The following is a 144179-nucleotide window of genomic DNA, read 5'->3' on the forward strand; positions in this document are numbered from 1 at the left end:
CGCCCGGGGAGCTTTAAATAGAACACGTCACCGCGCTCCCCTACGCACCGACGTCACGCCCCACTCCCGGCGCTGACGTCACCGGGGTGCGGAGGATGATGTCACAGTAGTCCACGCCGCCGGAAGCTCTTCTATAATAGGGAATGGCGGCGGGGGGAGAGCGGAGCGGGGAGGGCTCGGGGTGCTGGCGGCGCCCGGGCCGCCTCCTCCCGCCCCCGGCCCCTGCGGCGCCGTCTCCACGGCAACGCCGCGCCCGGCGGCTCGGCGGGGAGAGCCGGTGTCACGGAGTCACGGGCGAAGGCGGTGCGGAGCCCTCTCCGGAACGTGGCTACTGCAACTTCCCAGCCCTCCGCCTTGCCAAAACACAGGCCCGCGTCCCCATGCTCTGCAGACACTCTGCAGACACTTAACACAGACAGCGTTACCGGAAAAACGCGGAAGAAACACGGCAGCCGTTCTAAAATTGTCCCCCCAAAAACCGACATTCCTGCACATCCACGCTAGTATACTATGGAAAAGAAAGAGCCAGCACTGTAGGCTGGATAGGACCTGCAATATTAGGCTGAGTTCTTCAGTTGTGCCATGCAAACAGCTATCTTCTAATCCATCACAGTTGGCCAAGCTCTAGCATCATGTACTATCTTGCAGGGATATACCTCATCTTAAGTTCTGCAAATACTTCCATTAACTCCCTGAGATTCCCTTAATTTGTAAACATTAGGTTTAACTACTCCAGTACACTGCCAGTGGCATTGGGATGCTCCAGGTGGAACATGCTCCTTGCTAGGGTGTCTTTCAGTATGTTCTTGGTATTTTCTGTGTAAGTAAGTTTGTAGCTACCAGAGGCATATTAACTACAATGAGCATAAAAGGAAGATATTGATACTATACTAGATACCAATCTCCACATAAAAATTGAAGAAGCCCAGAATATTACCAATGTGTGTTACACAATTGTAAAGCATAATAAAACCAACCATGTCAGAACTGTTGCTTTAACAAAGGGTTGCTTCTCCTCTCATAGAACCTCTATTACTTGTGACCAAGTGTATCCCATGAAGAGGCTGGAATAAAAGACAGCTAAAGCATTCACCTAACAATCTCATCTTCCTCAAGTCAGGATGCACATTTCCAAAACTTATTTTAATTTACCGGTGCATGTTTTACAGACTCTTGTTTCAACATTTTGACCTCTAAAAGTAATCAATTATGGGAAAAGCAAGGATGATAAATTAAATATCAAGGCAAACCTCCCCCAATCACAAACAATCATAGGAAACCCAGCATGAATCATTACTATGGGAGTAGCAGCAAGGCATACTGCCTCACGAGGCAGAAAAGAACAGCTTCCTCAGTTGCCCATTTCTTATTTCCCACACACCACCTCATAAGCTATAGTAAAGGCACTGAGCTAAAAAAACTTTAGTCTGAGTGATAACAGTCTAAGGTTTGTTGTGTGCAGTGCTGAGAACCTGCATAGTTATGATGAGGCTGCATTACTTCACAGTACTGCAATTGCTGTGGTTGGGCTTCACCTGCTAGCTCTGAAATAGGAAGTCCTATGTATTTTCCACTAAAAATCAAACTATGTGCACAGGCTTCTATCATAAAATGGAGGTACTCTCTGGTGTTGGGGTGGGGGGGGAAGATGGAGATCCACAACTATTCCTTCTTCTATATGATTAGAGTGAAAAAGATCAGAATTAATGCCAACTAGGCAAGCATAAACAACGAATAGCTTATATGTACGTATTCACTGATGTCAAGTAGCTGGGAGTCTATATCCATTAGCTTCTAAAAGTCTGAAATGATACTCTGCATGACCTGCAGTAATGGCAGGTCAACACCAAGGAAATGAAGGCTTTAGTTTCATATGTGAGTAACTGTTGCATCAGTTTTGTTCTTTCAGCTCAAGCTCACACACTAATGCAAATGCTTCAGTATTTCATTATGTTCACAGTATTTTGTTTAGATATCACAAAGATGATTCCATCTGTCTCTGCCTTTCAACTTGTTCATATATTTGTCTTGCATGAAGTATACTTTTCTACTGGATGAGTACAAACCCAGAAATCCCCAAGAATGAAGATAAAAGAGAAAAATATAAAAATAGACAAATACACACTGAACCCTGGGGTGAAGAATAGTGTGTTCACTTGAGAATCAGAGGTGTGACCAGAATCATGGACAAAGAAACGTGGAATATCAATAATGTCTTTATTGACTTGTGAAATAAATGAGCTGTATATTTTATGCCCTTCTATAAATAACCAAATACGAGTACTGGTATGGATAAGATCCTGGGTAGGGGAACAGAAGTGTAGGGACAAACAAAGCTTTACTTCAAGTAAATCTGATTTATTTTTCGTTCTTAATTCTTCATGTAAACAATTTTTTTAATTATTATATTTAAGTGCAGAAAGTCCACCTAATTGATTACTTCTCTTCCATATTTATTGTTACATTGCCTCCAGTTTTGACAGGTTTCTCTAAGATTTAAGCTTTGTCTCAATTACACCCTTTTACAATCTTGATTAGTTTCCAGGCTGATTTTGTCAAGTTAACATTATTTGTCTTGTGGAAAAAGCCTCTGTTTATACTTGCCAACTTTAGTGAAATCCCTCTTCTGTCTTGCCATTCCCCAAATTAATATATGATACAAAAACATGGTGACCTATGTTTTTGTATCATATATCATATGTTTCAGCTAAGGCAGAACTGTACATACAGATACAAAGTAAGCAAGCCAGGTGATTAATCATAGATATTAACAGGACTGACATACACAGTCACCTCATCTTGAAGACTGAAGTGATACAAAATGGAGAATTTTAACAGTGATGACAAGATTTTTAGCTCTAAGTTAATTGCTTTGGGGTTTTTCCCCTGGTATTTTAGAACACTTCTTTGTCTAAGCACTTTGATGGAGGCAGTCTTGAGCATGCCTGGAAATCATCAGCAGCTTAGTGGCTGTTCCTTCACCAAAATACCAAGTAATGCCACAATCAAGTAAGAGACGGATGGCTCAGGCAAGGCAAAGCACGGGGTGGTGCAGGAGAAAGAGTGTTATTTTGCAGAGTTGGAGTAACATAGTCCTGGTGTGTATATTTGTAGCCAGCTATTGAGCTGCCAAAGCCTGTTCTGACACCCTTGACCAGGATGGCCAACCAGCTGGGGCAACACCTGTAAACTTGGCAGCAGTTACTGGTATCTCTGAAACGAATGCTACTTTGAGTCTCTCAGTGGAATACCTGTAGATGGGAAAAAAACGCAGATGGCTGTGCTGTCTAAATTTCAAGCCTGCTGTGTATCAACATGGCTGCTGCTCCAGGTCCTGGAACAGCAGAAGTACAGAGCTGGAACATCAAGAAGCACTACAAAGGTCTGTATTTTGCCTAACTTTGCATGGTACCTGTTTTTTCTCCATGCAAAACCAGATCTGTACCATTGATTGCACACTGGCTATGAGCTACCATTCCTATGGAAAAGACAGGGGAATCCTATTAAATGATATTACACAGTGAAAATATTTGAACAGCAATTGTTTGTTCAGGTCTAGTTGACGCACTCAAAACAAAAGAATTCTAATTGCAGCAAACCCAGAATCTGTTAAAGGGTTGTTTAGGGAACCTCAGAGCAATTATGTGAGAATAGAAAACTAAAAATTGGCTTGTTTGGTTTATGAAAATAAAATACAATATGACATATTTTTATGTTCTCCAAATATTTTGGGTGAGGTTAATACAAGCAAGGGAGCAAAAAGAGCTGTTAAATGGCAAAAGAATTAACAAGTGTAAGCCTTCCATAAATGTTTTTTTTCTGCTACTCCAAAAGTTCTTGCTCTTCAAGAAGCTCATACATTCAGGAGTAGCCTTCCTAAACAGAGACTGGGTTTCTGGGTTTCTGGGTTTCAAAGAAGCAATGACTGAAAAGTAATCACAGATGGCAGCCATCTCTGACCCCATCTGGGAAAAGATAGAGGTAACTAAGGACACAGACATCTTTGCTACAGCAGCTCACAGCCTGCAGGTATTACTTCCTCCATGGCTCAGGGCTGGGGTACTACCATCCCCTTACATCAGTGATTTTGTTCTGTTTGTTTGTACTGTTTGTTCAATACCAGGTGAGTTTAAATACCGCAATTCCTAAGGAAACCAAGGATGCTTATGCTTGAAGGTGAGGGAGCCAGGACCTCACACTTGCCTGCCTTCTCATGCATTGCTGCTATTCAGTGTCTCCTTCCTTCTCCTACTCCTTTATATCTTCTTCTTACCCTCTTTTCTCTTATCTAATAACAATTTCCCTCCCCACACACATGATTCTTTCAGTGAGTGGGATCACTTCTCCATCATTTTTCCTTGCAGGATCTGCATTTAATATATAAGTGGAGAAAAGAGGGGAGGAGAGTAAATGTCATCCTCTCCCCTGAGCCCAAGGTTTTTGTCTGCATTTTTATCAGTCTAGAATAAACTTCACTGTTACATCAGGTGGGACTGGAGGGATTCTGGACCAATTTCACAGCCACTGTTTTTTCTCCTGGAATAGATGAAGAAACATACGTGTTGCCTTATATTCAAGTAAATGTGGTACTCTCAAACTAAGACTAGATTTGATTTTGAAAGCAACAGTATGACATAATTCCCTGAGATGCCTTATGGTCCAATATTTCTAACTCTGTGCTGTTGCCAGTGAATGCTAATTTTCCAGCACCCACTTCTAACATTTCATTGTCTTGCCACCAGAAATGTATTGCACATCTCCTACACAGCTCTGTGGCAGTACACCCCTACTGGAATTTTTAAAATATATTGATCCCTGACTAATGCTTTTATTTCTTACTTAGGTTTATCAGTGGCTATTATTTCCTCCAGTGCTTTTTCTGACCATACAGAAAGCACAGTTTATGTCACTAGACTGATTAGGTCAACTTGTCATTTGTGTCTTTTTACACCAAGTGTACCTAGAGACATCACTAAGTTTTGTTTTGCAGTTTCAGCTGAAGATTATTAGAATATTGTAAAATAATCACTGTGGTTTTTACATGTGAGTACTGAGAGAGTATGTATGAGAAGGAGGAAGGAGTGGGGGAAAGCATTTTTAAGCCTTGAGGTTCCTAATGTTCAACATCTGTGCATTCCTTGCATATCATTTGAGAATAGCCAATTAAAAGAAGACGCAACTTCACAAATCTGCCCCTTTATCTGGCAGATGCGGGAATTCTGAATTGGGCAAGAGAATATGCAGGCTTGTAGTCAAACTCAAGCTTTGCAGAGGCTTGAAACTGCTCACCAAGTTGCTGGGGAGGAAACTGGAGGAGAAGGAACAAGAGCTCTGTCCTGTGAAGTAGAATGTGACCTGCTGCAGGGAAGAAGACACATTTGCAAATCACAAACTTTTTTCTTTTATTTTCGCACCTTGTTGAAGAAGTATACCATTATACTGGTTAAATTGAACTATACTGAAGTTACTGTTTTCAGGTTACCTCTTGTAGATTACTTGTGTGTTCTAAGATTTTGCTTTTAATGTGATAATATTTTGAAATGTGATGGCCATACTGTGCAATTCTAACTCAGAAGATGTGGATTTTAATTCCTTGGCCAAAAGTTAGCCGTAATATTATTTTCTAGATACACATCATACAGACACTTTAATATGAGAGTGACAGATAGAGTCAGCCACAGTTAACATCTGATTTCTGATGTTTGCTGAGTAGCCAGTACCATTAATATGCATTGGAAGTAGCACTCAATATAATTAGAATTCACATTTTAAAAGCCACTTATATGGAGTTGGATAAAGGGGAAGTAATTAAAACCATAGTACACTACTTACCTAAAGGTGTAGAGTTAAGGCTTCCATGGCAACCTTAACTCTGCATTTCCTGCCTTTAGTGATTTCAAAAGCTCAGCTTCACTCTTCCTTTAATATAATATTTCACGCTGAATATTTCCACTGATAGAAAGGTTATTCTGAAACCTGACATTTCTAGGACTCCTAATACTAACCCAGTTTGCACACAACAACTATAAATTATTCAGAAGAAATTGCACTGATACATAGTGCACAACAAAGACTGAACTTGACTTAAGTTGGTGTAATGTATTAAGGATATATGGTAGCTTCTTCATAAATAAGGTGATGGCAGCCTCCCTTTGGATCTCTGTTTCATTGCCTCTGTGACACTGGCTGAAGAACTATCTGACCTGAAAAACACCATATTAAAACAGAAGATGAGAAGGAATATGCCTGCAAATAAAAAATTAGAAAAATATTTTATTTTAATTATAACTCATGAAAAAACATTATGAAGTACACCTGGAAAATTGGTGGTGGTGATAGTGAATATAAGCAACACTGTGGATTACTGTTTAAAATTGTTCCAATTTTGAACTTTTAACTTTTGCTTAGACTTCTGTAATTTGTTTCAGGAAGTGTGTATGGCACAGATATATGTGTCTGTCTCTTGGCTACCTGCATTTTAACATGATCGTCAACTTTTATGGCTTACTAGTAACACAAATGTTATTGGCTTGAGAGATAGGGACTTCGTTTTCAGAGATAAAGCACATAGGACCAGCTCTTTATAGGATGCTTTACTTATATGGTTATTAAAAACTGTGTCTTCAGTTATTTCTATTATAGGACTTCATAGAAAAGTTTTGAAGGAAACATCTATTTGCATCATATTGCAAAGTTTAAGGCAATCCTTGTTCTTGTTAATAAAAATGTTCTGATTTCTTGAGTAAAACTCCTAAACACTAGTACATTTTATTTCAAAGCTTTTATGGTATAGGAAAATGTTACTCATTCATCTATGTCTATGACTATCTGAAGGATGTCAAGACAATTGATTCAGGCTTTTTTCAGCGGTGCTAAGCAATAAAACAAGAGGCAATAGGCAGACACTGATGCACAGGAAATTCCACCTGGACATGAGGAAGAGCTTCTTAACTGCGCTGGTGACCATGCACTGGAACAGATTGCCCAGAGAGCGTGTGGCATCTGCCTCACTGGAAATATTCAAGAACTGTCTGGATACAATCCTGTGAAATGTGTTCTGGGACAACCCTGCTGGAGCAGGGAGGTTGGTCCACATGACCCACTGTGGTTCCTCCCAACCTGACCCAATCTGTGTTGCTGCCAAATGTATTTGAAATTTGGCAAATTATAGAATAGTTTTTGTGCAAGTAGACATGTAATACTCAGAATATTAATAACATTAACAATCTGCTCCGTGGGGGTAAGATTAAAATTAAGGAATATCTTAGTTGATAGGTACATATCTTTGACAACAAAACAATTATACAAGTAGGTTTTTTTTTTTCTATAAAATGCTGTCATCATTTACAGCCAAATGATGAAATTTAGTTCTTAAACATGAACAAGCTCATGAATCAAATAAAACTGGGCATTCAGGTGCATTTTCCACAAACAAGTAAGCAACCAAAACCAGAGGTAAAAACCTGAAAGACACAGTAAAGAAATATAATACAAGAGAATTTATGTTGGCCACCAACACTTAACTCTTTCACCCTCCTCAGCCTCTGGCATTACATTCAGATGTTAGGAACACAGTACACAGGTAGGAAGTTATATTTTATTTACTAATCCACAGCAGAACCTTTGCAATTTGTTCAAGTCCCAATATGCTAATTGAGAACTCATAAATTCTAAGTGCATGCTTAAATTTATCAATTTTTAAACAAATATAAAATAGAGATAATACTGACTCTATTAAATGTTTAATTCAGTAGAGAAAAAAATTTGTATCTGTCTGTCTGGCAGTTTGGAGATGTTACTATATGCATGAAGATAAGTTTATAGATATTGCCTCCAGATCCATTAACCTTAAATCAATTTCTCTCAACTAGTTATAAAAACTGGGCAACAGCTGATTATCTACTATTTATCTACAATAAAATTCTTATTAAAATCTTAACCCTCAGAAACTGATATATCAGGCATGTCCCTCAAAAACTTAACTGACTAGTTTAGGGCATGAGGAACATGAATATCCTCCTAAGGGTACAATGGGCTAATACAAAACTGGAAAAAAAACCCTGTTTTCTAGAGTTGTGCAGAATAAATTTGCTTTATCCACTGTTTTCAATCGAAATTCATGACCCTGTGTTTTAAGACATGTCTCTCTTCATGAAAGAGAGAAAAGATTAAAATTTAGGAAAACCTAGACCTTCCTTTAAAACACTTGTATTTAAAGGAGTGTAATTACAAAATTTACAGAAACAAAGACTGAAGTAATAAAATTACTAGCAATTACTCATTAATCTAACCAGAGCAGAGAATTAACCACGTATCACAACACCTTAACTCTCATCAAATGCATATCGTACATTTTAAATGGTAATCTAAATGGTGCACTACAAAATACTCATCTGAAGAAGATACAGGGATAATTCATACGTAGACACAGCAAATGAAGATAACTGTAAGTACATATTTTGCTATAAATCATTATTATAAATTTATTAAATCTGTATTTTATCTGGATTTTACAATTCAAAGTTGCAATTCACACATTTAACTGACATGTTTGCAAAGTTACCTCACATTTTCATGTGAGGTATTTCATGTGAGGCCTGTGATATTAACTACATTTAATAAATCTTGTGCTGTATATTATGTGATACCTATATGCATATAAAATTAGCACACTGTATGTAATAAATACTTTAAAAGCACTGAAAAAATCATATAAGGGCATTCATAGCGTCACTGAATCTGGCTGAAGTTTGAACATCAGAACAAGAATGTTGCAGTGGGGAAAATACTGCATTTGTGTAATTATTAATTTTTCATTCAGTATTTACTTGCTAAACTTTTGGATCTTACTTCATATGCCTTTATACCTTTTTAATATTGTTTTCTAATGGACATCTAATTTATGTTCTTTTTATTATTATTAAAATCTTGTATTGTTTTCCTGGGCAAAGCTGCTTTTTCCCTGGTACATAAAATTTGTTTTAAACCTCAGTGTCTGGTTTGGCTTCAATCCCAGAATATCCTGATTTCTAAATGAAATTTAAAGCATTGCATATGGGTATCATGACTGAGAAGCTTCAATCTTCACAATGGATCCTGTACTGTATTAATCCCTGTTATACCATTTATTTCATTGTAGCTACATTTTTTATTTTAATATATGTGCTATGTTTGGTCTCAGTACCAAATATGAAGAAAGGATACTTAGAATGAAGCTTTGTGTTGACACAAGTTTCATTATTTCAGACCTGGTCCCAGACACTAACATCATATATGATCACATACTACAGGTGGTTTTGAAACATAAAAAAGAAAAGTTTCAAGTAAGTTAAATAAGTAAGTAGGGGCAGAGTATACAAATACATGTTTTTCATCACTGTTAATGAGTGCAGTAGTATAGGTGCCCTCTAATGAGGCTGTTTGCTATGGTAAAGCACATTCTAACCGCACACCTGTCCAAACTCCCATAGGCCTTCTGAGGTACCAAGAGGCAAAGAAAAGTCTGTAGACTTTTCAAAGATTAAACAAAGGTTTCCATAGAGGAATTGACTTTTATTCTTCATTTTTTCCCTCTTGAACTACTGACAGTCGAGATGCTTTGATCAAACTTTCCATCACTATTTACCTTCAGAGACTAACTAGCTGGAGCACTTCAGCTCCAAAAGCTTCAGAAAATTGCAAAAAGCACTAAATAAGGATTTGTATGTTGCATAATGGTTTTCATTCCATGACAGAGATTGCAGATGGCTCATCAGAGATCTCTTTGTCAATTACTTCTGCAAACCACTCTCTTTCCTGCATATCAGAACTAAGTATAGTTTGTAGTTTATAGAGGCTGACTTTAGACTCTGCTTCTATTACAGATCACAAATTTCCTTCATTGATCGCTCAGTTTCGTGGCTGTCGTTCAAATAAATTAGTTTTACAAACAGTTCTTTTACAATAAATATACCATTTTTATTCTAATGCAAGCATCTTTTGAGGCAGAAACACAAGACCAGTCCTAACGGCATTCTGTTTGGGGGAATCTGTTGGAATCACTAGTGCAAGTTCCCCGGTTCTTTATTGTATAGTTGTTCAGTTGAGTATCTGTAGACCAGCAGTCCGATTCCTGACTAAAACTAGAAGTAAGGCTTTATATGTCTTTTCTAACAGAAGAATATCTGTAAACTGTCTGAGATCACAGTCAGGGTCAGGAAGAAAGACAGCACACATTGAAAAAATAGAACAGCTCTCAGCACATCAAAGCACAGAGATTTGTCTCAGAAGGCTGTTGGCAATTTGTAAAATGTCAGGTTATTTCAGGTGCCTCACTGAAATGTGCAGCTAGGTTGACAAGTGAATGCAGGCAAGACATGGGGAAAAATCCTTGAGTTAACAGTCTGTGCCAAAAAAAAAAATAGTTATTTAGTATCTCAATTAATGCAAACACAAAATCAGGGTGCCTTATGCCAAGGAGCAGAGGAAAGGCAACCAGGAAAATACATAGCAACACAAGTTACTTCAATCAGTAAAGGCATTCCTAAATGTTTTTTTTTAATTTTCTTTCCTTTCTCTTTTTCATTTTTGCTGTATAAAAATATGTTGATTTTTAATACCCTGCTCTAAACACTGCTGCCGAGTACATTGATTGTGTTAGGTTAGATTTATCATAGACCCCATGGCAAATGTGACAAACCTAGGAGCATGACATGTTTTGGTTAATGGATATATCATTATGAGAAAAGCAGTCAGATGATCTGGAGAACACCGTTTGAATGCGGCAGGTGGGGAACTGCAGCTATAAGGAGTTGTATCTCAGACTTCTAACAGTTAAGACACAATGTTTCTGTCTTGAGCGGGGAAGTAGAAGGTTAAGTCTTGATTCCAAACAAACAGCACAGAAAGATTGTCATTGTTTAATCCTGTCTCACAACCAGCACTACACAGCCACTTCCTCACTTCTCCACTAGCAGGATCTGTGACAGAATCAGAAGGGTGAAAGTTCGAAAACATGGCTTGAGATACAGACAGTTTAATAGAAAAAGCAAAAGCTGTGCATGCAAGCATAGCAAAATAAGGAATTTATTTGCTGCTTCCCATGGACAGGCAGGTGTTCAGGCAGGACAGCTGGACTCCCATCACAAGTCACGGTTACTCAGGAAGACAAATAGTATAATTCCAAATGCCCTCTCTTCCTTGTTTCTCCCAGTTTATATACTGGGCATGATGTCACATGGTCTGGAATATCCCTTTGGTCATTTTGGGTCACTGTCCAGCTGTGTCTCATCCTATCCTCCCAAGCAGCCCTAGTCTGCTCACCAGAATAAAAATTTCTTACAGGAAATTTCTTTGTGGATGAGCTTTGCTTTACATCTTCATTCCAAGTATGCCACTAGATTTGTCTCTCAGAAATGCAATGCTAATCACAAACAGATCCTTATATGAAGATCCCATGTTATAGCCAAGACAATAAAGTCATCTCACAGCCCAAACTTTCCCTTGCCTGTCCATCTGCACTTCACTACGCCCCTGTGTTTTGTCACTTTCTTATCTGTTAAGTCTATCTCTGAGCAGCCAGAACCTTAAACCATAACAACTCCAGCTGTGGCCTGCTCTCATCTGAGCAAGCCCTCAGGTAAGAATTTTGAAGCTGAGCAAGCTTTCAACTTACCCCTTTCCTCTCAAACACGGGAGCTTCAACAGTGTGTCTATGCACGCACAAACTCACTGTTTCAGTACCTGCTCATGCCAAGAGCTCACTTATGGTAAGTGTACTCCTCAAGAAGGAATCACATTTAAAGAGGTCATTGAGGCACTGGAGTGTGTCCGTGAAGGGCAACAAGGCTGATGAAAGGACTAGAAAATGTGTCATATGAGGAACAGCCTAGGGAGCTGGGTTTGTTTAGTCTTAAGAAGAGCAGGCTCAGGGGCCACCTTATTGCTCTTACAGCTCCCTGAAAGGAAGGTGCCAGGTGGGAGCTGGTCTCTCCTATGGCGCCTGCAGGACTACAGGAAATGGCCTTAAATTGAACCAGGGAACATTCTGAGTATGTATTAATTATTTTTTTCTATTATTAGGGTGGTTAAGCATTGGAATAGATTGCCTAAGGATGTAATTTAGTCACCTTGAGATGTGCTTGAGGTGTTTGGATCTGGTACTGGGTGATAGTGTAGTAGTTTAGGGATTAGTTGGTAGTGCTGGATGGACGATTGATGGACTGCATGTATCTTAAGTCTCTTCCAACACTGATGACTCTATGAGTCTATGATTTCGCTTCTGACATTCTTCAGGAAGCAAGCATTTCAATATGTTTGTGACTCCAGATTAATCCTAGCATGCCTATAATCCATGTTGCCCAAATCCTATTATTCAGCCAAATATAATAGTTTGGACAGACTTCTGAACAGTAGCTCAGTAATAGTCCGCCAGTAATTGTAGAAAGCAATCCAGCTGCACCGTGCGGTCTCTCTCGGGCCCGGCCGGACCGGGTCGCGGCTCACCCCTCCAGCTTTCGCCGCCGCGTCCCACCCGTCCCTCACGGAGCCGCCCCGCGCATGCGTCCCGCCGCGCCGCTAGGGGGCGTGCCCGCCGGGAGGAGGCCGCGAAGCGGCGCAGGAACTGACGGACTAGCGCTTCCTGCGGCATCCCGGCCCTTCCTGCCGCATCCCGGCCCTTCCTGCCGCGTGCCGGCCCCTTCCTGCGGTGTCTCTGCATCCGGGGGACGGGACCGTGCTCAGGTGCGGAAACTGCTCTCCGCTGCTCGCCCCGCGCACTGATACCTGCAGGCCCGCCCCGCCTGCCTCCTCTCAGGCCCTACGTGAGTGTCCTGTGGGGGTCCCGCGGGGACGCGGCGGGGAGGGGCGTCGGGGTGCCGGGCTCTGGCCCCAGGGGTGGCGGCGGGCCCGGGCGGCTCTCCCGGCATGGGGGCTGGGGGCTGGCGGGTTTCCGTGCGCACGGACTTACCTGCAGGGTTCACTCATGTGGCTCTGTGGGAAGTACCTACTTGTTTGGAAACACTGCCCAAAGGGACAAAGGTACCTGGACTGTAAATTATGAAGCTTGTTTAGGAGAACCTGGCAATTCCTGGCGAGGTAACCCGTGCTGACGGTCACGGTAAAGGTCGTTGTCGCTGTTGTGACACAGCGGTGTTGCTGCATTGTTTTGGGTTGGGGAAGGTAACTCCTCCTTTGCTTGTTTTCTTGGTGTTTACAGCTTCAAAGGCTAAACTGAACATGTGTTTCTTCTGCGGCTAACTGTTGAATTCTCGTTCATCGTTGTGTTACTAGCTAATTATATCCGTAAACTGCTTATGTCTACAGTGTGCTGTGGAGAGTACCTGGTCTGCTCAGAGGGGAATGGGGCATGTTAACAATTGTTCTGTCTACTAGAAATGGAAAGGTTTGTACAGCACATAGATACTCATCCAGACTAAATGTCAAGTGACTTACTTGTTATGCAACATGGTGTAATTTCTTCGGCAGAACTGAAAGTGAACATCCAAATAGTAACTTCCATAATGCATACTGCTTCCCCTCACCTACCCCATCAAATGGGAAAAAAAAAAGGAAGTCTAATAGCTTTCTCTTAGAGCTAGTGCAGCAAGAGCTAGTGCAGGTTTTTACTATTCGCTAGTGTGGATTGTTATCACAGAAAATAAGGGGCAAAGCCAAACCCAACCATATAAACTCCTCATTATTAATTTTCTTATGCTTTGTCCTAATGCTGTCCACAGTGATGGTCAGAATTATCTGGGTAGTTTTACCAGAATCAATTTTTAGTTGAAAAGATAGTAAATCTATATTTTTCTATGACAGAGTCTGTTCAGTACAATAATGCTATATACGTACAATAAAGCATGATTAGATTAGTTGCAATTGGTGTCATCATTTGTCTGCTTTTTTACATGTCGTGTTGTGAAAAAATACTAAACTTCATGACATAACTTGTAGTTCATGATTAGCTGCATCTTCATGCTCTTCTGATGTACTCAAGGATTTCTTTCCATATGTTGTGAACCTCATTGTGGAATGTTTCAAATATGAAACAAATTCCATGGTTACATGGTACTTTTCCCTGAGATGAAAACTTGTGACATGTAATTTTTTTAAATTAAACTTAAAATTGAGTGGGTCACATAAAAATTCACTTTAAACATAAGTAAAGTAAGCAGTAAGTATGAAACTTCAGTGTAGTATTTTTGTTTAGTGTCTTGTGATGAAAGTAAATCCTGTGATCACCATTCTCTTAAGCAATTCTTGGAAGTATATTCTAGCTTACTTGAATTTTTAAACTAAGAGCTTAAAAGGTAACTGATATTTCTTTTTGCCTGATTCCAATTTATTTTCTTCTTTTTTTTTTATTTAGATAAAAGGATACATGTTCACTTCAAGTAGAAAGGAGCATGTTCCCAAATTCTTCCAACTTGGGTCGTCCACCCTTCCCTCCGAAATATCAACAACAGAGTCCTTTCTTCACTAAACTTCCTCTAAACATGCCTCCTACTCTTCTTTCTCACCAGCAAATTGTCCTTCCTCCGTTTCATCTTTGCAGTCCAGTGTAAGTACAGTAAGGTTTGGTGGCAGGGGTTGGGTCTGAAAGAAATATTTCTCTTTATGGAGGATAGTTTTCACTGTTTATAACATTGAACTGCCCTGAACTTCACAAAACGTGAAGATGTCATGCGTATAAAAAAGAGCTATATAATTCCTCTTATGGACCTGCAAATCTGTATGCTTGCCTGCGATGCATAATGCATGAGATGTAGCGGCACTGATTAGAGTTGTCAATCCACAATTCAGTTTTAAAAGTCTTCAATCGTATTTGTTTATTAAGGAGAACAGGCAGGAGATGAGAAGGGGAGGAAATGTTTATTCTTGGGTTTATATTTGAAGACACTGTAGTGTTGTTTAGGCTTTTGAATTTAAAAGTTCCTTAAGTGAATTTGTTTGCTAACCCCTTCTTACACATATGCTGTCAAGAATGAACATTTTCTGTTTTTAATGAAATACATATTATAAACTGAAATATATCTTCATGTTGAATAGAAAAGAAAGATATATTCCATGTAAAAAATACCCAAGTGACAGGACTTGTAGAATTTAATATTCAGTTAAAAACAACTACCAATCCATAAAAAGTATCTTGGTTATCTTATGAATCATAATTGTTTTGGACTGTAGGCTTTCTAGAGCTCTTTTGAGTGGGAGTGTTGAAACTTCTCCAGCTGTTACTCCAGCTGTTACACTGCAACCAGTGACTTACGGAAGTGTCAGTCCAGTGTCTACGCCAGATGCCCTGATGTCATTTCAAGGAAGAAAGTAAGTTCTTTTATGTATGTGACCAATACTGGTTGTAATGTACCCATTGTGAAGCTCATCTGATATCAATTTCTTAGGCAGTTTGAGTTATGTTAGAAATTGCAATACTGAATACTTTTTTCTTTTTGATGGAAACAGGCCATGTATTGGCTCTTTAAAGCATTGTACCTGTTTGAGAATCTTAGTAGTCAGAAGTGATTTCCTGTACCTAGTTTTCTCTTTCAGCATCTGTAGCCTTGCAGAAGTGATTTATTGTAATACTGCAGTGAATTGTGGTCTGTGTGGGTTTGAATTTAAGCTGGTTTGTGTCGACAAATGTTCTTTTCCTGTTAATTTGTCAAGTTAAAAATAAGAGTGCACCCTCAATGTTTTATGGGAATTGTCGTGTTTTCCTGATAACACATTACGTGTTATTCCTAATTTTCTTAACTATGTGATATATTATTTTTCAAATACAAGGTGTTAAATTCAAGCATGTGTAAGTTTGTTTTTTTTAGAGGATTTTATGGAAAACTAGTTTTTGTAGGTTGTTTTTTTTTAATTAACTTGAATTTACATTACTACCTTTGTTATTTTAGTTACCACAGAAAGGGAAATTTTGCGTAAATGTAGAGTTTAATTATATTTTAATATTTTAGAAAAAATCCAGTTCTCTTTATTAGTTCAGATATACTAGTCGATACATGTTTCTAGTAATTGTGGGAATCAGCTGATTGGAAGGAGGTTCTCGGTAGTGTGTCTTCAGTACTATCTCCTGAATGCTATTTCGCTACCAAATCTAACATGAAGAAATAAGCACAGTCAAATATAAGCTGTTTAGTTATAGCTGAGTGTGTAATTACCCCATGGACTAAGGAAGCTCCTGGTTTTATGCTGCATGCATTTTTTCCTCTTGAGCAGTCTGTTCTATGACAAGCTGTGCTATGTTGGGAGATTTGTAGTCAGCTTAAACAAACTTGTCATTTGGGTTTCAGTTGGTTAAGTGCAGACACTTGCCTTAAAGAATTGCATTGATCCAATTCTCAGGTGGCTTTATTTCTGCAATTTTATGTTCTCTTTGCCCATTCCAAGTTTGTTTCACATAGTACCTAGGATGGGCACACCTGTTCTGTAGTATACTGGGGCTTAGCAAAGTAGTTATGTCATTTAAGTGTTAGTGTTTGAACTTTGTAGAAGCTGTCTTTTAATCATGAGTTGGAGCTTGTGAACTAGAGGAATTACACAGTCTCTCTCTCTAGGAGACAAAGTCAACAGAGTGTTCGAGATGATGCCAAACGGCAGCGGATTCATTCACAGGATTCTGATACAGCTGTAGTTAACCAAGCAGTGCCTTTGCCAAAGGGACATAGACGCTCATTCGCAGCATCGGTTTCAGTTCAGTCTCCAGTGCTGCATGCGAGTGGCTCACCAGCCTTAATTGGATGTGTCCCTCCTTTGCAAGATACTTTGTTTCCAGATCCTACAGAAACCAGGCTCCCTGTTGCCAAGGACGAGGTAATGGCTTTCTGTGCCTGTGCTTTACTTCTGTCTTTTGAGTGTGCAGAATCTAGAGGTACTGTAGGAGACCACAAACGTTTTTGCTAGTGTTTTTGACAGTATCATGGGATATCTATTGGTAAGCTGCCATTAGAAGGAGTATCAATAAGTGTAGCTGCCACTGTTGTTCTGTATCACCTCCTTGTCCGTGCTTGGGTTTGAAGCATTTTTATGGTGGCAGGGGAAGTCAGGGTATTGTTTCCTTGTAAAACCCCACTGTAGTAATATGAGAGAAGCCCATTCTGAATAGATGCAGTATTTGGCCTGTAAAGATGTCCGCTCCCTCTTTTCAAAAAAGCATAAAAGTTACTGTCATAGCTGTTCTGGAATATAGAAGAGAATGGAGTGGAGTTCAGAACTTTTTCTTGTTCTGCATCCACATGACAGAAGGGTTTTGGGTTCTTTAGTGTAAATATGCCTGTTGATTGTAGAATGTAACAGTGTGGGAAAGGAAAACAGTCTACCTCCTTCCAACAAAGATCTGACTTCTTTATTAGCTTATATAGGATAAGAAAGAAAGCTAATTTAAATCAGGTTTTTAAATGATATTTTTCCCCTATTACTAGTAGGCAAATTGTTGACATTAAAGTCAGCAGAAGATGTCTCTGGTCATTCACTACTTATTCCCTGAAATACTGCATATACTGATGATGCAAAAATTATTTTCCCTGGTTTGCCATTTTATAACAAATGGAACAAATTTAAATTTAAAAACTTAGCAGAAATTTTTTTAAGGAACTATTAATTGTGAATTTAAGTGCAGTAAAACTCTAGACAGTGGAGTTGGTCCTGTGAAATGGTGCTGGGTTTTGCATTAAAAAACCCAACCTTCTGTGTTTCATGTAATGAATGACAAGAAAGAATGTTCACTTTGCTGTGTCTTTACTTTTTGTATGTGTGTGTCCAGTTAAGTAAACAGGTTTTGGAGTTGTTTCAAGCATGTCGGCAACAGGCCATTGATTTGGACAGAAAAGAGCTTTGCAGAACAGAACTCCAGAGAGAAATTCAGCTAATTTTTCCACGTATGTTTTGAATCTAATTACTTTATATCAGTTTGCATGTTCTTCAAGTTTGTGATTCTTCCTTCCTCTCAAACTGTAATATGTCACGTCATGTTTATTTTTTGTTACTCTTCTATTACAGAGAGCAGACTTTTTTTGGTTGGGTCCTCACTGAATGGATTTGGCACTCGTACTAGTGATGGTGATTTGTGCCTGGTGATTAAAGAAGAGCCAGTAAGTAATTTAAAACATACATAGTTAAAACAAAGTCTGGTTTTATGTATGTGCTGTTAAAAGGCTGGATCCCGAAGTGATAAAAAAATGGTCAAATCTTTTTGATTGAATAACATAGTTTTGCACTCATAATAGCCACGAACTTTGAGCCCATTAATGTGCAGATAAGAATTAAACCCTATCAACCTAACAAAACTTATTTTTTAAAGCTTTACCTTCAATTCATAAGTGCAAAAATACAGCAAAAGGGAAGCAGATGCCTAGAATGATGAAGAAAACTGTTTAGAGAACTCTTTTAGGTGCAGAAACAACTTTTAATAAGTAAATTTTCTTATTATTTAGATTCATAGCTACCAATTTTAGTGATCAGGCATAAAAATGTATTTAGTATCTTAAACATTTTTAGTGAGAAAAAATGTTTTGAGTAGAAATTAGGTAAACAGAAAGGATATCTGAAAGAAATTTAAATAGACCATAATCTTGAAAGAATTTAAGCATAATTTAAAGGGAAGAAGAGGGCATTTTTGTGTAAATGGGGCTAGGTTTTCATCTAGGTTTGTGATTTTTGAATGTCTGTTAATCACTTTGCATATTGAGTATGAATTGTTCTGTCTGGCATTTACTGTGATAAATGTGTCTGTAGGCTGTAGAATGTGTTGGTGTACTTGTTCATGTATTTTTCTGAGAACTAATTTCATTTTAAAACCAAAGCATGCTTACTTTGAATATTTAAATGAGAGATACCAACATTTTTCATTAATTTTAATACCACATTTCAGGTGAATCAGAAGACTGAAGCAAGATGTATACTCAGCTTAGTCCAAAAACTCTTCAGTACTAAACTTTGTAAGTTACCATCTAAAGTGAGGTGGTAAGATTATTGGCAGTTCTGGAAGAAGTGTTGATGCTCTGTTGTAACTAATGTATGTAATTGCATCTTGTCTAGGTTCTAATATAGATTCTTTTTGGGAAACCTCTGTTAGTGAACTCTTGCTAATATCTTAGATTGCAGTGTCTTCCAGGTAAAAATACTCTTAAGAATTTGTAAAATAAGATGTCACTCACAGTAGACTATGCAGAATTGATTTTTTTCTTTTGAGAAGTAATTAACTTATGTGCCTAATGAAGAAAGTAATAAATGTTGACAATACCAGCACATACAGATAAAAAATATCAATTCATAGTTTCTTTAGCTTATTGTTTAGACTCTCTTCAGATTAAGAATTCACATGGGTAGATCTTGACTTAAATGTGAAAGCTTCTACTTCACATTCTACAAGCCAAAAGAGGCTTTTGTGTCTTCCTTTGAATTATAAAATACTCTAACATTTACTGGTATCAATGACTTTATCACCCTGCTTCCCAGACTTGTGGTATATTCTTTGATGCTAGTCCTTATAGTGATGTTTTGAACAGTCCTGCAGTGCTAAAGGAACAAACCATAAGTTTAAATGCAGACTTCAAAATTTCTTCATAGGCAAGCATGCATGCACAGATTTTAACAGCTCACAGGGAAGAAAGACTTGATACATCTATTGCTGAATCGGCATCTGATATTTAATGCTTATTACTACTGATTATTGACATTTGCATAAGTCTGAAAATTAATCTGGGTTTGTCTGTGGTGCAGCTCTCTCTGTCTGTGATGCAGTGCTTTCAGATAGCGCAGTGATAACGTAGGTGAGTTTTCAGGGTTCAAGAAGCTTCTAAGTGAGCAGTCTTTTTCAAGAGCTCTTGTTCTGTGACAAAGGCTTAGACAAAATCAGGTTTGTTTACCTGTATTTGAAAGGTATGATAGCCATCTGTAAGTGATCCCCAAGTGATTTGTGCCTTTGCCCATTTTTGATTTTGTAATTCTCTGATACCTTGCAAGTGCATTTGGTTGGCTTGATTTAATCAAAATATTCTATGGAAGGTAAGACAGGACAAAGCACTGCTCAGATTACCACTCCTGTCAGGCTCCCTTAGTTGTGATATGTAGTCCTCTTACATCATCCCTTCAGAATCTTAACATCATTGTGGCATTAATTCCTATTTGTAGCAGTCTGTCCTGTGTCTGTGTGTGCATGTTATGTGAATAGAACTAACAGACAAACGTTGGTTAAAAATTTTCAAAACCAAAAGGCTTTGGCACATGGGTCTTTGCGCCTAGATTTAGCTAATTTACAAGCTATAGCTGAGTTATGCCAAGGTTTAGTACTTCTGGAACAGGAGGTGTCCTGGTTTCAGGTGAGATAGTTAATTTCTTAGTATCTGATGCAGTGCTGTGGTTTGGATTTAATACGAGAATAGTGTTGGTAACACACTGAAGTTTCAGTTGTTCACAGTAATGCTTACTATAAATCAGGGAGAGCCTGTCTAACTAAAATATATGAAGCTGCTTCTGGTAATTATTTTCAAATTTTTGCTGCCCTGCTAGCATGTATGATACTATCCTATAATTTTAAGTTAATACCTCTCTGACAGTATTAGTTATTTCTTTCTTCTGTAGAAGAGAGACTGCAGCATGTTCTTAAACAGCTGTGTGTGAGCACTCATAAAACTTACTGTTGCTTCACAGTAGAGAACAGAAATAAACATAGTGTGGGCCAAGAGGTAAGAGAAACAACAACAGCGAGAAAATAAAAGATGCTATTTAGCTATTTAGAATAAGTTCTTGGTCTGGTTTTTTGGAAGAGTTAAAGGACAAAAAGAAATAAGGAGGATGGCATCGGTAAAGTTTTAGATCTTTTTTAACCTTTTTTCAGATCTTTGGTTCAGAAACTTGGGAGAAGTTTTATCTGTGCCTCTTACAACATCTCCTTCTTTGTTCTTGCTGTCTGCAGTGTTCCTGTGCGTTCCAATATAAGGACAGTAAAAGTGTGATTCTGTGCTTATTTCACCTTAATTCTATGATGGATAAATGAAGAAGCATTGCAAGTGCAAATTAGATCAGTCCCTTTCACAATTTGTTTTGTTTTTGGAACTTTAAGTACCATGTCTTTTATCCTTCATATGGAGTTGAATGTGATTATTAGATTAGGAGGTTTGGGAAGTGGATTCAAAATTTGTATAAACTCTAGCTTTTTTCAGGTTTGTAAAAGGTAACAAGTCTGAGCAAGGAGTTTTAGACCATCAGATTCTAAGTCTTATAGCAGAGGCTTTTCTGCGTTGTCATTCTGCATCTAGAATACCAACTGAAATAAAATGTCTTCTGTTTTTGAATAGTCAATAACAGAGAAAAGTGGGAAAAAGCTTCTGATATTTTATTCATTGTTTTTGTGTATATCTAATCCTCTGAGAGTTAATGTCAGACTGATTCCCCATTTCAGATTCATCTATGTGGGATTCATTTGAAGAACACCATAATAGTATTAGGTTGGCAAGTATTTACTGTCTGCATAAATAGCCAAGAGCTTATTTTCCCTTAGATTTACAAAGAGGTACAGTAGCATTGAGACTAGGGCATCAGAGTGGAATCTGCCTAATGGCGGTCTAGTGGGAAATGTGTAACAGCTGGGGCAAGCAAAGGAGTTTGAACTCAGTTGAATGACTTTGAAGGACTGTGCAGATCATTGAGTCAATTCCAAAAAATCAGTAGTTACTTCATCCTGTGGTGGGTTGCACCTTCCTAGATTCTTCATGAATGTGGATTCAGACTTCTGTGTTTCTCCTTCTGTAGTATAACCAAATCAATAAGAGCAGGCTTTGTGCCCAGGATGTCAAAGATCTTTTTGGCATATGCCATGTTTGGGATTAATATTCTGTACAATTGCTTAATCTTTCATTATGTAAAAGAAGAGAGGGAATTAAGCTCTTCAGTCTGAAATTCTGCATGAATAAGTTATATATAAAGCAATGCTTAGTTTTCTTTGAAGCCACTTAGATTTGTTTTTGCTAAGCTGAAGTGGTGTTCATGACCTTTCCATAGACATGCCTAAAACTGTGGAGCAGCTGTACAGACTTCATGTATTTTAGTGTAGCATCTCTGGTTACAGCTTTCGTGATCACATACTCAGTTTACTAAGGCTCTTACTCCACCCTCAAGAATTCCACACCCTCTATTTGTGACTGTTTCTTCCCCTGTATGTATATGTAAGGTACAGTATAGATTCTGCTAACAACATCATTGGTCTGAGCCAAGAAAGAGGATACCAGCAGGAGTTACTGCTTCTAACTTCCTCTTACCTCTTTTGTCTTCTTCCTTGCTTTCTACCACCCTGTGAAACAGATTGGGATTATGTTTTGGGCTGTATCTTTTTTTCTTAACCAGCTAATTTGACACATCCATCAAGTGTAGGGAGGCATTTGCAGACAAGGATGTGTTTGGAAGTGGATTGTCCCTCGAATGAGTTCAGTTAACCTCTGAAGAGCATTAGGAAGGATCATAGTGAGGAAAGTTGAATTGCTGTGGCATACAGTTAGACGTCTACCATTGCCTACCATGTGTTAGTGCGTTGGGAATCTTTGTCATAAATTTGTTAGTGAATAGAGAGGAGGCAGAGAGCTCTGCACGCTTTAGACTCACTTTAGAAATATTCTGCAATGGTGGAGGACAGATGCCTGGATGTGTTGGAAGGTGCAGCTAGAAAGAGGGGATGCTTGTGTTAATTTAGCAGACAGTGAGCATGAATTGATTTTGTTCATTTAAGATTCTCTCTTTAACATCAGTAAATTAGTAAGATTGTCTTTTATTCTGAGTGCCAGTCTGTGTGTTGCTTAGGCTTGTGTGATGCATTAAAATCCAGATAAAAGATTGCCTCAGGTCAAATCTGTCTGAACATGCATATCCACCAAACAGTTTCAGAAAGTCTCAAAAAAAGGTTTGTTTTAATTGAGTATTGCACAGATTTTGTTCCACCAAATCTGAATTTATCATCCAAAAGCAATGGAGATTATGCTGTTTAATCAAGCTGGCTGTTCAGCTGATAGAAGTACCTTGTTGCTTTTTCTGGAGGGAAGGAAAAATCATTTTATTCAAGCTTATTTTTAGTCTGTATTACTTGTACTGTGCATGCTTATTTATGCTAATCTGAGGTTAATTTATAAAAACAGTGGGAAATATATGATGTTGGATATGGACAAATTCAAGTAGTCCTAGATTTGGCAACAGAAGTGATTACTAAAATCACACCTTTTGACCAAATTCATACCATACAACCTACAGGCTCTACCTTTCTTTCTTCTTTGTTGCTTTCTTGGGCACAATATTCATTCAGGATTATGGGAAACTACTGAATATAGGCTGAGTTATCATGAAATCTAGGGAATTCACAACAGTATGGCTGATGCAACAGCTTTGGGGAGCTACGTGTGGAGGGTGCATTTGGTAGTATACTGTGTAGGTGATCATCTGATCATCATCAGTGTGGATTTATTGCATGTCCTATCACAATTAAAACATAAGGCAGATAAAGCTTACCCCATCTTTGATAGAAAGCATTATCATGTTTTCAGTAGCATTTCCTGGTATGTAGTTTATAATTCAAATGAACAGTTTTCAAAACAAGTTTTGAGCCTATCATTAGCCCATCCTGGTTGGATATGTTCCTCCTCCTTTATTTTTGTACCTTAATTATAACAATTCAGGATTTGTATTACAAGCACTGTTCCATGAAAGCATTGTAGTACTGCATTCCTTATGCTAAAATTTCTGGAATGTATTTCCCCTCAGAAAAGTCTTTATGTTCTACTTACTTCTTCTCTAATGTTTAGTGTGGGGGATGTTCCACCTGCTTTCATAGGTTGTTTTTTTGCTGTAGTTAGTTTAGCACAACCCTGCTAAATTTAATAAGCTGCTATTTGCTATAAATCGATTAGATTCTATTACAGGATCTTTTATTATATTTTTATGCATCTTGCATGAAACTTAATTGCATATTTTCCTCCCTTTCAGCAAGCTACATTGAGCGACCTCAGCTGATCAGAGCAAAAGTGCCAATAGTGAAATTCAGGGATAAAGTCAGGCAAGTATTCTGTTCAGCCTAATCTTTTAGACTTTGACATGGGAAAGCGTTCTATATGTGTACTGCCCTTACAAGGAATCCTACCATTTTATGTGTCTATTTGTGTGGTGCTGTAGTTGTTATCACAAGTTTCTAGAGCTAGCATGCAGTGGCAGTCAGCTTTTTGCCTTGATGGTCTGAATCACCTCTTGTGGTTAAGATATCCTGTACCTAGGGCACTAGGCCTGTCTTTGCCAAAATTGAAACTAAACATTACAAGCTTCCCGTGAGAGCTGATTTTTTGTTGGGAGTTTTTTTCAGATGCTGGGGGAATGTGGTTGAATTTGATGGGTGTTATCTCTGTATCTGGAGATGAACATTCTAATGTGTTACCAATAACTGAAATACATATGTATTTCATGTATAACTGAAAATGGCTGTTTCCCCTTACTTTGTAATGAGAGTGAGAAAGTGAATGAGAAAGCGTTCAGTTTGTATTTGTTCTCTTTTATAACCTATAAACTTGGGGGATTATAATGCTGTAAAAATAAGAGAAGATCAACTCCACTTAAAGACTTACCATATTTTTTTTGGTAGTCTTTCCCAGGAAATTATTCTAATGCTGGTTCTGCTTCCCAACAAACCTTTGATCAATTATCAAGATCTTTATGCTACAGAAGATACAAAAACTTCCTCTTCTGCTACACTTGATGTGCAGTTGAATCTTTTCCTCTCCTTTAGTGCTTTCTAGTAGAACTTGAGTCCAAGCAGTACAAAATTTTTTTCACTTACCGCCTCTACAACAGCTGGTAAACATGCAATAGAACTTGCTTCAGTCGGCATCTGGTAAATAGTTGTCAATTTGGGTTAATTGGAATTACACATGCAATCTGACATTTTTATTATATTTTCACATACAGTTAATATTCTTATGGGTGTTCATGCTTATATTTACAACTGTAATGTGGTAGCTGAAGCTTGTTTATTTTCTGTACTGTTATGCGCTATATTCTTAAAACATATAAAACGTTATGTTTGATACGAACTCAGGTTTAAAATTATGCAGTAGTTTTGATGGAAAGAATGTTTTGATGTAAAAAGTGTATAAAAGACGTAAAAAATGTAAAATGTTCAAAATACATTAAAAATTTCTTGTAGGCCTCAAATTATTGTCTTCTAAAAATTTAATGAATTTCAGGTCCATGTTCCCCTTATATAATCAAGAAAATCCAAAGAAGTATTTGAGTAAACAAATGCTATGTGAATAAAACTTGTCCATGTAAAATGGAAATAGCTGTATATCACATATACAACTACTTCTTTGTCTAATAATAGGCTCTTCTTGTTGCAAGTTAGTGTTGATATGGATTATTGACCATAAATGCAATATAGTTTCTTGAGTTCTGTGAGATGTTAGGCTCTATATGCAGTAGGAAATTCAGGTTTGGGGCAGGTAGTGTTGTAAATAAAGCAGTTAGTGCTTGTTTGCCTTATTTAATCTTAACAGAGTGAAAAGTATCAAAACTGTTTTATTGCAAAACATGTAGTGTTTACTCAGAATTGGTGTTATTCCTATGTACTGATTCTCTCTTACTGTCATTGCAGAAATGGCTCTTACCTTCTGACCTCTTCCAGTTCTCTTTCTCAGTTCATTGGCATAATTTCCTAAACTAATACCCCAGAGAATCCTTCCTGGTATCAAAAGTTGTCTGTAATAAATCGTGTAGTTGGAGAAAGATTTCGTAAAAATTAAAAAAGATATCCTAAGTTGTCCTAAAGTCTAAATTTGTATCTACACGTATTCTTCATTTAAAACAACAATAACATTTTTATAACAGAGGAGTTCAAGTCTTTTAGTGGCTCAGGTGCTGTAAACAAAACTAAATCACAGCATTTAAAACTCTGAAGAAAGTTTCTAGGGCTTTATATTAAAATTACTTTTCTCTATATCTGTGATAAAGTAGGTAGTAAACATTCAGAAATTAAATACCATGATGCTTCATTGTTTTTTTCTCCCTAATAGCAATGTGGATTTCGACTTGAATGTAAACAATGTGATAGGTATAAGAAATACATTCCTTCTGAGAAGCTATGCATTCAGTAAGTTTTTATTGTGTTTTCTTATTTCTTTAAACTTTGCTTTTAGAGTTTGTATTTTGGTATTGATATTCTATGAAAATTTAATAATTACTATATATATAATTACCTATTTAGCTACATTAAGTGGCTTTAAGATAAGTTCTTCTTGCTCATTCTAAATACATGGAGAAAACAGCTGTATGTTTTTAACTAAATATTATAATATTCAGAAGATAAAAAAGATTTTTCATGTTCAGGTCCATATACCTACTACAAGGGCTACTTCAGGTATTCTGCAGATAATAAGATCATGATAGTAATGGTTATCTAGTGGTATAATCTCCAGCTTCTTTTATTTCCTTACAGCCAATGACAGTATGGATGGCTGATAGCCAGCTATGTCTATTTGCTGTTGCAGAGTCTTTGCTTGGAAAATCCAAAATACTACTTCAGTATTTATACTAATCCCGAATCAAAATTGGTTTGTATCTGCTCAGGAGTTTGCATTTTAGGGAGAGATTGTGAAACAGCCTTGTGAAAGGAAGGTAATAACAACAGCACTCTTAGTGGTAAACTAAGAGTTTCTTTCTTAGCATTGCAATGTCATTTGTCAGATAAGTACATAAAGGAGTGTGCCTCAGCCTTTTTCTTCTAGGGCATTTGCATTTATTCCTTTACCCTCTTCTTCAGTTCTTGCATAAAGGAATTTCTTTCTATTTAGGGTAGGCAGTTACCAATAGAAGCTGCCTTCACTAGTTTTTATGAGTATTTCAGTCAAACTAGTTTGTGTTCCATATTCATGTTACTAGGAGAGTCTACAACTTGTCCTGGATCAGTTGGTTAACTGTAATTTCTTCATACGTTCGAGAAAGTGTATGACTGGGAAAGGATTTGCTTCCAAGTACTAAAAATATTAGGAAGTAACCATTGAGCAGTCACTTCACGAAGTCTAATGTTGATATACTTGTTTGTAGCTTCTGTCACAGATTGTTTTTTGTCAGAAAATCACTGCAGGGCAGACAAGTCCAGATGTAAAAAGAGTGGTGGAAGCAGTCCTAGTATTCCACCTTCTCTTCTGTTCTGCTGTTGTGCTCACTTTTATAAGACCAGCAAAGTTAACTTCATATTTCCTGGTGAAGGCAAATATTTCTTGAGGTCAAGGAGTGAGTTAATAGCAAAGGGAGACCTGTGATTGAAAGCATTTTCTTCTCAATGTTCTGGACCTTCCTAAATATCATACAGCATATGCTTTGTCTGTCTTGTCTTCCTTAGACCAGAAAACTCAGGTGACATAGGGCACACAAAACTAAATGGAAGCTTTTATCAGACTGTCTCCATACTTTTTATAAGTCATATGAACAAGGATGGATAGCCTTATATATATTATTCTGCTCACTTAAATGTGTAGTTGAAGGTCCATGTGTAGTTTAAAGTCTTCAACCTGAATAGGGGAAAAATTATCAAATTACCTTTAATGTGGAAGATGTATTGGTCTGTTTTCCATTGGAACAAATTAGATGCTCAGGCATACAAGGGACAATCTTAGTGAACATGATAAAAAAGCTAAAACTCAAAAAATTTCTGTGGATGCTCTTCTGTCTGTTTTGAAGTTAACTCTTCGGTGTTGGTGCATGAGTGCTCTAGAAAACATCGAGGATGATTAGGCAAGCTGACACAAAACATCTGCAGAAAATGTAGGTAGATTAGGCAGAGCTAGAAGGCAAAGTCTGTGCTGTTATGTTACCAGCAGTTTGTTGAAGGGGGCATGTCTGTGATTAATCAGCAGTTTTTGCTAGATATTTTTCAGTTAGTGGAGGCTGGACTTTTTAGCTCTGTACAAATAATATTACTGAGCATTTTCTTTAGAGGTAGCTTGTATTGAAGTATCAGACAAAGTTTACTGCCATATTGCACACTTACTTTGTTATATACTAGTTACATGCACCAGCAGACAGAATTTAATATCTCAAAATGAGGTCAACTAAAAAAAGATCTTTTCTGCTGTGACACAAAATAGCTATGTTTGAAACTGGAACCTATTTGCATTTTTCTCTCATGGAAAAATTCTCTTCCAATTAATGCATCTTCATGTGGTATCTGTACAGTACTTTTTTGGCATCTCATAATTGGTGTACTAAGTTATATTTTTTAGTTTAACCACTAGTGAGCAATGTCAGGAATAAGGTGTTTGGTGGTAAGGAGTTTGGTTGTTTCCAAAAGGTGTTCCATATGTAGTAGGTCATCAATTCTGAGAAGAGTACCAGTTACATGGGCATGTGTGCTGAACCACTCTAAATATGTTGTGAGAAAATCATTCTTGATAGTTTTACAGAATAACAGAGAGCACCCCAACTGATGCAGTTGTAGGATGTCTTTTGTTCTCATGTCCTGATAAGCAGAATACAAAATCTTTGTATGATGGTGCCAGGTTAGAAAAAGTACTCCAGAATATATAAGCTTTTTTTGATGATCTGCTTCTGTATACCTGCAAATAATAAACTATTCTGCAGAGTCCCAGGAGTTTGTGGTAGGTGGTGTTTACCTACATAGATTAATACTTCAATTCAAGATTATCTGTATTCACCAGAAGTTCAAAAGATCATATATGGCATATGGCTGTATTTATGTTTTTCCTCATGAAATGCATATATATTAATTTAAAGACATATTTTATCTAACATGTCATCTGCATAAAAAGCTGTTGAGGACAAGGCAAATTTAAAATTTATGTTGATATGCAGGGATTACTGCTGTCATGTATCCTGATGTAAACTTTAGAATCAGGTATGTTGTCCAGCCACAATAATTCTTTTCCCTGCCTTCTGAGTTTTTATAGCCTAAATTAAAAAATAACATAGGGTCTGTCCTGGCAGCAAGTTTTTTCAGGGAAAATTGGTACAATGAACTGGAGAGACCTTAGAAGTAGAAAGACGCTTTGCAAATTTCCTAGTGTACCTCTTGTGGTGTGTCTGTGGATTTTACTAGTCAAAAGGCTGTTTGCAAATGCAAGTAGTATATTTTGATTTTTATAGGATGGAGAGTAATTGGAGAATTCTGTAAGTAAATTCTATAAAATGCCTGCAGAATATAACCTTAGAATAGAAAGCTATCATTATGATCAAGTAAGAGCAAATGTTGATTAATTGCTATCTAGTTACATGTACTTTTTTGAGATGTGTTTATTTTACTTGCAGTTGAGAATCGAGTTCGTCCATTAGTACTTGTTATTAAGAAGTGGGCAAGTTTTCATGACATAAATGATGCCAGTCGTGGTACTTTAAGCAGCTATAGTCTTGTGTTGATGGTTTTGCACTATTTACAGAGTAAGTATTTTTTACATGTTTAAACTGTCCCTTTTAAGTTCATATTTGTGTAGTTTTCCTCTTTAATGAAATTAAACAAGTATCTCCTACACAGAAATACTTTAAAGTAAAGTGAGTTTTACTCCATTTCTTTAGTGTTGCATTTGTCTTTGAGAAGTGGACCTGCTCTTTGGAGACAGAGTTACCACCTTTAAAGAGGTTTGGAAAAAAAATGTACCTGGAGGACACTGTGTAGCTATGAAATAAACTCAAGTACTACTTCACAAAAACGCATAAGTAGTCATCTGTAGTCATCTCTGGCAGCTGCCACAGCTGTCAAGGAAAGAGGAAAAAAGGGCTTAAATAATCCTTTTCATGCAAAACTGTTATCAGTCAGCTGTCTTGGGAAGATCAGCAGTGCAGAAACCAAAGAGGAGCCTTCTACCTGTGCTTCCTCAGGCTTTTCTGTGGGGGAAAAAAAAGCATGAAAAAAAAGACCCTGAAGTGTGGCTCTGTACGCTGTACGTGCATCTAAGCATCAGATTTTTAGGTTCTGATGTTTTATTCATGCAGATTTTAAGCTTTTTTTCTCCTGCTATATGCATGTGATGTTCCTGAAAATAGCCTGTGTTCTAGAATTTCTAATAGTATTTTTGTTGGTACTGTGGAGAGAAAAAAATAATACCTTTCTTTTGCACTGGTGTTCCTGCCTTTGCTAGGCAAATTTATTTTCTATACTTATTTCCATATTCTTATACTAATGTGGATGTCTTTGGACCCAAGTTTAGTGTGGCTTGAGTTTATTTTGTAGATACATCAGTATCTTGTACATGAACTTTCTTCCAGACAATATGTCTAATTAACTTGAACAGTAAGAAAAGGAAATTCATAGGGCAAATGCTAGTGGTAAGTGGTAATTTTTCCCCTCCCATCCATCCTCTTAGTAAAGCTTACTAAAGCATACACACCTAGATACAACACCTTGATTGTTTGCTCAGATTTTGTTGCCTTTTAATTTAGTGTGGTAGAGAACTGGAAAGCATCCAAGATGTTGTAGAAACATGAACACCCACAAACAAAAATGTTATTGAAGCAGCTGTGGTAATTTTCTTAGCAGTCCTGATAGTATATTCTACTTTTTGAAGATACTCCAAGCACATTCTAAGAATTTTGCTGTTCTGATTCTTAGACCCTATGGAAAAAGGATTCTGTGACATCTCTTCGCCTGTAAGACCTTATAAAAGAGTGAACTAAGTCCCAAGTCCAAGACCTGTGTACGGAGTTTGTTATTTTCCATAGTGAATATTGTAGACCAATTTCTTAAACCATGCTGAAGACATGATGTTAAAGCCTTAGTTTGACGAGTGCTCTGACAATTCTATAGCTGCTTGAGTAGGATGTAATTACTTTCGGATTTTGATTCATCTATAGGACCACCAAATCTGAGTGATTTTTTTAATGTATCTAATTTATATAGTTCAATAGATGCACTCCCAATCCATGCTTTTCATAAAAGTGACCAATATTTAGATAATTTTGTGTTTGTTAGTATTGTTAATGACTGCATGATCTTCATAACATATTTGCCATTTAGCAGACCAGCTAATACTATTAGACTTTATTTGTGTATTTTGTGGGAATTTTGCTAGCAATGCCTACTAAGTGTATTGAGCATTTTTAATCGGTTACATTTGGAGACTCATTATGTAATACTTGGCAGCTGAAAATCGCGTTCTTCTGCAGTAACTGTAGACTCGTTCATAGAATTGTATTAGATGTAAGAAAAAAAGATGAGTGAAGCTCTAATTTTTCATTTAGGGAATCGAGATGATTTTCCTATAGCTATGAATTCTGAATATGAATTTCAGAAATAAAGCTATACCCAGCTGCTATAGAATTTTTCATGCCTTTTACATATAGTAGTATCTTGGTAAGACCTTTCATTAGCTGAATAAAAGTCCTATTGTACTGTACAGTACTAAATATAGTAATAGAAATGTTTTTCAAATAACTTACAAAATGTATGAATTACAAAATGCATGAAAGTGAAGTTATTGATAAATGTTTTTAGGATAGAACTGCAATGCAACTCTTTGGTGTAGTTGATATGATATTGTTTCCATGTGAATTACATGAATCACAGCAACTTTGACCTTTTTTTTTATAGCCTTACCTGAACCCATCCTTCCATCCCTCCAAAAAAATTACCCAGTAAGTGTTTCTTACAGATTTACTACATCATATACGTGTGTGACCCTGCTTATCTAATTATATGAATTCTTAACTATCTCTAATTGGATTAAGTTGAATTAACAGTTCCAGTAGATCAGGTCATTGATATGCCAGACCTAAGTGTGAAAAAGATTATTTGCTGCTTTTGATAATTTCTTTAATGAAAATTGTTATTTATGAGAAGATCTGACAACACAGTTAGAAGAAAGTGCTAATGAAAACCACTGACCTAATTCTCTTTATGCTGGCCTAGAAATATTCCTGTGTCAGCTGTAACTTTCTGCTTCCTGTATCTTAATGTGTTAAGTAGTGCTTTTTCATTCAGCTCTGTTGCTTCAGGATTCCATAGAGCTTCGTACAGCTCTTGAGTTGCCTGATACTTCCATGTGCAGAAAGTGAGCGATACATGGTTTACTAAGGAAACCTGAGACATCACAAAATTTTACTTCAGTCCAAAAAGAAAGCACTTTTTTGGAACTTTGCTATTGTAATCAGATCATACTCTGTTAATTTCTGGAGAGGTCAATGAATCAGTATGCTTTGGTCCCTCCAGAATTAGGAGTGTTGCAGTGAAATTTAATCTAAGAAAAATTATCTACAAGTAAGAACTGCCCTCCTAAATATTTACCTGTGCACAGAAGTGCTATTGCTGAATAATTCTATGCTGTAATTTATTTACAAAAAAATGCTCAAACGTGAATATTTAGTGGTGCTGAACATCAGGGAGAAAATGCTGTGCTGTCAGCCATTTTGGGTAATTCAGATAATTGAGATGCAAAAGAAAGCATTGGGCAATAATTCACTGCAGTTTTATTTATGCATTGTAAATCTGCTTAAGGGATACCTGTGCCATATTTTTATGGTCTTTATCTTTTCCTATCATTTTTTAATGGTACTTTATACCTTCTAGTTTCTTCATTGGGAGTGCTGAAGAGCTTTTGAAACTATCTTTCATTTCTTGTATCCTTAGCTTTAGCTGATAGGTTTTTGAATTGCTAGATTGATAATTACATTTCCTTAAAGTTTGTGTGCCGTGGTGTTTTAAGTTTTGTGTAGCATGTTATTTACAGAAGAGTGTTTAGAACTGGCAACTTTTGACTCTTCTGTATTTATAATGCAGATATTTATATTTGTTGTGTTTGAACTTCGTGGAGACCTTCAGAATACTATACAAATATAAATGCCTTCAGTCATTAAAGCAAATGTATACAGTACCTTAAGCTAAAAAATCTAATTAATCCAAATGCAAAGTTTTATCTTGTGTTGTGTGAAAATGGTAAATGACTTGCAGGTGAGCACTGCTGTAATAACTGCATTTTTGCCCTGTTCTGATATAGATTATCCTTGGTTTTGTTGTTCTTTCTTATATTTGGAGAATGGATGAAATATTCTAGAATTGCTAACAAGATAGGAAGAATATTTTATGCATGCTTACTGCAAACCAAATTGCAAGTATGTTTTTGATCTACTGTCTCCATTAGGAATATAATTAAATGTTTAAAAATTATGAAACTTGAAATTTCTGATTACTGATATTTCAGAGGAATTTAAAGTGAAAAATACAGCAAAACAATTTTGGTCTTGTGGCTTGCAGTAATAATTAAAAAGCACAGGCAAATTTCAGTATCAAAAGAAACCATATAGTTTTCTTATGATTGTAGCTGGTCAGAGTTGTGTCTCTATACAAAAACTATACAAACATACTGCATCTTCCCTATGTACATCTACTCACAGTTTTTTCAAAATCAAATCTGCAGCCTGAAAATACTTCCGTGATATGGAGGAAACTGCTTATCTTAAATTGTTGGTACCATGTAGGAGAGACATGCTTACACTGAGGAAACAAAAGACAGATTCTGTGCCTCAGTGAATCCCTGCTACAAATGTGAAGGGTGAGAAGTCGTGGAAAGCCACTAGATTTGCCCACTTTTGCATTCTGTTGTCATGGGGGAATTTCCAGCTGGCACCAAGCTGATGTGTTTTGCAGCCACTAGTTTAAAGGGAATATCAGACCACATCAAATGCAGGGTTGTATTCTGGGCCTTCCCATGCCCTCTAGCCAGGTAAGGTAGATGACAATAGCCCACCAAGTGCATTCATCAGTTTTAAAATCTATACAGTATGTGCTTCCATGTCAGGACTTCACAGATAAGCTCTAGAGAACCTGTGGTGGATTAAACCATTGTGGCTGGTGAACATGGCTGTCACTGGCACTCACAAGGAAACTTGTGCCTGACTCACCACTGTTACAAGACGTCTGGTGTTTTAACTGAAGTCAAGATGAAATTGGGTTTCCATGAGTGCTCTGGATGGTGAACTTCAAGGACTGTAGCATGAGCACATTTTTGTTTGTGCTGCCTCAGCTTCATGTCATGTCTTGCAAAGGGTGGGGCAGGAGGTGGGATGGTTCTTAACATGAGAGTCAGCCCTTGGAAAGATGCAGTTTGCTTCACACTGAGTTGCACTTTTGAAAGATATAAACATGAGTTAAGTACTCATGTATATAGGAGTTTATAGGACTGGGGAAAAGAATATTTTAAATGTGTTAAGACACTATGCTGATGTTACTACTAAATTTTTTTGAACGAAGAATCTTGTACATTCAGAGTTAAACTCACTATACATCAAAATATTCAAATATAAATCTTATTTTGATGTACACTTTTGTTCCTTTCCAGTGTTTAAGGTGGAATGAGTATACTTAAAAGCATTATGTAGCTTGAACATGAAGCATGTTGCTGAATACTGGTATTTTTGAGAAATCAGCCAATCAACGTAAAAATTAGAGATCGAGCAAAAAAGGCAAAAAACTTTCAGGTCTCTCTTCTGTGATATCTTAAAATAATGGAGAGCTCATTTATACTTGTTGTTCAATCAGATCCTGAATCTAATTTCTGTCTCTTAAGACAGCTTGAGGCAAAGACAGAGTAAGCGAAATAGGGACTAGTTTTTAATAGAAGCTGAATCTTTTGCCTTCTAGAGCAAGTTAAGGAAAGAAAATGTACTTCCAAGGGTGCTTTGTAACATTTTTTTAGCAACTTCATCTATGTGCAGAATCTGTAAGCCGTACCTTGTTTTTTTTTGTCTAGTTATTCCCTGAGTCCCTCTAGTGGGAAGGAAAATACTGTTATCCTTGTTTTGCAGCAGGTGGATGGAGATGAGTTGAAGCTAGGGGATTATCATGGGTTGTCTGTGGCAAAGCCGAAGAAAAATATCTAGATATCCCTTAGCTGGTCTGACCTCTTGTTCACTGGACACAGAGTGATTCCTTTGTTAAGAAATGACCTTAAATTACATTGTTGGTAATTGAATTATTGAATAATGGTATATCTTGACAGAAACCGTCACTAAATCTTGCCAATTTTAAGTAGCAATTAATTTGGTTTTATGTGCAGAACTTTCTAATATGGTAATAGCAACTTAAATAACAAAGTTTCTGTATTTAAGAAAGGTGAAACACTTGCTTTTGCCTTCTCTGTGGGGTAATCAGCAACCCATAGTGCGTAAAAAATAAACCTACTAACAGTCTCACAAACACGTGATTAATACATTGCTTTTGTTTCCCTTAATAAGTCTTATTTTCTTCCAGAAAAGTCCTATCAGTTATGCCTTCTATTTTGCAATACTCAGTTGTCTTTTTAAGGGCAATTTTTATAGTGACATACCCACTAAATCAAGTGGAAATGAGAATTACTTATATGTGTCTCTTAAACTAGGTCATTGAGGGTTTTAATAGTTAGCTGCTGTAGCCTGTAGCCTGTGTTTTTGCTAATGCACGTGTCTAGAATAATATGCATGTATTTGCTTGAAAGCAAAAGCCTTTCTGAGTGACAAAATCTTTGATTTGTCTGATATCTTATTGTCTACCAGTAAAAAAATAGCTTATTTTTATGAAAAAAATAATAAAGCCTAACTTTTTAGCTGTCGAGGCTATCAGCTTCACTATGATGGCAGAATTCTCTTGCAATTGACAGGTTCTCAGGCAATTAAATAGTCCAAGTTTAAAAAAACTAATCTTGTCTTCCTTTTCTACAGCCTCCAAACACATACTAGGCATAGTAGACATCTGTTGTAATTTCATTGCACTTCTGTTTTGTATTTCCGTAGGTCAGTGGCCCATTTTCTTCTTCCTTTCCCCTCCTCCCTTGTATGTTTCTTCATCAGCTGGTATACTGCTAATTCTAAATTCAATTGTTCTGACTCTTCCTGAGTTTTCTGTGGGGATGGGCAAGGAATGACTTTCACTGTAGTATCTTTCTGATTAACTTTAGGGTTAAAACTGTATTTACTATATGGCATTGGAACAACTGTTCCTTTCTAGATCTTTGTATACTGCATATCTGCTTTTTATGTCTGTGTTTCCATTGTTTTGGTGTCTTCTGATAAACTGTAAACTGTTAAATTCTGAGCTTTGTGAACTAAAATAATGTTTTACATATAACATTTTATCATATGAGATCAACCATTGAAATTTTTATATCTCTAGAAGAGTGGCTTTTTTTCCCCAAAAGGTGTTGCACAAGGTTCCAGGAAGTTTTCCTGGAGCTGACAGAAAGAAGATGAGAGTCTCAGACTTTCCAGTCCTACTGGTTTTGTGTCTTAACAGTACTTTTCTCAGAGGAAGTAGTGCCAGCTGTGGACATGGAAATAATACTACACTATGTAGTGCTTCTAGTGCTATTCTAGTACTATAAAGTTTGAATCACACCTGATACTACTCTTAAAAATAGAAAATGAATGGGTAGGGAGGGGAAAGAAGATACAGGAGTGACTGAACAGGTTCCTAAATTTAAATAAATGCGTGTCTTTATGTGATTGTAATGTTTGCTTCTGTGTACCTTGAGTTCATTTTCAGTAAAACACACAACATTGCTGTAAAATGGTGTTAAAACCAGGTATCAGCAAGCTATAAAAATTGTTCCTGTAGCAAGAGGAGATGTGTTTACTTCTATGTACCCCAGTCTATCACAATAACCTAAAGGATGTAATGGACACTGAAACAGCAGGGCAGTTCTAAAACCATGTGTATTTAGTCTTGTATGTATTCCCTTTTAAGCTGGCAATAGTGCCTTCTTTTCATAGCAAACCTGATTTTTTCTTACCCCATCATACTCACTCTCTTCCCCTACAGAAAAGCATACTTCAGCTGAAATGCAGCATTCTGTGTATTCATGTGTTTTGTATAACTTCACTTGTGGTTGGAGTTTTTTTGTTGGGTTTTGGGGGTTTTTGGGGGATTTTTTTGTGTTTGTTTTTTTTTAATTCTTGGCTAGAGGAAGTCATACCTGCAGTCTTTATGCTCATTTTGTGGGGGGATGCAGGTTCATTCGTATGCAGTTTTTAACTTGGTGCTTGGGAGCAATGGTAGGCCTTCCTCTGAATTATTTCTGTACTTCAGTTAAGCTATGGGAAATTGACAGTAGGTGCATTAACTTCACCTATGTATTTCTCAGCTGAACTGCAGTCAGCTCAGTGCAGGCTCAGCTTTTACTCTTGTGGTTTTAAATGCAAGTCTAGTTCAAAGATTCTCCCATGTTAAAATTCTTTATCTTGTATGCTCCTGTGCAAGATGATTCTACCTGAGCTCAGGGGGAGTGACTAGTATTCAGTGGGGCAGAAGAGAAATAGTCCTTGGCTTGTCCTTGAACTTATAATAAGCAAATAATAGGCAGCTTTCATATTGTGGAAAATACATGTATCTGGGTTAAGGCTATCTCTGTGTATATATATATACACACTCTGATTTTATTTTAACAGGAATGTTTTGATCCTACTATGCAGTTGAATTTTGTTCATCAAGCGCCATGTACCATTCCTCCTTACGTCTCAAAAAATGGATCAAGCCTTGGAGATTTGCTAATAGGCTTCTTCAAATATTATGCCACGGAATTTGAGTAAGTAATAAGCTCATTTTAGTGGTTTAGAAGATGTGAAACTTTGATTCCTTCTATTCAATATAGCAACACTTCATAACCCTTGAAAGAAAGAAAAGCAGCAATGCAGGAGGGGTAACTGAGAGAGAGGAAGGCTATGAATGGAAAGGCTAAATGACAATAGGAATGCCAGTAAATTGTCTGATTCTTCTACTTAGCTACACATTCTTTCTTGTGAAATAGTTCCCAAAGTTAGAGAGCTTTGTCCTTTAAAAATTGCTGGGGTTTGTTATACTGTTAAACTATTCTGTAACTGCCTATTCATGTGTGAGATCTGTTCTTAGTTGTCATTCAAGGCATCAATTGTGATATGAATTATTTGGACCTTGAGGGCTGTGTTTGTCTTTTGTCACACTGAGTCAGTGGAGGTAACTGGCCAGGTGGCTCCTTACTTTGACCAGAATATAAATCTGTACAGGCTTCACGTAGTGACGAATTGTCTCATGTATAGTTGTTTCACTCACATTATTGGTTTGCTAGAATCTGAGTTCAATTTTGGCATCTGAACTTCCTTATATAAAAGGAGAAGCTTAAGTTGTGAGGACATCTGAAAAAGCCTTAAATTACAACTGTTTTGGCAAATTGTTACCCATGTACTTCTGAATTTCTTAGAAAAAATGCTTGTTCTTATAAAATATCAAATGGTTGTATCTCAATCAGCTGAAAGATCTTCTAAATAACTTCTGAGGCAGTTGTTTCATGCATGTTGCTGTCCTGAGTATGTGCATCATCTCTATTTCTTGGAAGGAGAACAAAACAGACAACTGGTTACACATAATTTTGGAAGTGTTCATAATTTACTTTAATATTAGAAGTGAAAGACTATAAAATCATTAAAGCATTTCTGGGGTGTGCATCACATGTAAAATATGTAAGCAAAATCCCTATGGCCTGTAGTAGTGCATGAACCAACTGCATTTTGTGCATGCTCAAGCCTGACTGAAAGATTTTCATGTAAGAAATTTTCTTTCAATGATCTCTGCAGATAAGAGAATGGTCTTTTGTCTGAAATGTTTCTCCTGACTACTTGTCTTTCCAGCCCACAAGGTGATGTTTGCTAAAGAGGCAAATGAGAAGACAGTGCTGGAGGATAACTTTAGATTCTTAATTTGTGTGGGATACTACATGAATCGTTTACTACTTGACTGTACAAGCTGTAAATCTTCTTGTATATGAAAGTAAATATCTTATCCATTAAGGAATTTTCTGGTTTGCCTGTGCAAAGTACCAGAGATGATCTTGTCTAATTACAGGAAAAATACCTATTTTGGCTTTTTTGGGTTTGGGTGCTTGTGAACATAGTCAAGACCAGATTTCTTCCCAAGTTGGTGGCTAGTCCAGAATCACTTCATTTTTGTCTACTATTAGAAAGGATATGCTAAGACATATGCAGACCAAAAATTCTGCAATATCAGTGTTTGAGCTGATTGCAATCCCTAAATACTATTTTTCTGATGACTATAATTCAGGAAAAAATGCTGCCTAGATTTATTCATAGACACACAGAGGAGCTTCTGGATAAAAGAAAGCTTGAAAAGTAGATAGTGAAGATAGGATAGTTACCGATGTCAGCGGAAGAAAATGTTTTTAAAAGCAGCTGAATAAAAAGAATATCTGATGTGTTCTTCTGGTGTTCAGTATATGGTAAGTATTTAATAATTTCACTTGTGATATTCTGTTAAAAAAAAAAGAAAAAAATACCAGTAAAAACAGCCATTAGAGTTCCTGTGTTGAAAATGGTACTACATAACTGGGAAGTCATTTGAAGGAATTATGCACTTAATGCAGCGGCCTTTATTATTTTTAACTCTTTCTGCTCTGGAAATAAATATAGTCTGCTCTGGAAATAAATATAGTCTGCTCTGGAAATAAAATATAGTCAAGTGTACAGTTTATCTGTGTATCCCTTTCAACTATAAATCCTCTTTGAAAGGAATGGGGTTGATAGTAAAATTCTGTGTTAGTTTCATTGACTGGAGAAGACAAATTAGTGCACCATAGGGAGGAACATGAACATGGTGCTTAAAAAGTTTTGTCTATGTGATAGCCAGCCAGTAAAAGTAGTCTCGTGCTAGCCACAGGACCTTTCATCTTTCCTTTGAAGTTGCTGATGGAAACAACAGTATAAATGAGAATGAGGATAAGAATGAAATACATAGAATCACAGAGTAATAGTATATGCTCGATTGGAAGGGACCCATCAGGGTAATTGAAATCCAGCTCCTGGCCCTGCATGGGATCATCCCTAAGATTTATTCCCTCAGACCCTGTGCCTGAGAGCATTGTCCAAACACTTCTTGAGCTCTGTCAGGCTGGTGCTGTGACTACTTCCCTGGGGAGCCTGTTCCAGTGCCCAGCCACCCTCTGGGTGAAAAATACTTTCCTAATATCCAAATTAAACCTCCCCTGACTCAGTTTCATGCTGTTACCTTAAGTCCTGTCACGAGAGTGAAAAGATCAGGGTCTGTTCCTCCTCTTCCCCTCATGAGGAAGTTGCAGACTGCAATGAGGTCTCCTTTTCTCCAGGCAGAACAGACCAAGTGACCACAGCCACTCCTCATACAGCTTCTCCTCAAGGCCCTTCATGATCCTTGTGGTCATGCTTTGAACACTCTCCAATAGCTTTATGTCTTTCCTATATTGTGACACCCAGAACTGTTCCCAGCACTCGCGGTGAGGGAGGTGAGGGCACCCCAGTGCAGAGCAGAGCAGGACAATCCCTCCCTTGCCCGGCTGGTGATGCTGTCCCTGATTCCCCCAGGACACAGGTGGCCCTCCTGGCTGCCAGGGCACTGCTGGCTCATGTTCAGCTTGCAAATACAGCCAACACAGGGCTCTCATAGTTGTCTTTCATGGAAGAACTAGTGTTAGAGTGTGAGTATTCCTTTTCTGTGCTGTAATAAGTAGTTTTTTCACTGTTTGTTTTCCCTGTGAAACATTTACTAGTGTCTTTATGCACCAAAATTCTGAGATTATATTTCAGACAGTGTGACTGTTAAATGAGGCTATATTTTTATGGTCTGTACTGGGCCACTGAACTTTCCCTGTTGGACTGTCATGTGTTTGATGAAAAGATTGCTTCAGAGATTGTGACTTCAATTTTTGTAAGCTCCTATCTGTGGAGTAGGATGTGCTACCAGATGTAATACACAGGAACTGTTTTACTGAATGAACAGCATGCAATCAAGAGTGATCAGATCATGTGTAAAGATCATAATTTTGAACAGAATAAATCAGTGAAGCCACCTGTCTAGAATGTTTAACTACTGATCTGTTTTACATGTAATCATCAGGAAGTTAAGAGAAGATGGAGATATATTGTTTTAAATTTCTCCCTCGCTCTTGCAAAGGCCATTAGGTAAATCAGTGATTTTTTTTTTACTTGATGTAGGACAAGATGGGCTTAAAGAGTATAGCAAAGGAAGAAATAGGAGCTTTGCATGCTGTGCAGTCATGCATAAGTCCTTGTGCTGTATTTATTTTCCCTTATGCTTTTAAACTGTTTTGTTTATTTAGACTATAAGATGTTTCAGAAAATTGTTTTTCCACAGTCTTACTCTAGGGTTTTCAGTGTGTCCATAAGAAGTAATTTTTGTACCTCTTTATCCCTGTCCCCAAAGAAATGTGGTTTGGAAATTGCAGCATGTATTGGAATAGCACACCATATATGGCAAAGCCTATTTTGCCTTTATGGTTGTATATTTATCTTGCCATTAGAGTTCAAGTCTGTGTAATGCTTCTTAAGATACAGCTGGCTATGGTAGTGGCTTCATTTTAACTTTACCTATTTAAAATTGTCCACTGATTAAGTAGTGAATGCAATCAAGAAAAACGTGTAGATGTTCCCCGAAGCAAGTATTTGGAAACGTGTTTACCAGCCACTCTGAAGGAGGTGTCTGATTTCAGTTCTGCAGCTGTGAGTGAAGGCAGCAGGTTTTCACTTGGCTGTCTCCTTACAAAGTGAGACCTTGAAGCAAGGCGTTGCTCACCTGAAATTATTGCTTTGTGATTACTTCCCTTAAATTTACCATGGCAGGTTAAGTAGCAGTTGTTTAAGATCATTCACTGATTTGTTTATGGTGCACATGGTAAAAGCTTGCTTACATTTTAATGACAAAATATAAAATTTCAGCAAGAAGTTGCTTGCAAGTAGAGCATAGGAAGAAAATAATTCAAGAGAAGAATTGCTGTTTCAAGTGAAACAGTACTGCTTTGTTAAACCAAATACACATTAAATACTTCTTTGCAGGACTTTCTCTGTCACTCTTTCTCTCTTTTTCTCTTTCTCTTTCTTTCTCTCTTGCTCTCCTGCTCTCTCTTGCTCTCTCTCTCTCTCTCTCTCTTTCTCTTTCGCTCTCTCTCTTTCTCTCTCTCTTTCTCTCTTTCTTTCTCTCTCTTTCTCTCTCTTTCTCTCTCTTTCTCTCTCTCTTTCTGTCTTCCTCCACTGGCCTGGATCTCTCATTTTTAAGTAAGGTTTTTAAAAAAGCAAACTGTAAGCTTCTGCTTGCAACATGTGTTCTTGAGCTGCAGTTTAAGCTTGTTTGATGCTCTAAGCACAGGGGTTTCGTCTTTTGTCTTTATGAATGTGTGTGTGTGGGGTTCTTTGAGCATTTCATCTGAATTAAGCCTGTGTTGATGGTGATTATTAAAAGACATGATAGGAAAGTATTTGATGCTTGACATTATCCCTGTTTATCACAAAAGTAGTCTACTGTGGGAATTAAGGAGAGGAAGGATTATGGGTTGGAATGGAGGCTTTAGTGTACATTGAATGCTAGAAAAGATGATTATCATTACTAATTTTCTAAAGGATATATTAAGAGAAAGCTAAATGTACACACTGAGGTATCCTAGATCTCTTTACATGCTGTGTCCTGCATTTTTTAAAAATAGGCCCTATTCATAGTGTTAAATATTCGTGTTCTGTGGAATTACAGTTATTGAAACAACTGAGCTCCATAGGAGGCTTTAATTATGAGTTGTATTCAAGATAACTTGTAAAATTACAGTCAGGACTTTTAACTGTCTTGTCATTATTGACTTAATAGCAGATCTGTAGTCTAGGGAGGACAGAATTCTTTCACATTTGACTGATGAATGAACGGATGACAGTATTTTAATTTACAGTTGATACCTACAGATTTACTGCTGGTGGTTGACATACCCAGCCCAGCTCCTCTGTCAGGTGTACGTAAGATACAACTGGAAGCATATTGCCCAGCTATTTCTACCCATTTAGTCAGGACATATGGTGATGTATTGGTGACCCAACTGTTTCACTGATGTGGTGGCTCCTGGGTTTGCAAAATCATCAAGATTAGAAGAGACCTTTTAGACCATCTAATCCAACTTCCAATGCAGCACCACTGTAATCACCCCTACAACATATTCCCAAGTGCCACATCCAGACATCTCTTGGGCATTTCCAGAGGTGGTGATTCCATCACTTCCCTAGGCAACTTACTCCAATGCCAGTTTACTCTTTCAGTGAAAAATAATTTTCTAATACCTAATCTGAACCTCTGCTAGTACAATTTAAGGCCATTTCTTCTTTTCCTTGACACATGGCAGAAGAGATTGACCCCCACCTGGCTACAACATTCTTGTAGTTGTAGAGAGAGTTGAGTTCCTCCTTGAGCTTTGATTTCTCAAGAATAAAAAACACTATTTCCATCTGCTCCTCATAGGACATGTTTTCTAGACTCTTTCTCAGCTCTTCTTTCAACGAACATCAGGACCTCAATGTGTTTCTTGTAATAAAGGGCCATAAACTGAACACAGCATTCAAGGTGTGGCCTCACCAGTGCCCAGCACAGGGGGACAATCCCTGCCCTGGCCCTGCTGGCCACACCATTGCTGATCCAGGCCAGGATGCCATTGGCCTTCTTGGCCACCTGGGCACAGCCTGGCTCATGTTCAGCTGCTGTCACCAGCACCCCCAGGTCCTTTCCAGCCACTCTGCCCCAGCCTGTGGAGCTGCCTGGGGTTGCTGTGACCCAAGGGCAGGACCCAGCACTGGGCCTTGTTGAACCTCACACCATCTGCCTCAGCCATGATCCAGGCTGCCCAGATCCCTCTGCAGAGTCTTCCTGCCCTCCAGCAGATCAGCACTCCCACCCAGCTTGGTGTCACCTGCAAACTGATTGAGGGTGCCCTCCATGAGATCATTGGTGAAGATATTAAACAGCACTGGTCCCAGTACTGAGCCCTGGGGAACAGCACTGGTGACTGAACACCAGCTGGATGTGACTTTACTGACCACCACTCTCTGGGCCTGGCCATCCAGGCAGTTATTCATTCAGTGAACAGTGCACCTGCCCAAGCCATCAGCTGCCAGTTTCTCAAGGATAATACTGTGGGAAATGGTGTCAAAGACTTTGCTAAAGTCCATGCAGACTACATCCACAGCCCTCCCATATCCACGTTGCCACAGAAGGAGATCAGGTTGGTCAGTCAGGATCTGCCTTTCATAAACCCCTGCTGGCTGGGCTCAGTCCCCTGACTGTCTTGGATATGGGACGTGATGGCATGCAGGATGAGCTGCCCTCTTTAGTTAAAAGCAGCTGAAAGGTGGCTGGGTAGATGAGAACACAAAACTGGAAGTGGGGGTTTTCTTGGCTTCCATTATGTTTGGGATATTGTTGTGCCAAGTGTTATAAAAATGGTGGCACATCAAAAGGCCCTATAATCTGCCTGCTGTTCCTGTTTAAATGTGGTAATTTCCATGTCTTGTTGTTGTAAAGCTGCCTGCAGAAAGTGGTAGAGAGTTGTTGTACTTGCAGATCTAAAATTCATCATATATAAAGTATTGAAATTTTCTAGTAATAGGTTCCTTGCACAGGGAAGGCCTATGAGCAAATTATTCTACATATCTTTATACTATTGAGTGTTGTTTATGGAATGCAGTATGTGACTTGTCTACGCTTATTCCTTACATTCCTTTTCTTCCTACAGAAAATTCTGACTCTGTAATTTATTTTGAACTTGCAACTAAATGTAGGTCACAATGTAAATTATCACAAAGTTTGACATTGTTAGTAGAGAAAATTCCATTGTGAATATATGTTACTCATGGATAGCTGTGATGGTCTGTTTTGGAGATGCTTTTTGTACTTGAAGTTCTGTTAGTAGAAAAATTTTCTTGTTTCCTACTCATGATGTTAAACTCAATTACTCATTATTATAAAATACTGTGTTATCCAGACTTATAACATTGCAGTCTGACAATTTTTTTAATGTAAACTGATAATTTGAAGATAACTAAGAGTTAAAATTTTTTACAAATTGTTTTCCTTTTCTTTAGTTGGAGCCATCAAATGATATCAGTTCGTGAGGCCAAGGCTATTGCAAGACCTGATGGTATTGAATGGAGAAACAAATTTATTTGTGTAGAAGGTAATATGTGAAGCTGCATTATATTTTTTAAGTGTTAAGGCGTTAAATACATAAATCTATCAATTAAACTTTACCTTTGTTGTGTTTTGAGAAATATATTGCATGTGTGCATTATGTAGAGAAGGAAGTATAACCAATGTAAATAGTTCGTAAACAGTCCCGTCAAAAACATTTGAGGAGGAAGCTTTAAGCTCTAAAGTGTTTAAAAATAGTACTCCTGACCTTTTCTTCAAGAGCACTCATTGCCCTGTTACTTTTGGAACAGGGCTTCAGATTTTGATAAGGAGTAGCCTTTGTGCCAGTAGTGTGTGTTTTTCTGCTCCACAAAAATACTTGTCAGTTTTGCCAAGTTTGAACTTCTGAAAAAACACAGCAGGCATATACTCAGATTATTCTTGAAGAATATTCTGGTCTGGCATTTCACTGACTAGGTTATGTGTATGTTGATCTCCTTGTGGGTAGTATTTTTGGCTGGCTAGTGAACATAGGCTTTGTGCAGAGACTGCATGATGCCTCCCAGAACTGGAGGGTAAACTTAGGCTACCTGTTGGAGTTGCAGGTCTCAGCTGTCTCAGTGCAGAACTGAGTAGTAGAACTGCACTATACAGACAACCAGATTCATGTGCTAGTGACGCCTTTCAGCTGCCATGGGGAATGTACATGGAGAAGATGAGCAGGTAAGCATACATAGGAGATGAAGCTTGCAGTAAGGAAAGAGAAGATGATAAGCCAAGAGAAGGATTGAGATGTTAGGAGAATGAGGACAGACTGAAGAGACTGAGAGTTGCTGGGTAACTGGAAACAGTTATCACAAAGGGAGAGGTGGCCTGAGTCCTGGCTGCAAATTAACTGGAAACAGTTGTCACAAATGGAGAGGTGGCCTGAGTCCTGGCTGCAAATTAATGAAGGCTGTTAGGATTAGGATATCAAGGGTTGACGTCACAGGATGAAATAGGAATATAACTTGAACAGGAGACAAATGGTATGGGGAAAGTTGTTAGACACTGAGATTTTGCTGGGGGAGGAGGAGAATAAGGAGAATAAGGAGGATAAGAATAAGGAAAGTAGTCATCAAGATTGATGAGGTTTAGGGTTGGGGTATGTATGTACTTTCCTGCATTTGTGCTGCTCTGTGCAGAGAATCGCCTTCAATCAACTTCACCTGATGGTGAACTTGGTTATTCTGTGGTTCAGAGCTCATGGACTTGGCCACAGTCATATGAATGTCAGTGTAAAGCCACATGATGGGATTCCCGTTCTTTATTTGACCCTTTGGGAAAAAATCAACAGTTACAGGAGAAGAAAAACACACTGAAATATAGTTGCACTGGACTCTGTGGTCTTAGAGTTGAGAAATGTGAGAATTAGAGTATCTGCACAGCTGAAATGATTCAGGATAGCATAGTGAGGCACTGCCAAGGTTCTGGTCTGAATGTGGGAGGTGGGAATGCTGGGCAGCTCTGTTTGCTTCTGTCACGTGATGCTGATCCACTGTGTTGCAGGGGGGCTGTGTGTTTGAAGCTCTCAAGTAATTTATGACATTACAAAGTGGTTGAATAATTGGGTTCTCTTTCTACCAGTCTGGAAAATAGAATATACATCAACATAGATTGATTACATAGAACTTTTCCTTAAAGCGTTTGCCTTTGAACTATTAACAAAGTCAGAATTATCTGTAGGTGACATATCTGATTCCTTCCTTGGTTCAAGACTTAGTGGGTTTAGCCTCACAAACCAACTTTTTTACTTCTCATTTGGGAGGGAAAAATAAAATCTACTTTTGCTCAAAGTAGACTTCATGTTTATAACAGCTGTTAAACTGAACTAGGTTAACAAAGTATGTACATAAATTTCTGTGTACTTGAGGAGAAGATTGCAAAAGTTAGGTAAATGCCAATATATTCTGTTTTCCAAGTATTTGTCAAATTTTCCTGTTCACAGAATAAAATTTCAGTAATTGGTACTATTGCAATTATTTTTAAATATCTAAAAAATATTTGTTGATAGATTACACAAGGCTGTGCCTGCAAGTTTCCACAATTCCGCATATAATACTGTATTTAGAGTAGCTCAAGAAAAACTGTATTGTGTTCTAAATGTTATGGGCCTCAAGGCTGATTCTCACATGTATTTCTGCTGTTGGAGAAACAAATATAGTAGAGATGATCTTTCCAGACACTTTAAAATATGATAGGCTTTTACCATGATGGGGATATAGAGATACAGAGAACCCTGCTTTTAGATAATATTTTGACCAATCATTGCCAGAAGCTCTAAATGGCTATTAACTATTCTAGTTTCAGTTTAAATCTTGTCTGTATCAAGTAATATCAACTACTGTCCTGTTGGAGAATAGGAAAAGCTAGAAATGTGGCAATTTTATGAGATAATTACATTGATAATAATTTATGGAAATCAAATCAGAAGCCACCTAAGCCTTACCTGATTCATATTTGTAGTTTCAAGTCTTTCAGATCCACATGCTAAAAATAATTCAAAAAATCATTCCTCAGGCTTGGTTAGCAGCAGTTCTGGAGTTCTGTGATATCATGTATTTTTGTTTGGAAAAATGATTCCCTTTAGTCTTTCCCTCAAGCATCAGTCTTAAAGCTGTTACTTTTTTCTTTTAATATTCTCATCTCTGTGTGTGAAGAAAATAACTTAGAACAAACTCTTACTGTCTTGATGGTTAGAAAATGTAGTGGTGTAAAGAGTATCTGATTGTAAAATTATTCTTGCTGTGCTTCAGAGAACCAGTTTGTCTTTTGACAATCAGTAAATATGCAGGAATATTAAAGGGAAGATGTGAGTTCGCTTTTGTGACTGGAATACCTTTTTTCCACTGGTGGTTTGAGAGGATTGTACAGTTCAGCCCTTGTTGCTTTAAAATATAAATATGACTTGACTCAACATAAAGGTCCTAGCATTAAAAAAGCAGTTACCATCACATTTATGATACACAAATGAAATGCTGTATTTGTTCACGTAGTATATATGAACATGGAGTTCTTAATTATACTAGATCACTCTCTCAAATAATGAGACTGACATTAGAGGACCGTGTATGTTTTATTTGGTTTTCAGTTTTTGTTCTAAACTAAAAGTATGATGTATTCTGAAATAAAAGAAGTCTGCCTGTAACTGTCCACTGAAAACTAGGTAGTTTGAAGAGAATCTTTTTAGAAAATTTCTAAATACAACATTCATTGCATGCAAAAATTTCTTAGTGAATTAAAATAGCTAGCAGAAATAAAAACTTAAAGCCATGGAGCACGTACCAAATTTGAAATTCCAGTCTCCATAAAGGTACAAGCCCTTCTGGTGTCTGTGTAATGCTTTATTTTGCTATACATCACTGTCTGAATAAAAGTAATTCATAACCAACTCGACAGAAAAAAATCTACCTGATCTGACAAATATTGTTGTGGTTCTGTGGTCCTTGAGGACTTCCATACATTCTACCACTGTGAAATACACAAGTAGTATTAAGTATTAAGTAGTTCTCTATTAAGGAGAAAGAAGACTATAAAATCTGTTTTGTAGCACACTGTAACTCGTAGTCCCTGCATCATGATTTTTTAGTACATTTAACAATTGCTTTAATGTTGGCAACCTTATCAGTAGCAAGAACTACTTTTTTAATCTTGCAATTAAAAAAAGTTCCAAACTATTAGTTAGGATAAAAAAGGGGGGGAAGATCACATTGATTTGTCATCAGTTAGAAAGTAGAACCCCCAGATGGTTAACTTATGAACAAATATTGCAGAATAGGTATGGTGTGATAAAGGTATGAGCAGTTGACATGTCTTATATTAAAATTATACTAAATATTTTACTATATTCTCAGTATTTCACTGAGAAACTGTTGAATGAGATGAATCTACAGTGAATAGTTCCAAGAATCTCATGTGTAATAAGTTTCAAAATATTTTAATATGCAAAATCATAGTCTGATATGTTATCACAGACTATTGAGCTGTAGCAGATAATTACTACTGCATAAATTCAGCACAATCATAGTATGCTTCAACAGATAATAAGCTGAGTTTATTAGGAATTACATATCATTAAAGCATTCATTGAATCATAGAATGGTTTAGGTTGGAAGGGACTTTCAAGTATCATCTCTTTCCAGCTCCCCTGCCACAGACAGGGACATCTTTCACTAAACCAATTTTCTCAGAGGCTCATCCAACCAGGCCTTGAGCACTTCCGGGGATGGGGCATCCATAGCTTCTCTAAGCAACTTCTTCCAGTGCCTCATCACATTCACAGTAAAGAATTTCTTCCTAATATCTAGTCTTAAGCTTGCCCTTTTTGGTTTAAACCTATTCCATCTGGTCCTATCATGACATGCTGTTGAGAAAAGTCCCTCTCCAGCTCTCTTGTAGGCCCCATTTACATACTGGAAGTTGCTATGAGATCCCTCCCAGAGCCTTCTCTCTAGGTGGAACAACCGCAGCTCTCTCAGTCTGTCCTTTCAGAAGAGGTGCTCCAGGCCTTGACCATCTCTGTGGCCTCCTCTGGACTCCCTCCAGCAGGTCCCTGTCCTTCCTGTGCTGGGAGCCCAGAGCTGATGCAGCACTGCAGGTGGGGTCTCAGCAGAGCAGAGCAGAGGGGCAGAATCCCCTCCCTGGCCCTGCTGCCCACACTGCTCTGGATGCAGCCCAGGACACGTGTGGCTCTCTGGGCTGGGAGTGCCCATGGCTGGCTCATGTCCAGCCTCTCACCCACCAGCACCCCCAAATCCTTCTGGGCAGGGCTGCTCTGAGTGACTTCTCCCAGTCTGTAATCGTGTCTGGGATTGTCCCGACCCAGATGCAGCACCTTGCATCACCTTGCAGCGTTGCAGTTGTTGAACTTTTGTGAGATTCGCATGGGCCCACTGCACAAGTTTGTCCATGTGCCTCTGGATGGCATCCTGTCCTATAGTGTCAACTGCACTGCTCAGCTTTGTCTCTCTGACAATGTTCTCCATTCAGGGCATTCAGAGAATTCAGCATTGGGGTGTTTTGGTTTTGGGGGTTTTTTTTGTTTGTTTTTTTGGGTTTTGGGGTTTTTGGTGGTTGGGGTTTTTTGTTGTTGTTGTTGTTAATTCCCTCCTCCTTTTTATTGGTTTGTTTGTTTTGTCTTGCGTTTTCTTGTTCTTTTGGGGGGCAGTTATTTTGTGTTATTGGTTCGTTTAGTTTAGTTTTGGTTTGGGGTTTTTTGGATAAATGTTATGTAGAAAGAAAGCTTGAGAACCAAAGAGGAATTGAGTATTTAAAGCACTTTTGGGAAGCAGTTATATGCTTGACCCTACTTTGTTAGCAGAGACAACCAACTCTAGATTTCTTTAACAGTTTTCATGTTTGATTTTGATCTTGCAGAGCCCTTTGATGGGACAAATACTGCTAGAGCTGTACGTGAGAAACAGAAGTTTGATATGATCAGAGGTGAACTTGCACAGGTAAAAAGTAATCTCATGTAATTTTTCTGGTCACTTTGTTTTTCAAGATAGTTTTATTATCTTGAAAATGCTAGTCATTAAACCTGCCTGTTTCTGATGTTTTATAGTTTGTTCTATAAGTAGTAAAAATGCATGTTTTTAAAAATAGGTGGAAAAATCATTTAAGAGTATTCTTTAATGTCTGCCATTAAACTTCAGGTTTACACTGAAATGGGTACTCAAACTAGTAAAAACCCTCTCTCTTAGGTTTTCTTGTGTGTGTAAAATTCTAACAGTGGTTAAGACCTTTAAAGTTACAACTTTGTTTTCATTCATTATTTATTCCTACATGAATTTGAGTGGTAATAGATAATATTTTATTGTTCTTACTATCCCCTTTTTTAATAAATATCACCACCAAAATAACGGGGGGTTTCTGATTTTTGATAACTTACTTAGGTGGGTACTTTTCTTTAGGGAGATCACACTCATAATTTTAGAACATGAGTAGTTCAAACATGAACTTTCACTGTCCTAGTCAGGGGAGGAAAGGACACTTTGAAACAAGGAAAAATTTAGACTTTGGTTAAGCATTTTTCTGAAAATTTTTGGTATCAACTCTTTTATGCTTCTATCATAGGCATCGCATAGGTATTGCAACTCACATTCTAGGTTTCTGAGATCTCTGACTATTTTTTATGTAGCTATGACTAGGGATTAGTGCGTAGGACTGGCTTCCAACTTTAACCGGTTAAGACTCCCCTGTTAAGCTGACCTTGGAGGTTCGTGTTTACTCCTGTTATTCATGTCTTCAAGTACCTTGAAGGCTTCTCCAGCAAAACATAATTCAATGCCAGGTACTTGTAACAGAGCAAACGCTAAAAAAGACACCTTAGTCATTTTCCTTGTACTTTTATTCAGAAATGTTAATAAATTTTTCTTTTATTTAACCATGTTAGCGTACAAAATACTGAATCGTTCACATACTGGTACATAAAATAGTTGATTTTGTGAATCTGCTAAAGTCACATTTACAAAGTGGTTTGGGCTGTCACGGTACTCTGAAATCAGAGTGAACTTCTCTTTCCAGAGTTTTCAGTTAACAAAATTTGTTTCAAACCTCTGTGGTTTTCTGAAAAATGTAAAAGTAGATGTTTGATCCTAGCTGTCTGGAAGCAATATACTAGAGTGAAACAGCCCTGAAAAATGTCCTTTTTACCAGATACCATAAGAATGACAATTGCTCTAAAAGTGCAAGTACTTCTTAATATCCTGCACTATTTTTAAAAAAGCTTAAGCAATCTGTTTTGTCCTTGAGAGGATTGTTCTTCTTGTGAGTTTCATTACACATTGGAATGTAAATGACTTCTGTATAAACACAGGAGGGTCATTGCAGTTGTTTGCAGGCTCATGGCATAGCAGATGTCCTGAAACTCACACTGGAACACAGAAGAAAGTTGAAATAACCTATTTTAGGAACACATCTGAGTTCTGGAAATGACAGTGCATAACATCATTTACTGGGGACTTTGACATGTGTGAATTTGAGACAATTATTTTGCAGTTAGAGTACCAGTGTAATGCTTAAATATTGTTAACATTTCTGTCTCCAAAAGTCCAGTCTGTTCTTGAAAGGCTTTACCTTCCTCATTAGTTCATTGCGTTTTGTGTACTTTTTGGATTTTTCTTCCCTTAAAAAATCCCAAAAACAAATGAACAAAAAATACCTCAACCTACAGATTTTCTTTTCAAGAAGGGGAAAAAAATCAGCGTTACTTTTGTGGCACTGTGATGCTTACTGCTTATAATGGTATTTAAGTTTTAGTGCAAAGATTATATAGTCTTTTTTAAAAAACATTGTGTTTTTTTCCCTCAGGCTTGGCGGTTATTACAAGAGAAGAAAGACCTGAACTGTATATTGCCTTTAAAAGCAGTCAAACAGAAAAGATAACTAGCTTCTTTAATTTTCCCTTTTTTTCGGATCCTGCTGAAATAAAGAACAGTGTCAAAATCAAGAGGCACTCACCCCATGGTTTTTATGACCTGTTTTTCTCTGTAAACTTTTGTTAAGGAAATGTTTATAAGGATGTGGCATATTTTATTATCAGTATTTGTTAATACAGCTCTTCAAGATACGCTTTCTGAAAATGCTTGCATTGACTTGTAGAAGAAACTCACAGCAAACAAGAATACATCTATTTTAAGGAAAGTATGGGGATATACTGACTTGTTTCTTGTGTGATCTGTGTAATCGTTATTTCAGACAGATTTAATCATGAAAGATAGACATTCAGAGTTAAACCATGTGCAAATCTGATTACATTCTTAAGGCACTGTGTACTACCAACTTCTTGATGAACAGTCTGTGCATTACATCTGCTGAATTGCAGTAAGCACTTCTGGTCAACTTAGCACTTTCCAGTTTTATTTCACTTTTACTTGGAATAACAAGCAACTGTTTATGAAAATGAAGCTAGATTATGGTTGGTAGTACTCTGAATATCAAGAACTGTAATGTAAACCAAAATTTTCAAGCAACAGTTGTACTATGAAGAAGTTGAAGTAAAAAAGCTCAATTCAATGCACATAAATGCTTCACATTTACACAGAGTAGGAAGGAAAATTTTTAGTGCTTCCTTTTATGTATTTGAAGTAATAGTGGTGCCTCTTTTGGAGAAAAGACCAAATCAAAATCAAAACACCTCACATCAGTGCTAAAATAAGCTGGGCTTCTCATTTCATTTTGTGTAAATGTTTGTGAATTGATCAGCCACTGTAAATTGAATCTAAGTAAGGAATATTGAAAATTATAGTTCTTCCAAAAAAATTCCAAACCTTCTCTTAGACCTCCTGTAGCACAATTTGTGTCTCTCTTATATTTGCTGTTGAAGACCAATTAATTTTTAAGGTGGTATTTACCACTGAAGTTGAATTCGTACTTCCATTTTTTAAGTTTAATATTTTATATGGTGTCCAGTGAAATAAAGTTTATATATGGAAGATACGGGTTATTTTTCCAATTTACGTTATTTTGTACAGCATATTCAAAGCATTTCCTATAATTAAGTAGAATAGGAAATGCCCCTTGAGCTAAGGCCCATGTTGCAATTCATCAAGATCTATCATGGCTATTCTGCAGTACATCTGTGAATAGGCAAAAGTTTGGTTTATTTCTATCTCTAACAAGATTGTGAAAACTCTTCTAACCGTAGAATAACAAGCATTATGTCTTCTTGTGCAAACTATTAAGTTCTAGTTTATTTAGAAGTTCTAAGTACTGTAAAGTATATGCCTGATGTGAGATTACTTCCTACACACTTTGTCATGGTCTGCTCTATGTAGAATTTTGTCTTTTTTCTGCAATTGACTTTTCTTCTTAATTTTAACTGTCTTTCAGTTTTAATATGACTCCAGCAGTCCACTGAAATGTTCTTCCTCCTTGCATATGTTCACCCTTACTGCCCTTTTTCTATAGGATGGTAGACTTGAGTGTCAGTGAAATATTCACTTTGATTCACTTTATGTAAAACTGAAGCACAAGATTTTAGGACAGGATGATGTCTGGATTCAAAGATGCTCTGAAAGCTGTATGTAGGTTATGGGAAAAGAGAATGTTGGCTGTATCTTCTTAAAAAACATGTTGGCTATGTCTTTGTCTAGAAAATGTAAAACTTTCCCAACCTACGATAAATAAGAGGGACATAAATGTTTAAAGTTGGTTTAAATGTATTTTAAGTGAGCTGAATGTGAGAAATAAAACTTTATAAAAGGCATAAAACTTTCTTATGAGTTTGTATTGCATCACCTAATGTGTCAACATTTCTTACACCTTAAATTAATGCTTCATATTTAATTTAATTCCTAGCTGTTTTTAAAAGGTTAGTTTAAAACATTGTGGTATCTCTGAGCTACTGTATAAAAAATGCCCTACCAATTAAGTGGTATTTTTAATACAAGGTAAGGTCTGTAACCACAACAGTCTGTGTCTTTCAAAAGAATCCTTTTGTATTTTTTTCTGAAGTTTATGTCCTTCTGATAAACCATGTCTATAAACAGAAAATCTAGATGGTAGTTTTCCCCAATTTTTTTGGAACAGACTTGTTGATAGTATATTTGTTAAATAGTGGGCTGCAACTTTCGTCAGAAAACTTCAGATGTAATACCACAAAGTAAATGGCTTTGGGAGAGTGGGTAGGAGCTGGACTTTAAGTTTGGATTCAGTTCTGTATAGTCTGAAGTTGTTTGAGGTTTAATGACCTGTGTTTTCATCTCTGGGCAAGTATTCAGAGTAAAAAATTCACTAATGGCTACCATAAATTTTAGTGTTAGGGTAAACTTTTCAACTTTCCTCAGCTTAAAAATAAAAACTTTTACCTTCTTATCCCTTGGCATACATCCTGGCAGGAATAGTTTTTTCTAAGAGCTCTTAGGTAAAAGGTATTTTTCACAACTGACCAAGGTGTCAGTGTGTGTGCAAGATGCTGTCTTCTTTGGAATTTGTTATTGCCTTGAAATAAAACTGGTTTAGTTCAGTGCTTTTATTTATTTAATTTTTTTTGTTATTGTTCTTGACTACTCATTTTGGCATTGGGTTTTCTTGTCTGTTCTCCCTTCATGTGTCAGAAACCACTAGTGTCTTCTAAATTAACAGGCTCAAAGGTGCACAGTAGGACCAAACGTTGACAAGAGCTTCATATTTGGTGACAGTGATGCAGAAGTGGCATAGGCTGTCCGCTGTGAAACTTAAAGTTTCTCTTTTAGCTCTTGCTCTCACTTGTCCTGAAATGTGAATGTGTAAGTGAACTCTCAGTACCTTTATGTGAGTTGACAGTATAAGGTGTTACTTTTTAAAAATCCCTGACAAAGAAATCAATATAAATCAATTTTAAGACTCACACTGCAGGATGACATGGTCATTTGGGAGAAACGGGCAGTGATGATAAAAGGATGTAGGATGATTTGTATAAAACCTGAAGTTAGCATTTGTGAATACGTTATATTTGTGAATCCCAAACATTTATTTGGAACTACTGCTTTACTTGAACTTGTGTTACTGGACTTGAGTCACAGTATATTTGATGTTAAATTTAAGTCCATCACAGAATGTCACTCTTGATTTATTGTACTGTACTGCTACGGGTTGTCCTGTGTTTTGTGGTTTGTGGGTTTTTTTGCCTTGATCTCTGTAATCCTTGTGTTTTCAGATATAAATATTTCCATTGATTTTACTGAGTGTGATGCTTGTCTGAAGAGCATGAAAGAATGTGCGATTTTGGTCCATTTACAGGTCAAATTCACTTGTGAGAAGTACAGATGGAAATAAATTGAAGGGTTTCTGGTAAAAGAGTGCTTGCCTTTCTCTTGCTGTGCTCAAGACTGAATCAAAACTTGTGCAATGTATGTATGTTTCATCTCTAAGCATTTCTATAACACTTGTAAAGCTCTTGCCTTCCACATGAAATTTAAGGAAGAGTACTTCATATTCTTTACATTTTGCTGTGTACACTGTGTATGCTCATGATGAAATGTACAGTTTAGTTTAGTTTAATATCTGTTTCAAAATACACTTTTCAAAAAATTACATTGTCACCTCGTAAATTGCGTATGTCACTGTGTAGGTCAAGAGAGCAGAAAGACCTGGACATACTGTTTTGGAATGTCAGGAGAATTTTAATTTTGTGTGCAGAGATAGCTTGTATTCAGAAGTACATGGCTGGGTGTTTCTATACTTACAGCACTCTTAAGGAAGAGTTTGCTGATTGATTTATAACCAGATATTTATTTGAAGAACAATGAAAAAAAAAAGCTGGGGGCATTGGAGTTATACTGTGCAAACAGTCATTTATACTTGAGATATCTTGGAAGTTCTTTACTTAGAATCAGGCGTTTAGTGCTTTTCCTCCTCTTCTGAATTTTTTTTTTAATAAAGTCATTATGTTGATTAATACAGGTGGAAATATTTCTGTTTTGTGTGTGAAAAGCACTGCATTTTGTGTAAAATGCAGAATAATAAAGCATAAATGTGGCTTAACCTAAACTCTGCATGGTAGTATAGTATGTCTTTGCTTTATAATTGGTTCAAGTCCACTCAAATAGGAAGTTTTAAATGTCCTGTGATTTAACACATTGATAAATCAAGGGTTTAAATACATTCCTTTTGCATGGTTAAATACCACATTGCATCTGATAGCTCTTACAGTACGGTATTAATAATTAAATGTGTTTGTCAGAGGCTCATTCACTAGTTACTGTATTTGACCTTTCCAGTTTGAGCTTGAGGCACTCTGGGTGTGCTCAAGGGCAGAACTTGTGAAATGTACCTTCTCTTGGGGCCACAGATAAACTCTCCTTCTGCTTCATCTGTACCATCCACCCCAAATTTGCTAGAGGTGACTGGGGAAGCTCTGCTTGGCCCCCTTCCTCCCTGCTGCTGCCTGACTGCCCTGTCTGCTGTAGAAACAACTCTGTAGCAGCAGCGGCAGGCGAAGGGAGAGAGCAGCTGGAGAGATGGCCACAGGGCCACGTGTCCTGGCACTGGGTTGGTGCTAGGAGATAGGGTAGGAACAGCAGCGACTCTGCGCTGTAACTTTGCTGCCTTCTATTTAAAGACTGCCCTGAGTCAGGAGAAGTGAGTGCTACTGGGGATGACAGTTGCTTCAGGCAGCCCTGGGGAGGACAGGGCTGGGGGTAAACATCACCGGCGAGGGCCTGAGCAGGGAAGGGAATGGAGGGCTCCCGCAGTGCTGAGTGTGACAGGGCATCCGAGACTTCGTTCTTCATAGGAGATGAAGAAGAAGAGGAAGAGGAGGAAGGAGGAGGAGGAGGAGGAGGATGAGGAGGAGGAGGCCGTGGACCCAGAGGAAGCAGAGGAGCTGACTAATAGGTATGTCTCCCCAAGGGATTGCTAGCCCCAGAGGGAGCTGGCAGCTCTACCTGAAAGCATCACCCCCCAGGAGATGCCAGGATTGGAGTCCCATCCTGGTTTATTGACTTTTTCCCCTTCCCTTACCCAATTGCTGTAGGTAAAAAAGGGGGGGAGTAGAGAGCTGTAATATTTTTTTCAGATGAGTATGGCTGTAATTAAATTTTGTGTGGTAAGCGCCTACCCCGAGTTCCCTGAAAGCTTTTCTATTTAAAGATCCTCTGATGTGCCAGCTCAAGTGGCATCTCCTTCCACTCCTCCCTCTCTGGCTGACTCTTTGTCACATATGGATCTTAAATGCTTTGCAGATCTGCTTGTCAGGGAGAAAATGCTCAAAGATTATAATGGTGCATTAAAATTGGTTCCTTTTTATGGCCCTTTATTCCTTCCCACTTGTCCCTCCCTCTTGAGTTTCTTTTTTCCTTGAAAAGGAAAAATTTGTTGAACATGTCTCCTATTGCTGGTTATGATTTGTAAGGCTGATTTTTGTGGTGGAATGGGAAATATTCTATCCCTTTGATCTTTAATTTTTTTCTCTTAGTATTTTTGTTTTCTTAAGTCTTCGACAGAAACAGTTTATTGTCCTGTGATTGCTCTCCTACCATTAGGAATGTAATGAGCAAGGCTGTGGCCCAGTGCCCTGCCCAATGGTCCTGCGCAGGCTGCAGAGGCGTCTGCAACCCAGTCCAGTCAGACACACTCTGGCTGTGCCCCCACCATTTGTTTCATAAAGAGACCACAAGGCCTGAGAGTGCCGCAGCCCATACCAAATCTCAAGATTTCTTCGTCGTCTTGACTAGACCCCATCAGTTTTAAGTGGATACTGCAGAACAACCTAAGATGTTAATATTGTTAGCTTGAGTTTTTTCCAGAAACCCATTAGGAACTGGATGACACGTTTAAGAAACGTGTCATCCAGTTCCTAATACCTCTGTGCTGTGAAGCCATCTGCGTTTACCATCACTCTGTGTGAATCACAGTTCAAAGTGCTTTCTGACGTTGCTGATGGTCACTGGAGAAAAAAGATGGCAGTGGGGAGCTCTCTGCAGCTTAACCTACCCAAAGTGCTGCAAGAACAAAAGCCAAATGGGGAAATGTATCCTAGAACTCTAGGAAAACCCTTCTGGAAATAAAGAGCTAGTTTCCCACAATGAGGGGACACCTGGTGTGTAATGCTGCTTTATTCTCAAGGGAGATGTTGGCTTTTCAGTCCTGTAGTGGCAGAGAGAGGGATTACATGCCAATAAAACACTGTTTGCACATGGCTGTATCCCTGCAAGAAAACCAGCTGAAGTCCATGGAGGGGAGCTGCTCACTGCACACAGCTAAACTGTGATTTAGATAAATAATTTTTAATGGAATCTGGAATTAAATAGCTAATAATAAAACTGAAATTGTAAACCACAAGTAGGAATAACTAAAAAGGGAGTGAAATCTGTGTAGCCTCACAGTTATTTACTACTTGTGCTGAGAGGATGACTTTACCATGGGTGCCTTTTAGCAGCTCCTCACAGATGGGTCTTGCTTCTGGCTGGCAACCTCTGCAATGCAAACTTGGGCATTGCATCTCAGCACTTACTTAAATCACAGCAAACATTCCCTTTCGCTCTAAGTTATATTAAACACAGCAGAATCTTCCTCTGTCCTTAACTGTCTTACTAATAAACAGGCATAGTCTACCAGAGAGGTTTTTAACAGCTATGCTAAGTGGTAACTGAGCATATATAAATTGGTTAGTTTAATTAGGTTAAAGGAGATGTAAAATTTTGGGTTCAGCACAGATGTGGTGACTGCAACAAGCACTTAGCAATAGCTTGGAAAAGTTAAATAAAACTGACTGTTTAATTGCTTAGATGTTGTCACAAATGTCAGCAGCGTTGTTGAGCTTCAGGCCTCCTCCTGTGGTCAGTGCCTGGGCAGAGCTCCTGGCAAGATAAGACAGGTTGAGCCCCTGGGGCATACACACTCAAGCCGTGAGCTCATTATTTGTCCACAAACAGGTTTTCAAGCCTCAAATGCAGAACAGATTGTTTTGAGTGCATGGGCTTTGCAAACATAGCTTAGAGGAGATGTAACTAATATGCAAACTTGGCTGAAGGCAGCTTGTCCTGGACCCTGCTGCCATCAATTTATTTTTAACAACCCCAAGTTCTCGTTGCTTCTGCTTTCCTCCTTTGAATGCAGTTGAACAGTGCTAGTCAGCTTTCCTGCTGACTCCTATTTCTGCCTTTCAAGCATGTTAAATAGCCTCATACCTAATTTATATGAGAATCATGCAGCAAGATGAGTGCCCCAAGGTCAGGAAGCACCTCTGTGAAACAAGTATAAGAGCCCTGGTTTTCCTCTGAGACACCAGGCCCTGAGCTCTGACCAAACCACTCTGCTTCCACACTGTGCAGCAGCTGCAGCAAATAAAATCCCAAAAGCTGCAGCAGAAAGGATTACTTGTCTCAAAATTACAAGGCACGCATGTGGAAGGCAGAAGAGTTTGGTTTTCATGTCTTTATTACCCTTATTAATGTAATGTTTAAATAATTTGGTTTCCTAGCGCACTTTTTTATATAAGTTATGAGACTAACATGCAGCATCAGAACATATTAAAAAGGTGGGATAAGGGTTTCATAACCTAGTCAGCACAAAAACGCCACTGATCTGTATAGCACCTGTACAATAGTTTCTTGCCTTTGGGCATTTTACTGTCTAGGATAGATGATCATGGTAGATGACTTCTGTTTCTAGCTCCATGTATCCAATTAATCACCTAAACGGGGAAAATATTTTAAATACTGTGTTTGTTAAGGCAAGCATGAGTAGGAAGTTAACAGGTTTTAATTTTCGTATTGGTAATGGTGAAAATTAAGTCTAACTAAAGTCAAATTGTTTACTGTTTAACTGGTTGATATACCCACTGGAATATCTGTGTCTCTAACAAACATGTGATGGGTGAGCTGTTCTGACACAGTTCTGTCTTTCAGACCATTCTCAGCTGATTTCCTTCTACAGTGGGAAGGTCTCTGGATGTGTCTGTGTGCGGGGTTTACATAAAAAATGGCTCTGCAGCCAATTTAAGTGTTTTCAGACAGCTAGTTTGCCTGGAATAGGTAAACAGCATTTTATCTGCTTGTTTAGTGTTTACCTATAACCAGTAGAAGGGGAGAAACATGGGGAGAAAGTCCTTAAGTTCTGGAAGTGGTTGAGTTTGTTTTATTAATGGAGCAAGCAGTCCTTCCACAAGATCAGAGGTGTGCAAGCTTTAGAGACAAGTGTCATTTATAATGATTGATGAAAATGAATATAAAGGGAAGCACAGTGGAGAAGGCATCTTCTGCCATGTGGGGGATGCTCCAGCATCTAGGAGAGCAAAAGACTGGAATGATAGCAAATGGATGGTGAGAAGGAAGGGGTGGGGAGTACTGTGGATTTGTCTTCTGAAAATAACAATTACCATACCCTACCCAAAGCAGAGAAAGACATGGGGAAAGTGTGTGTGATTTTAGATGCCTCTAGATGAGGTAGTGCCTGACATGGGCCAGGGTGGAAGAGGCTGGCAGGGCTGTTCTTTTGACACCTGCAGCAGAGAATGTGAGAGAGGTAGGAAGCAGAGTTGTGCAGGCCATTTCAAACACATCACAGCAAAGGCTTGAGCAAAATGTAACTGAGCAGCTGAATGGGGCAGAATGCTGAGGTGGGGGCATTGAAGAGGGAAGGGGTGCAGCCAGCCCCCATTTGCTCCCACAGCTGGGCGTTCCATGTTTTGTTTCTCTTTAGCTTTTTGATTAAAACTGAGTCCTTAATAAAGGCCTGTGTTGCATAGGGCTCTCAGACTCAGGAAGTTCCCCATAGGGTCCCAACAGAGTGATTATGTAACTGTGTAAAGGAAGTGTCCCACCCAGACTGAAGCCTTTGGTACCTGTGCTCCCTCTACAACATGGTGGAGAATCCAGAATGCAGGAGCATGGCAGACCTCTGGGCATGGAGGTGCTGTGGGCCTCTCAAGCAGCATCTGATCCTGCCACTAGGACATGAGCTGGTGTCTGGAAAACAAACTAGGACTACAGCAGGCTGTGTTCCTTCATAAGAGATGGAACAAAATGTGTGAGACAAGCCTAGGTCCTGGCCCCCAGCTACTCATGATAAACCCCAGCTTTGCAGCTGGGCAAGCAGCTGTCTTACTGTTTTCAGATAGTAGTTCCTTTGAATTTCAACAGATGCATGAGCCACTTCGTTGCCAGACAAAGCATCATTAATTGAAAGAAGTCAAATGTGGAAGGCTGGGTTTGAAATTATGTCTTTCTGTAGCTCCTAGTTCACTTAGCCTGAAAAAGATGGATGAGCTGTAGCCCTGGGAAATGCAGAACAATAGGCAGAGACCTTGCTGAGCGTACTGATTGCTGTAGGGGGAAAGGGGCACCATGGTAAAGGCAGAAACTACAGATATGTACGAATAAAAACACAAGCACAGAGAAATGCTTCCTTCAATTGGGAAGACAGGCTGGCAATACCAATTTCCACCACTCCTGCACTGTGCCTGAAGTAGGAGCTTTCAGAAAATGAGATCTTGTCTGTGCAGATTACAAACATAGGTTGACATCTTGGTCACTTAATCTGTATTGTTTTCAGCTTGTGAGAAATTATTCAGCAAACAGCTACATTTTTTATGATATCAGCAGTAGCAAGGTCTAATATGAACAGGATAAAGAGAGTCTAAGGAGAATTTTAGAAAGCTGATAGGCTGGCTACATGTATATCTCATAGTAGTGATGTGCACAGGAGGGTAGACCCCACTCACTGTGTGAACACAACAGCAGCTGGGGAGGTGAAAACTCTTCCCTCATATGAATCATAAAGGAACATTTGTGCAGCCTGCCAGGCTGGACTAGAAACCTAAAGTCCTAGTGGACACAGCACAGAAGTCATAATGAGAAGAGGGGAGCTGTGAGAAGCAGGAGGAGACAGGAAGAAAAATCTGGGTTTGAGCTATTATGGCAACAAAACTGGTTGTCAGGGTCTCCAAGACTAATAAAAGGTTTAAGTCAATGCCCCAGCAGTGAAATAACATGCTGATAATATACAAGCCAACAGGAATGGGCGTGAAATGTCTACATGGAAAAAAGACAGCGCTGGCTTTTGCCCTGGATATCAGTGGCTTCATATCTACATTTACAAGCTGAAACATTGCAAACATTGCAAACATCTTTTTCCAGTGGCAAGCACTTCCTCTGACTAGAGAGGGGTCTTTCAGCTACTACTGTGCAGCTTGTAAACAGTTCATAAAAGGGCAGCATTTGAAGTGCATTGGAAGTAAATATTTGAGTTCCATGTCTCTCATTCTGGTCTTAAAAGTGTAAAGCACTATTTCCTCACACTGTAGAGAAATATGAACTGTAACTAGTTTGTGACCATGAAAATGAGATAATGATGTATATAATTTAACTTTTTGCATAAGCAGGGCAACCTATACTTATTCATTAATATCAGCTTGAGTGTGAGTGCTGCTCTGTTCTGTATGAGGGTTTATTTAATTGCACCAAGTAGGGCAGAAAATAGGTTTAAAATATAAGAATTATTTAGAAGTTGAAAAATATTTTAAAAAATTATTCATCTGTTATTGTAGACTCAAACAACTGAAAACTTCCTTAGTAGTATTGCTATTGATTTTTCTTTTTAAATTTTTTTTTAATTTAATAATATTTTGCTATGTCCAAGTCAATGCTAATCCATGGAACTGGCAAAGGAAAAATGAAGAGAAAAATTGGTATGAATGTGTTCTGCTATACCTCTTTCTCCAGCCTGTAAATTTTCACCTATGGAGCTAGTCTTTCTAGAGAGTACTACACCAAGGCAGATAATCAGCTGAACATGCTGGGGCTTAAAGCTGTTTGAGGGCTGGGTTTGAGGGGCAGGAGGCGATTGGCTAACATACAATTATCTAGTACTGCACTCTCAGACATGCTTTGAATGTGGGCCTTCCAGTTGTCCTGTCAGCAACCATCTCCAGGCCAGCTCTGTCACCACAACTGGATTTAAGCTCTGTCACTGGAGTCTGATACTGTGAGGGCCCACCACAGGCTGGTCAGGCTACTGTCCCACAGGGTGACTTCAGCCTTCAGTTAGCACTGACATCAGAGATGATCTGTGCCTCAGTCTGCACAGACCTGAGCATGGACCACCACAGGGCAGCCCTTCTGGTTCTGGGCTCTGGAAAGCAAATTAATGGAAAGGTAAGGGTAGCACCACCAGTGGCAGGATTACATTTCTGTTTCCATTAGGTACTGAGCATTTTCACTGAGTGTCCTTTACAAAAAACTTACAGTCCCAAGAGTTTGCTTAATTAAGTACTTAACAACTTTCCACAAGATTTATTTTCCTCCTTCAAAGACCTCTGCCTTCTGACTGGGGCTCAGCATCCTTCTGGCATGGCGCCACCTTCTCCTCAGGGGTGTCCGTCTGCCTCTGCAACCTGCAGGTATCTCTGGCACCTGTGTGGTGCAGGGCCACAGCCCCTGGCAGTTGGTCAGATAGATTCTGCTTTTCTGATCCCTGATCAGTAGCTAGCTTTCTTTACTTTAGCTGAAACACTTTTCTCTAGTCAGTGGAAAAGTGACCCTTCCCTCTGTTCAGTGGAAGCAGGATGTTGTGTGGCCATAAATGTGCATTCTTCCATGGGAGTAACAGAGTGATTACATAACTGTGTAAAGGAGGTGTCCCACCCAAAATTCACTGTTTCTGCTCTACTGAAGGCTACATCTTATCCAGCAGATACTCTCCCTTTCTTTCCATCAGCTACAAATGTGATTTCCATAAATGAACTACTGTCTACTCAAGAAATATTAGGGTTGAGCTTTGATTAACTTTTCTGTGCTCTTTTTTTTTGTTTTAAGTAAATATTGCAGGCCTTAAAATACTAAACCCTCCACACATTGTGTCTTTTAATTGCTTATACTAATCCTTACACTTAATTTTAAGAACTTGAAGAATTTGAAGTTTTCTTTCCTAAAGCTTCTCAGAAAAGCCTTTCTCCAACCTTTTTACTGTTTTAGCTGAGAGATTTGGTTACAGCATATGATAGTGTATTGATTACACATGATAAGGTTTAAAACTACCTTTACGAAACATTGCAGTTTCATTTGGGGAGGTGTCAGTATATTTTAATTGTTGAATATATTCTAAATTACTTTGTTAAGTATCTAGAGTGCTTAGAGGATAAAATACATGAGAAGACAGTAACAAACCAGTGGATAGACTACTGCTTTCAGCATTGTATAATCATTCACACTTGCGCAAAGCAAGTGTGGGTGCTATTAAAACACTGACAGTATCTTTGAAGTGTTTAATGAAAGGTTTAATTTATACTGTGAGATAAACACATGCTGGAGAATAGCCCCAGAATCAGCTCAACCTCACACTGGCAAAACAAGGTCAGATCAAAGACTGTTCTTCCTGCATTGTCAAGATCTTTTAAACACCTCCCCTTCATTGAATTAACCTTGCAACATGCAGTTTTACATCTAAATTCATCTAAAATATAGTTGTGAGATGAAATATGACTTTTCTTATGCTTATACTTCAAAATCTATGCTTATGCAGTATTCTTACAACTTTGAAAGCCATTTTTATTTTAATGAATAAATTCAGCTTTTTTCCTCCAGTAATTTAATTTGTTGTGTGTTTTTACAGCTTTCTTTTGTTATTTGTTTTTTTTGTTTGTAGTTTAAAAGATCTTATCCAAAGTGAAGATGTGAAACCCAAGCTGCAGTACATCATGACTAACCCTTCCTTTTCTATGGTAACATGCCAAAGTGAAGACAGTGGAATAACCTGGGAAACCAGCTCAAGCAGATGTTCTACTCCCTGGACCTCAGAAACTAGTACAACTTCTGATCTTTACAGTATGGAAAGTTCACCAGTAGGTTCTCCTCCAGGAAAAGTTATCTTTATTATGGATGAAGGCAAGATCATTCGGAAAAGGACACGCAAATCTTCAAATAGGGTGCCAATGGCTACAAGACAAAAGGGAGGCCAGTGCAATAAAAAGCGTGACTCTTCTGGAATGCAAAGGCAAGAACCAAGAACTGTCCTAGGAGATGTGCAAGCCTCCACATTGAATGTAGAGCAGGTGGAAGCACAAGACACAGATGAGGAAATGTTGGACAACAAAGAGGATCAAGAGAATATCGCAGAAGAGCCCGTAAAACGTGCTCCAATAAGATCAATATTTAGGGAGAGCAGACTGAGAAAAGTTGGTCCAATTCTTGGAGGACCAGTACAAGCTAGAATCCAACTGTTCAACTCAATTTTTGGAGGAACTGGGCAAGCCCCTGAAACATTGGAGAAGAACAGAATCCGGAGAAATAGCTCAGCTTCAGGAGATTCTGAAAAGTTCCTTGAAACATCAGTAAAAGAAAGATTGCAGAAGTTCGGTTCACTCTCCACATATCCAAAACATTTCCAGGGAGCAAGAAGTAAAATTCTTGAAACGCCTTCAGAGAGAAGAAGGAAGCAAAGAGAGCAACTCACAGAACAAGCAAATCAAAGCTTTTCTTCACCAACACCACTTCTTGAAAAACAGCTTACTAAGAAAAATGATGTTTCATCTGAAAGTATTGAACCTTATAAAATGAAAGAATCAACTCTTCAACATGAAGAAAGAAAAGAGAGGCAACCTCTTTTAGAGACTACAAATCAGGTTTCAGGACATTTACTGAAGAATGAAGAAGAAGCCAGGGAGCAGCAAAGTCATTCAGCCACAGCCAGAACATCAATAACAGAGTCAACAACCTCCACACCATTCAAGTCTGACAAGAAACAAGTGCTGCTTCCCTCAGCCAAAAATGCAAACAAGAAACCAGACCAATCCCTGCTGCCAGCATCGGATCATCTGGATGAAGTGAAGAAGCAGGAAGTTCAGCCTAATTCTGCACCACAGTCTGTTTCAGCAGATTTTGTTAGTGAATTAGACAGACCAAGTTCCCAGCATATTTTGCCTACAGAATCTATGTCAGAACATCCTGAGAGGGAAACAGAGAAGTCTTACTTACCTGATGTTCCATCAGCTAAATCCAGTTATCCCACTTCAACTGAAATAAGAGAGGAAGATATTATTCCTCAGTCATCAGAAGCTGCACAGTCTGAGTCTGAACACGTGCTTTTACCACATTCTGGAAATGAAACAGAAAAGCAAGAAACTGAGTGCCCATCATCAACTGCACTGTCAGAATCAGCAGTTTCAGGTGTAATGTATTCAGCTGAAAGAGAATGGGGTCAAAAGACCCCATCTTCAGGAACTCAAAATGTTCATTTGGAGAACCAAACAAAGTCTGAACAAGACTTTTCACTTCAGAAAACAAAGAAGCAAGGAACTAAATTAAAACCACCAATTCCTGAAAATATAGATTCTAAATATTTTGGCATTTCATATCCTGTTCATACAGAAAGAGAAGAAACAGAGAAAACTTCAGCTACAAATAAAGCAGTAGATTTTGATCACTCTGATTTTTCCATTGAAGAAAACAAACAAGCTGAAGGTGGGCAAATGGAGATGGAGCATCCAGACCTTTCATATTCCACCGAAGAAACTGGAGAATCAGAGACAACACAGATGGAGACAGAGCATCTGGATTTCTCTTCTCCCAAAGAAGAAACAGAGGAATTGAAGGGTGAACAGATGGAGATGGAGCACCCAGACTTCTCTTTTTCCAGGAAAGAAATAGAGGAACCAGGAAGTGGACAGCTAGAGACAGAACTTCCAGATTTCTCATATTCCAAGGAAGAAACAGAGGGATCAGAGAGTGCAATACCAGATACAGACTACCCAGAACTGCTTTTTTCCACAAAAGAAAGAGAAAAATCAGGGAGAACCCAACTGGAGACAGAACAACCAGAATTTTCTTCCAAGGAAGAAACAATAGAACCAGAGAGTGCACAGCTGGAGATGGAGCATCCAGACTTTTCTTTTTCCAGGGAAGAAATGGAAGAATCGGACAACACACAGCTGGAGGCAGAGGTCTCCAGCTATGATAGATCTAAGGATCTATCATATTCTAGAGAAAAAATGGTGGAATCAGAGAGTGCACAGCTGGAGATGGGTCATCCAGACTCTTCTTCAACCCAGGAAGTAGTCAAGGAAATGCAAAGTGGACGGCTGGAAAATGAACATCAAGTTTTGCTTTCCAGGGAAGAAACAGAAAACCAAGCATTAAGTCCTTTTGAACAGGAACAGCCTTATTCCCCTGAAAAAGAAAAACAAGAAGAAAAAAAGGAGCTTGCACAGGTACATTCAGATTTATCATGTTTGATGGAGGAAGCAGAGAAAGAAAACACTGCAGAACTCCAGTTGGTACATCCAGATAGATTTGATTCCACTAGAAGGGCTGAGATACAACAAACTGGGTATCTGGAAACAGCATTTTCAGATTTACCACATCCCATTAATAAAACAAAGGAAAAAGAACTGTCACAAACTGACAAAGGAAAACAGCCACAGCCTGTACAGCAGGATTCACAGTCTGAAGGTAAGCTGGATTCCTCTGCCATGGCAGTGCAAGGAGAAGCTACTCAACTGCAGTCAGAGCTTCCAATTTGGCCACATTCTACCAGAAAAGAACAGGAAAATAAAACTTCACAGCTGAAGGTGAAACAGCCAGAGACAACATCTTCTGCTGGCAAAACAGAACATCAAAAATTGCAACCAAAGCTGGAAGAAAGTGACACACTGTATTCCCAGGGAGACACGGTACAAGTAGCTGTACAGAGAAACTTAGAAGGTCCAGAGCCATCATGTTTCATTAGTGAAGCAGAGCAGCATGAAAATGTACAAGTAGTTTCAGAAAAGAGGGATTTCTCATTTATCACTGAAGAAGCGACACAAGGAGTCAAGTCCGGAATTTTGCGTTCACAATTGACTGACAGAGCAAAGCCCTGGAAAACAACACAAATGGAGCAGGAGCAATCTTTTCCTTCCTGTTCCACTGCTGGTACTCAGCAACAGGAAACACCACCACTGAATGTGCCCCAGCCAGAGGTTTCACAGTCCTTTGGCAGAATGGAACAAGATACAGTACAAAGAGAGGTGAAACAGCAGGAAACAGACCAACAAGAAGCTCTGCAAATGGGAACAGAGTATTCAAGTATTTCAGAAAGCCTGGGTAAAGAAGAGCCACAGGTCACAGACCAAAATAATTCGGCACAGCAAGAAATAGCTCAAACACGGTTTGTGCATCCGTCTTTGCCATATTCATTCAGTAAACAAATGCAAGAAGAAATGCAAACAGAGCCAGCATATCCAGAAAAAACATTTTATGTAAGTACAGAAACAGAGAAGGAAATTGTTCAACACAAATCAGAGCAACAAGAAATAGTACATCCAGACCTGGAGCAAACATTTTTGCCTCCTTCCAGTGAAAAAGAAGCTCCACTGGAAATGGAAATAACTTCGGAATATCCAGATTTGCCATGTTCCTCTCATGAGCAAGAAAAATTATTGAAAAACCCAACCTTACCATTCCATTTGAAGCAACAAGAAACTGAACCAGTAATGGTGGAACATCCAGATGTTTCATGGGACAGTGGTGAATCAAAACAAGTTGATATTATGGAGCAGGAGTCAGGACATCCAGAGCTCTCATACACCATGGGAGAAACTCAGCAAAAATCAGAACATTTGGATTCACAAGGAAGCCTGAGTGAAGCAGCACAAGATGAAAATATGGAAATAGAATCTCAATACCGAAATCAGTCATGCTCACAACTGGATTCAAAATATTCAGATTCATCCTTTTCCTTTGGTAAAGGCAAAGAACAATCAACCCAAAAGTTTAAGTCTAAACATCAAGAATTGCCTAAAGTAGGTAAAAAAAGAGCTTCTCCAGCAACTGCACAAATAGAGTCAAAACATACGGAAATTGCACCATGGGAAATGAAGCATCCTGATTTGTCACATTCCACTGGTGAGACAAGCCAGGAAGAAGTAGCACCATTGGATCAAAAACACAGAAAACTTTCTTTTGGCAGAGAAAAGCAGCAGAAAGCCACAGAGCAGGAGTTAGAGCAAGAAAAGTTAACATATTCTCCCAATAAAAGAGACACTTCAGAACATGCCCAGGAGGTCTCAGAAGAACCAAATTTATCATTTTCCATTGATAGGCCAGATGATGAAAGGATACCACCAGAGGTGGAGCATACTGATGTGATATCTCCTCTGGACATCACAGAGGTACAACAAAGAGTAAAAGAAACAGAGCAAACTTATCCCTTTGGACAAATGGAACAGAAAACAGCTCAGCCAGAAGTGGAAATTTCACATTTGTCACGTTCTGTGGGTGCAGCAGAGGAAACAGAAATGGCAGAACCAGGGCAGGGACATTCTGATTTGCCTTACTCTGCTTTCAAAGTAGGAGGGCTGCAAACATCACAGCTGAAACCTGAACACCCTGGGCTAGCACATTCCCTCAACAAAGCGCAGGAAACCATCCAGCTGGGATTGGAGAAGCCAGGTGCATTGTATGATCATGACAAAATGGAGCAAATCCCACCTGCACAGCTGGAGCCAGGCCATGCAAGCTTGGCACCCCTGGCCAGGGAAGTGGAGCAACGAGGGATGGAGCACACAGCTGTGGAATGCTCTAAAGAGGAACAGTCTGTCAGCAGAGCAGAGCATTCACAAGCTGCAAAGGAGAAACAGAGAATTCCAGATGCACCATCCCCAAGTGGAAAAATGGAGCAAGGAGGAATGTTAAAAGCAGAGCCAAAGGATCCTGATCCACCGCATTACATTGATAAAGGAAAGCCACAAAGAACTACACAACCAGTGTTAGAAACACCAGATCTGTCATCTGGCACAACAGAGCAAGGACAAACTGCTGGAGAGGAGAAGCAAGGCTTCTTGCATTCTTTCAAAAGGGAGGCAAAAGGCAAGAAAGCACAGACAGAATTGGGACATTTAGAATTATGTCATTCTCTCAGTGAGGCAGAACAAGAAACTTTAAATGCAAAATCACACCATTCAGATTTATCTGCTGGCACATTAGAGCACCATGAAATCATACAGCCAGAGGCAGAAATAATGGATTTATCATATTCAGTTGGTGAAACACAGCAAACTCAAATTGCTGATGAGGATTTGGAGTGCCTGGATTTATTTCATTCCACTGGCACAATAGAGCAAAAAAAGATTCAACCAGAGCAAGAAAAGACAAATGAGTTTTCATCATCTCTCAAAAAAGCAGAGGAATGGAAAGATGCAGGAATGCAAGCAGAACACCCTGAGCTACAGTGCTCTATGGAGAATACAGAAGGACTGCAAAATTCCCAAACAAACTCAGAATATGCAGATTTGTCATTCTCTGTTGGCACAGCAGAACCTCATAAAACAACTCAGCCAGAGCTGAAAGAACAGAGTTTGTTGCATTCATCTGTCAAAACAGAGCCATCATGGGCTGCTCTACACGAGTCTGAACGTGCAAATGTCATGGATGCCATGGGCAAAGTACTGCACACAGATTTGTCCTCTTCTGTTAGTGAAGAAAAACAAAGTGCACAGCTGGAGATCAAACAGGAGAGGAGAAGCTATACATTACACCCAGAGGAAATAGTGCAACTAAAATTGGAGCAACCAGTGTTTTCAAGTCCTCATGGCATGGAACAGCAACCAAATACATCCACAGTGGAAGGGGAGTTCCCAGACTTTTTGTATTCCTCTGGCAAAACAGAAAAACAGGATGCTACACAAGCAGGGTTCACTCCTGATATTTCGTATTCCACAGGAAAATCAGAGCAGTTGCAACCAGAAAAACTGAATTCAAAACAACCAGATTTGTCATACTCTCTTGGCAAAGCAGAGACTCCTGTAATAAAGCCACTAGATTTATCATATTCCTGTGGCAAGGCAGATCAACCACAGACTGCCCAGCTGGAGCATCCAGAGAAACCATATTTCACTGGCGAAACAAAGTGGAGGGATGACATCCAACCAGAACAGCCACATGTTAGTTTGCAGTCCTCTGATGTTGAAACAGAGCAGCCAGAAACACCTTCTGTAGCACATACCTTTGTCAGGACCAAGGAGCAGGGAACTGTGCAACCAGATTTCAAACAATCAGATTTATTAAGTCCTACTTGCAAAGCAGAAAAGCATGAAATGGCCCCACTGAGAGCAGGATATTCACAGAAGCAAGACACTGGTGCTCCTTCATCTCGAAGTGCTCAGCTGGAAACTGAACAACAAAATTTATCATTTTCCACTGAGGAAGCAGACAGCCACAAAATTCAACCATATTCATCTCTTACTGAACAAACAGTGCCTGTACCTTTGGGTGCTTCACACGCTGTCTCTGAAACAAGCCCTGAAGGAAGTCCAAAGTCTTCACCTGTAACTGGAGGCTCACCCCCCAAACATTTAGAAATATCTTATTCCAGCAGTAAAACAGAACACTCAGAAACTGCTCTGCCTGAGCCAAGGTCCTCTTTTGCAAGAAAAGAAGTAGAGAATACAGAAAGTCTTCTACATTTGCGTGTAGCTGCAAAGTCAGAGGCTAAATATGAAATTTTACCTGAAGTTGAGAGAGAACAGACTCCACATTACTTTCACACAGCTATACAATTAGAATCTGAACAACTAAATTTATCATATTCTACAGATAAAACAGAAAGTCTAGAAAGTCAGGATTACCTGACTGTACCTTCAAAACTGCAGTCTGAACCTTCAGTTCCATTTTATTCAGCTGATGAAACATGCCAGCAAGAAGTTCCAACTTACTCAAAACCAGTCTCTGAATATATGATTCCTACACAGTCCCTTGCCAAACAAGAAAATAAAAAAATGCAGCCATTTATTACCCAGCCCATACAATCAGAGTGTGAACATGTAATTCCACCACACAATGAACAACAGCTGCAAAAAATTCAACTCAGTTCACCTGAAACAGCAAGCTTAAAGACAGCGCACTTGGAGAGTACATCTCAAGTGCATGACCAAGAGAAGCCAGAATCTTCTTTGTTGGATACAATATATTTGTCTCCAGACCAGCTCAGAAGTTCCCCCAAATTCACTACTGAGCAATATGAGCAAAAAATGCAACCTGATGTACAGACAGTGCCAAGGTCAGTGACCACAGAGTCAAAGGTGACTGGTGTAGCAGACCAGCCAGCAGTGTCATCAGAGTCATTTATACCCTTTCATAAATTACCTGGAAAGTCAGAACTTGAAAAGCCAGTATCAGTGGCTCTCACTGATGATGAAGAGAAACAAAATATTCCATCATCTTTATCTGATGTAGCAGACATGCTTGGAAAGCAATCTAACAAATTTTCAGCCATTTATACTGAAGGAGAGCATAAATGTGAAATGCAACAAGGTTTTGAAGACCAAAAGCATACAACCTTGGGTCATCTGGGAGTTGTTTCATCAGACCTTGTTCATGAAACTGTGGCACAAAAAATTCAGCATTATTCTGGTGAATTAGGTAGTCTCTCCTCAGCAGAGATTAAGCCCCTTAGCTCAAGTTCTGAAAAAAAGCAGAATCCAGATATTCCATCTTTTGGGCTGGCTAGTTGGCTGGCAGAAGAGATGAAAGCTTGCTCAATTAGTCCAATAGGGGCTGCAGAAGTAGACACGCAAGGAATTCAGCTTACTCCAAATGAAGCTTCCGATTTTGGAAGCTTCCCATCTGGAAGTTGCACAGAATTTACAGTTCATGGGACTACAGAGACTAAGGGACATACATTTGGAGTTTCTGAATCAGTGTCAAATAAATTTTCTTACAGGAAGTCCTCAGACACTAGTCCCAGAACACAAAGGTATGATTTACCATCTCTGGTAGGAGATAATCAAAGTCCAGATAAACTTCTGGAGCATGAAACTAGTACTTTAAACCCTACAAAAATTGAAGCAATGCAACATCTGGAGGTAAGCAAAATGTCTGAAGTGCCTGAACATTACCTGAGAGGAGAAGAGGAAGAAATGGAACATGCATGTGCTGTAGAAGACAGCCAGTGTGCTCTGGAGACTACTGAACAAAAAGATCTATTTAATATCATTTCAGAAGGTTATGAAATACTCAATATTCATGCACCTACACATATTTCTTCTGTTGATCAAGAAGAAAGTAAACACATGCCTGATAAATTAGAATACTTGGAAACAAATCCTTCATTCGCAAGAAAATCAATCGAGGATGGCCAGAGAGCCCTAACTTCTAGAAGAACCACAGAAATTTCAGAAGGCTCTGTATTGGGAAGGACTGCAAGCCATGAACTAATAGAATTGGTCAAAAAGGATGATGATGAGGAAACTGAAGAAACTCAAGAAGAAAATCTCCTGTTGCCAGAAAACAATAATTGTGCAAAGTTGGATCCTAATAATGGTACTGCTGATATGGATTATTTTGAAAAATACACATTGATTGATGACAAATCGCCAATTAAGCCACAATTTGAAAGACGAATTTCACTGTCTCCGGTGACAGAAGACCCCAATGAATCTATAGAAGAAGCCAAACCTTTTAAGGAGAGTACTGAGGCAGATACTTTGGAAGAGTTTTCCTTACTTGAGGACCTGGATGAAGTCTTTTATGGTACCATAAAAGGAGAAAGCAAAATGCAATCCTACACAGATGCCTCAAAACCTTTACCACTGCAGAAATCAATTGATTCTAGCAATAAAAGCATTACAAATGTAGAAGATGAATGCAAGTCACCAGGAACCCCACTCTTCGATTCAGAAGAAGGAGTGCTAGAACGATCTCTCTTGTTCCCTACCACTGTTGCTGCAGTTAACCCAGAGCTTTTAGAGGAGCCACCTGCTCTATCATTTTTATACAAGGACCTCTATGCAGAAGCAGTAGGAGAAAAGACAAAGGATGAGACTCCCTCTGATGAAGAAAGTGGTAATTCTAATGCTTCTTTCCCTAGCAGAAATTCAGACACAGATGATGGAACTGGAATATATTTTGAAAAATACATTCTTAAAGATGAAATTCCAAGTAAAGCCATTGGGCCTCAGAAAGATCAGATACCAGAAGATGAGTCCTTTAGTGGAGGAATTTTGGTTTTGAGTTCAGACAATAACCAGGAGGAGGGATCTGATGATGTTCAATATGTCAAACCTGAGGTTCTGTCAGAAAGAGTTGTTATGGAGAGAGACAAATTCCAGATTGGCAGCAACATTCAAGCAACAATTTGCAAGCCAACGCATGCCATTCCTTTTGGAAGCAAAACAGTTCTTTCAGGTGCAGGAACTGATATCACTGAACAAAGAGAAGAAGAAAATGTACCAGTAGAAAGAACTGAAGAGTTGCCAGAGCAGCCAAGTCAACAAAGATACAGTCATCAAGTGGATTATCAGGGAGCTGCATATCAAGAAGCCAGTACTGAGCAGGAAGAACGGCAAGATATAACAGCATTTCCTGAAATGGAAGAGTATGTTCCGTATGTCAGAGCTCCCACTGAAGACAGTGTAGATGATCAGTTTACTCAGGAACATCTGTCCTGTGTTCCTACCATTCAGCAAACAGAGAATCCAGGCTTGCAAAGAGAGGAGCAGCATGGTGATGTTTATGAAGATTTTGCTGAGTCAATGGACTATGATGTGATTACACAAGAAGAGCTTTTGCAAGATGAAATATCATCTCAATTTACACATGAGGAGCTATTATTTGAAGACAGGGACTCCTTTGATCATGCTGCTGATAGTTATGAATTTGTTAATGAGCCAGAACAAAGAACTCCTGTTGAGCTTGAAGATTCAGGGTTTGTGGTGATGTATCCTGAAAAATCAGCAACAAACATTCCTCAAGTTGAGAGCCCACAGAGAGAACTGAAGAAAGCACAAGTAGACACTTATTGTTACCACTGCAAATGCCCAATATCAGCTATTGATAAGCTTTTTGGAGAGCATAAAGACCATGAAGTCACAACATTAGATGATGCTGCATCCAAGATGAAGGTAAATACTAATTTGGGTAAAAAAAGAAGCTACTAAGGCTAATTTCTCCAGTTCTCTTGCATTGTCAAGAGGAGAGGCTTCCAAGAGCAGTCCAGAAGCTAAGATGCAGTATCTATTAAATAAAAACTATTCCTACACACCTGTTGGAGATCTTGAAGGGAGACCATCTTATTAAGGTATTCTCTGGAGACCTAGACTTGCTAAGCTGGTATTTTAATTTATTCATAAGTTTGAATGGCCTTGTTTATATGTAATTGTTAGCAGACTTTCCATCTTTCAGTCTTATCTGTGTAAGTTTGTTCTGGTTTTGATAGGTAGGGGGAGAAATGGGAAGAATGTTGTTTCTATGAAAACAAAACTTCAGTAACAGCAGCTCACTTCATGTGACAAGGTACAGAAACCTCCACACGTGGAGACTGGTATCATCATAAAGTGTTCCCCGTCCCACTTACATGCATTGGTTGCTTGGAGATGTTAGACAAATCACCCTACACAGTTTTGCAGTTTTGTTGAAGTACCAACTTACTTTCTGTTCCATTCACTTTCATCTGCAAAATGGCCTTAAACTGAAGAGGGAGGTTTTACAAGGGCATCTAGTGACAGGACAAGGGGCAATGTCTTAAAACTGAAGGGGGGAAGGTTTATATTAGAAATTAGGAAAAAAATTCTTCATAGTGAGGGTGATGTGGCAGTGGAACAGGTTGTCCAGAGAAGTTGTGGATGACCCAGCCCCAGAAGTGTTCAAAGCCGGGCTGGATGGGGCTCTGAGCAACCTGGTCTAATGGAAGATGTCCCTGCCCATGGCAAGGAAATAGGAACTAGATGGCCTTTAAGGTCCCTTCCAACACAAACCATTCTGTGCCAATAGCATTGTGGTGTCAGCACAGGTAAGAGTTTATAAAGTCCTACTTGCCACTATATCCAAGCTGTTCCCCCCTAATAGATAAAATGCCCTCCATTTCAGTAAGCTAGTTCATTGCTATAAATACTAGTGAAAATGCTTTTTCTGTGGAAGCTATTGTTCATTAAATTACAGTTCTGCTTGTGAAAACAACATATATGTGATATGTCACTTCTCCAATATCAGATCTGCTCAGGTACAAGTGAACATATCATACAGATGTTTCTTTCTTGATTACCAGCTATTTACTCTCACCCCAGTAAATGAAATGTGAAGTCTCTTTTTTGGCACATGTTCATTTGACAGGAATATAGATTTCATGTCATTTTACTGAAATTCCAGAAGGGCTTGTATTGGTGGTATTTAAATCATATTGTCTCATATGTTGAAGAGAGAAATCAAAAGTAGGAGTCAATGTAACAATTTCAATTATCAATACTCGCAAACCATCTCCATGGTGCTCAGATGTAGAGTTGTTTTTTATACATGGCCATTTGGGTTTCACTTAGCAGTGATAACAAGGCACAAGTAAGTCAGCAATAAAGTCACAGATCCCAGCCACCCCTCAAATGTACCCGCATTACAGTGAGTCAAGCTGCAAATAAACATTCCATGACATCACTCCCTGGCTGTGGAGCAGGGATATGAACCAGTATTAAATTTGGCTGCAACACAGGCCTGGTTTCACATGATTTCTAACACTCAGGGCTCAGGTTACTTTGAGACTGCATTTGTATGTCTCTTGTTACTTCTCTTTAATTACTGAGAAAACATTAATATAGTAAAATGCTTGTTGCATGATTTTTAATTTTTTAATTTTTCTAAATTATTGTTGCATGAAAACTGTGAGAACAGAGCTTCACAGTGAATTAAATGAGCTAGGGATGACATTTGTCAGATTTTACAGTTCATCCCAACAAACAGAAATTTATTTCCAAATCTTGATGATTTCCCTAAATATTTTTAAAGGGCACTTTCAATTGTATTCTCCAATGGCATGTTTGTAATTAATGTAAAGTCTTGTGCTTTTTATCTAGCTGTAAAATTTTGCCATAATAAGAAGCCGTTACAAAGCAAGATAACCTTCCTTTTAGATTTGAGCCATCAAATTAAAACTAAGTGTTTTTATAAATTATGAATTGTGCCAGAGCAATTGAGCAACTTATTTTCATAAAAGGTCAAGAAGCACTAAGAAAGCAAGAAGCACAAAGAGTTGTCTTTGATCTGTGTGCCTTGAACTGCTTCTGTTTCCACATAGCTCAACCAGTGATTTTGATGACTTCTTGTTTATAGGAATTATATATATATATACATACACATACATAAAGGTGTATCTATTTATCTATACATTGATCTATATAGAGACAGATACCTATCTTTCAAATTCTAATTTTAAAAGCCATGATACAGTATAATCTATTACCCTCACAACTACCTTTGTTATCTTCCTTTTTATGGGCTTGTTCCTGTGATCTCTCAAGGACACTCAGGAGGCTCTGAGTACCCTCACTCTCTGGCAAAGCTGTATTGGAATTCTTAACGTTCAACAGCTTGTATGGACAGAGTGCCTTATCGAACTGAGCTCACTTGTTTTGGTTTGGAAACAGTTCTGTGACTGTTCCAGTTGCTATTTCTGTGCTTGTCTTTGCAGCCAGGGTGATACTTGAACTTAGCAATTATTCCAATGGTGGCTCATGGCAAAAGAAAAATATTCACCTAAAATAAATTTTTTGTAAAAAGTTTATAAAATAACCTGTCTAAGTTACTGAAACATTTTAAATTTCAGGATCAGTTAAGTAAATTGCTAACAGCACTGGAAGAAAAGTCAATGAAGATTGAAGAGTTTGTGAGTGCTATTGAATTGCGATTTAATTCAGTTGAGGTAAGTCCAGTGTTTTATCACACTAGTTTTCTTTTCCTCTGTAGGATTACTTCTAAAATATGCTTGCCTATTTGTGCAGCACTATTGCTTCCACTAAAATGGGCTGCTGCTCCAGTCCTCAAATTGACTTCTCTGGAAGTTCACTGGAAGGTGTTAACTTTGGAGGAAGAAAAAGATTGCTTTTTTGCACATTACTGCAAAGTGGAATGTGTAACTGTCAAACACTAAAGGAAAAAGTTCCCTTAATTTTGTTTATGCCTATAAAAAGCTCACATGGTGTTTTATTTAGAATCCCATGCAAAGCATTTAAATTAGTTGGGCAGTATCTTAAATTCTGATTGCCCAAGTTCTTAAGCCTTGAGAACCATATTAACTCCAGTTGTAACTATGCATTTTTAGCTATTTTTTGGTCAGACTTCCTATCTCAGTGATGAAATATTAAAGTTTAATTTTAAACAATTAAAAAAATAAAAAGCTGTTGTTGTTATTGATGTATTTCTCTAAAGATATTTCTCACAGAGGAGTTTGCCTGCAGAAATAAAATTGTCTTATTGTCAATGTGCCAGAATCAATATGGTGGATGGCTTGTCTATGGGTAATTGAGAATTTCTGTGTATCCATTAAATCTTGTCATTATATTCTGCAGGAAAACTGTAAGAAAAATGCAGACTTACTGGAAAAGCAGAATGAAGAGATGCTCAAGAAAGTGGTTGCACAATATGATGAGAAATCAGAGAACTTTGAGGAAGTGAAGAAGATGAAAATGGAGTACCTGTATGAGCAGATGGTGAATTTCCAACAAACTGTTGATTCAGCAAAGGAAACTTTGGAGACAACAGTAAAAGAAACAGATGAAGTGGATGGATTTGTTTTCCTAAATGTAAGTGGAGTTGGTTTTCATGCTGTAGCTTTTATGATATTAGTTAGGAAAAGACTTATGTATCTAGGGTCTCAATGAATCTATTTTTTTTAAGATAGCTAAATCCTGCTAGCTCAGCTGTTCCACTCTGAAACTGCTGGATCATTTGGTTTTGATGTGGGAATTCTCAGAGAGAACTGTAGAGAGGATGCACAGGACAAAAATGTGACATGCTAGTAAAATGGTCCTGTTCCTTTTTAAAGAAGTTGAAAAGACAGTTTGATAATACATCTAGAATTAATAGCTGAGAAGTAAGAGATGTTAGAGTATTTAGGTATTTTACCACATGAAAAATAAAATACATATTGTGTATAATAATAAACAACAAGAAAGTGATCTTTGAAACAAGAAAATGTAATAGAAAAGTAAAATTGTTTCTGGGCTGTAGGGTTTTTTGTCGTGTATTGTTGTTGGTTTTGGGGTGTTTTTAATGAGCAGATGGACAGTATTTATGCATTCAAATTACTGAAGCTGTGATAAATAATTGCTGTTGAAAAACAGTGAGAAGCTGTGTTGGTTGCTGACTGGGGTGAAACCATGACAATGAGATAGACTGAGGGCTGTGCATGTTATATGTGTGACTCTAATGGTCCTTCCTGGATGTAAAGAACACCTCCAGTGAATCTGCAGGACTGGACCTACTAACTCATACAGTCATTAGTCTTAAACTTTGCTCAGAGGATGCTGCTGGTCCTGGGTCCTCCAATTCTGTTCTTCTGCTGCAAGACTAGTCCTTAAGTGAGTTACAGCACTTTCTTCTCTCCACAAGTGCATTACCAGTCTCAAAGAGGATGGAGTTTCTGGGATAATAATCTTCCCCCATTATGGAATTAGCATGTGGCCTGGAAGTTGCAGATAAACTATCTTGGAATGCCAGAAATAGAAAGATCAAATTACTGTCTAAAGACTGATCACTCATGCAAAATAAGCCAGCTTTCGAAATACAAGTGTCCAGCCCACATAGGCCCCAGCAGCTACAGAAATTATGCCAATATTTGGCTTTCTTCCCTGCTTTGTGCCACACAATGTTGTAGTATCCTGTAACCAAGTGAATGTTGTGGTAGATTCGCTATTTTGGGATTAGATTATTTTCCTGATTTTGTGAGGATCAGTGCTTTGGCAAATATAATTTTGTAATCTGTAATCCTTTTGTGGGAGTGCAAAAATTACTGGATTTCCCTGCTCCCTTCTGTTAGTGATAAAGGATGGGAACTTTTTTGTTCACAGGCCAGGAAACATTATCTGAAGATTCCTGGGGCATGGGACAAACTCTCATTCCATAAGTAAAAGTCTCACATGGCTTCTAGTAATAAGAAGTTATGAAGTACATTTTAGGCAGAATTTGGATTTAACGATTCTTAATCTGCATTCTTAAGTGATTCTTAAGTGATTTCTTTCTCTAAAAGTCCTGGTTTTAGAAAGTACTCGATTATGCTCCATCTTTAAATCTAGATGTTGAATACTGACCCCTCAAGCACTTAAAATGAGATTTATACTCTAATACTCTGCTGAGCCAGAGCTTTGAAATGAAATATTTCTAAGGAAATAAATTCTCTTCTGGTGTGAATGAGCAGCATTCCACACAACCTCAAGTCAATAAAGCTGTGTGGTTTGTGTCTGTGGAGAGTAGAAAGACTGTTAGATGACCATGACTGGCTTTTCAACACTTCGAGGGTTTTGAAAACTGTTAACACATTTCTTTTCCCTTCTCTAGTCATCTAAAGAATTGAATAAAAGGTACATGAAGTATGGGTTAAGTGCACCGTAGTGAGTACTAGGCCTAGCATGCTGGATGCTTCATTTAGTATTTGTGAGCTTTTGAAAACACACCGCTAGTAATCAGAGCTACCTTTATAAACCTTGCAAATAATGCAATTTAGAAAAGCAGCTTTATACTTGTTGCTGTAACTGACTGGTTTTGAAGTGTTTTGCACATATTCTGTAATACATTAATGAAACAAATAGCACATAAAAACATCAGCTCAATTTTAAATCTCTACACAGACATTTTTAAACAGATGCTCCTTGTAGTTTTTACTATACATACATATACAACAACAATTGTGACCATGCTTCCACCTTTTAGACTGATAAGACATACCACTGATGGTACGTCTTATCAGTCAGATGGTATCACATTTCTTTTTTCACTGGTCTGGCTCTGTAACACTTGGTCTCTGAAAGGTTATAACACAAAGCAACACAGGTAGTGTGACTATGTTTCTGAACACAACTCCAGAAAAATGAGATAAAGTAGATTTCAAAACCTGGCTAGGAGACTACGAGCTGATGTTTTCCTATGGCTTTGCACAAGCACTGCCTGATTCAGGGTGTGTCACAGGGCTGGTGCCTCATCATAACTGCATCTGCCTGTACACACCAGTAAATGCACACAATCACAAACAGTTCTCTGCCATGTGGGATTTTCTGAAGAGGATTATTTTGGTGAGTCCTATCCTTTATGAGAGACGTGTTCAACCATAAGTCATATTCCCCCAAAAAATTCTCTGTGGTAAAGGGAAAACATTCAGAGCAGTTGGCTGCAGGCTTCTCCTGTGCAAGCCCCCAAAACTGCACTGCCCAGCCCACCACCCCTGACTCTCCCCAGAGGGCTTGGGCACTGTGCAGCGCATATCAAACATTCCCCTGTCAGTGCTGCCTCAGCCATCACAGGAAAATGTGTGCTGACACCGACTGGGGTATAACACTGACACCGCGGTTTCAGTTTGCAGTCAAATTACGACCCCGGGAGAGCGATCTGAAGAGAATGTGCCAAACACCCCTTCAAGGTTTCTATAAATTTCCAGAATTAGAACTATGAATCTGGACTCACCTGTTGCAAGTCAAACTATCTGGCCATGTATCTGCATTTAGTTTATTGCATAAGATTAGAGCAGGTAAAATGGGACAAAACAATTTCCCAAGGCTTTCTGTCCACCTGATCTTTACTTTTTTACTTACACAATGAAGTTTATTTTGCTTGGTGCATGGGCTTGGTTATTACACTAGTTTGATAATACCAGTCTACATAAAATAGGTTAAGAACAAGTCTATTTAACAATGCATGTTTTTCTTTAAAAAGTGTATTTTACATTTGTTGTACTTTGTTAAGATTATGCATAATTAAATACTTCAGTGACTGAAATAAAATGAAGGGGAGAAATATAAAATTCAGATGCCTTGAAAAAAACCCTTCCATTTTCTTGAAGGAAGGTTGGGTTAAAATGTTTGGTGTTTTTTTATATAATGAACCCAGTAAATACAGGGCAATTAAATGGAATCTATCTTCCCTCTCATATTTTTTAGCTTGCCACAAGCAGCTGCTTTACATTACATCTCTGGAGTCAGATGCTGTAGTTAGGTCTAAGGTTTGTAACCTTTTAAGACATTGCATTAGCAAGCCCAAACACCTGTGTTCTTGAGAGTCTTGCTGAGAACTTCCACATATTCAAATTCTCATGGGTTAAGTATAAACAGACCCATAAGCACTCTCACTGTGCTCCTGATTCAAAACTGCAGTATGGTGTAAATGTTCAAAATCAGGGAGACAGCTTCTCCTTGTATGCTGTCCTTAAGCTCCCAGGAAATACTCAAAGAAGCATATGTCACGTGGTCTTTGCTTCTGGCCTTTGGAAAACTATGCTATGCTGCAGAGGATTTACATGGACAGATATGTGTTTTCTTCCAATTAGGTTACTTTCTGCAATGGATACCACCCTCTCTTTAGAGAAGGTGCCCAGTGCTTTTTCACTGTTTGAGCACTATGCAGACAGTCCAGGACAAAGCAATCAACACTCCTTACAACACGTGGCTGGTAAGAAACTCCGGATATTGTCTTCACAAAAACTAACATTTTGGCAATACTTTGGAAATTTCAGGAAGCTATTAATAGAATGTATATGAGAAGTGTAGATCTGCAAACCATGTAATTAGCAATCACAGTTGAATGTAAAATGAAGTTTAATTGTGCACAAGTGTTTGGCTTATAGTAGGTACAGTAAGATGAGCAAGAGGGAGAAGTGCTAAACTGGGGGATTCTTGCATCATTTTAGACATCTGTACCTCAGACAAGCTGAAAGTCTTCATCTCTAAATCTCCCAGGGCTAAAGAAGTTGCTTTTCCTTGCATACAGAGATAGAAGAAGCAATCAAAGGGTCTTCTGAGCTCTCTTCCTCTGAGGGTGGCGGTCCCAGAATGCTTGATGTGGGAATGAGAGCAGGGGGGGCTGGTTGAAGGCTGAGGTCCCTGGACTTGTCACAAATGAATGGAGGCGCCTGAAACTCCAAATAGATGTGAAAGGGAAAGTGGTTAACTATAGCTAGAAACAGCCACTGCCTGGGAGGGTAGCAGTAAAAATTGCACATGAGAAAGGGATTTATTTATCTCTGTCTGATATTTCATGTCCTTTAAAAAGCCTGACTGGGTTTTCTGCTCTGCCTGTATACATAGGTGTATTATCTTGATCTGAACAGCTGTCAACAAAGATCTTGTCAGCACCATTCTGTGGATTCATTTTCTTCATAATGGGACCCCACTCCAGGGTTTCTTTTTCAAAAGAACAGTGGTTTAGGGATCTCACATCTCACTGTCATGCTTTGTGCCCTCCCATTCATCAGCACATGCGCCATTGCCATCATAGTCATTCCCTGGGTTTTGAAGGGAAGCCCCTTTCTCATGTGTTTGGTCCCTGAGCACTGAAACTAGAGCATTAGATTCCCTAAGTTGCTTTGTTCATGGCTGGATTTTCAAGACTAATGGGACGTTGGAGAAGTGCCCACCTTGTGCTGACTCTCTGGTGTCTAATAAGGGCTGAGTGCACTTCGTAGCAGTGTCAGTATGGGGAGATTGTCTCTCTCCTCCACACCACTGCTTTTATTAGACTTGGAGAAACTCAAATATATCTGAGATGTTAATGTCCTTGTCAGATGTGTATGAATTTGCCTGTGGCATTTGAAGCTTCTCCGGTGAAGCTGGACAGGCATTTGTCTATGCAGCATTATCTCAGTGTCATTTTTTTAGGAAGTCAGATAAAAAGACCATTTTTGTAACTCACTCTGCCAGTTAACTTGCTGGTGTAAATGTGCTGTGTTTCTTGGCTTAGTTCCTAAACCTCCTCTTGCAGTCCCATGGGTGTAGTTGTTCATTCCTCCTAGGCTGCTGCCTACTGGCAAGGTCATACAGGAGAATGGAGCCACGTACTTCTTTTTCCCACAAGCCACTCCAGCATTTATTTTCCTAAACTGCTGAAGTCTGCTTTCTGGGTTAGTTTGCATTAGCTACTGGGTTTTCTGGCTCCAGACCAGTTTGCTTTGACAAACTGTAAATGAATAATTGTCCACTAGTAAGAGATCTTTAAAGAGCCTTATCCTTTATGCCTACTTAATATCTAAAATACCTAATTTTCTGTCTTCACTTTTACTGCAAAGTATTTCAACTGCTATAATGATTTTTACTTAGGTAAGCAGCAGACAAAAAATTTGGTGTGTTTTTTCTCATTTGTTTGATAGTTTGTTTTTTCAAGGTTCCAACCTTCCTGAAGGAAAATAGTTACGTGTATACATGAAACTTGATTTGGAGTTGAATGGAATTGAATGGCTATGAATTTATCACATACTGGGGACCATTTTCAGACACTTGGAATTTTATTTGACTGAAGCCATATGATGAAATGCATGTGAATGTGCCAGGTTTCTTCAATCTGTGTATTTTCCTTCAGAAAGAATCGTGTTTTACTGAACAATTTCATAGAACATAATTTTTACCACTTCAGAAATATTTTCCTTCAAAATGCCCTCCATTTCCAAATTTTCCATATCCACTAATGAAAAGCCTTTTCCCCTCAAGTTCTTCCTCCTTTCATGTAATCCATTTCCATTCATAAATACATTAGCATAAAAACCCCTTGCAGCATGCTGATGAGCATAATGAAACCCACGTTCTGCCTGGGAATAGAAGAGTGGGAATAATTAAAAAATTAAAAATTATTATTTCCAAAGTCCACTGCAAATCCTGGCCTTGTATACTGGAAGGCAAGGACCTTTGCTGATTGCAAAAAAGTTTCAAATAGAGTCACAGAGGAATGTATCTGCTCTCCTTCTTCAAGTACATAATGCCAAGGAAATAAGGAAATATTGTTTCTCAGTACACCAGAAAACACATGGATTACTGTGGAGATTACAAAGCATGACAGAAAAATTCCTTACACCACAGGACTTCAATGAAAACTGAACTGATGAGAACATATGCCACTTTACAGTTGAAAAATGTCATTTAGTCAAACTCATATTGCAAATACCTCATTTTTTTATTAAAATTCACTTAAAAGAGGATAATGCATAAATGTTCTGTTTCTGAAGAGAATACTTCAGCTTCCTGTTTTGAAATTGCTTGCTATCAAATTGTTTCATATTATGCAAAAGGAAATTAGAAATCAAATGTATCTCAATATTGCTGAACTGAATTTTGATCTAAGATTTTTTTTCAGAAGTTTCATTCAGTAAATTAGCTTCTGTTCAGATTTGGCATAATAATAGATCTTGCAACTCTGGGGTTTCTGTGATCAAAAATAGTGGTTTCTAGGCAACTTCATAGGGGAAAAAAATGGTTTCCCCATCATGTCCACTGAAAGGAAGTATTTTCCTAAAGATGATAAATTTCTTAATTGCCAACTCTAGATGCAGTCAAAAGACAAAATGAGGATTGTTTTTAGCAATAAGAAGGATAATTTTTTTTTTCAATGGGTAGCAGATGTAATGCTACTGTACTGGTGGCTCTCTGTATAAATCATAACGAAACAGCCAGCATCTGCATTTGCCTTGTTCATGCCACAGGAGATTATCATCATTACTGTGGAGATAACTGAAAAGAAAACTAAAGCTTTCTGCTGAGATTCTAAGAGAATTCATGAAATATGGAAATTTACTGGGTGAAGAAATAGAACCATGTATTTTCGTTCCCTGCAATCATTTTAACAGTTATCATCTTTTGGGGCTTTTTGCTTCTTTCTTTGCCCTCCCTCTCTTCTATGACATAATCACAGAGGCAAACAATATCTCATCTGGGGCTGGATCTGTGTCAATCAGGAGACAAAAGTTGGTGTGAAAGCTGGAGAATCTTGGAAATCTTTGAACACTTGTGAGGAATGATTCTGGTAGCCCCATGGGGTTCAGGTGCCTTGGCAGAGTTCAGCTTCACCTGCAAACCAAGGATTCTCAGTCCCCTGGGTCTGTTGGGAAATGACCATGGCAGGAAGGAGTGCCAAGCTGTGCATGTGCACTAGGAGTCCACCCCAGGGCAGAGCGCAGTTAGTGCCTTCTCTACCTGAAGCATATCCCTGCTGCTAGCACGGGCACTGACACACTGCATGAATCCCCTCCTGCCGTGGCAGGTCCTTTCCGCTGCCCACGTTTCTGGGATCAGTAAACACGTATCTCTGCGGAGGAGGGTAGAGGCACACGCTTTGTGCTGGGTTTGGGTAACCCCAGTACTAGCACTGCATCTTATTTTGTCCAGACTTGTGAGGGAAATGGGGGGCTTCCAATGCTGAGCAGATACTTTTTTCTGTTCCTGGTTTATGAGGATCTGTTGCTCTAAGACTGCACCAGTATTCTGTATTTCCTGCTGTACTTGCTCTCTGGAAATATGCAACATGAGTGAAAATAAGCAATTGGGTTGACTCATGAATTTGTAGGTAATTTGGCTGACAACACAGGAGCATGTATAACAATGGCAAACTTTCCTCTCAGTCCCACAGACACCAACTGTCATACCTCAGGAGCCAAACTCAGCCACCAGCACCTCCATTGCTATCTACTGGGCTGTGAATGATGGGGACACCATCGACTGCTTCCAGGTCTACTGTACGGAGGAGCTGCAAGCCAGCAAAGATGCAGGGGGTGCGTAAGATCTGCCCTTTCTGCCCTGGCCTGGGGTAAGCAGGTGGGAGGATGAGCTGCAGGGGAGTGCCCAGGACATGGGAAAAGCAATGGCTGTGAAGACATAATGTATAAAACTAAAGACAGGCAATGGTGAGGGAGATCGTGAGGAAAATGCTGTGTCTTCTCCTCCCCTCTGTCTCCACAAATGCAAGATAATATCATGCTCTGGAAAGTCAGGGGCAGTTGTTTTCACCTGTTGAAGTGCCTTTTCATGAAGAGGCCTGACCATCAGAGAGGATGTGTCCATGTGGCCCCATTGTTACTCACGGGGACTGCAGACAGAGCTCCCAAAGGGAGAGCTCCCATTATGTTTTTGGGACTCTGCATGTGCTTCAGAAATATGTCCTCACTGAAAAAGCATTAGGAAGTATTTCCATGTGTAGACAGAGATTTTTTTTCAAAATATTTCAAATGTTAAAAATTGAAATTTAATAAAGGGGATTGAAATGTTCATTTGTTAAAAAGCTCAAAGCAGACAGGCTCTGCACAAATCTATGTATGCATACACATCTAGGCTAAAGAATGTTAAGGGCTTCTTGTAATACATAATTTATACCTAACTGCTATATAGTTCAAGATGAGGAATTGTTGGTATACAGTGGCGACACCAGGGCTGGCAACTGCTGCTTGCATGTCCCAAACTTGCAGTCCAGTAGGACTGAGGGCAATGATCTCCACTTGCCGTGGATGGCATCTGTACTCTCAACTCAAGGGCATGTCAAAAGCTTTCTGTCAGTCAGAGTGAAATATGGAGATCTCAGCTAGTAATAATTTCTGGATCTTTTCCAATTGACTGTTTTTAATGTGTTATTTGAGAGGCTTAGTTGTAAGCCCTACCAGTGCAACAGTGTGAGGTCCTGTGCATGTGTGTGTTCTCCTAGCTTTAGTGGAAGAGTACAGAGTGACAGTGAAAGAGAGCCACTGCATTCTGGAGGACCTGGAGCCAGATCGCTGCTACAGTGTGTGGGTCATGGCTGTGAATGGCACAGGCTGCAGTCTACCCAGTGAAAAAGCCGTTTTTAAAACAGGTATGTACATTTTTTGTCATTTGATTATTACAAGTTTCAGGTCTTTAGAATTCAGTCCACAGTGTTACTGACACAGAAGAAACTGCTTAATTTTGCCCATCTGGCAGATAGCAGGCAGTTCATGGTCATTCCCCTGTTTCCTCAGAGATAGTGACATAATCGCTCCTGAGAGGAAACTTGAAGGCATTCAAATTTGAAGATGTTTTCAGTGTTGGGCCACATGGCTGCAGCATCAGGGTGGCACATTATGTATTTATCTTGTGAGTGCGTAGCACTGCTCCATGGAAGCTTTGGGAAAGCCACCTGGCTGCTACCTGCTGCTGCTCCCTCTCCTGCCCACAGTGGAGGAGATGGCTGCATGTTTTGCCTCTCTCCCATTCACCTGAATACATCCATGTTGCATTGATTTAAGGTATTAATTTTTCAAGGGAAGGACTGCTTTACTGACGTTACATGCTGTGTCTTGCTCAGTGGGACACAAATCTCAGGCATGCCTGAGAGGCTCTGCTGTTGTTTAAGTAGTATAAATTGAGATGAGTAACTAGATGAGTATTGCTTATGAGCTTCATTTGACTGATTAAGTTTTCTGAGCATTAATTTCTTTAATAATTTGTATTGACAAAACTATTGCTTCTTGAATTGCAAGCAAGGAGAAGCATCCTTGTGTTTGAGGTCCTCCTGTCAGACAATTTTTACAGTGCTGCAGGATAAAAACAATTACATTCCTGAAGTCACAAATACAGGCAAGGATTTCTAACAATTTCACAGCAAAAAATTCTATGTTCCACTCAGCTCCACACTGAGTTTCTTGTCAAAATTTCTTGGCAGCAGCCACAGCTTCAAGCCTTTTGCTTAACCTACTAGACTTCACATATGTTGATAATTCTCCCTGATAATTAATTTGTGATTTATATTTTAACAAAGGTTATTTTCCAGAGAATTCAAAGGGGAAATTCAAATTTTTGGCCTCAGCAATGCAACTGTGAACATAGCGGAGACTTTCTGCCAGATGCACAAATAATTATGAGTTATCACTAGCTAATAAATCATCATTTTAAAAGGAGGTTTCACCTTTCTAAAACCATTACTTTAAAGAAATCTCTTTGTCTTTTCGTGTCAAGCTCACCATACTTTTTCTCCTAAAAACTGAATCCTTCTAAGAAAAGTTAATTTACATGAGTCTTAATGGCTTCCTTCAGCCTGTTTCTTTAAGAAAACAAATAAACTGAGTAAAATGTGGGCTTATTAAACACCTTCCCTCTAAACTCAGTTGAACTCCCTCTGGAGTGCATGAGCCCCAGATGGACTTTTTGGGGACACTGCTGAGGACTGGCTGATGCAAAATTGCTGCATCTTTCCAACACCGAAGGCAGAAAGATGAGCACCAGAAATGGAAGCCAGTTCTTCAGTGGGAGTCCAGCTGCTTTGATAGAAAGATAAATTTCAATTCTTCAAGCAGCCCAATAAACTCAGAAGCAAGAATGTAGAGTTTATTTTTAGTATTCAGATTAAAAGTTCACATATACAAGAAAATAATTTGCTTATATATGCAGTTATAGGAATATACACCTTAATAGCTGAACAAAGCTGAGACTCTTCCAGTTGTCGGGAATGCTCACAAAATTTCTCTGTTGGCACTGCACCCATGGAAGTGTCAGTGTAGCCTGGAGAGATGTGGGGAATGCAGGTAGATGCTGCTGTAGCATCTCCCCAGAGACCCCCGACTCTTGCTCCTCCACCTCCCAGACTCACAGCTTGCCCTTCCCTCCCCTGAGGAACATTCTGTTTCCAAACAGAATTTTCTGTGAAGGGATGATGCTCAAGGCAAGAAGCAGCCCTCTATCCCCCTTTCACCTCCCTCACAACTGATCTCCTGGTGATCTCTCCTTGCAGTCCTAAAGACACAGAAGTGGACACATCTGCTGTTGCTCAAAACCTGCATGATTTTCACCCTGTTGGCTCTTTGCCTCTTATACAATCACTTGCATGAGTTCCAGAATATTACAATAAAATTAGATTTTGTATTCTAGCTGCAGTTAATTTGTTAAAAAATCTCAGAAGCACAGTAACAGCTTTTTCTGGTATGCTCACTTCAGCTACTCTTTAGACAGATATTTTCAAATTACAGTAAAAAAAGTTTAATGTCTTTTGACATGCTGTTTACACATACATACATGTAGGTATGTGTGTAAGCTGCTGACTGCAGATATTTGGGGATTCAGCTATTAATTTTTTGTTCTTTAGCAAGAATGCATTTAGAAACAGACAATAATCAAATTTACCAGAAAAGAATTAAAGAACTAAGGAAGCTACAAAGAGGTATTACCAGATGATGGTCTATCCCACAAATGCACTATTCTGCTAAATACATACATTAGCTCTTTCTGTAGTAAAGCATGAAGTAAATCTTAACCTGAACTGCTAACCTCCTGATTTTCACTAAACCAGGGAATTGTTAAATATTTGTGGGTGGGTTTTTTGTTTTTCTAGTAAAAATGAACCATTTTTCTTAAGAAACAGAATGCATCTGGAATGTTTCCTCTAGTTCTATTCTATTATCTTATCATAAAATCATCTAGTCCCTACTTTTGTCTTAGGCTTCCTACTTGGAACACCAAAAGAGAAATTAATTTTTATGACTTTTTTTTTTTAATTAGTAACCTTTCTTTTAGAATTGGCATTAGGACGTTTATGTGAGTTTCACAACAGGTGGAAAGGTGTTTGCTGTTGCTATTTCCCAGAATGATAAAAACAAGAGAATACAACTGATCCATTTTCAGCCTACAGTGTTGAATGTGCAGTTTCACACAATAGCTTTTGATTACTTGCAGCTAGTGCATTATTTTATATTCCGTTTTCTGTATTGCAGTTGGGCCTGTAGCTCTTAAACAGAATCTCTAAAAAGGAGAAATTACGGGACCGAATTTTAGCATTGCAAAAATAACGAAGACATAATTAAACAGAAAGTCAGCATCTCCCTGTCATTTTTGCAGCAGCACATTTGTTCCTGATGCAGTTCATGCAGGGACTGCTGAGGACAGGATTGAGGTGATGCAGGGAGCTGTAGGCAGCGCTGCCTCGGTGCTCTGCTCCTTGCAGACTGGCAGAAATGAGGAAACATTGCTTGAGGAAAGGCATAAAAATTTACCATTCTAAGGTAAATGTGACAAACGCGCAACTATTCACAATGACTTTCCCAGCATGTCTTTATTGTTTGTTTTCCCTGTAATGTAGCCCTCTGCCATTCAAAAACAAACAAGCAAAAGATCACTGCTGGATGGGCAAAGATCTATCGCGCCGGTTTTCACGGAGGTCACTGTTCCTTCCCTTCCAAAAGAGGCCCCTCGGGCACCCTCCTCACAGCACAGCTAACGTGTCCTTGTGTCCCCAGCTCCCGCTGTGCCCACCATCAGGGCCGAGGACTGCACCGTGTGCTGGGACACAGCCACTGTCCGCTGGCGCACCGCATCCGCGTCCGCCGAGTCCTTTATCCTGGAGTACTGCCGGCAGCACTCTCCGGAAGGAGAAGGCCTCAGGTCAGTGTCTCGGTCACACCGGCAGCCGCTGGGCCCGGCCTGGGAGCGCCGCTCGTTACGCAACAGATTATTCCGCCTGCAGCCACGCAAGGAGGAAATCTGCTTCTGTGTGTTGAGGAATTTAAGGGGCAGACACTAATCCGTGAGATTAGGCTGAGACATAAAAAATACTTCCTTTTCATTCTGCTTAACCGGACAATCCCTTTCATTTGGGGCCAAAACCGCGGAAATGCTGTGCTGTCTGCAATCAAGCAGAAGTTCCGGGGCTGTGCTGGGCGGGGAAGGCATGGCGGCCCTGCAGCTGCCGCAGCCCCGGGGCAAGGCAGAGCAGGCCAGCTCCACAGGAAGGCAAGTGACGGAGAAGCATGGCCGAGTTTGCTCTTGCCTTTGTGGAGAACAAGATGGAAGTCATCTCTGGGCGTAGCAAGGGTGTTATGGGTGTCTCAGTAATACTGGTGACCCATCTGTGCTGTCTAGACGTGCGTGCAGAGATCTCACAACACACAGATGAGCTCAGTGCTGCCGGGCTGTGCAGGCATGCCACAGGGCTCCAAAAGTAGCTTTGAAATTCAGAGTAGTGGCTGTTTATGCCAGACCCTCTCTGGTTTCCCCTATGCTAAGCCTGTGCTGCATAGAGGAGAGGACGAGGAGGGATATTGGCAGCCTCTGAGCCAGTTAACTGTGCACTGTGCTGAAATGCAGAGAAAATTCTTGCAGAATCATCAAATCGTAGAATAGCTTTGTTTGTAAGAGACCTTAAAGATCATCTAGTTCCAACCCCTCAGCTGTAGGCAGGGAACTACAGGGTGGTCTGCATGGTGGTCCCAAGGTCCTTAGGGCTTGGGAGTCTTTGTTTGCCTTATAAAAACAGTGACAATATTCTAGCAAAATGCAGCTGCACAGGTCTGAGAAGTTTTGTGAAGTGGAGGGGGGTGACTTGCCATACAGAACCCCGTGGAAGAGCCTCAGCCCAGCTGAGGTTGTCTTTTTCAGTTCCTGAGAAGCCTGATTAGGGTCTTCACCTATGGGCTAGTTCACGTGGACATCATGAAGATGGGGTAGAGAGGGACGAGCTCCTTGAAGAGGAGGAATGGGCTTCATGCCCGGCAGTCAAAATTAGTTAAGTGGACTGAAGTGTTCTTAGCTTTGTAGGAGAGAAGTACAACTGTGAAATTGTGAATGCCTTGCTCCTTACAAAAGTAGGCTGAAAACTGAAATTAAAAATTTCTGTGTGGGTGGGAGACTTTTTATCATGCAGTACCAGTGCGCTGCATTACTGCAATCAAGGAGAGGTCTCACCCAGTTCTCCTGCTTCTCGGAGGGGCTTGCTGTGTTTCGTACCTATTTTGTGAGGCCATCAGGTCCCTGTCAACCTGCCAAAGTCGCTGTTGGTCAAAGATAATGGAGCTGAAACATATGTTGGCCCTGACGTTTCTGTGCTGTTATCTGAAACTGACTTTTTCCCTCTAAACCAGAAGCTTTGCTGATTTCTGTAATCCATGAGCAAGGTGTTGGTAACATAAGTGTTTTCTTGTGTGGTGATAAATGTGGCAAAAAAGCTTCCAGGACAGACCCCTTTGCTTTCTCAAGTGACCTTGTGTAAAATCGAACGTGTTTATAATTATATTGAGTCACATTTGACTTTTTGGCCTCCCTGTCAGCAGAAGCTGGCCTTTAACTGTGACAAGTGTGAAAACTTTCCACAGGACAAAAAAAATGAATTTTCTCAGAATTGCTATAGCTTAAAATTCTCTATTTGTAGAAGGGCTTTGACCTCTTTTTGTGTGTCAAAGACAATGTTTTACCACTTACTTTGCCTGAAAACAATTTCCCTCTTTTTTTTCCCTAAATCAACTCCTTGAGAATAACCTGGAAATCTTTTGTAGGGTCACAAGTTGTTATAGTGATGGAGAAGTTTTTTTAAAGATTTCTATTTAAGATTTTAGATAAAGTTGAGGAGGTGAAAAAGCATACTGCTAGATGAAGAATTGCCTGTATCACTCGTATCCAAGGCCCCCAGAGGTGCAATGCAGAATTAGAAATCAACTTGAATAGAAGTCAATCAACTTGACTAGAAGCCAATCAACTTGACTAGAAGCCAAGTACCTACATAAGGTAGAATAAAACCCTTGACTCTATGCGCACCCAGAATTTTGGTCTCAAATCTTGTAGATTCTTTTTTTTTCCCTTGAAAGCTTGGGGTTTGTTCTTTGCAGGTTTCCTGAGCAACATGCATCTTGGGGATCAGCTGAATGTAGAGCCCTCTCATAGACAGCCTGTGCCTTTTGTGCTTGCAGCAGCCCTGGAGCTAAGCAATTTCCCAGTCCCTGGGTGGGAGTTCAAACACATTTCTCAGCAACCCTAGAAGGTTCATTCAGTTACTGCTGCGGGCACAGTGTGAAAGCAGAGGTCAGGGAAGAACATTTAAGAAAAGTTCAGGAGAAGGCAGCATGGTCCCATCCCCATCAGGCTGCTTCCACAGATATCATTCTGGAAGCTCACCCAAGGGAAAGGATGCTGCCAAGGGAGCAAACAGGGAGAAAGGCCCTCATTGAACAGCTGGGGACTGGTCTAAATCAGCGACATGTAAACTTCAGCACGCCAGAGAATCACAGTGTGGTTGAGGCTGGACCTTTGGAGATCACCTAGAGTAACACCCCTGATCAAACAGAGCCCCCTAGAGCCAGTTGTCCAGGATGGTTTTGAGCAACTCTGAGAACATCCTTGGAGCAATCCCAGCTCCCCAGGGACAGAATATGAAGCATATCTGCAAATGAAACCTCACTAAAGTTTCCTTTCAAATGCTGTCAAAAAACAAAACAAACCAAACCAACCAAACAAAAAAAACCACAAAACCCCAGTTGTGGGAAATGGATTTGTAGAAGGCCTACACAGTATGCATCCATATGCAAACTTTGAGATAAGAAATACTGACTTAGAAATGCTGACTTAGAAATGCCTTAGGAATAGGACGGATATTGTTGAGAGAAATGGAGCTAGAAAAAAGTTTCAAAAGACAGCCTTGCAAATATGTAAGACTAAATACTTTGGAGAAATAGAACTATGAATGATGCATTGGGCTAGGACCCATAAGGGGTAGTTTTAGATGATTGGCTTTAAGGCACACAGCATGGTGTGGCAAAAAGCTGATAGGCCAAGAAAGGCTTCTAGTGTATTGGAATTAGGAAATAATCAGCTTCTTATTGTGATAGTGTGAATTATCTGTATTGTCTCGCCCTTCTCATGGGACTGACAATGGAATCAATGTTTTTAAAATGCCTCTCAGTTGCCCCATCTCTAAGTCAAGAAAAAGGTATTATCCAACACCCAACCAACCAAAACATACAAAAAACCAACCAACCAACCAACCATAAAAAATCCACCCAAATCTACATTTTCCCTTCTCCTTTCTGTATTCTTGCCAGCTTGCCAGCTGAGGGACATCATTTCATGTAAAATCACCTTAAATCTTCAGCAAAAATGAGTCCCTGCTGCAGTGGTTTTGAAGCTCTTTCCCAGGTTGAATCTTTTTCCAGAATCTTTGTGAGTGACTCTTTTAAATGTTTCTTTCAGTTTCAAGAGCTCTGCTATTTTCTTACTGTTCAGCCTCTTTGTGTTGAGAAGTCAATGGAGTTGTGGGTGGAAGATGGAAAGCTGTGAGAAATGTAGTCCAGGGATTAGGTATGTAGGCTGTTCAGATGGAAAGCCTGTGTCACATCATGAGAAATCTGTAAGACTCAGGGAGGCAGAAATAAGTGCAGTATGCAGTGAGCTCGTGAAAGTGGAATTTACTGGATATCATCCTCTCTGACAGTGCAAGACCAGCACTTCTAGGGAATGAAATTTTTGGGTTCCTGATGAAGCAAGTCTAATGCTGGAACAAAAGGAGCAATTCTCCCTCCTCTTTCATTGCCCACATGGTAGTCATGGTAGCTCAGGAAACAGGGAGTTGGAAATGCAGAACCTTCCTTCCCTCTAACTCTGCCAATTGCAGATAGCAGCAAGCAGGGGGTGTTTCGGTGACCTAATCCCAAAACAGCCTGAGCTGGGACAGAGGAGAGGAGAGGAAAGGAGGCATGTGGCACAGCTGGGAGCAAACTCAGAGCTATTTGCTCTTTATTTTTAGCTTCAAGAGCTTTTTTCCACTCATGGTGCACCCTTTTTGTACGCTTCCCATGTATCTTGAGAAGCTTGCATGCTTTCACCCTAACTTCATGTCAGTGGTAGCAGCACAGCTCTGGAGGTACTGTTTCAGTGGGATCTTGGGGGTGGAAATGACAATTATAGCACAGAGGGTGTTGTGAATCACTGCAAGGCATATCGTTTGCTGGGTTCAGGCAATATTAAAAAAATATCCCCTAGATGTTGTTTCCTTTAAATAAATGAGGATGCTGATGAGAGAAATTAGCATGAAAACACAGGATCAGATGTCCCTAAAACCAGAGAAATCACAGATTTAGCATAAAACTGCTACTGTAATATTCCTTGGCAAGTTAAAGGTGAAGGAACATGCAAGTCCTTTTTGTTCTGCTTTAAATAGCACATACCTGATATTTGAAGAGTGGAATTTTCAGTCTTACAGATTCATCTTACAATGAAAGGATTGAGAGGAGATACTTAAAATATTTAACTTTGAATGCTTCTTGACTTTCTATGCACTAATTTTTGTATCAACAATACCAAGAAATTGAGAGGACAGTGCAAGTAAAATAACATTTAATCTAAAGACCAGGATGCCTCACACTTTGATAACAACATTATTACATCTCAAATCGTCTCTGAAGTGGGCAGGTGTATATAAAGAAGAAACTATCTGACATTAGAAATGTTGTAGGTGGATTTCTTTTTCTTTCAAAATTACAGTTCACTACTTAAGGTGAGCTTGAGGAAGATCCATCTGCAGTGCTTGTTAAAAGAAATCAGAAATGAAACAGCCTTCCACCAACACAGTCAGGATGCATTTTCCCTCGCCTTCTCCTACACATAACCTGTATGCTGTAAGCTAAGCACTAATCATACCTTCTCCTCATGCTTGCTTTTGTGGAGTCAGTCTAAAGCATGATAAACTACTGTGATTGCTAGGGACCCCTCAGTATTCACTCTCCCCTTTTACCCTACCCTCTAGACAGGAGAGGCAACAGATACCAAGACCTATTTCTTCTTTGCATGCAGCTTCTTTTGCTCTTGGATCTGGCTCAGAATGTAGCAAATGAAATTCCTTCCTGTCAGCATATTCTGGTTCATTAGTTGGCAGCAGCAGGACTGTTTTTAAGCCTTAATCATAGCTAAAATTGATGGGCTCTTATTCTTAGGCAGCTTAAAGCTGGCTGAAATAGATTACCAAGCAGATAATGCTTTCAAAAATCTGATCACCGTTTTGCAGCCCAGACCTGCTTGAAGTCAAGATTTTTCTGTCTCACTATTATGACTGAAAAGCAGCATGCTATTGCCCTCTGATTTAAATATGCATCCAAATTCTGATTTGGAGAATTTTGTATTTGTAAGAGACCGAAGTCTGAACTTCGATCGCTGACCCTATTCTGCAAATGACTGGACCCAACATGTTTTCTAAATACCTATGAGACTACATAGGTCTGGGATCTGGGATCTACACTTCAGATTATGAATACCCCATGTCTACACATTATACCACAATGTAACTATCTAATTGAATTTAGAAGTGATTTTGTGTTTTGTTATTTAATCATCTGATGAATAGTACATAGTGAAAAAGATCTCCTAATTTCTGTGGAAGGATACTGACTTACATGACATTTTCCAGAAGACAGAAGAAGGAGCCGTGTACAGGGCATCACTGTGCTTAAGGCATGCTGATCTACATAGTGCCACAGACAGCTTTCAAGGAATAGCTTAGCATATCCTCTTTTCATGTCATTTGTAACTCTTTGCTTAAAACTCCTCTCTGGTGGTCTGTGCTTCAGATTCACATCAAAGATGTCAGTGTGCTGCTTTTAAGGAACAGATTGGGTAAGTCTTGCCTAGGAAGCATGGGCAAATTTCTTCAAAGCTTAGGTGCCTACTTCTTTTCCCCTGCCTCTGCTTCTATCCTGTTTTTCCTTTCTCTCCTTTTATATTTGCCTCCTTTATCATTTCCCATCTTGTAGTTTTCTGCGATTAATCTTTTTTTTTTCTCTTGTCCGCTATGCTCAAGTCTAAAGAGCTTGTGTTCTCATCAGTCAATTCATCAGGTTGCACCTCTTCCCTAAACCTTTCAGCCTGCTGTGCTGTCAGTGCCTTGCTGAAGTGGTCTTGGGGTCAGGGCCTTGGTGAGTCATGAGGGTGAAGCGAAACATGTGATTTCTGCCATTTCTCTGTACTACATCAGTTCCAGCATTAATGTAACACATTCCCTGAAAGCAGCATAGTCTTGTGCTGATCATGCAAGAGCCCCAGACTCTCTGAAATTCTTTTAAATTGAAGAAACAGATCACAGAAGCACCCAGCGCATTTTCTTGATGCTCTTAATCGCCCTTAATGACAACTGTCAGTGCAAAATACCTGTCACAGACTAATAAGAATGACACACCAGTCTTTTCTGAAGATGCCATCCTCCTAGAAAGAGATCTGTGTGGTGTAAGCAGGAATCTGGTGTATTAAGAGCTGTGAGGTTTTACCTTGATGTGATAAATGCAGCAGAAGCAGGCATGTGAAAAATCCTGATGGATGAGCGCTGATTATTCGTCAGTTTGTACTGCTCTCTGGTGGGATATGTGTGTAAAAACAGCAACCCCTAATGAATAGAACGATCCGATCTGACTGCTGACTTGCTTGCCTTACCTTCTCTGGGGTCACAGCAATTTGTGCTGCAAAAAGTAATTTATTTAGTCTAGCTTTTCACAGGGGCATTGCTTGCCATTGTGGAGAGAGACCATCATGGGCTCCACTCTCAAACCTAAGGTAGAAGGGAAAGTGTCTTGCTCACTCTCCAAAGGCAGGTCTCCCATTCTGGAATTTAAATACTTGCCTTGTAGATTCCTAAAAGCATTTCTCTGAGGAAATTACCTACTTTATACAGATAAACAGTCTTTGCCTGCAGGCATACAATGCAGAGCATGTATTTTGTCTGGCTTTGCTGTTATCATAAGAGGCAGAAAATGAGAAAAATCAAAATCCAGTGCAAGAGAATTTGTTAAGCCGATCTTTCATACCGCTGTCAATGTTGAAAATAAAATCGCATCTTTCTAGCCATCCAAAATGCTTTCACTGGTACTTAAAAGCACCTGTGAAGCAGATTGAGTGGGTGCTGATTCCTGCTTTCTTGCAGTGTGTGAAGACACCAGGGGTAGAGTGTGTGAGGGCTGGAGTTTTTGAGGCACTGCACTGAGGAGCATAGTCTAAGCAGGGAACTGTGTGAAGACAGCTCCTCTGCTCTGCCTCCTGCAAAACTGCCCTGTTACAGTGCATGGTACCACAACAAAGACAGAGGCCAGGCTTGGCTGTTGAAGGATTTGTCAGTGAGGAGTTCCTAATAAGAAGTTAATCACCATTCTATGATATTATGATGAAGAGCATGATTTCTGTGCTGCCTCAGATAATGGTATCAATTCTTTTGGACTTGTAGCATGTGCCCAGATAGTAAAGCACAAGTGTATTCAGTGTCATGTAACTAATTAATTAAAAGTGGTTTTTTTCCTTCAGAAATTTGCTCATTTTGTAAAGAAAAAACAGACTTTTTGCAGGAGGCAGATGAGGATTTGACTCCGTGCTGCTTAAATCTTATGTGATGAATTATGCCACAAAACCAACCTGAAGTGATCATTACACCAAATGAATGCACTGGGTGATAAGTAAGATAAAGCGAAGACAATCCCTTAAGTGAAATGCTGAGTCTCCTACATAACCCAGTTGTTTGTGAAAACAGTGTTTGTCTTTCTCATTTGGAGTTTCTGTATGGTGTTTGTTATTTCAGTAGTAAACAATACAGTTAGGGAGCTTAACTGTTGGCATAAAACAGTCTTCCCTAGTTTGGATATCTGCATACATTTTAATGTATCTTCAACATTTGCAGGTCTTTCACTGGTATAAAGAAACCCGAATTGAAAGTATCCCTGGAGCCCAATGTGAACTATTTCTTCTACCTGAGGGCTGTCAACCCATTTGGGACAAGTGAACAAAGTGAAGCAGCTCTCATCTCAACTAAAGGTAGATCATAATTTCAAAACAATGGGGTGGAAAGTGCAAAGTAGCCAAACATTTTTCTTTGGAAATTATACCTGAAGTTCCCAATATGGTTGTGACCGAGTTACTGAAATTTTTATCTTGTTAGCTCGAATTTGTATCCCTTTTTTTTTCTGCTTAAAGTTAGCATAATCAGGACTTCAAGTTTGTGTATTTATGTCCTGTGTAAAACTAGTGTGACCTCAAGGAAAAATGTTGAATTCTGTCAAAGAGATGAAGTGATTAAGTATTCTTCAGGGATCTCAGTTTCCTTGAATCTGACAGAGCACAATCAGATGAAAGTTGTCATGACTCTAAAGAAAACCTCTCACAATTAAAACCTAATGGAGTTTGAGTGATGAGGAAGTGTGCAAAGCAGTTTTAAAATGATAAGATTTCCAGATAAATAGTGCTATGTATGGTTCTTCCAAATCAGCCTGAAAATTCAAATTTGCTATTTTGAAAAAAGCAATTGATTGAAAATTATTCAAACTTCTTACATACTCTAAAAGACCTCTTTATCACCTATATGCATTTCTGAATATTAGACTGCTCTCTCAGTTTGGAAGACTCCTTGCATTTGCATCCAATTTTCTGTCACTCCTACCTGCCAGCAGATACAACCCTGTCCAGCAAAGATGGCCGTAATTGTTGCTTAACATGTAATGATTCATCTCATGTTAATGTAGCCAACCTCTCAGATCTGGTGTTTCTTTGTCATGAATTGTACCAGGAACTCGATTTCACCTGCTAAGTGACACAGCGCATCCTGCATTGCAAATCTCTTCTAATGCAACAGTGATCCACCTTCCTGAAAAAACCAAACTCACTGGGTAAGTAGCAGTATGATAAGCAAAACCATCCTGTGGAGTTCAGGATGGATCCCTCACTTTAATTTTTTTTGCCAATAAGCATCTTTCACACAACAATGATTTTGTAGAACTGAATCATTTTGGTCATGCAGCCTCTGGACTTCATGCAATTGAACCTCCCTTTCAAACACTGCAAAGTCTGAGTGCTAAGTCAGTGGTGGGATTCATGTACGCGGAAGAGTTTGGTGTCACACTAAGGAATGGCCAGGAGGTCAAAGGTAGTGGCACCTCCTTGGACTGCTTGATTTGTTTCAGCCCATGGTCACCACTTCATCCATCAGAGTCTCAAAGCAATTTTTTGCTGTGCTGAGAACATCAGCTTTGTGGGCTTAGTTTTTAATACATTGTGGATAGAAGTAATCCATCTTCCATAGTTTGCTTCTCTGCTGAGGGTATTATTGGTAGTGTTTTCCAAAGTATTTGTGGCTTTGGAGAACTAGGAAGTGCTCCTGGGATATGTTAACATGAATGTACCAGGCTAGCTCTATCCATTGAGAACATTGCAGAGGGGTGGACATATTGATATCAGTCCTAGGACAAGCATAGGTCCCCTTGTATAATTGTGCTGCACTGATATGGCTTCTTAAAAGGTGATGAGGATTTAATGGTTTAAGCACTTTTTGTTGCTGTTACCACTGAATGTACACAAGATGTTTGTAATTATGTCTGTATGAAACACCAGACTTTCTAGTTTGAACAAGCCTTCTAAATTTGAGGTCTTTTAGATAAGTCCGTCTCAGTGCAAAGATGAAAAGACTCTCAGTTAAATCTTTCATAAAACTCTGCAGTTAGAACAACAGAGTGGAATTCTTTAGTAAATTTATGTGATGCTTCATGATTTGACTGAAAGAAATATCACAATATGGTTTGTCTACCACCACACTTTCTTTACTGTATTGCCTCTTCCACAAGCAGGTTTCCTTCAGTCCTGGGTGAACTGCTGCCTGCTCAAGGATGTCATTACTGGGAAATTGTTGTCTCTGCCTGCAGAAGCTACAGGATTGGGATTTGCTATGAGGCAATAACACAGAGCAGTGTTCTGGGGTTGAGTGATACCTCCTGGTGCATGAGGTGCTGTCCTACACAAACCAGGTAAAGAGGATTCAGTCTGGTGGCTTGGGAAGTTACTTGTCTTTCATGAAAATAAAGCTGGCCAGACACAAGAATCATGAAAGCAGAAAGGATTCTTCAGCTTCCTTTATGTAAATTTGAATAATAAGAAAAGACTCTCTCCATAAGTTCTTTAGACCTCCTCTTAGTTTAAAAAGTATAAAGCACCTTAAAAAATAAAATTAAACTCAAAAGAGATTATTTTAGCGCCCTTTATCCAGACAGTGAATAAAACTTAAAGAACTAGTTTGTTGCTGGTCATATCCTGATTTGCTTCATTAAACCCCAGCAAGGGTATTTATTTCAATAAATGCAGCCTTTTTAGAACCTACTTCCATTTGTAGGAGGTGTCAAGACTTGATAGGGAATGTTTTCTCCTGCCTTGTCCTTCACAGTGATAGACCTCCTCTGCCACTGTGGCAGGACTGCGGGGTGCTGGGGTAGTCTGGGGTAGTGTGCCAGTGCCAGGCTGCTTGGAGGTTTGTAAGGCACCACCCTGCTACTTTGTAAAGGTGCTCTTGATCTGAACAAGTGTGCTTTTTTCAGTGTGAAATCATACAGATGTACGAAGATTACTAGCTAAATGAAACATCTAAGAGGCTTTTTTTTTTCTACTAGTCCAAAGATGCCAAGTGAAAAGGCTTGTCAGGATGCCAGGCAGGGCTTGAAGTGATGCCACATTTGCTTTGCCTACGTACTGAGCAAAATGCTGCAGCCACGTGATAGGCTGCTGTATGCAGCCACCTGTTAATAGATTGGAATTGAGCTCCAGGTTATTTCTGGTAAATTGCTATGGGGAGGCTCATTGTATTCTGGTTTCCATTTTCCCGCAGCTTTCTTTACAGATTTCTTCACACTGGTGTGATGAGTGATATCCATGTGACGGAGCACCTGGCCAGGATTGGCATCCTGTTGGATTATAGTAGTGGAAGGCTGTTGTTCTTCAATGCAGAGAGAGGACTGGTGCTGTTTGCCATCAGGCACAAATTCACTGATGCTGCTCACCCAGCCTTTGCCCTGGAGAAGGCAGGAGTGCTTACCCTGTGCACGGGAATGGAGCTACCGGAGTTTGTGAAGCAGAGCTAATCTCCTGTTTCACAGTTTCCAGAAAACTGGCAAATACAGTATCAGGGGATAGAGAGAGGAAGAGGTATGCCAGGAATGGATAGGTAGTCTTCACTGATGAATGCTATGTGCACAGCTCTCCTTCACATCGTCAGCAATTGTAGTTTCTGCTCAGATAGATAATCACCCTGAGCCTGGAAGAAAATCAACTCCTTCAGATGGAGCATGCACTTAGTAATACACAGAGCAGTACTTCTAAGGGGATAAAGAAGTTTTGTTAGATATGATAGTGCTAGCTGTCTTTTTAAAGTTAATTATGAACTCATGTATGAAATAAATGCATTTCTCACTGCAATACATGAAAGTCATTGTTTTATCATTTACCAGGACAGCCAGAGCCTGAATCCAAGATGATGTGCATGGAAAATGTATAAAAATTTCAACAACTGAAACATGCTACAGATTGATATATCCTGTGCCATTGTTTGCCAAATCTTTAATGCGCAAATTAAGCAAAGTTGATCATGTAGAGATCCTCACGTTTGCAAAATGGGAGGGGAGTCCCAAGCTAGGTCTTTGTATCAGCCATGCCCAGTCTGAGTATGCTACACCTACCTACCCTGCTCACAGCAGGCTAGCAGCTACCTGACTGTGTCAGTAAATGCTATACTTGTGAGTAGCTACTCACAAAACACAGGTATAAGGAAGCTTGACGATAGTGGTAAAATTCTTCCCTTGTGTTTTTCATCCTCGGTGTGTCAGGTCAGTGGTTTTGATAGTGAAAGGAAGATAGCTATGCAGGACCCTGTGGATCACCACTTTTCTCTCACAGCTTTTTACCTTTGCTCTTAGAAATTTGATGCTCCTAATTTCAGGTTTGTGTACATTTTCCTGCATCTGCTCTGCTCTTTACTGTTATCCACACTAGGACCAGCATGACAGTGAGGTGCAGTGTTTCAGGGCCACCAAAACAAGCAGGCTAAGAATAGTTTATGTCAGCACAGGAGTAGGATGCTGATTTTTCTACTTGGCTTTTTCAAACCATTTTCCAAGCACTTCATACATTGGTGCTATGGCTGTCTTCCTGCCTGTCTCAGGCTGAAGGCGCAAATGCCAGTGGTTCTGAACTCCAGTGAGTGCTGGGGGAAATTAATCTTAAAGCAGGCAGGTAATGTTTTCATGCTGTGCCTGCTCTGGAGATTTCTGCCTCAGGGGACTCTGTTGCCAGACTCATTTTTGAGCTCAGCTGAAGAGCAATACTCTCTGATTTAAGACAGGTTTCAGGAGTGTAATAGAGTTTGAAGCTGAAAAGAGGAGTTAAATGAATTACCATGAAGCTTCTGCTTTTTATGCTCAGAGAAGGTGCCTGCTGTTGGTTTATTTATGATTTAACACCACCAAGGCGTGTGTTTTCTGCTCCAGCCTGCTATGTGCTTGTTGTCCCAGGAGACCCACAATCCAGACTGTCATAGCAAGCTCAGGCAAGCCTGAGCTTGGTTAAGGCAACACAAAGAGGATCCTGTGACCACTCATTTTAAGCTGGAGCTCTTTCTGGCATTTGCATAAAATGGTGCCAGTTCTGAGTCCCTGTCAAGGAGAGAGTGGAATAAAATAGTAGGATTGTGCCATGTTGGCTCAATTGAGAGTTTTGTAGAGGTGTGGAGGATGGTGAGAAAAGGTCCAGGATTAATTGGGAAAGAAAGACAGAAAGGGTATTGGGGGTAGCATTACTCTGAAGGCTGAAGCGGAGGAGGCGACAGAAGGTAGGCTGGAAACTCACACAAAGCAGATGGTGATAAACTAAGACACAGGTCAGTAGTGTCAGCAGGGTGTGTTCCTCAGGCTCCTGCAGCCAGTGAGCTCACCAAAGGTTTGACTACCTCCAGATCTTAATGTGGTTCTTAGAAGTAAGCCTGAAATATCCCACTACTGGGCTGGTCTTACTTATGCCCCCTCACCCTCATCACTGCCATTCCAAAGGTGGGATTGCTTCATGGACGCCAATATGATATGTTGACAAGGGGAGAGGCAGTGATAAAAGGAGAACAAAATGGCAGGAAATTATCTGGACTTTTTTTTCAATGAAGACAAGAAGCAATTGCCTTGCCAAAAGCAACTATATATTAGTAGTAGTTAGTGATTTTAAAATGAAAAATGAAAGCTTTGTCTATTGCCAGACATTATCTCACTTAGGTACTATCACACCACCTGAGCTCGGCAAAATGTTTTTATTGGAGACATCTCATTCTTAGACTTATTTGATTAATTTCAAAAAATGGCTGGTGTTATTGATGAATTTTATATAAGATCCACCTTGTATATTGAGCAGTGTCCAAAACATGTATTTACTGTTTATGTGGAAGCTGGGTAAGTTATTTTAAAGAGAAAGTGTCACTCAAAGAGCTTTAACAGTACTCATTTGAATGTCTAAATCTGGTCTGCTTTAAGCTATGCCAGAGGAAGAAGTCCTGTTCAGAAAAATGGAACAAAGTCTGTGCTAAACAGGAAACTATATACAAGTTAAGATTCCATGTAAAGAAAACACACATATTAGTGAAGAAAGCAGGCCCTAAAAGCCACAGCTAAACTGCTAGGACTTACAGTATAGGGTGCAAACTCTGCTGCCCTTGGAAAGCTTAGAGGTACATCTGCTGTGATATTTTACTTGCCTGATGGGCATTAAGTTCAGAAACCTACTTTCCAGGTGACTGCCCTTAAACACTTCAATGTACAGTGCAGTGAGACATTGACATTTGTTGCTCTCTTTTTCCTCACCATTGTAACTTGTATACTAGAAGAAAAAGGCAGAAATCTCCCAGTCACTATGTTTTTGTTGTGCTTTATGAATTTAGCATTTACAAATACCTCAGACCCAGCAAATAATGTCACTTAACTTGGCTGACAATCACTAAGACTTCTTGAAATTATTGAGAGGGTTGTGTCGCGTCTGTACACAGTCTAGTCATCATTCCGTGCTTAGAGCAACATTTTAAGAGTTACACAAACATCTTTAAAAGAGTTCACCAGTAATTTGGGGTTTATTTTCATTCTGAAGTACAAAAGCTGATGACTAACAATGTAAGCATTGTTAATAAATAATTGGATTGACCTGAAACACATTTCATTAAGAGGAACAATTTCCTCTCACTTCAGCAGATTTTAGATTAGGCTTGTAAATGCCTGTGCGCTGGGATGAGAATACAGGCTTGACTGTAAAGACAGAATCATTGATTTCTACTGTCAAAATAGGGCTGAACAGAAATATTGCTAGTATCAGTGGTATTGATCCACAAACCTCGCTTAGGTCAGTCTGCCCCAGAGAGAATTTCATGCTTCCATGCGACGTCAGGCACACGTTGGCAATGCGTCTGCAAACCACAGCATGTGCACTGTTCCTGCACTTGCAGAACACCTCTGCTCTTGAACTAGCTGTTCTTTCAGATGATTGGTACTGGAAATGGTCAAGTAATGCCTTGTTTTACAAGCAGGTGCATTAACCCCCTCCAGACCATTGTTGTTGAAAACTGTGTGCAGATTGTCATCACCAAATCTGATGTATGACAAATACTTAATAAGTTGTTGCTAAGTCCACAATCCTGTGACATTGCCTGTGATATACATGCAACATATTATTTCTATTAGCATTGCAGGGGTTTTTAATAGGTATGTAAAATGGATTTAAGAGTAATGTGAAATTAGGATCTTTCAAACCATTCTCACTTCAGACTAACAATTAGGACCTATAGCATATTGAAGTTTAAGTTTGATTTGAAAAATCACAATCACAATTGCATTACTGTCATTTTGCTGATGGATTTACTAGCTATAGAGAATCCCAATATGCTCAGACAGTCACAGAACTGCCAAGGAAGAGAGAGCAACTCTTCCACTTCCAGCCTTGTGCTGTGGAAGAGATACTGAGTTAGTAAAGTTTTTGTCATTTTTCACTAGAACACGTTGCTCAGAGTTCCATTCTGCCTGATCTGGAGCACTTGCAGGGACACAACATCCACTACTTCTCTAGGCAACCTATTCCAGTGCAACACTCTAACATAAAGAATTTCCTCCTAATATCTAATCTAAACCTGCCTTTCTTCAGTTTGAAGCCACTCCCCCTTGTCCTGTTACTGCCTGCCCCATTTGAAAGTCCCACTACCAGCTCTCTAGTAGGCTCCCTTCAGGTACTGGAAGGTGCTATAAGGTCTCCCCAGAGCCTTCTCTTCTCTAGGCTAAACAATTTCAACTCTCTCATCCTGTCCTTGCTGCAAAGGTGCTCCATTCCTCTGATCATCCCTATGGCCCTCCTCTGAACTTGCTCCAGCTGCTCATTAGAATGGCCCTCAGAGATGGGCACAGCACTCCAGGTAGAGTGCTCATAGCCTCATGAGAGTGGTGGAGCAGAATCACCTCCTGGTGTGCTGGCCATGCTGCTTTTGATGCAGCTCAGGATGTAGCTGCTTTTTCAGCTGCAAGTGCCCCCTGTCAGGCCATGCTGATCTTCTTGTCTATAAATGTTCCCAAGTCCTTCTTTTCAGGGCTGTTCTCTATCCATCCTCCACCCAGCCTCTGCTTGCATTTGTGATTGTGCTGACCCAAGTGCAGGGCCTTGCACTTGGCTTTTTTGAACTTCATGAGTTTCACACAGGCCTAGCTGTCAAGCCTGTCCAGATTCCTCTGGCTGCCATCCCCTTCTTCCCAGGAGTGGAACACACTTCATAGCTTGATGTTAGCAGCAAATTTTCAAGTGAATTTCCACTCTGGAATCCCCTCTAGAATCACCTCTGCAGGAGCAATACTGTCCTTTTCAGGACTTGTTTTACAAGCACACTCTATTTCTCATGGACAGTCTTCTGAATCCTGAGGAAGCAGTGGTGTAAGCAGAGGAGTCACTTAGAACACTGTCAGTGCAGTGGTTAGCTGAACTCTCTCCTGCCAGGCTGGGGGCATACTGCTGAGGGATGAGGGATGGAGAGCTGGGCCACAGCAGGCTCAGGACAGAACTGCCTTCTGCTGAGCAGGCAGCAGGCCAGAGCAGCTTTGAATACTGGGACTGGCAAAAGGAGACCTTTGTCTGAGCATGACTTCACATAGCCCAGCCTTCTGAGGATGTAAAAGTCTGCCTCATGTCCTTTCATGAGCCCTGCTCAGAAGGCACAGTGCATATGTAGACCCATAATTCTTATTTTCATTTTCACCGTGGAGAGGAGAACTACATTTTGAAGTAAAATCAAAAGAGATTATTTTACCTAATTCTGTACCATGTTTTAATATGTACATGTGGTTCCCACTATCTTTATCTTATCCCACTATCTTATCTTCCCACTTAAAAAAAAAAGTAAAAATGAAAAATTATACGTACAGCAGCCTTTGGAAAAAAAAAACAAAAAAACGACAAACCAACCAACCAAACCAAAACAAAACAAAGAAAATAAGAAAAAAAAAAAAAAAAGCTTGAAGAAATTATCTCTGAATACTTTATAACAAGAGAAGGGTGCTTTGCATCTATTCCAACATCATCTACTTGTCCCACACTGGCTACCAGTATCATTCTTGTTTCCCGTGAACAGTTTTATTCTGAAACAAATACTAATAAAAATATTTTGAACAAGATGTACAGCTAGCAGTGTAGATAAACTAATAAGTGACTGCTACTGCTTAGTAAATAATCTATGTCACTATTTCCTGTATCAAGTGAGAGCTTCCTTTCAAACTAAAGAATGTGTGTTGAGATAAGTAAAGAACTTTCTGTGCTTTGACCACAGCAGAGGTACACAGAAACACTTACAGCCTGCCCAGGTACAGAAAGAGCATTACTTTCAAGATTATAAAAGCAGGTTTTGGAGATTAAACTGGGGCATTTCTTGGGTGTTAAAAACAAACAAACAAATGCATAAATAAGTAAATAGTGTCCCTAAGCGCCAAGTGAAAAATTTACATTTTAACTCAGGGCCATATACATCTATAATATGCTTCTCTGGCACAAACTGGTGCTGTGTTCTGTGATTTCAATGCAGACTCAGCCTTGCTGCCTGGCATGCAGTTATTTTTGCACATATCCAGTAACTTCAGTGGAACCTGAATAGACTGGGTGTGCTGATCACATGTGGCTTATTTGGGCAAGTAAAGAGCAATAAATCAAACAGTTGCTCAAAGTGTGAGATTTCTAGGACACCTGCATGGTGTAAAAATGCCACCGGCTTTACTTCCAGTTGTTCTCCCACAGATGCTGGACCCTGGAAAATTGTTTAGAAGGAGCACAGCAGTTAGTATCCATCTGAACAATATTCCTGCTGCATTCAGAAGACATTCAATCTGGAGAAGTTTACTTTGCACTTTAAATCAAAGTTAACAGTTCAGTTAAAAGGACATAGGTGGGTAAGTCACACTGAATTTACCAGGGAAAAACCCCAAACCACTAGAAAGGTCATCTTCCCCAGCTACTCTACCAAGTACTTCATGGTTGTGGCCCACTATAAGGAAACATTTGGTGTTCTGTTACCAAATGCTGTCTTTTCAACCACTTTGTAGTGTATTTCTCATCTTTAAAAAAGCAGGATCTCTGCTAACAGCAAAATGAGTTACAAGAAATCCCAAGAATTTATACAGAGCTCTGTCTTTGGCATAATTTTTACACTGTTGTTGTTCAAACAAGACTAGAAATAATTTAAGATCTTCACATTAGTGAAACTCTTCCCTTAAGTAGTATAATTTTGATCTTGAATTAAGCAGACTAGCTTTAGCTTTCAAAGCTTAAAATAGTTATCTGCCTTTTACAGTTTAGTTTCTGTGTTTTAAGGTGGTTACACATGCTCTGTTCATATAGTAGCTGCAAGGCAGCTCTATTATCAGTAGTGCAGTGGTTATGGAAGACATTAAGACATTAAAGATCATGAAGTAATGGGTTAAAGGCTGCAACAATCAAGAGGAAGCCAAAAAAAAAAGAAAATCCATGACTGGTGCCACACATGTGTAAACATTTAAATATTCCATAGGGAAGCAAAAGCTTGGAGATACTACTGAGTATTACAAATGTTACCCAAGGAAGAGGCAAATGCTGACTTTTATTGCACAAAGAAAGGAGTGAATAAGAAAGAGAGATATGCTTGATGTTTGGACCAGGTCTTATTTTTGTCAACTTGTAACAGACATGTAAAAGCACATTAATGACTGGATGTGGCACTCAGTGCCATGGTCGGGTTGGCATGGTGGTGATCAGTCAAAGGTTGGACTTGGTAATATTAGAGATCTTTCCCAACCAAAATGGTTCTGTGAACTCTTCTTTTCAATGTACAGTTAATTAGATCTGTTAATTGGAAACCAATGGATCATACATGTGTGCATTGGAAAAGCAAACATTTTGTCAGACTTTTGGCACAGAAAATAATCCAGAGCAACAGTTCCCACACTACGGCTTTACATAGTCTGGTTCCTTGGATACCCCACTCCAGCTGAGAACTGTAGAGCCATTCTGGATTCACTGCCTGCTTCCTTGGGACTGCCACCAAAGGAGCCACTGAAAATGACACTGATGCTGGAGTGCAGTTCCACCTCCTTAGCCCCGCAGTGCTGCAGCAGGGTAAGCTGTTAAATCACCCCTCTCAGCCCTTGTGTCCTATACTTAGGGTAAAAGAAAACTGGGAATGTCAGAATGGCAAGTTCTAAATCAGGTAGCAGAAAGACTACAGAATGTGCTGGCACATGGAACAGCTAGTCTCCGCCAAGCAACAGCTCCTAAACACAGCTGAAAATGGTAACTGCATGTGATGTGTATTTGACTTACAGCAATTTCACAGCAACGTGTCTCTTGCTGTAATTCTATGAGAGTGCAATTATTGTTTTTCATGTCTTACTGAAATTTGCACAGTCCAGCTGTGACAAGCGGGCTTTTTTTTTAATGAAAAAAAAAATTTAAGGATGTTTTTGACTTGTGGTGTGCAACTAGCCTTCTATAATCGCTTCTATGAGCTTCTCTGTTCTCCCCCAAGTGGGGAAGGTGCTTGTACCACAAATCCAGGACAGCTCTGGTATGGTACCAGAATATATGGTACATCCTCCCCACTGAATTGTGCCTGCTTGTGACTATCAAAGACTGGTTGGTTGGTTTGGTGGTGTGGTAAATCAATCGATAACTTGTTCAAACAGTTCTGCCTTTCATGGATTAATCTGTATGTGCCTGCTTTTTGCTTTTAAATGTTTATACTCTGCTTACAATGTCCTTGCTCCCACCAGTATTATTATCTTTATTGAAAGACTCCAAGGCAAACTGCATGGAGAGATGTGCTCTGGAGGCAAGGATTTGGCCAAAGGAGCAAGAAGAGCTTTCTTAAACTGGCACGACCTCCAAACAAGAGCAGAGAGAGGCACGCCAGCCCCTTCTGCCTTGAGCGATGGAGGAAGCAGTGGAACCCTGAGTCACAGGCAGCTCTGACTCAGAGTAGGTGGCAGTGAGAGTGACAGTGGCCCCCACACGTACAAAAGCCACCCCCAGGGAGTGCAAGCAACCAGAGCATAGTGCAGCAGCTCACAAGGAAAGGTGCACAGGGTAGGTGCTGAGGGCTGCCAGCTCAAACACTTACCTCAGCTGGTGGTCATCATTCTCACTGAAGAAGCTTGGTTTCCACTAGGCCAAAAGACACATCCTCTTTGTGCACCAACAGGATGGGGTGGCCCAGATGGAGCTCCCACAGAAACATGGAGCTGTCCAGGTCACAAGCTGCAGGAAGGGCCAGAGCATGACACTGCTCTTAGAGGGCAGCAGAGAAAATAGTTGTGTGAGAAGTGATCATGTGGACAGTCTGTTTAGCCTGGTGGCAGAGCCGGAATGAAAAGGAGAAAGGCTGGGAAGTGCTGGGGGCTCTGAGAAGGAGATCATCTGGTAGAACTGTACTCTACCACCCTTTGGACATCCACATCACAAGAAGCAATGGATCCTCTATCCTCTCACCACCAGGCAGAAGGAGTGGACATCAGAGACAGAGGGGAATTGAAATGAGGTTCTGCTTGGGATGGCAGGCAAATCCTCTTCTGACCTATCTCATCTCACCAGATGCCCTTATACAATAGATGTGGGACTCTGGAATTCAAGGACCAGGGTAAACAGAATGTATGTATGAATGTCCATCCAGGTTGGAGGGGTTTCCTAGGGCAGGGCAACCAATCCCCTCCACCATGATCACCTTAATTAAGGGGAAAAAAAAAGTAGTCACTGATGTCTCCCTTCTGAGAGGAACAGAGGGCCTTTTGTGCTGACTGGACCCAACCCATAGGGAAGTGTGCTGCATCCCTGGGGCCACAACACCAAAAAACTCCCCAGCCTGGTACAACTCACTGATTATTGCCTGCTACTGGTTTTCCAGGCGGGCAGCTGCAAAGTCACAACAAGAAGTTGGCAGACAATGAGTCACAGTACCATAGAAAGGTTTGAAAGGGACCTTAAAGATCATCTCTTTCCAACAACCCTGGAATGAAATGACATTCATTAGATGAGTCCCCCATCAAACCTGGCCCTGAACATTTCCAGAGGTGGGGCATCCACAGGTTCTCTGGGCAACTGAGAAATGCATCAGCAACAAAAGGAGACCAAAGGAAAATCCCCATCCTTAGTTGTTTGTGGGAAAAACAGTGAGAAAGCATAAGGAGGAGGATGAGGTACTTAATGCCTCTTTGCCTCAGTCTTTAATCACAAGACTGGTTGTCCTTAAGGTGCCCAGATCCCTGAATCTGGAAGACAGAGACAGGGAGCAGAATGAATCCACATAATCCAGGAGGGAATTGTCAGTGACCTATCATGCCACTAAGACTTGCATAAATCCATGGGGCCAGGTGGGATCCACCTGAGGCAGTTAGTGGAAGAGCTTAACCAAGCTAGTTTCTATCATTTACCAGGAAATCTAGTCAGCCAGGCAGGTCCCAGGTGACCAGAAGTTGTCAAATGTGACACCCACTAGGAGGTTTAGAAGAGCATCAGACCAGAGCCAGACCTGACTACTGGGGAAAGTCACACACCAGCTCGTCCTGAGTGCCATGACACGGTGTGTGCAGAACAGCCAGGGCTCAGCCCCAGCCAGCTGGGGTTTGTGAAAGGCAGCTCCTGACTGACCAGCCTGATCTCCTTCTGTGACAGGGTGACCTGCTTCATAGATTAGGGAGGGCCTGTGCATGTAGTCTGCGTGGACATTTAAAGCCACTGACACTGTCTCCCACAGCATTATCCTTGAGAAACTGGCAGCTGATGGCTTGGGCAGGTGCACTGTTCATGAGTTAAAAACCTCCTGGATGGCTGGGCCTGGAGTAGTGGTGAGTGGAGATACATCCAGCTGGTAACTACCAGGGCTGCTTCAGTGACCTGGTGTTACCCAGGCTCAGTACTGGGGCCAGTCCTGTTTAATATCTTCATCAGTGACCTGGACAAGGGATCGAGTGCATCCTCAATCAGTTTGCAGATGACACCAAGCTGGATGGGAGTGCTGATCTGCTGGAGGGCAGGAAGGCTCTGCAGAGGGATCTGGGCAGGCTGGATCATGGCTGAGGCCAATGGTGTGAGTCTGATGAGGGGCAGCTGAGGGAGCTGGAGGTGTTTAGCATGGGAAAGGGAGGCTCAGGGGAAGACTCATTGCTCTCTACAACTGCAAAAGGAGGGTATAGACAGGTGGGGGTTGGTCTCTTCTCCCAACTAACCAGTGGTAGGACAAGAGAAAATGGCCTTAAGTTGTGGCAGGAGAAGTTTAGATAAGCTATTAGGGGAAAAATAGTGGAAAGCATGGTAAGACATTGGAACAAGCTGCCAAGGAAAATGGTGCAGTTGCTGTCCCTGGAAGTGTTTAAAAATGTGTGGATGTGCCACTTGGGGAAGTGATTTGGTGGTGAACATTATGGTGGTTCTGGGTTGATGTTTGAACTTGATCTTAGAGATCCTTTTCGATATTAATGATTCCAATAATTCAATGACTCTATCTACAGCCAGCAGATACAACATCTACAAGTAAGGAAACTAGTAGCCATAGCAAGTCTTAGATTTTCTCTCATATTTCTCCTTCAGCTTTAGTGACAGCACTGATTTCTGTTTCTGCAAGTATCTAATTCAGTGACTGCAGCAATGTGAGAAGCGCTCTCACTTTCTCCTTTTTTAATCTGCAGTCAAAGCATGCGTGTGTGGGAGTATATCATGCAAGTATGGCTTCACAAGGACTGACAAATGCTTAAAACTCTTTCCTCTGATTGCATTCCTGGAATGACCCTGGTGCAAATGATGAATATTTGGACAATTTTATGCCAGCTCATTAGTTCTTGTAACTAAGATTGAGGAAAGGAGAAGAGCATTTAATTTAAAAAAAAAAAAGGCTGTGTGGAACTTTCAGGGAGACCAGAGAAGACAGGGTAATGTTACTAAGCCATATAATTCTGAGTTACTCAGTAACTCAAAAAAGATGGTTCTATATCTTTCATTATATATTCTGCTTTGGAATAGAGGGCCATATCCTATTGAATCCCAAAGATCTACCAATATAAAAGGTCCATCACCTGTATCATAGAATCACAGATAGGTTATTGAGGTTGTAAGGAACCTCTGTAGATCATCTTGTCCAACCTCCCTGACAATCAGGGACCCTGTTACTGGCTGCCCAGGATGATGTCCAGGTTGAAGGTCTCCAAGGATGGTGACCACACCAGCTCTCTGAGCAACATGCACCATTATTCTGTCACCCTCAGAGTAACAAAAATTTTCCTGATGTTTCCTGCCTCCTAGCCCTGTGAAGCCCTCACACAATGTTTGCCGATGCAATAGCCAGGCTTCTGTTTTAGAAAAGTGTCTGGAAAAAGCTTGGAGGGCTGTGACTGGAGGATGAAAAGAGCTATTTGTTTGCAAAGAGGGTCCAGCAAGGAGAGGGCTGTCAGCATGGACTCTGTCCAGGGGACACTGCTTCACAGGTCTTCAGGACAGGTGGCCCAGCAGATGCTGGAAATACTTAGACAGCTCTGGCCTGGTGGCTGGGAGAGAGAGGGGAGAAACTGGAAAGCATTCCCTGCAATAGCCTGTGCTTTGATTTTGAAACAAATGCTATCCAAAAGCTTCTGCTTCTTTATTCAAATTCCTCTCACCACTGCAGGTCATAGCAGCTGTCAGGTTCATCTGCTGGGCTGGCTGCACTCTACCCTGTGGTCTGCTGGACAGAGGCACTGGGACATCATGGAGCTGCTTGGCACCTCCCTGAATGCCCCTTCTCCCAGTGGTGGGTTCCCTGCAGGGGTTGGGGCCTTTGGCACAGGGTGTAGTGCTGCTCCAGGGTTCTGCTCCCACTTGCTCCCTGGCCACAGCCTTTTTCCGGCAGAAGGCCAGGTTGATGGCAGGCTCTGTGAAGCTGCTGACTGCCCTTACAGTGTGCAGGACGTGGCTGAAAGGCTGCATGCAGGCTGTCACAGTTGTCACAGCACATCACTGTGGGGGGCAGTGCAGGCAGAAGGTGCAGAAGCATCCCTCAACAACAAGGGCTGCACTTCTCATGTGGCTCAGGCAGCTGGAGCTCTGCTCCAGTGAGCCCTGCCCACTGCAGCTGCCTGGTGGTGGCTGCTGCGGCAGGGGGGCTCAGCTCCGGCTGTTCCCAGCACCCAAAACCACGTCCTGCCAAGAGGGATGTTTAGAGATTTCTTGGCATTACAAATAGAAAAGCAAAGACCCAGAAAAAGGTGGGAGAGGAGACTCAAAAGCTTCACAAATCGTTTCCTTGAAGGATGAAAAGTGGCAGCAGAAGCAGCCTTGTGGGACAGCCAGCCCCAAGCACTGCCCGTCCCCCTCCCTATCTTTCTCAGCTCCTTCACAGTTCAAGACCCCTACCCACTCTGTTCCTCTCCCAAAAGCACCACAACTTAAGCAAGCAAAGGGTACTGAAGGAGACATCCAGGGAAGGCAGAGGAAGGCTGGAAATCTCCAGTGGCACCCACTCCAGTGGCCTTAGCCAGCCAAGGCTTGGCACAGAGGTGGTCTTCCTGCCGTCCTGAGAGATCACCAGGACCCACCGGTCCCTTACTGTGTAGTTGCTTTCCAGTCAGCCAGTTCCCTGCATACACTGGTGCTTGTTCCTCCCTCAGGGCAGGATTTTGCAATTCCCCTCACTGAAGTTGATGTTTCTTTCACCACAGTTCTCCAGATTGTCAAGGTCCCTCTGGCCAGCAGCCTTACTTCTAGCATGTCCTCCAGTTGTATGTCATTGGCAAACTTGTTGAAAGTACACTCTACCTCTCATCCTGTTCATTAATAAAGATGTTGAATAATGTTGGACCCAGTACTGAATTCCTGGAGTGACCAAGTTTTACTGGCTTCCAACTAGATCTTATACCATTGATCATCACGCTGAATCCACCTGCCCATGCTTGTAACAAAAGTATCCTTTGTAACCCCTTCAAAAATTATTTTAAGCTGCCGCAGTAAAATTAGCACTATATAATGGAAACTTTGCATGTAATCACATCTCAGTGGGATGTTTGAGCTTCACCATGACATTCTGGTGAGGCAGATCCCCAAGATTTTGTGGAGGTCTGGTGCCCACATAGATACTGCTTAGCAACCAAGAGCTTCTTTAGGAGAAAGCAAATCCTTTGCAGCCTGGGAGCTGGTTGCTCTGACTTCCATGCAGGAAGGAGGAGGAGAGATGAAACTGTAAAGTGAGTGGCTCAGGGCTCATTCATCTCCAAGAAGATACCAATGGCTTTGTACCTCACCCCATTATCTGTGTTGCTATCTGAACAAGTACAGCTCAGCACCAACCACTGCCTTGCAGACTTCCCGGGTGCTCTGAGGACATAAGGAATGCTCACTTCTTTCCTTACGAAAATCTTTGCTTAAAGGTCTGCAACTGGACTCCTGCTGTCAGAACCTAGACTGTTCTGAAAGTCTGTCCAAAATTTATTAATTCTCTCAGCTCAGGTAGCATTAGCCTAGTTTTGAGGAACACTGGCTATGAACCTAGTGGGGAGCTGGGGCCAGCTGAGGCTCAGAACTTGCTTGCCGCCATGAGGATCTGTCCCTTCACCAACAAAATTACCATGGGAGACCTGTTCCAAAGGGTGTTGTGTCTGCTGATTTTTCAGAGCTCTAGAAGTGTCTTAGCAAAGGGACAGATGAAGGAAAGGAGAAATTGCTGAGCCAGTCCAGGAGTAACAAGGAGTAACAGTTATTTTCTAGTGAGTGATGGGCACATCCAGAGATGTCTGTCACAGTCCTGTTTGACACAGCCCGTTCAGATTATGCTGCAGCTGCAGACCACTGGCAAAGAGATGCTTGTCCTGGTTTATTAACACTGCCTAAAGCTGGACTCCTGTTGGTACCCTGAACCTTTTCTGGAGGATGGAAAACATGTTGTCTTTCCCTCTCTCTGTTATTTTAGCTTTCCCAGCCATGGGAACAACACACTGTATACAAAGAGGAGACAAAATGGAAAAAAATATACTGTGTTTCGTGTGTTCCCTCTGCTAAAAGCTGATTCTAAATCTCTGATAGCACCTTCACTAACTTATCTCATGCTTCTCATTTTTCAGTCATTTTCATTCTCCTTTAATGAGTCCATTCTCATGTGGATTTACATTGCTCTGCATCTTCTTACAGTTGTTTCTGTAAATATTAAGAGGTTCCCTTGGAATTCCTTCCATAAATATTAAGGCAGTCTTAACCAGCATCTTATATGATCTGTGGCAATATTTTGGAGCTATTTTTAGGGCCACACTCTTTAAGGATGGTGCGCAGACTTCACAATAATTTTGCTCAGGGAAGTTCTCTTGTCCAATAAAATTTTAAATTCTATAAGCTTTCTGAAAAGCAATCTAGTACTTGATGTTCCTTGTGGCTCCAGATTTTTTCCTTGTGCGAAATGTAAATCTTCTTGTTATGCTGTAAGCAAGTGAGATGCAGAAAGATCTATTTCTTTCCCTTTGGTAGATACCTATTTACATCGTTGTGTCTCTGTACAATATCATTTTTGCATAAATCTGATTTGTAATATGTTTTCTCGCAAGTTATCTTTCCACACCTCTGAACAGCAACTTTTCATTTTCTGTATGCTCCCCAGCTGCTGTACTCTTTTTGTAGTTTGGTTTTTCCTGACATCTACTGACTAATAGAAGAAATAGAGATCTACTTGTACTGAGTCAAGAAGAGCATTTGCCCAGAATTCTTACTTATGTTTACGTACTCCCATAAAATGTACTCCCTTTTGTATAATACAGCTTACGATACAGTGAAACCAACAGACCCATTCCTGAACTACTGCTGTCGTGCATTACTGTTCCCATCCTATGCATGTGTAACTATATATTCTTACCTAAGGGGTTTTTCTCTTTTTCTTCAGGTAGGGCAGGGTTATTCTGGGCTCTGCTTCTGTCTTCCAGCACTCTTGCACCACCATGGCTGTCCCAGGGCTCTGCTGTACGTTCCTGGAACAGCATACAAAACACTGAAATTATTCTGAAATAGCAGTGGAGTCACAATTCCTTCTTTCATCTGGGTATTTTGGAGATGAGAGACATGTATTTTCCAATTAAAACATTTGTAAATAAGAGATTTTTTTTCAAGAATAAACTTAGTTTCTGGTCACCTGTTTTCTATACCAGGGCAATATGTGGCAAGAAGAATTGAACTGCACAAAAAGTTTTTGTCCAGACCCAAGACTGGGTGCATTTTTGCCGCCCAGTTTTCTCTGCTATTCTTCATTGGGGAAGGAATTTGAAGGATCTCAGCCTATGGTGTTATTGGTGTTGGTGTTATCTCAGAGCTCTTGAAGAAGCTCATTTTATTTTACACACTTATGGCCTTCAGTTGGGACAGTTGTGCTGCATTTGTCTTTAGAGAAAGAAAAAGCTATTTGTAAGAGGAAATGGCAACTTTTGTTTTCCTTTTTGATATGTTGTATGAAGAACAGGCTAGTAGTACAAATACATCGTTCAGCTGAAGCTATGCAATTTTGGAAAAATAGTTTTGCCAGAAGCGAATGAGATTACAAGAGGAATATCCTGTCAGTGGTATTGAAAGAGAAATCTATGTCAGTTCACTGGCAGTTCACCCACCTTTATGCTTTCACAGGGGAAGAGGGAAAGATAATTTTCCAGCTCATATATGACTTTGCTATTCCTAAACCAGCCTGATTCTTCACATAAAATTAAAAAAGCCTTATGGACGGAAGCCACTGATGCCTAACAGCTGGGATTAGCCAAAAAATTATGTGTTCCAGACAAATCCTATTTCCTTTGTCTGTGCCACAGACAGCACTGCCAATGATGCCACTCTTCTGTACGTGGCACCCCAGGTGTCTACCTGTGCTAGTCATGGCTGAGTATTTTTGGTGGAGCAAAAGTGCTAGTGAGGTTTTCTGTGTGTCAGTGATGGGCACTTGCACTAGCAGTTTACATCATTCTTTGACAGATAACAACAGTGATCATTACCTGTCCTGAAAAACAAGTATAATAGGATATGCAAGAAGAGACACTGTGTCATACTTCCAGAAGGAAAAATATGCACAGGAGACCCTGGTAGTCTCATCCTCTTTTCTGTTAGTCATAGACTGAAAGATCTGAGGGGTAAATCTGTAACCAGATCCACTGAGCTGAGGACAGTAATTATGAACTGGGGGCCAGGACTTGCATCTGTTAAGCAAGTACCTAATAGGTTTTGGTTGGTTCCAGCTGCTGTTATCTGAAAGATATTCTGAGTATATTGTACTATTTAAGTATTTTGGTGTATGATAATGTTTCTGAATGTGTTCCAGGAACAGTGGCAAAAAATATCTTTACTCTGCTAATGAGTAAAGTTGTTAGCTTCTACAGAGGCCAGCTTCCCAATATCATTGAAATGCCAGGCAGTCTGAGTCAGTCTTGATCATCAATTTGGGAAAAAAATTCACTCCTTTTCTGAAAAATAGCATGAGAGAGGCATGACCTCCCAATTACTCTGCCATTCCTCAGAACTGGAGAACTTGGCGTGAAGCACAGCACAACTTCCTGAGGCTCAGAATGGGCCAGACAACTCTTTTATGCCCCAATGCTTCAGGTACAGAAAAAGATATTTTAGACTCCATGGTGCTAAATGTCCTTTCCCCTCTGCACAGCTAAAGCCTATTTTTGTTTTCTGCCCCTCTTCCTTCCCAAGCATGGTAATCACCACCAGTGGAGCTCTGATTTACTTCTCCATTTGAGTCTTCTTTTATGCCACTTTTCATTAAATGCTTCAGAAAATCCAGGCCAGGCTCTGTGCTGACAGAAGTTGAGCCCTTATTAAGAGATGGTAGATTCATATTTGTGCAGCCTAGTCTGGAACTTTAGCCCCAGTAACACGTTATGCAAACTAGTTGCTTCTTCTTATTTGGCTTTTCCTATGGCCACACACAGGTCCCTGCCTCCCACCAGGGTCTGGGACAGTGGGCCTCAGGAGACCTCCATGTGAGATTTTGCAAAGCTTCCCATCACACTGCCCTGCTGTGGCTGCAGAGAACCAAAGCCAAATGAGCACCAAGGCATTGGGCTCCAAAGGTGTATCCTTAAGCACTAAGTGTATCCAGTCTCCCTAACTGGCCGCATAATTCCTTACTTCAATATACTCTCTGTCTTAATACCAAATCTATCTCTAAAATTAGAACTAACAAGAATACTAAGGAAACAGAAGAGGGAGATAAAGTGATTTAAAATTCTAAGACGGAAAACATTTTTCTCTTATGAATTTGATATGAAGAACAGATGGCCCTCTTAAAAAAACCCCAACCCCCAAAAACACAAACAAACAAACAACCCCCCAAACCCAAAAAACAAACAAACTCCCCAGAGAAACAAAACCAAAAACCAACCAAACAAACAAACCCCAAAACCAGTTCAGGCAGAAGAAAGGAGACTAGAATGAGTCTCCCACTGCATGAGGACTATGACCAACCAAAAGGCTAATGCAATTGATTGTTCTGTAGAATGGAAATGTCTATCCTGTCTGCAGAAAAAACAGCTCTAGGGTTTTTTAATTCATAGTTGTTTCTTTTAATTTTGTTTCTCAGTAACCAGTGTATAAGAGAATCAGATTATGTGATGCTGAAATACACTGTCAGTGGGAAGCCTTAGCTGGTCTTAGGATGCATTTTCACTACTAATCTATATGTGCAAGAGCTAGACAATCTTGCTATAATGATGTTTGAAAAGGGATTGTTGTTGTGAAGATGAAGAAGCAAATAGGAAGACATCTTATTTTCTTGATCCTAAAATACACTCTGTTTCCAGCCATCAAGACATTTGCTTAGTAGGTCAGTGTGTGTCTAAGAAGCTGAATTTTTCTTCTCCAGAGATTGCTCTGAAAAGCTCAGTTGTTATTAACTGAAACCACTGCCCCCAAAATGTAAACCCTACTGAAACAGATTTTGCCTGTAAGAAATTATTTTTTGCTTCAAAAACCCTAGCATTTCTCTTTACTGACATCTAATGTTGAACAACTGGTAGCTGAAGGACCAACTAAACTCTTCTTAAGTCAGTGCATTACTTGACTTGGTGGTGGCCAGAAAATCTGTCACAAATCCACACCATCTTGTCTTCTTTTCCTTCTGTAGTCACAGCTCTCTTAAGCTGCTTTCTATTCACATGGAAATAATTTTAAAAGTGGAAGTCAAGCAAGTGGTTCTCCTGTGGTACATTTTTATTTAAAACAATTGAGTTATTAGCCATTTATGCTGGCTTGGTCTCCCACAGTCTTCTGTTGCAGGCCTGTGACGCCGTGTTTAAAAAGAGGTTTGCTTCTAAAACTAACAGAAAGGGTCCATTTCAAATTAGACCAGTTAAAACCTTATTGTTTGCCAGGTGCCAAAGGGAGAGTATTTTGAGGTAAACCAGCATTTGGAGCCTTCACCTCGCAAATCAAAGGATGCTTCCTCAAATCAAATGCTTTCTATTCCAGCTTTGTTATAATGTTTTGTACCCTTCCTTCAATTTGCTTAATTTGGCAGGACTGTAATTACAGGCCAGTCATGGACAAGTGTTCATCTGAGGCAAAGAACAGTGAGTGAAGCAGAAGAGTCTAGCTGAATTTTCAAGAAGCATTTTTCAAGGATGAACATCCTGTTCTTTAAGCCTAAATACTCAGGGAAATGACAAGGCGCTTCTTTTTCTAATTGCTTCTGTTCTCCTTTAAAATTACTGAAATCAGTAATTTTAAAGGGGAACAAAACAGAACAAATTCATTCCAATCACATCACAAAAAAGGGTAAGACCTCACTAGAGGGGCATCAGGCAAATTCAGACTGCAGCTGTTACAGAAATAAATGTAGAGAATCTTCTCTTTTCTCCTCTGCAGAATCAATGTGCTTGTATCACTTTTATGCCATTGTAAGACTTTACTAGACTAACTTCTGGTTTATTCCCCTTGCCAGCAGTGGAGGATATATTCCCTCATGTTCATGTATCCATTGTTGTGGGAACAGCAACACTGGCCATACAATAAACTTAATCAATGGAAAAAAATTAAGAAGCATCCGACTAACAAGAGTGTTTCCCCAGAGGCAGAGGAAGAACTTTGCTGAAGAACAGCTTCTGCATATTCTGCAGCTTTCATCCTTTGGCTGCTCCAAGTATGTGTCTGTAAAGGGTCTTTGTGCTTGAAATTAAGTACTCAAATGAAGTACTATCACAAAAAGGTTTTGTATGCTATAAAAGTTCCCACCCTGTATATGTACTTGTTGCTCTAACTGCTTTCTGATACTTCAGCATGAGGAAAGACCACTTTTGTAACTGGAGTTGAGTAAAAATAACACTTGAATGTGAAAGATATTTGCTGGGTTTTAGAACATTTTGATTTCTGGAAACAGACCACCTGCTGCGTAGGACCCATAAGTGTCCTAGCTAATAATCTTCTCTCCACATGGACTAATTTTAGCTATTGCCACTTGAAACTTTTAATGGTTTCAGCCACCTACTGCCTTAACGTAACTTTTACAGCCCCTCTCTAGAGCTCTGCCTGTTCATGTATCTGAAGATTATAAATAGTTTTATTTGGAAAATGGTCACTGGAGATGGAGGTGGAGAGACAGGAATCATCTGAGAGTAAATAGATTGTTAATTCCCTTCTGAGCACTGAGCTGCTGATTCATTCCCAATCAATTCCCACACAGCCTGGGCTGAGTCAGCCCAGAGGGTGTTGAATAGTCAAGAGCAAAGACAATTCAGAGGATAATGGTTCTGAAAAGTCCAAAACAGAAAAGTGATTCAGAAGGCGTAACTAAAAGAAGAAAAATACATAGTGGAGACAGGGGGAAAAAGAAAAAGAGAAAAAAAGAAAAAAGAAAGAAAAAAGAAGAAAAAACTACACGTAACCCCTATGCTGTGTGGGAAATGAAGGTGATCAGGGAGTCTAGAGAAGAAATAGGTACTGGAATTGATGGAAGCGGTGAGAAGACTTTAAAAAAAAATATTGGAATGAAATCATCAGAAAGAGCCAAAAAAGAAGATGGGTGTAGGCAGGAAATGGGCTTGAAGTAGGAACACACTTCCAGGTACATCTCAGCCTAGGCACTGATTTCCCATCCATGTAAGTAAGCACATAAGAATGTGCATCTATAAATGTCATACCATACACATCCATGGGGAGGAAATAGAAGAAGATTGACCCTACAGCCAAGGACTTTCTATTCTTTATAGATCAAAGAGCATGAGATGGAAAAATAATAAGATTCATATGAGAAATGGACACTTCAGAGATATATGAGCATATTGGGAAGAACACAGATCCTGATTAAAGTCAAGCTTTTCCTGCTGAGTCTGCTGTCAATTAAGTGAAGAGGGTGAAGCTGCGCTGGATGCTCTGAATCAACCTGTGAGACCTTTCCACAGCCTTTGATTGCTCTAACACTTCAAAAAGTTCTCTAAGCCTCCTCAGTCCTCATACTGCAGTTCTCTTAAATCTGAAGGTCAGTGCTGCAGCCTGCTTGGGCTCAGGACAGAGACTTGTCACACTGGAGAGTGTCTTGTGCAGGAGAGGGACACTGCACTTTGCTCACATGAAAGGCAAGCTGCTGCCATGGTGCTGTGCCTCCCACAGCAATAAGCTCCCTGCTTACATTTGGCACTGCTGAATGTACGTTATGCCACAGTAATACAGACTCTGATTTCCTTCTTCTTAAAGCTTCTTGTTTTAAAATAGTGCGTATATATTTAACCTGAGCTAGTTTAAGGAGGCCATAGGGAAGGCTTATCAACAAGACAGAAGACTGTTGGAAAGATACAGTATTGCCTTGCGTCTGACAAATTAAAGCACAGTAATGGTTAACATTTAGGCACAAATTACTGGTATTAATCTCAAAGCTTGAGGACAAGCACTTTAAGGCATGTCCCTGGGTACATCAGCACTGCTCTATACAGAGCTATAGGGATGATGCAAGACACACTTGAGTGAGATGCCCAAGTTAGGAGTGTGTTTGCCCAGTAAAAGGTGTGGTGTGAGTGGAGAGAGATGGCACCTGAGATGATGATTCAGCCAGCTTAGCCCCTACAGAGCACTGTATGGCCAGCATGATCAGTTCAGACAGTTAATTAAAGATAGAAAGGGATAAGCCCAAGTCTACCTCCCCAATTCAGACACTAAGTTAGGTGTTCAAGTGAGGCTGTACAAGTTCCTACAAGAGCATATTGATTATTTATATGCAGAAACAAGCCCTATGTAACTGTGATGGGAATGTTTGTATGGCAATTAATCCCATCTCATTCCTCTAGGGAGCTGAGATAGACTTAGCATTGCATCTAAGGCTGCTGTTTTCTGCTCTGACACCCAAACAGTTACCAGAACAGATGAAAAATAAAATTAACAGTTCTGGTATATTGTTCATATGCCACACTCTTCTGCCAAAGAGAGAGACTTGTATGATTGTGGTTCATGATCTGGTAAGCTCTTGAAGTTGTTGAGAGAAATTTGTTTTGCTTTAGTTTGTTGTGTATTCACATAGAGAAGGAAAACTCTAGAAAGCACTCTTCACACTGAGCAAATACCATTGAGTTTTGACATGCTCCTGGCATGGCTGAAGGGCAACTTCCACAGTCTCAGACCAGCTCCAGAGAAATTCAAATCTCCATGAAACTGAGGTAGTTATTATATCTCTGAGGCACTGATAGGCCTCCAAAGAGAGGCCTGTCTGTGTCTGACTGCTATCTGACTATTCTGACTGCTGGCTGGGAAAAATTACTATGTGATGGCTACAGCAGGCTGTGCTAGTGTGCCAGAACAGAAAACCTGTGAACAGTCATGCAGCCTGTGTCAGGACTAACCAGGCTACAGACCCTGGGCTCCACTGGGCCAGCTGGAGAGCAGCTGGCTCAGCCTGGCATTGACCTGAGTCATGACGTCCCATAGGCACTACTCAGCCCTGCTTGTCCTCCTCGTGGGCTGCAGGCTGGAGACCTCAGTGAAAAACATCTGCTTACCTCCAGTTCAGACAGAGCTCTTTGTCAGGTGCTGTCTCCATGCATTGCTGTGCTACAGGCTCAAGGCATTCCTTGCTCAGCTCACTCGGACACATGGATGGCTCAGAGCCACACAGTGGTGCAAGGGAGCTCCAAGCAGATGTGGGCACTCCTCCTCCCCCACCATTGCGTGGTGTACTTGTCTTTGCTTCCCAACACCCTGCTTTAGGGCCTGCCACAGTTTTATTTGCTGCTCTTCCCACAAGGTTGTTCTGGATTTATCTACTATTACCTAACAACACAGCTGGGGGGACAGGAAAGGCAATGGAAGTATCTTCATGTTCTGAAAAGTTCCAACAGTAGGAGACATGTCAGCTTGGATTGTTCCTTGCTTCAGAGAGTCTTTGGTATTGTAGCTCTTACACTGTAAACATAACATGCATTTTATAATTTACACGCTTGAACACATGACTAACTTCAGAGGACTGTTCCCGTAATTAAAGTCTGTATATAAGTGTGTTGCTTAATCAGGGACCAAAGGCTAATGCAGAAACATTGGTTCATTATATAAGAATAAGATTATAATAAAAATTAATAACACCTTAACACACTAATAAACTCCTAATTGGTTTCTGCCTATTTGCACTGATAGGATTTAAGAAAAAAAACAGTATACTTGAAAAACAATTTGGGATCCTTATTAAGCAGAAATGAATGGACTTGCCTTACCTCATTATGTTTGGCTGGAAAAATTATATTTGTTTTTACTGATGGTGTAATCAAGTGTGTCCAGGTTAGGTGAAAAGCTTTTTATATCAGCTAATACCTCAATGTACAAAGAAAATTTTGATAGCAGGTTTTTCAACAGCTCACTGTTCATTCTGTGTGTATATACTTCACAGATGTGGATCTGGAATCTTATAAGGGTTTCTTTTGGAAAAAAAAAACCACAACAAAAACAAACCCCAAAAGCCAAAAAAGCCCAACAAACCACAAAACCCAACCCTGGAATGATGATACTTAGATTTTTTTACATTCTACCCGGAATTTATTTGCTGAAAGCATTAATTTTTTATTCAAAATGGAACATCTCTTATTTGATGTTGGAGATTGGAGAGTTGGGAGAGTACAGCTAACAGAGAAAGAAGCACATCAAGATAAAAGCAAGCGGAGACCTCAAAAAGACTGAGGGAAAAAATCCATTCTTCAAGGAAAAAAAAGTTTAACATTACATAGGAAACTAAGGCACAATCAAGTAAACAAAGTAATGTATTGAGATAATCTCTTGTCTGTTAGTAGCCTTCATCTGGAAGAGACCAAGTCCAAACCTTTTGTCCACAGATGTCTGGCTTGGGATATGTTTTAACTGTGTTCTGTGGAATGAATTACCTTATGCAGGGAGTGTGTCTTATGACCTAAGTTAATGTTTCATATCCTCTTGAAAACAGAGGGTTGGCTTCTAAGAATTTGAATCCACTATGTGCAGGATGTTTGATCATCTGGAAAAATGTTTGATCATCTGGAAAAACATCTTTAGTTTGATCAACTGGAGAAAAGAGAGAAATCAGAGGATTGTAGCATATGCTGAGTTGGAAAAGGATCCAACAGGATCATCAAGTCCAACTCCTGGCCCCATGCCACAAGAGTCACACCCTGTGCCTGAGAATGTTGTCAAACACTTCTCAAACTCAGATATTCCTGCTACAGACTGCATCAGTATGCTGGATAGCTTAGGCTGGGTACCAGGTACTTCAGCTATCCAATACCACACTGGAGTTTAGAAGTCAGCTAGAGTTTCATGAGAATACTTGAAGGAAAAATATTTTCCTTCACTTTATTCACTCAGTTCAAGTCTTAGGATATCAGGTGGTTCAGAAGAGCATCATAACAAAAACACAGAACTGAGTTAAGCCTTCAAGTGATAACAGTGGGTGCTCTGGGGATCAGATCCAGGCTTGAGCATCATGGTATTTGAAAAATCTCAGTACAGCTTCTCTGCCTTGGTTGCCTCCTAACAGCAGCCTCAGACAGGGATTGCATCTGGAGCTGGAGTGTATTATCTTTTGAATAACCTTACTTTTCCAAATGCTGAGTTTCCTCCAAACTGTTATACTTAATGAATCACCTCATATAAATTACTGACAATTCCAACAGGACCCTGACTGAAATGGTAGCACAGTGCAAGACCAAACTGTTCCTCCCTTTGAGCTGTTGCAATATACAGCAGGCCCTTTATTAATAAGTCTCTTTCACAACACTCCTGTAAGGGAGAAACAATTTGTGGGCTTCTTTTGTTGGTTGGTTGGGGTTTTGTTGGGGGTTGTTTGGTTTTTGGGTTTTGGTGGCTTTTTTGTTGTTGTTGTTGTTTTGGTTTTTGGGTTTTTTGGGGGGGGCTGTTTTGTTTCTTGAAAAAAGTTAGTTAACTCTCTGTTGTACTATTTCTTCACTTGTTTTTCTCCATCTTAAGTCACACCAACATCACATCTTTTTTACTCCAGTGTTGCACAGACTGGGCACTTTTTAATGGCCTGTTTTCCTCACTGAATTGGGAAAATTGAAACTTCTAACTGAAGTACTTCCCAAAGGAAGATGCTTAAAATTTGCGCTATTTCTAGAAAAGGATATTGCTTAATGGGACAGTCCTCAATGGGAACAACAGCAGCTTATGGCGTTGGTTTAACTTGCATTCCTGATGGTGCTGCAGGTTCCTGGAGGCTCTGCTCCCTTAGATGCCAACTTTTTAGCTTTTCTCTAGCCCAAGACATGCAGAAGAGCTCCTCTATTGTGCATTAAGCACTGGCTATGAGTGAAGAGGCACTAAAATCTGGATATTTTATACCTGTTACATATGATTATGGGAGAAAGTCCTCATCCTGTATCAACCAGGGCACACTCACAGTTTTATTTTTATGCCAGTCAGTGGAGTCAGAAGCTGCTCCTTTGAGAAGATCCTGCTCTAGTTACAGTGGTTACGAGCACCGCCATCTTTCTGTGCTGTTTTCCTTTCCAGTGGGAAGGAGGATGTTTGGAGCAGAAAGCACTGTGAGGAATCTGCATGGATTTAAAGCAGTTTCTTCTTGCAGAGATTTAACACTGAGTTCCAGCTCTCCTGCCAAGATAAGCCAGCTACCCCATAGCCTGGATCAGAGTCTAATCCTGCCACATCATCAGTTTAAACAGGGAGCAAACAGACTTTATTGAATTGGTAAGCTTTCAATTAAGATAATTGGAATGCTAGAACATAACAAATGCTTAAGCAGTGAAGTGAGGACTAGATAAAAAGGGTTTTAGAAACCACCACTGAGAGAGAAAAAAAAGAGCTCTTAAAGAAACCCAAGAGCATAATGCGTCATATCTACCAGGGAGGAAAATAAGCACTAGGAAAGAAAAACATATTATTACGATGATAAAAGAAGCTATGTTGGAGTGATTGTCTGCAGACTCCAACATCAAAATTAGAAGAATTTCTTTTCCCAGAACTGCAAAAGAGCTGATTCTCCGCATGAATAATATGTTTACCGTGTATTTTCTTGTGCTCTTCGTTACCGAGACATTGCAGAAAAGAACTCTATTTTTTTCTTGGAAGCCAGTAATTTCAACAGGAACAGCTGAGAATCCTATGACCCATCAGTCTAGAGGTCTGTATATTAGTGGAGAAATCTGATGTTCATAGTCTGATCATAGTCCAGGGCTTGCAGAAAACGACAAAGAGCTTTTTCGTCCTACATATTGTTAAATGACCTTCATAATACATAGCACAGGTCACTGTAAGCTAGGAATTCACACTGGGAAGTGAAGGTCAATCCTTTGTAGCAGCACGGGGATATATCAGCCTGAAACATGTGCCTCATTATAGTTGCTGGGTTTGTAACGTTCATATGAAAAGCATTCATATGAAAATATTTGAATAACTAGTTTGAGAAGCCGTGGAATATGCCCTTCCCAGCAGAGCTGTCTACAAAGTCTAAAGAAGATAGTTAAACTATACTGGATGATCTAAAGAAACTACGTGACTGGGTAAGTGTGTGTGCATGGCAGCACAGTGTGTGGCTAGCCCTTGCTTTTGGAAACCAATGTGCATGTATCAATGTTTCTGTTTCACCTGCCAAGCAGTGAACAGCTGAGCAAGGATGGAGGAACAAAGGTCCCTCTAAGTATGGTCATCAGAGAAGACTCTGCAGGGAACAAAGAAGGAGAAACTGCCTGATGAAGGATTAGTGAGGAAGCAGGAGTGTCACAGAAAACATGCTTAGCCCAAAATGGTTAGTCTGATCAGCTTGTGAGTCTTCTGCTTTCTCTAACTCCTCGTATTGCTGTTATATTGGATTCGACTCTCCCACAATCCCTGCTAAAACCTGTAACTGCTCATCTTCTTGCCCCTATCGTCTGACAAAGCATAAGCCACAGGTCTCCTGTGACTATGACCCTCTCCTTGCACTTAGGAAGTGGAGGGTGCTTCCTCACATGTTTTTTCCTACTTACACAAAAAGACATCCCCTTCATGATCTGTTCTTTCTTTCTTTCTTGGCCAAGAAAGATGATCTCCTGCTGCAAACCCGTTTCTACCTTGGACCCTGCTGTATGTCCTTACTCTGTCACATCCACCTAAACCAGGGAAAAGCATGAAGAGAGAAATGGGATCATGTGGCCTTTCTCTGCTGAGTAATTTTCTAGCTATTATCCATTTATTTTGTGATTTTAAACTCTGTTTCACCATCCATGATAAGAAGATACTCTGGCCCTAATTTGCAGCGAATAGGAAGGGAGAATTTTGGGTTCCCTATCCAAAACTGGAAATAAGGCTCAATCTAGTATTGCCTTTGCTACTGACACCAGACTAATGGAGGCAGATATGTACATTTATGACCACCTCCTCACCTCATTGCGTCTTATATCTCTGTATCTTCTGGAAAGCTGTTTCCTGGGCACAGTCAGGGAAAACTTGAGCCTAAAAACCAGAAGTTCCTCCTAACCTCTGTACCACAGAAAGGGCATCAGGCAAGACTAACTTTATCTAGTTGTGAATACTACAGATCTAGTATTTGTATTAGAGTTGAGCATATTTTAGTAGTAGCATTCTAGAATTTTGTGTTTCTTTTGCATCTAAAATGGACATAGATATATTTGGTCCCTAGTTTTCAACCTTTTTTAGTTGAAAAAGTTCTCACTTTTTGAGAGCATTTTGACCCAGCCTTTCTCTTTAGGAATGCTGCAACAAACTCAAGCCCTGTGCCATCTCTTAGTTTCGTCCTTGTGGGAGTATTCCCTTCCTGAACCACCAACCAGTTGCTAATTGGATTTCCTGCCTTTGCCCCTCGCTTCTTACCATATTGGATCCCATCTGGTCATACACCTTAAAAATGTAATGTGGTGGTGTGATAGCTGTGCTATCACACAGGAGGTGTAAACATGGGAGAAATCATTGACCCTTATAAGCCATCAGAAAGAGAAGGTGAGAAAGTATTAGAAAAAATATATGTCGGGGCAAATAGAGTAGGATGGAGTTACTTTAGGCCTAAAAGATAAATGGATTTTGTCTTCAATAGCAAATTTTTCTTTGACATAATTTGAACTTATTGTTAAGGATAAATGTAAGGACAGAGAAACAGGGCATTTCTGACAATTGATATTTGTTAGACCCGCAGAGGTTCTTCCTGGATGGTTGAGGGGAGAACATTGGATAGTGTCTACCTCAACTTCAGCAAGGCTTTTGATACTGTGTCTCACAACATCCTCATAGGCAAACTCAGGAAGGGTGGACAGAATGAGCAGAAAATGAGGCAAATTGCAGATCCTGGAGGGTCATAAATAGTGGCACAGCGTCTATTTGGAGGCCTGTCAGTGGTGGTGTCCCCAAAGGTTCAGTGCTGTACTGTTTAACTTCTTCATCCATGACTTGGATGAAGGGGCAGAGGCCTGCTCAGCAAATTCACTGAGAACACAGAGCTGGCCAGCACTCCATGTGTTGTTTTGTGCAGCCCTTCAGAAGGATCTCGGCAGGTTGGAGAGACGGACAAAGAACCATTTGAAATTCAACAAGGGCAAGTGCAGGGTCCTGAACCTGGGGAGGAACAACCCCAGGCACCAGCACAGGCTGGGTCTGACCTGTTGGGGAGCAGCTCTGTGGAGAAGGACCTGGGGGTCCTGGTGGACAAGAAGCTGTCCATGAGCCAGCAGTGTGTCCTGGCTGACAAGCACCAAAAAAGCCAATGGTACTCTGAGGGCATTGGGAAGAGCATTGCCAGCAGGTGGAGGGAGGTGATCCTGCCCCTGTACTCAGCCCTAATGAGGCCTCACCTGGAGTGCTGTGTTCTGGGCTCCTCAGGACAACAGAGACATGGAGCTCCTGCAGTGGGTCCAGTGGAGGCTACAAAGACAATGAGGGGTCTGGAGCATCTCTCTTGTGAGGAAAGACAGGGGGAGCTGGGGCTGTTCGGCCTTGAGAAGAGACAACTGAGAGGGGACCTCATCAATGTGTACAAGTACCTGAAGGAAAAATATCAAGAGGATGGATCCAGGCTCTTCTCAGTGGTGCTGAGCAACAGGACAAGAGGTAATGGGCAGATATTGATGCAGAGGAAGTTCTACCTGAGCAAGAGGAACTGGTGGCCCAGAAACATTGTGCAGTCTCCTTCACTGCAAGGGAGAACTGCCTGAACACAGTCCTGTGAAATGTGCTCTGGAATGACCCTTGGACCACAAGAGCCACTCTAGTCCCTTCCAACATTACCCATTCTGTGATATCATTAGAAAAATAATCAAGAAGGAACGTTTTTGCATTTATTGCATTCTTTAAACAAGTTTTGTACTAGACAACGGTCTAGAATCTAGAGATTCTATAATAAAAAAGATTCAGAAATTCATCAGGAGATCAGGTTCCACCATCATCACATTTATATAGCTGAAAGTTCACTTTGGCAATATTGCAGCAAATAAAGCACATACCACACAAGGCTCTGCAAGAATGATCACCAGTGAGAATTCCAGATACTACAAGATGCTAGACAAACATGTATTACCTTTCTATTGCTTAAAGCAATAGAATTTGAAATTTCATATCTGGATATCCTCTCAGATCCCTAGGCTTTTTTGATTGGCAAGTAGTGGAACAACTGAGAGGTTACCAAGACTGTGCTTTGGAATTTCCTGAGGAGTTTAGCCATAGTATGTCCTACTTTTTGACAATGATTGCAGATGTCTGATATCCACAATGAGATTTTATTGCAATCCGTGGGTGCAGTTAATTCTGCTTTGATTTTTTCCAGTTGTCATGAGTCTTCACTTTGGGGGTGTTAGAATATCTGTTACCTTTAAAAATCACCACTAGAAATCCAGTTCCTGTCACAGCACATAAATATTTTTATCTTTAAACAATTTTAACCAGAATGCTGTTCTACATCACAAAGATGAGAACTGACTCATAACAACCCAAAGATAATGGTGATTTTGGACAGGTAGTATTGGTACCCTGTCTCTTAAGCAACACAGTTCCTGGACAGGTTATCTGAACACCATTCTGCGAGTTCCCTTGAGTCAGCATTCGCCTCTCAACAGACATCTTATTCAGCAGAACATGAACCTTGATAGAGGCTGTAGAAATGGACACAGCCTGTGGCCTTGTACACAAGAGAGAAGAAACCTTAAGGGTTCTGCTGCAGAGAAAGGGTCTTGGTCAGAGGAGGTGTTGGTGTCTGTGGGTTGCAGAACACTGTTGCAGGGCTGGCGGTACAGAGGCTGGACACTGGCATCTGTGTCCACCTGCACAACATCTGCCCCAAACAGAGCCCTGCTCTGTGGTTAGGCAGTGCCCTCTGCCCTAGCAATAAAGCCACCTTCTTCACCTGGTCACTTGCTGAGACTTGCAAAGACAGTGTACAGTCTTTAATAGGATCTGCTAGTTTAAAATACTGTTATGGTGCCCACGAGTCACCAACTTCACCACTGAGATTTAATTATGTGGCATGAAGAAGGATTTTCACCACTTTTTTTTCTTTTATCTATGAAATTCTGAAGGTGTCTCATTACAGTCTCTGAAAGCCTTCTCAGTATCCTCCCTGCACTAAGGTCATAATGCTGTTAATGAGTTATATTCAATTGTGTTTAGAACCATGTGAAGATTCACTCTGTTCCTATTAGACCCTGTACTTCTTGAAAGACAACAGAGATTTTAATCCTACAGAATTTTCTGCATATTTCCGTGACAATGCTCTTCCAAATAGAGATGAGACTAAGATCTTCTGACATGAAAAACTGATTGTCTTATCCACTCACAAATTACTGAGTCCAGCTATGTCTCTAAAATTCCAGTTGCTGGGACTCTGATACTTAATTATTGACAGAAATCTGAACACCATTAAGATAATTAGTAGGTTCCGAGAAGAGAACTGCTAGTGTTCTCAGAGCTCTCAGCAGGGCAAGATGGACCAGATGAGCTCCAGACCTTCCTTCCTGTTAGTACTTACTACTCAATGGTGTTGCTAAAAACAGGCAGCTGAATTACCATCTTGAAATTCCTGTCTAAAAACTCAGACCATAAGGGCTACTCTGGGTTTTTACATAGGAATTTCAAGATGATAATTGGAGGGGGCAGGTTTTAGAAAAAGTATTTTTTTCAGTAAATTCCTCCTCATCTCTCACATTGCATTGTCAGTGTTTCACCTAGGCATGTTCCTTAGAGGCTTCTCTTAATCACTGCTGCCTGTACTTTATGATGATCCAGTTTTTCATCAGAATTTGTTTAAGATCATAATCTGCTGTCTGATAGTTAAAAGTTACCTTGACTGAATCTTTGTAGATTGGGTGTCTTTCAGCCCCACATGCTTTAAAGAGAGATACCAATGGCAGGATGAGACTTAGCCCTGAGACTGTGCAGTACACCAGCCTGATACTTTCAACATGCAGATACTGACCTGGTCTTGTAATGCTGTCTGGTATGGAGGGATTGTTCTGGTAAACAATATGGGGTTTCTGAATTGTTGTTGTTTTTTTCTTTTAATATTGGCATGCATTGCTCTCTCTGACAGCTCATTTGCTTGTAGATCAGAAGAAAATACTGTGAGAGAAGCATAGCTCCTGTCTGTTCAGGATGCAAGGTGGTTTGTGGCCTGTTGAGCCAATGAAGATGTTGGTTGTTTGTTAAATGTTATTTACCTAATCTTTCGTGTCTGATAACCAGCTGAGCAATTCACTGCAGGTTTCCACTCACGTCTGCATAGTTGTATTGCATCCACCAACACAAAAACTGCTGATGTCTGCAGCAGTGTCAGCGGGCTTGGAAATTACATCAAATACAGCTTGCAGTACATGATCGGGTGTTTTTAGGTGTTCCTTTAAGGAGCTGTATGAGATCAAGTTAGACATGATATTCCTCCATAAGTGTATTGCATGAGGGAATGCACCTGTGCTTACACACTTTCAGCTATGATATTTCAGGTTTGACCCTTTTTGGATGTGCCCTTTCCTTCACATATCAGTCTTAGGTGCTAAGAATAGTAGCTGACTTTTCTGGATGATGTGCATTTTTTCACATAATTCTAGTACATCTTAGCTGCATGTTAAGCTGTACTAGAATTATCATAGGTGTGATTTTTTTTTCCCTTACCTAAATGTCATATGTACAGCAGTCCAGTGGCTTCTTGGTGTTAGAGAATGACACTCTTTTTTAGAGTTTCTGAAACCCCTGTGACACTTTGATATTGTACACAAGTAAGATTCATACCAAAGGGGTGATACAGTACCTTTGTTCTGTTTCACTGGTCCTTGTTAAATTTGTACACACTTCATACAGACCTAGCATGTGTCTTGACTTTGCAGCTTGTCAACAGTTTTGAATCCTCTTAGGTGAAATATGTGCCCCTCCAGATACTGAGGCAAGTGACTTTGAGCCATTCCAGTCATGGGCTAATATTCGTCTTTGGGAAAGTTTCTGGTACAACACAGTGGACAGAAGCTTTGTTTTTTACATGAAAAGGTGTTGCTGACACCAAGTATAGATGCCGCCTGTCCTGAGGAGTTCTGCAATTCAGTGATGATCTCAGAAATAACACACTGATCACCTTTGCTTGGGACCTATTTCCTCTGCTTTGATCTATTCTGTCTTCCAGTGGGGTTACTGCTGTTTTTTGGTGATCTGATAGACCTCATCTTTTGTAGACTCTTTTCACAGCTGTGTCTCTTCTGCTCCCACATTCAGAGAACCTGCTGTGCATTTATTTCAGGACTGGGAGAGTCAGATCCCTACCACCCTTACTGCTATTTGCTTACTTCAGACTACCTGCATCATATAAGAAAAGATATTTCTGGGTTTTTTTCTGAAGTATGGACACTGTTGCCATTTCTTTATAAAAGTTTCCTCTGTGTTTTTTTTACCTTCTAGCTCAGAATAAGGCATATAAAGCAGAAATTTTGATTTCTGGCATTTTATTTATTCTCACTTCTTCAGAAGCCATTTCCATTAGCCATTGAAACAGAACTCTGTAGTGTTGATTTTTTCTTTGCTGTTGCAGCAACCTATCCCACTCTCTTTATGTTCTCTCTCCCACGCCGCCATGCTGGTGTTGACTTTTTCCCCTGGCTATTTGTGTTGGAACCTTTGGCAATAGCATTTCAGCCTCAGCATTCTTTCCAGGTTGGGAACAGCAGGGAGTTTTCCTTCTGACTGCTTCTGATAATTTCCTACAAGGTGAAAAAAGAAGGAGTGTGTTCTCTGAGCTCCCAAATGGGCATTGGTTTACATGTTTGAAGTTACAGGTCTAGACAGGCATTTGACTAATGACATTTTGAAAGTGCAAATGTGCTTTTTTTTAAACCCACCTTCTGTCATCCTTCTCTAGAAACAATCAAAATGTCTTGGAGGTGAAGCTAGCTTCTATGGCCTCTGGGTATTATTGGTTGTCAGTTATTTCTTTTTGAGATCTAATGTTGACAAAGGCAAGTACCTCTCAATAAAGCTTCAGGAGTGGGCTCCTTTAGGTGAAGTTCCCAGTTGTAAATTAAAGTGTTATTTACTGTCGGTGTAGGAAATTAGTGTAGGAAGACTAAGCAAAAGACCGTGTGAAAGGAGAGCGGGATTTTATTTTGCAAATCTCTGTGTAAGTTGTTTCTACCCACTGACATTCTCACAAGCACATAATCCAAAGCAGGAAGACATACAGTCAAATTTCCTGACAGTTTTCTTTCCCAGTTTTGGGCATTTGTGCCACTGTGGTGTGTTGTCCTGTTGGGAGAGCTGGAAGAAGCACAGCCACATGCACCAGGCTGTACTTCTGTTACTACGCTCCTTGCACCACAGCGTGGCTTCGTCACAGGCTGTCTGACCTTTCTGTAAACATTATCTTCCTCTGTGTTGATCAGTTTCATTGCTTCTACTCAAGTCCTATAAGCACAAGCCATTCTTCTAAACGTTGCTTTTTTTTTCGTTCCTCCCCTGATTCCACATGCATATTTCCACTTTATATTAGAATTGCCATACTTCTGTTACAAATCTCTGCACCTGCCAGCAGATATTAGGCTAGCTTGGGGGTGGAGATTTTAAAAGGATACCATATGGCAGGTTTTCTCACTAAATGTCGTCCCATGTCACACATTAATGCCAATACAACCCCACTCTGTGTATCTCACCGGTACTTGTTTTCACAAAATACTGAGTAGCATTTTATACTCTTTAAGAAGCCATACATTCCTGATACTTATGGAGGTATTAGGCCTGGAGGAGGATGGTCTCTTCAAAGAAAAACAACCTAAAATTAATTTGGAGGAGTGTACTAGTAGGAAGCCACATTTCAGGTCGATTTATTTGCTGTGTCCACACAAAGCTGGCTTCTCTGCTGAAGCTTCAGCCTTCAGAGTACGAAGCCTTTGACTGCCTTTGAAGTGAGACCTGCCTGGGATGAGAGCATCAAAGCACATTCCACATGCATGGCCCAGCAGCCCCTTGAGGGAAGGCACACTGTGCCATCTGCTGTCTCCAGCACAGCAGAGGCATGACGGTCATTTCCAGCAAGCAGAAATTTTGGCATGAAACAGGGAGTGGTAATACTTTCAGTCTGTTAGCAGAGCTTTCCTCATTCCTTAAGAAAATCCATCCTTTTGGTTCCTTGCCTTAATATTTTGGGAATCATAACTGGGCCTGTCTTTATTTAAAAACTCCTGTTTCTGCTGAGGAAGCTTATTTCTTAAACACTGGGCTCAAAGGGTCTCATTGATAAGCTGCTGAGCTTCCAAAAATTGTCATGGTGAAGTCCTTGTGAGACATACATTCCAAAGACCTTACATGAAAGATACCCATTTTCTTTTGCTATGAATAAAGGTTACAGAAAATATCTCTAACACCGAGTAGAGTGCAAACAAATAAATTACATGCAGAAAATTTCTAGCAATATAGTTACTCAGTTGTTTTGTATAAAAACATATTATCTTTATTAGCCATAAAAGCAAAATAAGAATCATCTGCAGGATTTTTTAGTAATTCATTTAATTTCCTGTTTTCTGAGTTATTTGACTTCCAGAGCATGATTGTTAAGACAGGAGCTGAAAGCATCAACTGCTTTTCTTTGAAGATGATACAGGAAACTCAGGAAACTTAAGTTTCAAAAGATTAGCCAGTTCATAAGAGGAATATATTTTACCAAGTCTGTGTATATTCCAAAGAGTGAGCCGACTCTCAACTGAGCTGTGGTGACTAGCAGCCTTCATCTGTTTATATAAAAGGAGAAATAATGTTTTTCCCATATGTCAAAGACCTGGGAAAAAATGGTATATGTAAGATAGTTTTGTAACAGTGACAGAGAATATGTACCTGCCACCTTTAATGCACAAAAATAATCGAGGTTCTCTCTCCTCACTGCCTCCCAGTCCCACCTGTAACCCAGTGTAAAGATCAGATCTTCACTGATCTTCCCCATCAAAGCACTGCAAATGTTTTCCTTCCCACATCTCAAATCCAGATCCAGAAACCTCCCCTTCAGTTGTTGGGGAGTAGTGAAACTATCATTCCAGGCTTGCCCATGAACCATGGGTTTGGGCTTTGTCTCTCAGTATACAGACTTTGACAGGTCTGCCTGTCCCTGTACAGAGTGTAGTCTCACTCCCATGAGTGAACCCCAGCTAATATGCGTTACTCTGGCCTCCAGAGATCCTCAAAAAACACACAATGAAAAGGCAGCAGCATGAACCGGCAACATGAAAAAATGAATCCTAATGAAAGATGTGGAAATATTAATATTAATTCTTCTTTAAAGCTAGATACAGAAGACATGAATGGTAGAGCTCATAATGCACATGCCTTTATTCTTGCGCCACCTGTTCCCAGGGCCCCATGACACCACCCTGTGATCCCCCCCAAGTGTCTGGGTTAGGATCAAGGGCACGAGTGCCATCTTACAGAGGCAATTCAAGCTCCCCTCTAGATACATAACAGATTCAGCAGCCAATGCTTCTAAGCAAAATCTTTCAGGCTATCTTCAGAAATTATCCCTTGTAACCACCCCTGGACGTCAAGGGAATACCCTGGCTGCCCTATTCAAGAAATGCCAAACTCCTGCACAGGTTGCTTCTTTGCTCCTGGAGAAGAAAAGTAGCCAAGTAAGGGAAGAGAAAGGCTCCTCAGAGAAAAGCTTTTATCTAACTTCAAAGTTAGATCTTCAGAGAGCTATGGAATAATGAGCTTATTAGCAAACAGATTTCATGTTTCTACAGATAATAGCCATTATCTGTAGAAACCTTTTGATTCTTCCCATATTTGCAGCCCCGATCCTTTGAGCTATCTACTTGCAGGACCAAGCCCCAATCACATGGCTGAAACGTAGGCCTGGTGCATGCAGATGAAGTGCAGTTCCATGACAAATGGGCCAGGGAGGAAGCAAGTGTCTCAGGGCTCAAAACCCAGAAGAGATGCTGTGACCATCCAGTCCAAGCTTTTCTAAAACTTAAGCCAGAATTGCATCCTGAATTCATTTAAGCTTATGTTGGAGCAGACCAGTTGAAAAAGTAGCCCTCTCAATTTTAAACTTTCCATGGAGGCGGAATTCCTGCAGTTCTTTACTAGAAGGCATTTTCTGATCTGTTAATGATTTATAGTTATGCTCTGCCTCTAATTCACCAGCACCCTTTTTGAACTGCGGGCATCAGAAACCATCTGAGCACTTTGGAATGTGCACTGAAGTCAGAGACAGATGTGGCAACTCCTTTGCAACTGGATGCAGGCCCATTTTCAAAACATCCTTTAGCTGTAGTGCTCAAAATTTGCTAACTATCTTCCCTGAACCCTTGTCCTCCCTCAAACTGCTGAGAGAGTTCCCTTATTCTGCAAGCATTCACGATGCTTTGTCATCTTCAATGGATGATTTGCCATTTAGCTGTATTCAAATGTACTCTGTTTGCTTACCCCACACAGTCAGCCTGTCTAGGTTCCACATGGTTATATCTTTATTTTGCATTCCTTAGCATTCAGGGGTATTTTTTACCATCTGTGCTGCTAACAGGCAGTGTGATAGAAAATAAAAAGAATATTAGTTATTCAGTTCAGGAACAGCAGGAAGGGTGACTATTCTTCAGCATCCTCCTTCCCTTTTCTCTCTCTTGTTAGCTGCTGCCATTTTGGCTAAGCATAAGGACTGTCACAAAGGAGGACAGTACATAGTAAGGCAGATGGAGAAGGGGTGTTTTGGTTTACAGTGAATGTGGAACTGCTGGAGAGCCTCCCTCAGTGCTCGCTCCCATGCAGTCCATGGGAGGCAGGGCATGCACACAGAGATGACCACCTTACATAGCTGATACATTCACACTTCTGGCAGGCACAGGAACAAGCTCCAAGCTGGCTATCTGGTTATCCCTGCAGCCAGCCATGGGGCCTGACCACAGCCAGCTGAGCCAGCCTCTTCCTTGAGCCCCAGCTGTCATGACTGCTGTGCCAGTGGCATCCAAGCCCCCCTCTGCCACTGGCATGGCCTCTGCTGTGTGCTGGGTACTCAAAGGCCGCTCTGGATTCAGTAATGCTTAACTTTTTAAGGTACTTTTTAAGAACACCTTCCAGAATTAGAGTGTGTAAAGTATACCTCAGCATCTTTTCTCATTTGCCTTTTGATACCAAAGGGAATTAATTAGTATCAGCATGAGTGTAAGAACTGCAGGAAGCAGAAAAAGCTATATGAACTTTCTTGAGTCTATTCAGTTCCCAGACAGCTCTCATCAGACTTCATCCAAATGTCATCCTTGGTTTGCTCCTTTCAGAAACCTACTGTTCCTGTATGTTTAAAATGATCCTGTGGCTGTACTGTTCATCTGAGCTAATTAAAGCCTGTAGACTAACAGGCACACTTTGCTCCTTTTTCTATCTACAAATGCTGGAGATGCTGTATGTGCAAAGATGTATGGTGTATTTTGCGGTTAAACTATGACAGCTTTATATACAATAAAAGGAATGTATCTGAGCTGATACTGTTTATTGCAGAACTAATTTTAGGTGTTCTTTTTTATTTTGATGTTTCAATAATAACCTAATAATTTTAATCCCAGGAGGGAGGAATATATAACATTTTCATCTTTTAAAATAGCTTCACTGTTATATGAAAGTTAATATTAAATAAGTTAATGTTATAATTTGGTTTATTAACTCTTTCAAGTATTTTTTTGGCCAGCTCCTGATAAAACTTTTTAAATTAAAATCTTTTGTCATAATATTTGAAGAATGATGATTAGGAATTTATTCTATATCTGCCTTTTGAATCTATAGTGATTTGCTAACTAAATCTATGGCTTTGAAAAATTTGCTTTTTAGTCAGTGTAATGGGCTATTAAGCAAACAAAACAGTGGAGAAATCTAATTGGGACCATGTCACTGTGTGACCTATTCTCATTTTTATTGTTGTTACTACATTCATAACATATTAAAAATTGCAAGAATTTGGAAGGAAATACATGCAAAGCTATTTTAACAGGCAAACCCAGAATGATGCACAGCCACATGTCTGTAGAGATTTTAAAACAATGTTTTTTAATTTTTCTTGTGTTTTGGTATTGGTTCATCTGTTATCTTGTATTGTTGTCTACAATATGCCCTGTTAACTGGAACCCCTTTTGAAATCACAAGTGCTATTCTCTGCTTGAATCAGCATAGTCTGTTCCCATAGTGTGCATTAAGACCCTGTTGGAATGAAATGTCTGCATGGCAAACGAGGTTTATAGACAGATGGATAAGACAGGCAAATCGATGAATTAGATAGAGATCCAGTCCCAGCTGACATTTGTTGAATCAATATTAAAATAGCTGTGTTAAACCACAAGGCTTTAACATTGGGTATATTGACAGCAGTTAATGAGTGGAGAACAAGAACAAGCTTCTTCCCAAGCAAGATAATGGGACAGCTTTTTCATTTATGATCTCAGTAAGCCAAGGGCACAATGCAAAGAAAATTCCATTGCTCCTAAGGCTAAGAGGAACTCTTGTGATTAGCATAGACCATCCCCATCCCCTGGCTGGAAGAAGGCAAGGGAGGGGGTGCTGAAAGATGTATCTTGAGACAGGTTGAGCTGCTTAGCAGTAGCTGTTGGAGGGGTACTGTTTGCCGTGTAATGACCCTGATACTATTACTAGCCCTCATATACTTTGGGCTGTGTGTCACTTAATCAGGAACTGATGCCCCTACCGCAATGTTACTCATTTCATTAAGGCCTTGAGTATCTGCATGGCTGTGGTCCTTTCACAATATTACAAAAAGCTGTAGCAAATTCTAATCCTTGGGATTGATGGCTCAACCCTGTTGCACTCAAGGGAGACTTTATTTTTTGTGCAAGGAGGAGCTGCAGCATATCTTCCCATGTCAACCCTTGCACGTCCTTTGTAATACAAAACTCAGGTAGGAAAGCATTGCCTGAGATGTGATCTCACTAAGGTAGGCAAAACCTGCCATGACAAATAATGGGATCAGTGGTCATGCTAAGGTAAATCAACCAGCTAAGGGGCAGGAGAAGAAGCAGTAGGTATCTGAACATGACTTTAAACCACTACCAGTACTTCTACATTGACCATAATCTGTGAAGAGGTGTTCCATCAGCAAAGATTCAAACCTGGCATATCACATTTTTCTAGGGTTAAAACAGACAAACAAACAAACAAACAAACAAACCAGAACAAAACAAAACAAAACCCAAACTACTGAGAAGACATGGGTCTTAAGGACCAGTTTTCTGGATAGGGGGATTTACAAACAAAATTTGTTATCAATCATTTCTATCACATAAATCCAACACTGGTCAAATGATTCCCTGCTTTCCCATTTCTCATGACTGCAAACCAGATTTTAAGAAAGCAGAGGCACACTGCTATTTAGATACTTTGAAAACACCTGGTGGTGACCAGAAGCCTCTGTGTCATTTAGCTTACAGCTGGATTAATTCTAAGAAAAAAGATTATCTTCCATAGTTATTGTTGGACCCCTGAGGAGTTGGTAGAAGTGAGGAATATTATAATTAAATTGCTTCCTGTGTTATCATCTGGCTGTGCCTTCCAAAAGAAACAGGTGTCCTCAGGCGCCAGTTCTGTCTGAGTGATGAGGCTGAAAGTTTCTTGGTCTGGGCTTAAGCCTTCAGTGGTCTGGAAATCAGTCATGCCGTGCATTGTAGCATCAGTGTAGTCTTGATATATCCACCCTTATGCAGAGCCAGGAAATAGGTCTGGACGTGGAAAAGCAAAAGGCAGATTAGCTCACCCTGTGTACAACTATCATAGTGGAGAAGTGGATCTCTGAGGCCAGATTGTTTTGAATAGCCAAGCCTGGAGTGCATGTGTATTAAGAGCAAGCTATGAGCACTAACTATCAACAGCTGCCAGGTTTGATTACACAAACTTGTCCCCATTACACAGCTTGGAGGTGGTTGGTTTGGGAGAGGCTGGGGCCTTCACATTCAGTTGTTCTCAATATTTATTAACTGCTACTTCAGTAGTGTATTGATACTGCTACACAGGGGCTCATCACCAGCTTCTCATGCTTTGGGGAATGCTGGGATCCTACCAGGCTGCTCACACCTGGTTTTACTCTACCAGGGTAGAACTGATACAGGGAGGCTCTTGAAAATCTTCACTTTGCTTATGACGCCAGGCTTGGCCCTTGTATCGCCTCCAAGAAGAAGTTCAAGCTACTGCAAGGTGTGTAAACTCTGCACCTCTGCAAAGCAGATTAAATAGAAAGGTATTTTGACAAGATGGGAGAAAATGTTGAACTGCTGTTGACTTTGTCCAAGTGGCTTACTTGGGGCTTCATCTAGTCAAGAAGAAATGCCAAGTGGAAATTCCAGAAGAAAGGGCATGAACTTCCTTTTTTGAGGCATCTTGAGTGGGCAACTCTCTCATGCTATTTTTTGGCCTATTTAATTCTGAGGAAACTCTAGAGACAGAGTGCTATCAAATGAAGTACAGCACATACAGCCGGTGAGAAATCCTAGGGCAGCACACTGCCCAGTGAAGGCAACATTTTAGAGGTGTGTGTCTTCTTACAGTCACAGTTTCTTAACTGTGGGGTCATGGAGTAGCCAGCTGCCTCAGGAGGTGATAATGCTTAAATGCTGAGATAGGTAGGAAAGCTTGTCATACAGTCATGGTGACTGGGGAGACTCTAAATCTAAAATCTCATGTTTGTCACCATCTCTTCTAATTTATCTTTCAATGGAGGGTTTTAACAACTTGAGAAGTAATTAGAAGTAAATACGGAGGTTTTCTCCATCTGCTTATATTTTGAATCCACAGCTGGTCAAGCCTAGCACAGTGAATTTGCAATTGGTTTTAGTCTCTGCTATGTATAGTACAAGACATTTAGACCCCTGGGGAGGTTAACATGTGGAGGCAGTGAAATTGCCATAGATCCCTAGATCCCACTGTACCCCTGCAGGGCACCAATAGCAGGACAAACCCCAAAGCTTCCAGAGTGTTGTCTGGCAATGAAGACAGGAGCAGATGGGAAGCCCTGGATTGGGGAAGATGTGCAGGGAAAGGGCTGCTGTGGGGTACAGGGACAGGGCAGGACACCAGCGGGAGATATGCCACCACCATTGCTGCTGAAGCACTTATTATTGTCACCATTTATAAATTCTCTGCAGTTATACCCAAAGTAATCCTGACCTGAAAAAGAAGAATATT

General features: G+C 40.0%; 2 protein-coding genes across 4 annotated transcripts; both read left to right on the forward strand.

Annotated features, from left to right (window-relative positions):
• Positions 1 to 12644: 12644 nt before the first annotated feature.
• TENT2 (terminal nucleotidyltransferase 2) lies at positions 12645 to 52949 on the forward strand. Of its 3 annotated transcripts, XM_030968319.1 has the most exons (16): positions 12667 to 12800; positions 13303 to 13381; positions 14348 to 14539; positions 15163 to 15300; positions 16539 to 16794; positions 17744 to 17858; positions 17980 to 18071; positions 18851 to 18917; positions 23947 to 24016; positions 26019 to 26095; positions 29269 to 29397; positions 31544 to 31587; positions 37366 to 37502; positions 44845 to 44936; positions 50306 to 50385; positions 52241 to 52949. In XM_030968319.1, the coding sequence occupies exons 3-16, from the start codon at positions 14385 to 14387 to the stop codon at positions 52313 to 52315; spliced, it is 1527 nt and encodes a 508-aa protein (XP_030824179.1). In that variant the 5' UTR covers positions 12667 to 12800; positions 13303 to 13381; positions 14348 to 14384; the 3' UTR covers positions 52316 to 52949. The 3 variants fall into 3 exon arrangements, with proteins under 3 accessions (XP_030824180.1, XP_030824179.1, XP_030824178.1); XM_030968320.1 differs by lacking the exon at positions 13303 to 13381 and having other exon boundaries at positions 12645 to 12720; XM_030968318.1 differs by lacking the exon at positions 13303 to 13381 and having other exon boundaries at positions 12679 to 12800.
• Positions 52950 to 57088: 4139 nt separating this feature from the next.
• On the forward strand, positions 57089 to 102673 carry CMYA5 (cardiomyopathy associated 5). Its single transcript, XM_030969007.1, is given in 14 exon segments — positions 57089 to 57175; positions 57177 to 57247; positions 64997 to 75224; positions 77912 to 78007; positions 78654 to 78887; positions 80641 to 80663; positions 82619 to 82740; positions 86672 to 86821; positions 87745 to 87891; positions 91283 to 91427; positions 99457 to 99590; positions 100339 to 100438; positions 101393 to 101569; positions 102421 to 102673. Coding segments are annotated over 14 exon segments (11967 nt in total).
• Positions 102674 to 144179: the final 41506 nt, after the last annotated feature.

Source organism: Camarhynchus parvulus, chromosome Z (assembly GCF_901933205.1).
Source record: "Camarhynchus parvulus chromosome Z, STF_HiC, whole genome shotgun sequence".
Lineage (NCBI taxonomy): Eukaryota > Metazoa > Chordata > Aves > Passeriformes > Thraupidae > Camarhynchus > Camarhynchus parvulus.

Excerpts from the sequence above, each read along its gene's own strand:
- TENT2 (XM_030968320.1), top strand. The coding sequence starts at position 14,385 with ATGTTCCCAAATTCTTCCAACTTGGGTCGTCCACCCTTCCCTCCGAAA. Across the intron at positions 15,301-16,538 it reads ATGTCATTTCAAGGAAGAAA|GAGACAAAGTCAACAGAGTG; the intron begins GTAAGTTCTTTT and ends CTCTCTCTCTAG. Across the intron at positions 31,588-37,365 it reads CCCTCCAAAAAAATTACCCA|GAATGTTTTGATCCTACTAT; the intron begins GTAAGTGTTTCT and ends TTATTTTAACAG.